The sequence below is a fragment of the Salvelinus namaycush genome, chromosome 34 (assembly GCF_016432855.1).
Source record: "Salvelinus namaycush isolate Seneca chromosome 34, SaNama_1.0, whole genome shotgun sequence".
Taxonomy (NCBI): Eukaryota; Metazoa; Chordata; class Actinopteri; order Salmoniformes; family Salmonidae; genus Salvelinus; species Salvelinus namaycush.
The window spans coordinates 1,481,019-1,614,367 of NC_052340.1; the positions used below are offsets into that span (position 1 = coordinate 1,481,019).

At 42.3% G+C, this 133,349-nt stretch overlaps 1 protein-coding gene across 1 annotated transcript; it reads right to left on the minus strand.

The window, feature by feature from the left end:
* Nucleotides 1–12,145: 12,145 nt before the first annotated feature.
* On the minus strand, nucleotides 12,146–94,591 carry LOC120028846 (fibroblast growth factor 12-like). Its single transcript, XM_038974091.1, has 5 exons — nucleotides 94,302–94,591; nucleotides 43,500–43,610; nucleotides 25,749–25,852; nucleotides 15,050–15,248; nucleotides 12,146–14,664 (listed from the first exon to the last, which is right to left on the minus strand). Exons 1-5 carry the CDS (start codon nucleotides 94,390–94,392, stop codon nucleotides 14,519–14,521), a joined length of 651 nt encoding a protein of 216 aa, XP_038830019.1. The 5' UTR covers nucleotides 94,393–94,591; the 3' UTR covers nucleotides 12,146–14,518.
* Between the last annotated feature and the right edge of the window lie 38,758 nt (nucleotides 94,592–133,349).

The window sequence follows — 133,349 nt, forward strand, 5'->3', positions numbered from 1 at the left end:
CAATTAGGCACATTAGCGCAGTCTTGAAACAACATCTTGAACATAAATGCAATGGTTCATTGGATCAGTCTAAAACTTTGCACATACACTGCTGCCATCTAGTGGCCAAAATCTAAGTTGTGTCTGGGCTGGAATCATACATTTAGGCCTTTCTCTTGCATTTCAAATATGATGGTACAAAAAACGCATGTTTTTGTCTTTGTATTATCTTTTAAAAGATCTAATGTGTTATATTGTCCTACATTTATTTCACTATTCCACAAACTTCAAAGTGTTTCCATTCAAATAGTATCAAGAATATGCATTCCCTGCTTCAGGTCCTTAGCTACAGGCAGTTAGATTTGGGTATGTCATTTTAGGAAAACAATTTTTTTAAAGTGGTGGATCCTTTTAAACAACAATGTAGTTCAAGAAATAGAGTTAAGTGAATATTTACTAAATAAACTAAAGTAAAAAATTAAATAAGAAGTTACACAATAAAATAACAATAAAGAGGCTATATACAGGGGTACCGGTACCGAGTCAATGTGCGGGGGAACCGGTTAGTCGAGGTAATTTGTACCTGTAGGTAGGGGTAAAGTGACGATGCATAGATAATAAACAGCGAGTAACAGCAGTGTAAAAACTAATGGGGGGGTGGTCAATATAAATAGTCCGGATGGGCATTTCCTTCATTGTTCAGCAGTCTTATGGTTTGGGGGTAGAGGCTGTTGAGGAGCCTTTTGGTCCTAGATTTGGAGCTCTGGTACTGCTTGGGTGACTGGAGTCTTTGACAATTCTTTGGGCTTTCCTCTGACACTGCCCAGTATATAGTTCCTGGATGGCAGTAAGCTTGGCCCCAGTGATGTACTGGGCCGCACGCACTACCCTCTGTAGCGCCTTACGGTCAGATGCCGTAAGCACTTGCCATACCAGGCGGTGAATCATCCGGTCAGGATGCTCTCGATGGTGCAGCTGGATAACTTTTTGACGATCTGGGGATCCATGCCAAATCGTTTCAGTCTCCTGAAGGGGAAAAGGTGTTGTCGTGCCCTCTTGACGACTGTCTTGGTGTGTTTGGACCAAGATAGTTTGTTGGTGATGTGGACACCAAGGAACTTGAAACTCTCGACCCGCTCCACTACAGCCCCGTCAATGTTAATGGAGGCCTGTTCTTCCCTCCTTTTCCTATAGTCCACAATCAGCTCCTTTGTCTTGCTCACATTGAGGGAGAGGTTGTTGTCCTGGCACCACACGGCCAGGTCTCTGACCACCCTATAGGCTGTCTCATCGTTGTCGGTAGTCAGGCCTACCATTGTTGTGTCGTCAGCAAACTTAATGATGGTGTTGGAGTCGTGTTTGGCCACACTGTTGTGGGTGAACAGGGAGTACAGGAGGGGACTAAGCATGCACCCCTGAGGGGTCCCAGTGTTGAGGATCAGCGTGGCAGACTTGTTGTTGCCTACCCTTACCACCTGGGAGCGGCCCGTCAGGAAGTCCAGGATCCAGTTGCAGAGGGAGGTGTTTAGTCCCAGGGTCCTTAGCATAGTGATGAGTTTTGCTGGCACTATGTTGTTGAACACTGAGTTGTAGTCAATGAATAGCATTCTCACATAGGTTTTTATTTTTCTCCAGGTAGGAAAGGGCAGTGTGGAGTGGAATTCAAATTGTGTCATCTGTGGATCTGTTGGGGCGGTATGCGAATTGGAGTTGGTCTATGGTATCCTGGATGATGCTGTTGATGTGAGTCATGACCAGCCTTTCAAAGTACTTCATGGCTAGCGACATGAGTGCTATGGGGCAGTAATTTATGCAGGTTACCTTCGCTTCCTTGGGCACAGGGACTATGGTGGTATGCTTGAGACATGTAGGTATTACAGACTCGGTCAGGGAGAGTCAGTGAAAATGTCAGTGAAGACACTTGCCAGTTGGTCCGTGCATGCTTAGAGTACACATCCGTCTGGCTCCGCAGCTTTGTGAATGCTGCCCTGTTTAACTTCTTTGGGGTATGGGGCAGTATTTTCACATCCGGATGAAAAGCATGCCCAGAGTAAACGGCCTGCTACAAAGCCATAATAGCTAGAATATGCATATTATTAGTAGATTTGGATAGAAAACACTCTGAAGTTTCTAAAACTGTTTGAATGATGTCTGTGAGTATAACAGAACTCATATGGCAGGCAAAAACCTGAGAAGAAATTCAACCAGGAAGTGGGAAATCTGAGGTTGGTCGATTTTCAACTCAGCTCCTATTGAAGATACAGTGGGATATTGGTAATGTTGCACTTCCTAAGGCTTCCACTAGATGTCAACAGTCTTTAGAACCTTGTCTGATGCTTCTACTGTGAAGTGGGGGCGAATGAGAGGGGATTGAGTAAGTTCTATCATGAGCTGAACATGCGCTGACCATGCGCGTTCATGTGAGAGCGAGCTCTGTTCCATCGCACTTCTGAAGACAAAGGAATTCTCTGGTTGGAACATTATTGAAGAATTATGTTAAAAACATCCTAAAGATTGATTCAATACTTCGTTTGTCATGTTTTTACGGACTGTAATATAACTTTTTAACTTTTCGTCCGTACTTTCCGCTGGACTTGCACGCGCGTCGTGAGTTTTGAAAGTGTACTGAACGCTAGAACAACAAGGAGGAATTTGGACATAAATGATGGACGTTATCGAACAAAACAAACATTTATTGTGGAACTGCGATTCCTGGGAGTGCATTCTGATGAAGATCATCAAAGGTAAGTGAATGTTTATAATGTTATTTCTGACTTGTGTTGACTGCACAATATGGCGGATATATTTGTGTCGTGATTGGGCCCTGAGCGCTGACTCAGATTATTGCATAGTTTGCTTTTTCCGTAAAGCTTTTTTGAAATCTGACACAGCGGTTGCATTAAGGAGAAGTGCATCTAAAATTCCATGCATAACAGTTGTATCTTTTAGCAATGTTTATTATGAGTATTTCTGTAAATTGATGTGGAACGTAACGCGCCAATGTAAACTCAGATTTTTGGATATAAATATGAACTTTACCGAACAAAACATACATGTATTGTGTAACATGAAGTCCTATGAGTGTCATCTGATGAAGATCATCAAAGGTTAGTGATTCATTTTATCTATATTTCTACTTTTTGTGAATCCTCTCTTTGGCTGGAAAAAATGGCTGTGTTATTCTGTGAATAGGCACTCACCTAACATAATCGTTTGGTTTGCTTTCGTCGTAAAGCCTTTTTGAAATCGGACACTGTGGCTGGATTTACATCAAGTGTATCTTTAAAATGGTGTAAAACACTTGTATGTTTGAGGAATTTTAATTATGGGATTTCCATTGTTTTGAATTTGGCCCCCTGCAGTTTCACTGGCTGTTGAAGAGGTGGGACGCTACCGTCTCACGTACCCTAGAGAGGTTAAAGGTCTTGCTCACATCGGTAATCGAGAGCTTTATCACACAGTTGTCCGGAACAGCTGGTGCTCTCCTGCATGCTTCAGTGTTGTTTGCCACGAAGCGAGCATAAAAGGCATTTAGCTCATCTGGTAGGCTCGCATCACTGGGCAGCTCGTGGCTGGGTTTCCCTTTGTAGTCCGTAATAGTTTTCAAGCCCTGCCACATCAGATGAGCGTCCAAGCCGGTGTAGTAGGATTCAATCTTAATCCTGTATTGATGCTTCGACTGTTTGATGGTTTGTCTGAGAGCGTAGTGGGATTTCTTTGAAGCGTGTCCCGCTCCTTGAAAGCAGAAGCTCTAGCCTTTAGCTCAATGTTGCATGTATTCCATGGCTTCTGGTTGGTATGTACGTACGATCACTGTGTGGACAACGTCGTCGATGCACTTATTGATGAAGTCAATGACTGAGGTGGTATACTCCTCAATGCCATTGGATGAGTCTCGAAACACATTCCAGTCTGTGCTAGCAAAACAGTCCTGTAGCCTAGCATCCGCGTCGTCTCACCACTTCCGTACTGAGCAAGTCACTGGTATTTCCTGCTTTAGTTTTTGCTTGTAAGCAGGAATCAAGAGGATAGAATTATGGTCAGATTTTCCAAATGGAGGGCGAGGCAGAGCTTTGTATGCGTCTCTGCACATGTGACATGCTGGTAGAAATTAGGTAAAACGGTTTTAACTTTGCCTGCATTAAAGTCCCCGGCCACTAGGAGCGCCGCTTCTTTTCTTGTTTGCTTATGGGCTTATACAGCTGATTGAGTGCAGTCTTAGTGCCAGCATCGGTTTGTGGTGGTAAATAGACGACTACCAATAGTACAGATGAGAACTCTCTTGATAGATAGATAGTGTGGGTACAGTCTATCAGAAGGTACTCTACCTCAGGCGACACCTTTCTCTCTGTCTTTTCTTCACGCAAATGACGAGGATTTGGCCCCGTTCCTGAGAAAGCAGTATATCCTTGACGTCAGATTCGTTAAAGAAAAAATCCTTGTCCAGTTCGAGGTGAGTAATTGCTGTTCTGATGTCCAGAAGTTATTTTCGGTCATAAGAGATGGTAGCAGTAACATTATGTACAAAAGAAGTTACAAAAGAAGTTACAAACAAGGCGAAAAAACGAACAAAATAGCACAGTTGGTTAGTCATCCCCTCCGGGCCCATTCTCAGGCTTACAGTGTGAATTTTGCCAGTGTGGATTTTGCCAGAGGAAGAATTGCCCTAAGTGTAGTTACAATGCTTGCGAACCCAAGACACAGACTCTTGAAGTGGTTGAGTACTTGATTAGGTTAACTAGAGAGTTGTGGGAGTATAAAGGCTCACTGTACCCAGGAGATATACCACTAGCGAGGTTAGTTATGCAGAGAGATATGGAGGATGGAGTGCCTGTTATGGTAAGCATTTTGTGGCACATCGTCATCAGAAAAGGCTAGAACAGGGATGGAAGGTTCCGGTGGAAAAGGAGAGGGCAGAGGACCTCAGACAGGTAGGAGCCCATCCGAAAGTGAGTCGTCGGCCGTCTCCCCACCATATGCGTCATAGGTCGGTCCTGGGCCTCGTTATGTGAAAAGAGAGCAGTCTTTGTGGGAAAGGGAGCATTGACAAATTAGAGAGCAAAAGTTGGGGAAAGAACTAGGGTGAAGACAGCTCTCTGTGAAGACGACAGGGAAATGTGACTTTTATGGTTCAGTAAAATAATCAAACATGGTGAAGCAGTTTACATAACTTCTAGTAGTACTTGTAAGGCCACTGGAAATGATGACCACAATCACCATCCTAGAGAGCGGACAGACACCCGGGTAGATGGCCTGAATCAACCAGGGTTGGGGATGGGGCTACTGGCGCCTTGATTCCAGTCCTGACTGAAACCGGTGAATTGCATGGAACCTCAGAGAACTGAGGGTGGGACTTTTGGAGCCTTAACCTCCGTTTTCACAGGGGGGAATCAGTTCGGAGAAAGGCTGAAGAGGGAAAGGAAAAGGGGATGGCTCGTCAGTTGGCCTATCAGGAGATGAGTGAAGTGTTGGTGGAAGGGAATAAAAGGGCTAGGATAGAGGCTGGTGAGCTAGCGGCCCTCTCAGTTAAAACAGCAGAGGTCATGGAGATCTTAACAAAACTCTGGGCCTTAAGGGCAAATAAGGGCCATTGCTGAGCTAGACACTCAGACTCAGTTGGAGGGAGAAACTGATGTTGAGTTGCTTGAGATAATGAGTCTTATTGACTAGTCAGGGGGACAGCAAGGTGTGATCCAAGTGAGGATGGCATTTTGAGGAGTCTGCCTGGAATAAGAAGGTTTTATTTTTCTTTGATGGGTTTTGAGTTGCTTAAACTGGCTATGTTTTGAAAATAACTGACCTGTCAACAGGTACAACAGGTACAATTCATAGGTACAACAGGCTACAGATGGAACGTTTCTTCTTAGGGAAACCTAGTGTTTAGAGTACGGGGTATGTTCAGCCTAATCTGCCTGATCCAAATCCATTTGGCTACGTGCACCCTGTAAGTGTACTTACTTGGGGTATGGCTGATCATGTTAAAGTACAAACAGTACATGATGGGACAGGAAGAGTGGTATATATTGATAACCCCAAGACACATTTTGTGTACAGTGTGAGAGCAAGAAAGGATAAAGAACCCAAGCCTAAAGACACTGAAAGAGACGCCCTCTGCGTTCCAGGCTGGATCAATTTAAACCAAACCCGAGGAGGAGTGTACAGGACAATCAGATAAAGCAACATCTAGGAGGGGGGAAATGTGACAGTTTTAAGTAGGATAAACTCTATTCGCCAAGGACTACAGAGGAAATCGCAAGTGGATACTTGCAAAGGTAAAAGACATGATCTGGAGATGCCATATCAACCAGTTGAAAAGATCAAATGTTCCTCTGGATGATACTCTTCCAAATATGACCTTAGCACCTGCACCTGCTATAGTGAAGTGAAGTGGAGGATCCACAAGTGGTTGCAGCATCACCACAAAGCCAAGCATTGTCAGTTCCTGCTTCATCCTGTGAAGAGAAACGTTATCCTGGACGGACTCATGTCCCACCACAGCGTGTGAACCTGTTAAAAAAGAAACAGAAATGAAAGTACAGAACAGCACAAGAGTTGTGTGGACTGTACAAAGTTATCTTACAAGAACAAGAGCTTAGTTTTTTTTAAATGGACTAAGTACTGTTATTCAAGCACATTAGAGTTCTAGAAGAGAGAATATTTTTGGGGGGGGACTTATATAGCGGGGAGGAATTGTAGTGGATTGTATAAAGAATGGATAGAATAAGAACTCTGTGTTAGCCATTGATTGAACTCTAATATAAATGAATTATGTTGTACAGTAGTTCGGACACACCTACTCATTCAAGGGTTTTTCTTTATTTTTACTATTTTCTACATTGTAGAATAATAGTGAAGACATCAAAACTGTGAAATAACACATATGGAATCATGTAGTAACCAAAAAGGTGTTAAACAAATCATAATAGAGAGAATAGAGAGAATGCCAAGAGTGTGCAAAGCTGTCATGAAGGCAAAGGGTGGCTACTTTGAAGAATCTCAAATATAAAATATATTTCGATTTTTTTGAACACTTAATTGGTTACTACATGATTCCGTATGTGTTATTTCATAGTTTTGATATCTTCAATAATATTCTACAATGTAGAAAATAGTAAAAATAAAGAAAAACTGTTGAATGAGTATGTGTATCCAGACTTTTAATTGATATTGTATATCTCAAGCTTTTGACTGAACTCATTGAAACGGTACTCCTGTTTACCGTTTGATTATTTTTGTTGTAAAAGTTCATCAACAAACACAAGGAGGAGAAGATCCGAGGAGATCTCTCTTCCAATAATCTCCTCACTTCTCGCTGACATTTTGCGAAGGTGAGGAAAGACAAGGTGAGGAGAGGACGTAAGGAATGAATCAAAGGAAAACATTTTTGGACTCACCCTCAGACTGCACTGCAGCTTCCCAAATGCACCATCCACCCACGACCAGCAGGTGGTGAGCTATCATGAGAAACCAACACAGGCTCTCTCCAGTTCTCAGATAATGGAAATACCACCCACATTCTTTTTTTTGGTGTGGCTTCAATTCGAATTGACCCAAAACCTGACCTCCACAAGGATGTGATCGGCATCCTCCCAGGGTATGAAATCTAGTCAGATCTTAGATCTGTTTGTGCTATAACTTGGCTATACAGCACGAACAGATTTGGATCCAGGCAATATTAAACCAGGGAGCTCATGTTATCAGATTTGTGTTCTGTATACGGCAGTTAAGCTTCAGGATATCAATTTAGGATTTAATTTCCTTATGCTCAGTCTTACAGGAGGAGCTACTGTGTTCAAGTGCAAGGGAATGTCATTGGGCGTGTGGCGGGCTCTCTATATCAGTTCAAGAGTCAGTCGTCAGAGTACAACTACCTCTTTTTCTCAGAGTCAGTGGAAAATGATGCTGCTGCTTGGCTCTAGTTTAGCAAGTGGGCCATGTCGGACAGTGTGCCTGTCTACAAGCAGTTTCCTATGACTCTTTAGATCCATGTCCTTTGCTAGACTCTGGTATCCAATGGCAGAGGGCAGGGGCTGTGCTGAGTATACATTGCTGGTCGGTTATAAACCTTTTGCAACAAGGCCCAGTGAGAACAGCCATGGTCAAGTAAAAGCACAGAAGAGTTCTCGGTTATGTGTAAATCTGTCGCTACTACTAGATAAATGCTTTCTGTTTTGTAATAGGGGCAAGTATAGGCTATCATTATCAAAGTGTAGTTAGAAAATTGTTTATTATGACATAATAGAAATTGATTTTGCAAAAAAAGTGTCTGTAACTTTTACTTTACTACGTTCCTTTGAAAGAAGTAATGCACATGGAACAATATTTCCATCTACCAGATTTATCAAAAGTTGTTGGGACAAGGTGTGTCTCTGAGGGAGGTATCTATTTCACAATACAATGGCTCTTTAGGATGTCATCACATAATGCAAGCTGGCAAATCAACCCTCTTACTCCAGGCATTTATACACATTTATTGCACTTTTCATTTCAAACATATCTCTACTTTTGGCACGTTTATTGACACTGATTGTTCAGGGAAATTACATTTAAATATTTGTAGTTTTTAAACTGGGTATGGTAGTAGATTCCAGGCACACCGGTTTGAGGGTGTCAAGAACTGCAACGCTGTTGGGTTTTTCATGCTCAACAGTTTCCTGTGTGTATCAAGAATGTTCCACCACCTAAAGGACTTCCAGCCAACTTGGCACAACTGTGGGAAGAATTGGAGTCAACATGGGCCAGCATCCCTGTGGAATGTTTTCAACACCTTGTAGTGTCCATTCCCTGGCGAATTGAGGCTGGTCCGAGGGCAAAAGGGGGAGCAACTGAATGTGTTCCTAATGTTTTGTACACTCAGTGTACGACTAGTACACTCTTAGAAAAAAAGGTGTTATCTAGAACCTGAAAGGGTTCTTCAGCAGTACCCATAGGAGAACCCTTTGAAAGTAGAGCCCTTTTGGTTCCAAAAACCTTTCCACAGAGGGGTCTACATGGATCCCAACAGAGTTTTACTTGGAACCAAAAGGGGTTATCCTATGGGGACAGTAGAACCCTTTTGGAACCCTTTTTTCTAAGAGTGTACAGTACCAGTCAGAAGTTTGGAAACACATACTCATTCCAGGGTCTTTCTTTACTTTGAATATTTTCTACATTGTAGATTAATAGTAAAGACATCAACACTAGGAAATAACACATATGGAATTATGTAGTACCCAAAAAAGTGTTAAACAAATCAAAATATATTTTAGATTTTAGATTCTTCAAAGTAGCCACCCTTTGCCTTGATGACAGCTTTGCACACTCCATTATAAACTCAGCAAAAAAAGAAACGTTCCTTTTTCAGGACCCTGTCTTTCAAAGATAATTCGTAAAAATCCAAATAACTTCACAGATCTTTATTGTAAAGGGTTTAAACACTGTTTCCCATGCTTGTTCAATGAACCACAAACAATTAATGAACATGCACCTGTGGAACAGTCGTTAAGACACTAACAGCTTACAGACGGTAGGCAATTAAGATCACAGTTATGAAAACTTAGGACACTAAATAGGCCTTTCTACTGACTCTGAAAAACACAAAAAGAAGGATGCCCAGGGTCCCTACTCATATGTGTGAACGTGCATTTGGCATGCTGAAAGGATGCATGAAGACTGCAGATGTGGCCAGGGCAATAAATTGCAATGTCCGTACTGTGAGACGCCTAAGACAGCGCTACAGGAAGACAGGACGGACAGCTGATCGTCCTCGCAGTGGCAGATCACGTGTAACAACACCTGCACAGGATTGGTACATCCGAACATCACACCTGCGGGACAGGTATAGGATGGCAACAACAACTGCCCGAGTTACACCAGGAACGCACAATCCCTCCATCAGTGCTCAGACTCTCCTCAATAGGCTGAGAGGCTGGACTGAGGGCTTGTAGGCCTGTTGTAAGGCAGGCAACAACATCACCTATGGGCACAAACCCACCGTCGCTGGACCAGACAGGACTGGCAAAAAGTGCTCTTCACTGACGGGTCGCGGTTTTGTCTCACCAGGGGTGATGGTCGGATTCGCGTTTATCGTAGAAGGAATGAACGTTACACCGAAGCCTGTAGTGGGTTCTCTCTCTGGAGTGGGATCGATTTGGAGGTGGAGGGTCCATCATGGTCTGGGGTGGTGTGTCACAGCATCATCGGGCTGAACTTGTCATTGCAGGCAATGTCAACGCTGTGCGTTACAGGTAAGACATCCTCCTCCCTCATGTGGTACCCTTCCTGCAGGCTCAACCTGACATGACCCTCCAGCATGACAATGCCACCAGCCATACAGCTCGTTCTGTGTGGGATTTCCTGAAAGACAGGAATGTCAGTGTTCTGCCATGGCCAGTGAAGAGCCCAGATCTCAGTCCCATTGAGCACGTCTGGGACCTGTTGGATCGAAGGGTGAGGGCTAGGGCCATTCCCCCCAGAAATGTCCGGGAACTTGCAGGTGCCTTGGTGGAAGAGTGGGGTAACATCTCACAGCAAGAACTGGCAAATCTGGTGCAGTCCATGAGGAGGAGATGCACTGCAGTACTTAATGCAGCTGGTGGCCACACCAGATACTGACTGTTACTTTTGATTTTGACCCCCCCTTTTTTCAGGGACACATTATTACATTTCTGTTAGTCACATGTCTGTGGAACTTTTTTCAGTTTATGTCTCAGTTGTTGAATATTGTTATGTTCATACAAATATTTACACATGTTAAGTTTGCTGAAAATAAACGCAGTTGACAGTGAGAGGACGTTTCTTTTTTTGCTGAGTTTATAACAATCATAGTTTTAACCATGTTTTGAAGCTGTACAGTATTTGTTTACATTTACTTTGTTTACAAACATTGGAGTAAAACAAGCTCATATTTTGGGTTCAGATTGGGTACGACAGTCGAACTAAGCTCATGAGTCATTTATATGTTATATTCTTCAAGAATCAATGTCAATATTAATATCAAATCCAAAAATGGATGTAGCAACTGCTGATTGCCCCTTTAAACAGGATTACTCCATTCCATTGTTAGACAGATAATTTATTAAATTGACCTTTAAGAGAGCCATATTGATTTTAAAAAATCTAGCATCCTGCGGCTCTACAAAATAGATGGCCTGGGACATGGATTTATCTCAACAAAACACCACTTTTGAGGTCTGATTTTGTTTTCTCACAAACTTTTGAGTGTAATAGTGAAGAAGCTACACAGAACAATGTTGACATCAGCACACTCACAACACCATACACGTGTTCTGCGGTTGTGAAGCCAGTTGGACGGACTGCCAAATTCTCTAAAACGACATTGGATGCGGCTTATGGTAGAGAAATGAACATTAACTTCTCTGGCAACAGCTCTGGTGGGCATTCCCGCAGTCAGCATGCCAATTGCCCGCTCCCTCAAGACTTGGGACATCTGTGGCATTGTGTTGTGTGACAAAACTACACATTTTAGATTGGCTTTTTTACTGTCCCCAGCACAAGGAGCACCTGTGTAATGATCATCCTGTTTAATCAGCTTCTTGATTTGCTACACATGTCAGGTAGATGGATTATCTTGGCAAAGGAGAAATGCTTGCTAATACGGATGTAAAGAAAGCTGTGCACAACATTTCTGGGATCTTTTACTTCAGCTGATAAAACATGGGATCAAAACTTTCCATGTTGCATTTATATTTTTGTTCAGCGTAAATATTTGCCTTTGATATAAACAATCCTTATGACCATTCCTTGGTCTTAGTCAGATAAACACATAATACTTGATTGCACATGGTATAACTAGTATCGCTGGCATATTGCTTTACCATCTTTATGGAGTCAGATAATTAATTGAATGGGCTAATTGCTTAATCCTATTACGAGTCGCATGTGAGGAGTATATAATATACAAACATATTAAATATTGCTTCACTACAATATCGTCCTGCAAATTAGCCAAATTACCTTGTTCGCCTAAAACGATTGTGTAGTTTCATGACAGGAAATGGATTATTATTACATCAAATAGATGAACCAACATTCAAGACATTTTACTGAAACATTTAGAAATTAAACTTGCATAGTTTATAATGTATCTAATTCAGATCAAAGGCATTCAAAAGCCACAGACTCCTGTTTATACTACATGAGCAATAAAATGCGACAAAGACTGGGGTTTGGTACCATTCTTTTTAATTGTTCAATTATATTTTTTCATCCTGCTGTTTATTTGCAATGTTTTTCAATTATATGATGAATATGAATGTGTTTCAATAAAGGAGCAAACATTAGCAAACACAAAGACCATTTACCGTAAATATGGCATTAATCTCACCCTTCAGTTTTACCCTCCATGGTCAGTGTGAGATCGACAAAGGGCCTACCTCCTTTATGAGACATCCAAACATACTGGTACATATTTAGGCAGGGCTCTTTTTGCCCTCATACCATTGCCTGCATGCCATGGACTTGACCTAATATCAATGAGCCCAACCTCAACCCTCCAACACAAGTAGTCCTAGTGCTGGTGTCATTTTTCCCCAATGGAAGACTTCTCAGAGGCAGTATGGAGTGATTGGATATTTATTTTCCTTAGTGGAGTAGTAGTATACCGATGGAATGCAAAAATCCCCAATTTACACAAAGAAAATTCAGGGGGGAACCCCGCCTTCACATCGGGCCTCCTTCAGCACAGCAGCCAATCAGAGACAACCTCATAGACCTCATGACTCCGTAATAGTCTAATTTGAACGTATCTAAAAACTCACCTCCAGTGTTGGTGGACTGTGGTGAGTTATGATGAGTTGAACTGTTATGAGTAAAGTGATAAGACAATAGGATATAGGGCAGTGTGTGTAGATATTCCCAGCAGCGGATCCAGAGTCTACAATGAATCAGGGCAGTGTATAACAGATTCCCAGTAGTGCAACTTATCACACAGGAATGCTGAGGTTCATACAATGACACATTGTATGATTTGGATGGTTGAGAAAGCAGTCTGTGCTTTTAGTAGAGCACTCTAAAATATAAATAGCTATAATAAGTGGAGGTCCCAATGAAATATGAAGGAATTCCTGGATGATGTCTGAAGGCATAACTGGGCGTGGAACTCAGGTTTTGATGGCAGCAGTAAGTATCATGACGTCCGACCTCAGGGTTTGACCTTTGACCTCTCTCGTTAGCCCTAGCTGTCCCCTCACTCAGGATCCCTCAAGCGTGACCATCGCAACTCTCACATTCAAATATTTTTCTGGGTCTTTTGTTCAAATGCTCGTTAGTGTAGCAAACTATTCACAAAAAAAAAAGCAATAAGACTTCTTTTCAGAGTTTCATACTGTACAATGTTTCTTGGCGTAAAAAAAAATCTATGAATCCTTGACTGCTGTACAGTATCGGAACTCTACATATCTGTCTGTCTCACAGAAACTTCTGTACCAGCGTGACTGCTCTGTGAGTGCAGGAGAACAGCGGCTGCACTAACAGCTCAAGTGGATAACAATAATACTAAACTGTACCATGTGACCAGCCTACCTTTGGAAAGGTAGCTAAACCCCCTACCCCAGTGATACCCCTGGCCCATCCCCTTCCCATTCCCAATGAGAGCATCATATCAAATCAGAGAGCAGGATTTGTGATACACGCCTCTTCCCCTATGAAAGCACTGTCTGTAGAAGAGACCCTCAAACCTCCCTGTGACAAACCCCTTCCTTTACCCCGCCATGACTCCCCTCCTCCAACCCAAAAGGAAAATTATAGTAATGATAGGAGGGGGGGAAAGAGTCTTAGGCCTAGAGTCAATCAGATCAAGCGTTAACCGGCGATAGCCGACACCCCCATAGCTGATGTTTTGGCAGTGTCGGAGGTGTAACTGTGTTGGAGCTGTCAAGTCTGTGAGCAGCTGCTCTTGATCATTGTCATGAAGCCACACCCGAGTTCAGAATGAGAAAGTGTAGGATGTAGAGAAAATGAGACACTCAAATTGAAAATCTTCAAACGAAATTATGAGGATTTCTATCAGCCTAATCTCACATTCCTGTGTTCGAACTTGTAAACAAGGCTGCATGGGATTTATCTTAAATGGCAATGTCTGCTTTAGGTATAATGCCAGAAGCCGCATGTCGATTTGACAGCTCTAGCGCAGTTCCACCTCCGACACCGCCAAGACGACCGCTATGTGTATGCCGACAAAAGTCCATCTGATTGAATAGAGCCCTAAATCAATTACAATACAATTGTTAGTCATGATTATAACAACACAAAGAAAGCGAATGAAAGTGCTGTTGCATTCATAAAATCAAGATGTGTGAACTACCATGGTTTAAAGCTTGTTTTAGAGCGTGACTTTGAAACATTGACATTGTCATGATAAGGAGGATGAGCTTCCTGGTGCCACACTCGCATCAGGCTTTTGCATAAAATGTCAATTCAACGTCCTGATTTTAAAATATGTTTATTTTGTATTTTTTTAAATATTTTGTTGTGTTCTCATTTATCGTCGTTGTTGTTGTCGTTGAACAAGGCGTACGAAATCAACGGGGCGATGTGCAGGCTATGAGCCACCGTCCTGCTCTGTGGAGTCCTGGCCCGCCACTTTTTCTCCTCCGTTCAGGAGAGCGGGAGCCTCAGTCCCTGAGTCTTTCCGTGAGCGGCCCTTCTCCTCGATGTCATGCAGCGATGGCTCTTTATACATGCAAACTGCAGAAGGGGCGGGGGGAGTGGGGCAAGTGAGAGAAAAAGAGAGAGATGGAGAGGGAGGTAGAGAGCGAAGAGGAGTGAGAGAGAGAAGGGATATTTATACAGTATAGTAAAGAGATATAGGTGAGAGCAGGAGGGGAGAGAAAGGAGGAGAGAGAGAGAGAGAGAGAGAAGGGATATTTATACAGTATAGTAAAGAGATATAGGTGAGAGCGGGAGGGGAGAGGGAGAGAGAAAGCGAGAGCGAGAGGAGGGGAGATAAAGAAAAGAGAGAGACAAAAAACAGAGGAGATTAATTGAGAGATTCAGCATTAGTTTATAGTAATTTTTGTTAAATTAGCCCTGAGTGTGGCTGGCTGGCAGTCAGACTGTGTTTCGGTCTCACCTTCGATGGGTCTGGGCACAAAGTGTGAAGAGGGCTTGGTCTTCTTCACCCGGTTGCCCTTCATGACCACACCATCCTTGTTGAGGCCCATGTACCAGGCCCTGCCAGATTCGTGCTGCCGGTACAGTGTTGATGAGTAGATGACGTAGTAGTTCTCAAACACAGACTCCTTGAATTTCGCCTCTACTGTGAACAAGTCCTGAGAAACAAAGAGTGGAAGACTTGAGATCAGGTATTACAGTGCTCAAAGAGCTAGCCCACCGATTTAAAATACGCTGAACATCAATGGAATTTTTGGTTGAAAATGCAAAAAGTTGTCAATGTAACACAAATTTTAACTGCATTTCAACCACCAATCAAGGACAAGATTTCAAGGTTTTATATATTTCAAGTAGAATTCACGTTTGTTGACAACTCAAATAATTATCCACCAAAAATGGACATTCATTTTAAGTTATGTCAGGTTTTTTGCCTGAAGGGGTGTTACCAGTGGAGGCTGTTGATGGAAGAAATTAGGACGATTTCTACCTACATCCCTGTCGACTGGGTATTACAGGTCGGATATGTATAAAGCCCAGTAAATTGGTGGAATTTGAGCAGAATAATCCAAGTCGACCTCAAAAAGATCCTCCATCTCACTACACCTACAGAGAGTAACATTGGGTCTAGATTTTTCCTTTTCGCCAGGCTTTGGAATTGGATGACCGTGCCATTGTGTCATAGTACCCTCGAGCTGTGAACAGGTGGACATTGTGGAGAATACGATTAATCACAGCACAAAACACATCAAGTACTGTGTACACACACACACCTGACACATACTGTAGACATGGAGGAAAAGACAGCCATTGCCCTGTTCCCAGAAATTCAATTTGACAACATTATCTCTTCCATCACCCCTCCATTATTTCAGCCAATGGTAATGTTTCCTTGAGCTCTGAGGGATGCTTTTGTGAGGAAGACAGCATGGAGGACAGTGGGAGAAGAAAGGGGGGAGAGCAGTGGGAAATTGAGGGATAGAAAATAAAAAATAGAGAATATAGTAGGCTACGCGTGATGAAATAGACAGTGAACTTCAGTCAAAGGTCATGGCTTTTAATATCACTATCTGACCTCCCAACCCAAATCACTCTATTCAGATATAAGATCACATAATTTGAATAAAAACGTACATTGTCTACAGTGGCGGTCGGTGCCGTTTAAGATGAGGGAGGAATTTTTTTTTAAAATGAGAATGGCCTTATTTCTATTACAGCATATTGGAGGTTTCTACAACCTAGCCTACAAATTAAAGTTTACAACGCACAGTGCATTCGGAAAGTATTCAGACCCTTTGACTTTTTCCACATTTTGTTACATTACAAATTATTCTAAAATGGATTCAATTGTTTTTCTCTCAATCTATCTTCTCTGCAGATCCTCTCGAGCTCTGTCAGGTTGGATGGGACACCTCATAATGATTAAGCAAAAACAGTTTTTTCCTAATTTTTCCAAATGAAAAAAAATAATATACAGTGGGGCAAAAAAGTATTTAGTCAGCCACCAATTGTGCAAGTTCTCCCACTTAAAAAGATGAGAGAGGCCTGTAATTTTCATCATAGGTACACTTCAACTATGACAGACAAAATGAGGAAAGACGATCCAGAAAATCACATTGTAGGATTTTTAATGAATTTATTTGCAAATTATGAAAAATATCCCCACAGCATGATGCTGTCTTTGACCGCGTGACTAAGTTACACAAAGACAAGACTGGAAGAACACTAGCTTCTTCTTACATGACAGAAACAGACAGTGGCAATGTACAGGTTTAAGGCTTAATATATACAGCTTATGTATTTAATAGAGTTAGACATTTTCCACCTTACTCCACCAATCAGGCCTTTATGGTTGAGTGGCCAGATGGAAGCCACTCCTCAGTAAAAGGCACATGACAGCCCGCTTGGAGTTTGCCAAAAGGTCCCTAAAGGACTCTCATACCATGAGAAACAAGATTCTCTGGTCTGATGAAACCAAGATTGAACTCTTTGGCCTGAATGCCAAGCGTCACGTCTGGAGGAAACATGGCATCATCCCTACGGGGAAGCATGGTGGTGTCTGAGAGTGACCACAATTGTTTTGGTCCATACTGTTCTTTTTGTATCTTTCAAAGGCACAGCTGTGTGGAGATATGAAGAGAACAGTGGTTAGCTTGAGGAGCAGCAGCTAGATAGTAAGAAAACTGGCGTTATCACTTGTTTGTACGCTATGTTCCCACCAGGCTCTCACACATCTGCTAAACTGCCACGTAGACAAAGGTTATAAAAGATGAATACACCCCTGATCAACGCAAACACAGTTCATTTTCATAGCAGCCACGTCCAAAAAGCATGAACATTTGCTCGTTGTATAATTCCTTCTAGAATCTACGCGCTCTCCTCCTCTCACCTTTTCAGTGCACAATACAACAGCTGTCTGTGACCCAGCGAAAAAACCTTTCCAAGCCATACCTAACCACTACACACAGCCTACATCATTGTCATCATATTAGCTAACGTCATAGTCATCTAGAACTAAGGCATTCATAAACACGCTACAATCATGCAGTACAGTGTGTAGAAAGCAGTTTAGCAGTTACCCCGGCGAGCCCCGATGGCAATAAATGAATAAAAACAAAAGCTTACCTTGACTTGGAAGTTCCAGTGTTGGATAGCCATAGTCAGCTAGCTAACATAGCATCCCTCTCTGTTTGAGCCGGGTGTTTGAGTAGGCTAAACTAGCTAGATGCATTCTCTAGCTAGGTAAGTGAAAGTGAGAAAAAAAATTCAACTAAAAATAGCTAGCCTTCTCTCTCTCTTGCTTTTTCTTCATTTTTTGAAGAAATTAAGTTGTTCAAAACTGTTCAACTATTGTATTTTTCTCTCTTTGAGTCAACTACTCACCACATTTTATGCACTGCAGTGCTAGCTAGCTTTAGCTTTAGCTTATGCTATCAGTACTAGATTAATTCTATGATCCTTTGATTGGGTCGACAACATGTCAGTTCATACTGCAAGAGCTCTGATAGGTTGGAGGAAGTCCTCTGGAAGTTACACAGGAAGTCATACTTACTGTGTAAGTCTACGGAAGGGGGTGAGAACCATGAACCTCCTAGGTTTTGTAATGAAGTCCATTTACACATAGGAGGACGGAAACTAGCTGTCCTCCGGCTACACCATGGTGCTACCCTAGAGAGTGCTGTTGAGGCTACTGTAGACCTTCATTGCAAAACAGTGTGTTTTAATCAATTATTTGGTGATGTGAATATATTGGGTATAGTTTTATCCAAAAGGATAGCTTTTTTTATTGTGTCAATCAATCCGGGAAATGTCAAGAACTTTGAAAGTTTCTTCAAGTGCAGTCGCAAAAACCATCAAGCGCGATGATGAACCTGGCTCTCATGAGAACCACCACAGGAAACAAAGACCCAGAGTTACCTCTGCTGCAGAGGGGAAGTTCATTAGAGTTAACTGCACCTCAGATTGCAGCCCAAATAAATGCTTCACAGAGTTCAAGTAACAGACACATCTCAACATCAACTGTTCAGAGGAGGCTGCGTGAATCAGGCCTTCGTGGTCGAATTGCTGCAAAGAAACCACTATTAAAGGACACCAATAATAAGAAGAGACTTGCTTGGGCCAAGAAACATTAGCAATGGACATTAGACCGGTGGAAACCTGTCCTTTGGTCGGATGAGCCCAAATTTGAGATTTTTGGTGCAAACAGCTGTGTCTTTGTGAGACGCAGAGTAGGTGAATGGATGATCTCCGCATGTGTTGCTCCCACCGTAAAGCATGGAGGAGCAGGTGTGATGGTGTGATGGTGCTTTGCTGGTGACAATGTCAGTGATTTATTTAGAATTCAAGGCACACTTAACCAGTATGGCTACCTCAGCATTCTGCAGCAATACGCAATCTCATTTGCTTTGGGCTTAGTGGGACTATCATTTGTTTTTCAACAAGACAATGACCCAAAACACACCTCCAGGCTGTCTAAGGGCTATTTCACCAAGAAGGAACGTGATGGAGTGCTGAATCAGATGACCTGGCCTCCACAATCACCCAACGGTGATTGGGATGGGATGTCCTCTCCATGCAACCCAATTGAGATGGTTTGGGATGAGTTGGACCGCAGAGTGAAGGAAAAGCAGCCAACAAGTCCTCAGCATATGTGGAAACTCTTTCAAGACTGTTGGAAAAGCATTCCTCATGAAGCTGGTTGAGAGAATGCCAAGAGTGTGCAAAGCTGTCATCAAGGCAAAGGGTGGCTCCTTTGAAGAATCTAAAATATATTTTGATTTGTTTCAAACTTTTTTGGTTACTACATGATTCCGTATGTGTTATTTCAGAGTTTTGATGTCTTCACTATTATTCTACAATGTAGAAAATATTTTTAAAAATAAAGAAAAACCCTTGAATGAGTAGCTGGGTGCAAACTTTTGACTGGTACTGTATATCCAATCCAAACATTTCTCTATCTCCTACAATGAAAGCAGTTCTTCCGCTTTAAGGTTTAATAACCCAGATTTCCCGCCTTAGGCTGTTTCCACTGGATGATAACATTTACTTAAAAACTGCGTAATGCATTATTATAATACATTTATAAGACTTCTGCTAATCATGTATGCCCCCCTTATAATGCCTGAGTAAACAGTGATTTTGAGTTGAAGCATTATACCTGCAGGTTGTGTTACTAAGCTCACTTTATACCGGAGAAGAACACTGAACTAAGCAATAAGGCTTAGTTCCAGGCAGCGCAGAGCAAGCGGATGACAGCTATTGCAGCAGGAAGACAAAAGGCCAATATGCTGTAATAACCCAGTACACCTCAAAACTGGAGACCACTCACTTTATTGTGCTGTGATACCCATATCCTATCAAGATTATCCAGGACATATCTTCCTTCCATATATCTTCTTTCTACCCGTCATGGTCTCCATCAATCGATTTCTGAAATGGAGGAGGGAATCGCAGCCGGAGCCTCCTTATTACACTCCCATCACCACCAATCATCACCAACTACAGCAACAAATGTCTTACCCTCTTGATAACACCACTGTCACACTTATGACATTACATAACGCACACGTAGCGGTAGGAGACTGTAGTTACAAAGGTTATTTATTTCCTCGGCCACAGATCTTGATCAAGTGAAATGACAAAAAAGGGAACACACGTCAGTTTAACAAGCAAAGACAGCAATCAACGCAATCACACCCCACGATCACACTTTTTCCTTTTGGTACCTGGGTCGTTCAACTGAAAGAGTGCCTTTTGCGTCCCTCTGACATTTTAAGTTTACGTTGTGCACCAATATTACAAGCATTTGTCATGTATCTTCGTGCACCCTCTTCTTGACCCCCAACTGTACCCAAGTTCTCACCATCATGGCAAAGCCTTAGTTCATTTTGTTGCTTTGACAAGAACTGAACTCTCGTTTTAAACTATTCATTTTTAAATATTTTTTACAAAAGAAACATTGAACATCCAATAGTCAAATCACAGTGTAAAAGCAGGTGGGCTGGTTCTACTCGTTTTGGCTTTTATCTGGTGTTTTTCGTGGTGGAAAACTGAGCAGGTCGAGCATAACACGTCAACACTGCTTCCCATAGATAAACACAGGTGTGCATTGATTGTCATGAATCTTGCCCTGGAGGCAGCTCTGCAGAGTGGTCCCTAGCTGGCACATCCATAAAGTCATAAAATCTGATTTTAAATCTAACCCTCACTCTAATGCCTAACCCTAAACTAAGACCAAAAAAAGCACATTTTTGTTTTCATATATTTTTACAATGTAGACAATGTTGACATTGCAGCTAGCCCATCTAGCGGAAATCACAAAGTTCTGCCTCCAGGGTAAGATTCATGACAATAAATGTCAACCTGCTCAATAGACAGGCTAGAAATGTTTTAACAATTTCCTTTTTTGTTGTTCTTGCTTGCATTCAATTGCCATTCCTTGTTGCAAACAACCACCTTCCAAAAAAGTTGAATTTAAAAGTTGTTTTATTGTTGGACATAAAAGACTGTAAAAACACCAGCAAATCAGCTCCAAGTGATTACAATTTTGGAAATGTGTTCCAAAGTATTCCCACTCATAATAAAGATAGAGTATATGTGAGCATATACAAATGTAAACAAGGTTTGAAATGATTATGTTTTAGTCTATTACATCTGCTTGGGCTTTTTGCGGCCAATCTTTTGTTGCCAAATTTATTTGTAATTATGCTTCGGACCCCTGACCATCCGATCAAGAAAAAATCGTCCACGGCTGAATCTGGCGTAGTGCACTACTGGGTGTAGGCCCATTTGTGAGGTGGGGAGATGAGGGGGGCTGTGGAAAGTTTTGACTGACATTTTAATCGATTGTTTGTGCTATTACTGCTATAAAAAAAATCCACGATAGTCAAGTAAGTTTTGACATTGATTAATTTGAAAAATGTACCGTCGTATGTATTAAATTCACATCGTGGGCAATGCATAAAAACACGTTTGACTTTGATCTGAGAAAACACTGACGATACAGTAGACCCATGACAGTGGTTTGTTTGTATAACAATGGTTGCTTTTCGACACTGAAAGAAACCCCCCTTCTCTGCATATAGAAAATCAAGAATTGCATTTTTTTTAAACTAAGGTTTTCGCCCTCGTCTCGCCTCACCGGGAGAGCACTGGAGTGGGCCAGCGCCATGTGTGGAGGGGAAGATGCAGCGTTGGACCATTTTGAGGAGTTCACCCGCCGTTTCTGGGCAGTCTTCGACCACCCACCCGAGGGCAGAGCGGCGGGTGAGCGTCTCTATCATCTGAGGCAGGAGACGAGGAGCGCCCAGGAGTTTGCCCTGGAGTTTAGGATCCTGGCTGCCGGCGGGGTTTCTGAGGTCTTATTGCAAGGACCGGCCGGGGGAGTGGGCGGCGTTCGTGCCCTGGGCAGAGATGGCCCAGAACTCGCTCCGCCACTCCTCCACTAACCTTTCTCCAGTTCAGTGTGTATTGGGGTATCAGCCGGTTCTGGCTCCATGGCATCAGAGTCAGACAGAGGCTCCTGCGGTGGACGACTGGTTCCAGCGCGCGGAGGAAACATGGGACACCGCCCACGTCCACCTTCAGCGCGCTGTACTGTGCCAGAAAGTTGGTGCAGACTGTCACCGCAGTGAGGCCCTGGTGTTCGCACCGGGGGACAGGGTCTGGCTCTCGACCCGAAACCTGCCCCTCCGCCTGCCCTGCCGGAAGCTGGGTCCGCGGATTGTGGGGCCATTTAAAGTCCTGAGGAGAGTGAACAAGGTATGTTATAGGTTACAGCTTCCCCCCAATTGCCGTATTAACCCCTCGTTCCATGTGTCTCTCCTCAGGCCGGTGGTGGCTGTTCCGCTCCAGGAGGCTGAGGTGCGGGAGGTTCCTCCGCCCCCTCTGGATATTGAGGGGGTCCCGGCGTACTCCGTTCGATCCATCCTGGATTCGAGACGTCGGGCCTTCAGTACCTCGTGGACTGGGAGGGGTACGGTCCGGAGGAGAGATGGGTTCAGTGGAGGACGTGTTAGATCCTTCCCTGCTACGAGAGTTCCACCGTCTCCATCCGGATCGCCCTGCTCCTCGTCCTCCGGGTCGTCCCCGAGGCCGGTGTCGAGACGCTGCTGGAGCCGCGCGTCAGGGGGGGGTACTGTCACGACTTCTGCCAAAGTCGATGCCTCTCCTTGTTCGGGCGGTGCTCGGCGGTCGACATCACCGGTCTTCTAGTCATCATTGATCTATGTTTCATTTTCCATTGGTTTTGTCTGGTTTTCTTACACACCTGGTTCCAATCCCATTCATTATATGTTGTGTATTTAACCCTTTGTTTCCCCTCATGTCCGTGTCAGAGATTGTTTATTGTTATGTTCATGTTTTATGGATTGGTGTGCGACGGGTTCTTGTACCCACTTTTATTTTATTATGGCCTTTGGTTTTGGAGTTTGTGTTTAAGTTATTAAAATACTCCATTTATACCAAGTTTGATTCTCCTGCGCTTGACTTCCCTGCCACCTACATAAACGACGTGACACCTTGAGTGATATGTAGGAGTGTATTGAGTGATATGTGAAGAAGTGTATTGTTGTGTTGTTTGTGTTGTTTGTTCTGTTCTGTTTGATACAAATCTCACCAGATTAGGTCTGCTGGACTGTTGGAATTTCCCCCGATGGGTTACAGGTCTAACTTCCTGATCCTTTGGCTCTGCGGTGAAGTTGACAGTGTGATGGGGAGCATAAGCCAATTTGAAAAAATAGTTTCAATAGAATGTGTTATTCTCTTTGACATATGTTCAGACATTGGTATTACGAATCATTGGTAAAGGTAATAATTTATCATATAGTCAATGCTTGTCTGGATTTCCTAAATCAAAAATTAACTGAACTAAACTGTTGTTCTGATCTGTCCTCTCTTGAGGTTATCATGAAAGGTGACATCAGTTGGTGTTTTAATGCATGGAAGAGATAATTGGACCGAACAGTGTGTGTACCTCAAAACCCCCTGTAACTGGCTGAATTAAAGTGACAAAGGCGTTCAATACGGCCCTGTCCGCACCACTTCTACTGGGAGACCTGAGTCCTGAGCCAGTAACCGGTGTACAGTATCCAATCTAAGCGATCAACTGTTTTATCTCTCATGTCTTCTCTCTCAGGAGTGTGACAGGAATCCATGTGGAGTGAGCATGGGTAGAGATCTTTTCCAAACTTCTCTTATGTTGCTGGTATACTGGTTGGCAAATGGACAAGACATAATGGGTGGTAAAGGTGGTGGCGGCTCAGGTGAGACATTGAAATTGGGACATTATCATGGCCATCCACTTTGAACTATGAAGCTATCTGAAGAAGAACCAATGAAGAAGACGCGAAAAGATTGAGTGCCTGAAGTGAGGGGGGGGGGGGGGGGTTGGTCAACGTTGCCCAAAATTATTTTAGACTTCTCTAAAAAAAATCATTTTGGGCTATCAGGTTGATTGTAGAGATCTACACACTGCTGAAATTATAGTCATTTAGATTAAGAATGCATTAAGATACTGATCTGTATTATAATCGTGATAAGAAAGTTAATACTACAATTATAGGATAACTATACTGTATGTTGATATAAATGTACATTCTGCCAATGTCGATGTGTGTTAAATTGAGGGTTTTGTTTGATTGGTCCTATCACTGAGCAATATCGTTGTCAATTTTCATTGGATAATTAAATTGGGTTTTGATTCTGATTTGCAAACTGAATGATTTTTAAAACTGAAGGATTGATTTGAGTTTAGAATGTTAATAACTTTATGACTGAAGCAATTCATGTATTATGGATTGATTGTTTTGATTGCTGGACCTGTTGTGAACTAAAAGATGTTGACACTATTCTCAGCATTCCCTGGTGAATGGAGAAGGGAACTCTGATCCTAATCTATTTGATCTACAGGTGTTGCCTTATAAATAGGGGAATCACGATGCTTGTCTTGGGTCATGTTCATTAGGCACCAATGGAATACATTTTAATTAAACCAGGAGTCACTACCTGGATTTGTTCAACAACATATGCTTATTTTAGTTTCTGGGATGGAAATTGTTATTTCCACCATGCTGATCTATTGGGGTGTGCTAGATAACTAAAGCTTATTTTATTCAACTCCATTGTTGGTTGCACTGCATTATGCATTAAATATTAGCTTTTCACTGTCTATGAAGATATGGCCTTGAATCATATAAACTGTATGCATCTTTTGTTTTCTTCATGGGTTTGTGCAGGTGACTGTGTATCATGACCTCCCCAGACAAATTGGTAGAATGCTTAGAATATGTGTTGGAGGTTTAAATGGGAGACAGTGCTAAGTTTCTTGGGAGGAGGCTGAGCCAGTGCTATAGCAGCCGGTCATGTGCAGGTATCCGTGCAATGAGTTATTGCTTTTATGCTTCTTGGTTAATGAAGAATGTATGCATTTTCTACATGTGAATTCATGTTTTATATCTTGTAATGTTCTTTTAAATTGAGAGCACTCTCAAAGTGTGGGAATGTCAGAACAGAAATTACAAGACTGTTATAATATTGTTATTGCATCAAATTGTTGTTTTATGCAATATAATATAGGGTTTTTATAACTCTATTGTGTCTGTGTGAACTGAAAGTGGGCCTCTGGGAGATTAAACACTGACAATGGATTTACGATGGATTGGTGATAAAGACCGCATTCCATAGCGTGATTAGTGTCTGTGTGCCTGACTGGAAGGTACCATGGAGAGATGGCTCGGGGCCAGACCCTGGTTTCTACACAATGCGAAGTCTTTACAGCAGATGCTGTTCGCTGTGAATTATTAGTATCTTTCATACAAATCTTAAACTTGCATCTGTGCATCCCAAATAGCACCCTATTCTCTATGTAATGCACAATTTTGAGCCCTATGGTCCCTGGTCAAAAGTACTGCACTATGTAGGGAATAGGGTGCCATTTGGAACACAGTCAAACAGTGTTCAAATGCAGACCTACAGCGAATCTACACTGATTTGGTCCACAGTACTAAATCAGTAATATCCAGTACAACAAAAGTATCTGTTAATAAAGTTTTTCTAAACTGTAGAACGAGTTTTAATATATCTAGAATATAATCAATCACACACACAAACAAAAAAACACACACACTCAGTCTGTCAGGTGTAGTAGAAGAGGCAGGACTTACTGAGGTGTAGAGGAAGCCCTCTCCATTCATGGCTGCGTAGAGGCCGGCCTTCACCCCCTGGATGGCCACCACCCGCAGCCCCACCGGGATGAGGTTAAACAGAGCTGAGGGGGGAGGGAGAGAGAGACATGGAGAGAGAGAGAGTGAGAGGGAGAGAGGAAAAGAGGAAGACGGGCGGAGATATAATGGGAGAGAGAAAGATAGACAGGGATCGGGAGGAAAAAACACACTTGAATGGAAGGTATAATAAAGGTCACAGTGTATTCCTAACCATCTACCCATTTAAATACCCTAGTGCTCATACGGTACAGCAACATCACAGCACTGTGTGACTTTTGAATTTCGGGAAGGGTGTTGACTGAATGGAAACCAGGTTCAGTGTTATCTGGGTGTAACGGCTTTCCTCCTCCTCTTCATCCGAAGAGGAGGAGCAGGGATTGAACCAAAATGCAGCTTTGCGATTCGACATAATATTTATTTACAAAACGGAAAACACGACAACACTTTAATAAACTACAAAACAATAAACGACGTAGACAGACCTGGACGACGAACTTACATTAAACACGAAGAACGCATGAACAGGCAAACTGACTACATAAAACGAACGAACAAACAAAACCGAAAACAGTCCCGTGTGGCGCAACATACACTTACACAGACACAGGAGACAATCACCCACCAACAAACAGTGTGAACAGCCAACCTATATATGGTTCTCAATCAGAGGAAAACGTCAAACACCTGTCTCTGATTGAGAACCATATAAGGCTGATTACAAATGACCTAAACATAGAAACACAAAACATAGAATGCCCACCCCAACTCACGCCCTGACCAACTAAACACATACAAAAATAACATAAAACAGGTCAGGAACGTGACAGAACCCCCCCCTCAATGTGCGAACTCCGGACGCACCACCAAAAGTCTAGGGGAGGGTCTGGGTGGGCATCTGTCCACGGTGGTGGCTCAGGCTCTGGGCGTGGTTCCCATCCCACCATAATACATCCCCGCTTCTTTATCCCCCTCACAATGCCCACCCTCCAAATAACCCCACCTAAATTAAGGGGCATCACCAGGATGACTGGCGGATCCTGGCTGGCTGGCGGATCCTGGCTGGCTGGCGGATCCTGGCTGGCTGGCGGATCCTGGCTGGCTGGCGGATCCTGGCTGGCTGGCTCTGGCGGATCCTGGCTGGCTGGCTCTGGCGGATCCTGGCTGGCTGGCTCTGGCGGATCCTGGCTGGCTGGCTCTGGCGGATCCTGGCTGGATGATGGCTTAATGCTGGATGACGGCTCTGGCTGGTCATGGCTGGATGACGGCTCTGGCTGGTCATGGCTGGATGACGGCTCTGGCTGGTCATGGCTGGATGACGGCTCTGGCTGGTCATGGCTGGATGACGGCTCTGGCTGGTCATGGCTGGATGACGGCTCTGGCTGGTCATGGCTCGCTGACGGCTCTGGCTGGTCATGGCTCGCTGACGGCTCTGGCTGGTCCTGTCTGGCGGAAGACTCTGGCTGATCCTGTCTGGCGGAAGGCTCTGGCTGATCCTGTCTGGCGGAAGGCTCTGGCTGATCCTGTCTGGCGGAAGGCTCTGGCTGATCCTGTCTGGCGGAAGGCTTTGGCTGCTCCTGTCTGGCGGAAGGCTCTAGCGGCTCCTGTCTGGCGGAAGGCTCTAGCGGCTCCTGTCTGGCGGAAGGCTCTAGCGGCTCCTGTCTGGCGGAAGGCTCTAGCGGCTCCTGTCTGGTGGACGGCTCTGTAGGCTCATGGCAGACGGGCGGCTTTGCAGGCTCATGGCAGACGGGCGGCTTTGAAGGCTCAGTACCGACGGGTGGCTTTGAAGGCTCAATACAGACGGGCAGTTCATGCGGCGCTTGGCAGACGGACAGTTCAGACGGCGTTGGGCAGACGGACAGTTCAGGCGCCGCTGGGCAGACGGCAGACTCTGGCCGGCTGAGACGCACTGTAGGCCTGGTGCGTGGTACCGGAACTGGAGGTACTGGGCTGAGGGCACGCACCTTCAGGCTAGTGCGGGGAACAACAACAGGGCACACTGGACTCTCAAAACGTACTATAGGCCTGGTGCGTGGTACCGGCACTGGTGGTACCGGGCTGAGGGCACGCACATCAGGGCGAGTACGGGGAGAAGGAACAGTGCGTACAGGGCTCTGGAGACGCCCTGGAAGCCTGGTGCGTGGTGCCGGAACTGGAGGTACCGGGCTAAGGACACGCACCTTCAGGCTAGTGCGGGGAACAACAACAGGGCACACTGGACTCTCGATGCGCACTATAGGCCTGGTGCGTGGTACCGGAACTGGAGGTACCGGGCTGAGGGCACGCACCTCAGGGCGAATGCGAGGAGAATGAACAGTGCGTACAGGGCTCTGGAGACGCACAGGAGGCTTGGTGCGTGGTGCCGGGACTGGAGGCACTGGGCTGGAGACACACACCATAGGGCTAGTGCGTGGAGGAGGAACAGGGCTCTGGAGACGCACTGGAAACCTGGTGCGTGGTGTAGGCACTGGTGGTACTGGCCTGGAGCGGGGAGGTGGCGCCGGAAATACCGGACCGTGCAGGCGTACTGGCTCCCTTGAGCACTGAGCCTGCCCAACCTTACCTGGTTGTATGCTCCCCGTCGCCCGACCAGTGCGGGGAGGTGGAATAACCCGCACCGGGCTATGTAGGCGAACCGGGGACACCATGCGTAAGGCTGGTGCCATGTAAGCCGGCCCGAGGAGACGTACTGGTGGCCAGATATGTAGGGCCGGCTTCATGACATCCGGCTCAATACTCAATCTAGCCCGGCCGATACGAGGAGCTGGTATGTACCGCACCGGGCTGTGCACACGTACAGGAGACACCATGCGCTCTACTGCGTAACATGGTGTCTGCCCGTACTCTCGCTCTCCACGGTAAGTACAGGGAGTGGGCGCAGGTCTCCTACCTGACTTCGCCACTCTCCCTTCTAGCCCCCCCCCCAAGAAATTTTTGGGGTTTACTCACAGGCTTCCAGCCACGTCTCCTTGCTGCCTCCTCATACCACCGCTCCTGGGCTTTAGCTGCCTCCCTCTCTTCCCGAGAGCGGCGATTCTCTCCTGTCTGAGCCCAGGGTCCTTTTCCAGCCAATATTTCCTCCCATGTCCATGAGTCCTGGTTTCGCTGTTGTGCTCTCCCCCGTCGCTTGGTCCTAGGTTGGTGAGTGATTCTGTAACGGCTTTCCTCCTCCTCTTCATCCGAAGAGGAGGAGCAGGGATTGAACCAAAATGCAGCTTTGCGATTCGACATAATATTTATTTACAAAACGGAAAACACGACAACACTTTAATAAACTACAAAACAATAAACGACGTAGACAGACCTGGACGACGAACTTACATTAAACACGAAGAACGCATGAACAGGCAAACTGACTACATAAAACGAACTAACAAACAAAACCGAAAACAGTCCCGTGTGGCGCAACATACACTTACACAGACACAGGAGACAATCACCCACCAACAAACAGTGTGAACAGCCAACCTATATATGGTTCTCAATCAGAGGAAAACGTCAAACACCTGTCTCTGATTGAGAACCATATAAGGCTGATTACAAGTGACCTAAACATAGAAACACAAAACATAGAATGCCCACCCCAACTCACGCCCTGACCAACTAAACACATACAAAAATAACATAAAACAGGTCAGGAACGTGACACTGGGGGTCATTGTAGTGAATAAGGTAGGACGTGGAAGAAAAGTGATCTAAGGTGGATCTTTGGATGAATAAGGGAAAAGATAATAAGCAAATCAGATAAGAGCCCCAGGTGTAGGAGGGAATGTGCCATTCAATTTCACTCAGTGAAAATCGACAGGCTCCTTGGTTGGCCCACAACCAAGGGTAGGTAACAACACATAAGGGTAGGTAACAACACATCTGCCACGCTGATCCTCAACACAGGGGCCCCTCAGGGGTGCGTGCTCAGCCCCCTACTGTAGTCCCTGTTCACTCATGACTGCACGGCCAGGCACGAATCCAACACCAATATTAAATTTGCCAATGACACAACAGTGGTAGGCCTGATCACCGACAACAACGAGACAGCCTATAGGCAGGAGGTCAGAGACCTGGCCGTGTGGTGCCAGGACAACAACCTCTCTCCCTCAATGTGATCAAGACAAAGGAGATGATTGTGGACTACAGGAAAAAGAGGACCGAGCACGCCCCCATTCTCATCGACGGGGCTGCATTGGAGCAGGTTGAGAGCTTCTAGTTCCTTGGTGTCCACATCACCAACAAACTAACATGGTCCAAGCACACCATGACAGTCGAGAGCGTGCACGACAAATCCTATTCCTCCTCGGGAGACTGAAAAGATTTGGCATGGGTCCTCAGATCCTGAAAAGGTTCTACAGCTGCACCATCGGGAGCGTCCTGACTGGTTGCATCACTGCCTGGTATGGGAACTGCTCGGCCTCCGACCGCAAGGCACTACAGAGGGTAGTGCGAACGGCCCAGTACATCACTGGGGCCAAGCTTCCTGCCAACCAGGACCTCTATACCAGGCGGTGTCAGAGGAAGGCCCTACAAATTGTCAAAGACTCCCCTCCCCACCAATGCCACTCTCTGTTGTCATCTATGCATAGTCACTTTAATTAACTCTACCTACATGTACATACTACCTCAACTAACCGGTGCCCCCACACATTGAGTCTGTACCGGCACTCCCCTGTATATAATGTTATTTTTTACTGCTGCATTAATTACTTGTTACTTTTATCTCTTACTCTTATCCGTATTATTTGAAACTGCACTGTTGGCTAGGGGCTCGTAAGTAAGCATTTCACTGTAAGGTCTACCCCTGTTGTATTTGGGGCATGTGACTAATACAATTTGATTTGATTTGAAATTCTCTTTGGAGGCAGAAAAAAAGTAATGCACAACAGAAGCCAGGAGAGAAGCGAAGCAAGAGCCCAAAAATGGTGTGTGTGTGTGTGTGTGTGTGTGCGTGCGTGCGGATGTCTGAGCACGATGGGGGTGGATCAGAACAAATGCATGAGGGAGTGGAATAAGTGTGAGCGTATGCGTGTGGGATAAAGAGACTGAGAAAACATGTCAGAAATGTCTGTGTAAGTATTTGTGTACTCTGTTCAGAGGCGTCATGCCCATAGGCCAGTGGAAGAGTTTTAGCTGCCAGTGATGGGCACGACTCGCAGGAGGTATGTTTGTAAATGAATTTGATCAAGCTATGTAGCTTATTGATTCCTTCTTGATGAACAAATAAATGAGAACGTTTTATTGTTTCTCTGTAATACTAGCCACTTAGCAATGTTATGAAGATGGCTTTAGCTAGCCAGCTAGATTGAGAATCTATCTCCCAACCTCATAACTAGCTACCAAGCCATTTCAGGCTATCAATCAAGTTAAAGTAGCTTGTCTAACTACATGTAACTGCCAAAATAAAGGAAACACCAACATAAAGTGTCTTAATAGTAGGGCCACCACAAGCCAGAACACCTTCAATGCACCTTGGCAAGGATTCTACAAGTGTCTGAAGACACCATTCTTCCACGAGAAATTCAATAATTTGGTGTTTTGTTGATGGTGGTTGAGATGTGTCTGTTACTTGAACTCTGAAGCATTTATTTGGGCTGCAATTTCTGAGGTTGGTAACTCTAGTGAACTTATCCTTTGCAGCAGAGGTAACTCTGGGTATTCCTTTCCTGTGGCGGTCCTCATGAAAGCCAGTTTCATCATAGGGTATGATGGTTTTTGCGACTACGCCTGAAGAAACTTTAAAAGTTCTTGAAATGTTCCGGATTGACTGACTTTCGTGTCTTAAAGTAATGATGGACTGTCGTGTCGCTTTGCTTATGTGAGCTGTTCTTGCCATAACATGGACTTGGTCTTTTACCAAATAGGGCTATCTTCTGTATACCACCCCTACCTTGTCACAGCACAACTGATTGGCTCAAACGCATTAAGAAGGAAACACATTCCACAAATTAACAAGGCACACCTGTTAATTGAAATGCATTCCAGGTGACTACCTTGTGAAGCTGGTTGAGAGAATGGCAAGAGTGTGCAAAGCTGTCATCAAGGCAAAGGGTGGCCACTTTGAAGATTCTCAAATATAAAATATATTTTGATTTGTTAAACACTTTTTTAGTTACTACAGTCGTGGCCAAAAGTTTTGAGAATGACACAAATATTAATATTCACAAAGTCTGCTGCCTCAGTTTGTATGATGGCAATTTGCATACACTCCAGAATGTTATGAAGAGTGATCAGATGAATTGCAATTAATTGCAAAGTCCCTCTTTGCCATGCAAATGAACGGAATCCCCCAAAAACATTTCCACTGCATTTCAGCCCTGCCACAAAAGGACCAGCTGACATGTCAGTGATTCTCTCGTTAACACAGGTGTGAGTGTTGACGAGGACAAGGCTGGAGAGCACTCTGTCATGCTGATTGAGTTCGAATAACAGACTGGAAGCTTCAATGATTCCAAGCACCACCCTCCTTTTGATCTTCCTCTGTCAACCTGCAAGGAAACACGTGCCGTCATCATTGCTTTGCACAAAAAGGGCTTCACAGGCAAGGATATTGCTGCCAGTAAGATTGCACCTAAATCAACCATTTATCAGATCATCAAGAATTTCAAGGAGAGCAGTTCAATTGTTGTGAAGAAGGCTTCAGGGAGCCCAAGAAAGTCCAGCAAGCGCCAGGACCGTCTCCTAAAGTTGATTCAGCTGCGGGATCGGGGCACCACCAGTACAGAGCTTGCTCAGGAATAGCAGCAAAGGTGTGAGTGCATCTGCACGCACAGTGAGGCGAAGACTTTTGGAGGATGGCCTGGTGTCAAGAAGGGCAGCAAAGAAGCCACTTCTCTCCAAGAAAAACATCAGGGACAAACTGATATTCTGCTAAAGGTACAGGGATTGGACTGCTGAGGACTGGGGTAAAGTCATTTTCTCTGATGAATCCCCTTTCTGATTGTTTGGGGCATCCAGAAAAAAGCTTGTCCGGAGAACACAAGGTGAGCGCTACCATCAGTCCTGTGTCATGCCAACAGTAAAACATCCTGAGACCATTCATGTGTGGGGATGCTTCTCAGCCAAGGGAGTGGGCTCACTCACAATTTTGCCTTAGAACACAGCCATGAATAAAGAATGGTACCAACACATCCTCCGAGAGCAACTTCTCCCAACAATCCAGGAACAGTTTCGTGACGAACAATGCCTTTTCCAGCATGATGGAGCACCTTTCCACAAGGCAAAAGTGATAACTAAGTGGCTCGGGGAACAAAACATCGATATTTTGGGTCCATGGCCAGGAAACTCCCCAGACCTTAATCCCATTGAGATCCTCAAGAGGCGGGTGGACAAACAAAAAAACACAAATTCTGACAAACTCCAAGCATTGATTATGCAAGAATGGGCTGCTATCAGTCAGGATGTGGCCCAGAAGTTAATTGACAGCACGCCAGGGCGGATTGCAGAGGTCTTGAAAAAGAAGGGTCAACACTGCAAATATTGACTCTTTGCATCAACTTCATGTAATTGTCAATAAAAGCCATTAACACTTATGAAAAGCTTGTAATTATACTTCAGTATTACATAGTAACATCTGACAAAAATATCTAAAGACACTGAGGCAGCAGACTTTGTGAAAATTAATATTTGTGTCATTCTCAAAACTTTTTGTAACGGCTGTCATCGGTGGAAGAAGGTGAGGACCAAGGTGCAGCGTGGTAAGTGTTCATGATATTTAATAATAATCAAAACTGAACACTGAACAACAAAGAAACAACCGAAACAGTTCTATCTGGTGCAGACACACAAAGACTGAAAATAACCACCCACAAAACCTAACAGAAAACAGGCTACCTAAATATGGTTCCCAATCAGAGACAATGACTAACACCTGCCTCTGATTGAGAACCATATCAGGCCAAACACAGAAATAGAAAATCATAGAAAAACTAACATAGACAACCCACCCAACTCACGCCCTGACCATACTAAAACAAAAGACAAAACAAAGGAACTAAGGTCAGAACATGACACTTTTGGCCACGACTGTACATGATTCCATATGTGTTATTTCATAGTTTGATGTCTTCACTATTAGTCTACAATGTAGAAAAAAGTAAAAATGAAGAAAAACCCTGGAATGAGTAGGTGTGTCCAAACTTTGACTGGTACTGTACTGTACTGTATGTATTTAATACATTTCAGGTCTTGAAGATGCACTTTGTTATATTTTCCATATTCTTTCACTAAGTGTATTTTCTGTTGGTGTAATTAAGCATGATACTGAAGAAAAATCTGATATCACTTCATCATGTCACGTTCCTGACCTTATTTCCTTTGTTCAGTCTTGTTTAGTTGGTCAGGACGTGAGCTGGGTGGGCATTCTATGTTATGTGTTTCTATGTTTGGTTTAGGGTTGTCAACTAGCCTGATATGGTTCTCAATCAGGGGCAGGTGTTTTACGTTTCCTCTGATTGGGAACCGTATTTAGGTAGGCTGTTCTCACTGTTTGTTTGTGGGTGATTGTTCCTGTTCATTGCGTTCTTCGTTGTCTGTATGTTCACATGTTCAGGTCTGTAGCGTCGTTAGTTTCATTTTCTGTTTATTGTTTTGTTCGTGTTAAGTGTTTCCAATAAATATGGAAACGTACCACGCTGCGCTTTGGTCCTCCTCTCTTCCACCTAACGACGAGCGTTACACATCAATAATTTTTTGACCCAGTAAATTGTTGAGTGCATTTTTGAAAAAAAAAATATATATACAGTACAGTGGGGAGAACAAGTATTTGATACACTGCCTATTTGCAGGTTTTCCTACTTACAAAGCATGTAGAGGTCTGTAATTTTTATCATAGGTACACTTCAACTGTGAGAGACGGAATCTAAAACAAAAATCCAGAAAATCACATTGTATGATTTGTAAGTAATTAATTTGCATTTTATTGCATGACATAAGTATTTGATACATCAGAAAAGCAGAACTTAATATTTGGTACAGAAACCTTTGTTTGCAATTACAGAGATCATACGTTTCCTGTAGTTCTTGACCAGGTTTGCACATACTGCAGCAGGGATTTTGTATTACCTTGTAAATTAAATGAAAGTGGCTGGTGGGAGTCTACTTGGGGTATGTGGGTTCACCAAGAGACTGAAGTGGGATGAATGGAAGCTCCACACATACTTCAGAGAAGTGTCTGATGCCCTCCCAGTCACCCCGTCCCAATCCCTCAGATAGAGCCCCCCTCCAATCTCTCCAAAAACCACCATTAAATCTTAACTATAATGACAAACAAGGAATAATAATGACTCGACATCCTCTCCTGATCTGTCCAAAACGCATTCGTTTTACAGGTTTGCAAATCACAAAATAAATACAATTATAGTACAGTTAAATCCTTCCTTCTCCCTCTCCCAGGCCAACCCTTTCCTCTCCACCTCCCCCTCTCAGTTTTCTTTCCCCTTTATCCACACCTCCCATCCTTACCCACCCTTGCTCGCCCGAGCCAAGCTTATCACCACCTCCCATCCCTGCCCTCCCTGGACCCACCCAGGCAAAGTTTATCCCCAACCTCCGGTCTTTTCCCACCTTCCCTTCTTCTCGGACACATTTACACCCATCCATATATCGATTCTCCTTCATTCACATACAACATATACCTTATGCAACCACCCACCCATTCTATCTCACCATCCAACGCATGTTCATACCCCTTTACACTCCAATTCATTTTCACAAACACATACACGCACTCACACCCTCACAACGCCACACACACATACACCCACACACACATCCATAGAGCAATAATTAACATCTGCGCTATGTTTCCTATTTTATATTGCCTTTTCAGTGTCCATGTAGCTTCTATCATTACTTCCTAGAGAATAACAATTACTTGTGGACAGTAGAGTTCATTGTATTGGGGGGGAGGGGGAAAGAATATTGTCCCAACTTATGATAAGCTGGTCTTAGACGTCACTGTATGTTGCCTAGTGTCCTTATCGCTTTTTCTCTCATCTTCCTCTCCTCAGGGCAGTGGGCTCTCATTCAACTGGAAAAGTTTCTTGCAGCCTGTTTAGGGCTCCGTCTGCGCTTGTGAATTCCATCTTTGTGTTCCCTTCCATACCCACAGAACTGCCGGGAAGCAGAGTTGGTACTTGATACATTTTTCCTCCCGTGACTGTCTGATCGGAATATATTGCTTGCGTTTTTTTCTCAGCTTAGCAGACAGGTCCTGGACGAATCGAATGGATTGGCCGTGGATTTTGATTTCCTCCCCCCCCCCCCCCCCCCGTGCCTTTAGAATGTTGACGTTGGTCTGATAGTTCCACAGCTTGAAGATTACCATGTAAGAGTATTTGGTGTTCTTCTGTTTCACACCGATCCAATGGCATCGTCCAGATCCTCTGGTGATATGTCCACGCCAAGCTCCTCTGATATAATTTTGACCACATAGCTAGAAAGATCTTCTTTTTCCTAATTTTCCTTTAAGGACAATATTCTTGTGTTGAACGCTGAGCTGTAGTCAATGAATAGCATTCTCACATAGGTGTACAGAGATTGCATCATCTGTGGATCTGTTGGGGCGGTATGTAAAGCTTGTGGAGTCATACCCAAGAAGACTCGAGCCTGTAATTGCTGCCAAAGGTACTTCAATAAAGTACTGAGTAAAGGGTCTGAATACTTATGTAAATATGATACTTCAGGTTTTTATTTTTAATACATTTGCAATAATGACTAAAAACCAGTTTTTGCTTTGTCATTATGGGGTATTGTGTAGAGATTGATCATGAAAAAAACGATTTAATCTATTTGAGAATTAGGCTGTAACGTAATAAAATGTGGGAAAATGAAGGTGTCTGAATACTTTCTGAATGCACTGTAAATGCTTCAAAAGACACAAAAAGTTATGTTAGCTGATTATCTTATAGAACAAGATGTATAAGAGAAGAAAAAAAACATTTCCCCATAGGCTTTGGCCAACGAGCCATGGCAGAGTTTGCCTCTGTTAGTGCCTACAAAAAGAGGCCATTACTATTGCTCTCTATAGACGGGTGGGTTGTTTAAGCAACAAAACTGATGTGTGCGCAACTATGGGGCAAAACAGACAGGGTTGTCTTAGATTGTTGACAACATGTAAACTATATTTAGTCTCCAAATGTTTATTGAAAACTTTTAATACATTTCAACAAAGAGCACTTCTTGTCTTTCAAATACATTGTTACAGTTGTTGGTTAGCTAGCTAGCAATAAAATGTAGCCATATTAGCATTGACAAGAAATCAAGTAAAAAAAAATCAAAACAAGACGTGGTATCAAAAACAAGATAAAACTTGCTGAAACAAGCCACCTACGATTCCTCATATGGCAGCTTCTTGTCATTGTTACAGTTATCTGACCGTTCAGAATCACAACAAAGCACCCGATCGATGCACATGCATACATTTTTGTGACGTCGTCAGCCAACCAATCTATACTATGGTATTTTTATTTATTTAACCTCTTTGGGGAAACACGTGCCCTTTATGACATAATGTTAACATTTTTGGACCAAGTTACACTTCTCAAAAGGCACAAAATTGATGTTGGTGGTATAGTTGCTGGCCGTGCTGCTGCTCCAGTTTCAACTGTTCTGCCTGCGGCTATGGAACCCTGACCTGTTCACCGGACGTGCTACCTGTCCCAGACCTGCTGTTTTCAACTCTCTAGAGACAGCAGGAGCGGTAGAGATTCTCTGAATGATCGGCTATGAAAAGCCAACTGACATTTACTCCTGAGGTGCTGACCTGTTGCACCCTCGACAACCAGTGTGATTATTAATATTTGACCCTGCTGGTCATCTATGAACATTTGAACAGCTTGGCCATGTTCTGTTATAATCTCCACCCGGCACAGCCAGAAGAGGACTGGCCACCCCTCATAGCCTGGTTCCTCTCTAGGTTTCTTCCTAGGTTCTGGCCTTTCTAGGGAGTTTTTCCTAGCCACCGTGCTTCTACACCTGCATTGCTTGCTGTTTGGAGTTTTAGGCTGGGTTTCTGTGCAGCACTTTGTGACATCAGCTGATGTAAGAAGGGCTTTATAAATTAATTGGATTTGATTTGTATTCAGAGACTGCGTAGATGAGACAGTGTTGCTGGGATTGCTATCGGGGCCGTGTTCAGAGACAATGTTTTGCAATGAGAGAGGACTACCCGAACTAATTTGTGTTTTTATAACATTTTCCGTCTTACTGATCACATCCCAGGGGACATATATGTCATTTAGCAATTATTTTAGCCAAGGCTATTTACAGTAGTGCATGCACTTTACAGCAATTTACAGTACTGCACTGTCTTACTATCCCAGTCTGTGCCCAAACAATTTGAGCAACTACTTTTAAAAATCCACCTTTCCAGAAACAAGTCTCTCACCGTTGCCGCTTGCTATAGACCACCTTCTGCCCCCAGCTGTGCCCTGGACACCATATGTGAATTGATTGCCCCCCATCTATCTTCAGAGCTCGTGCTGTTAGGTGACCTAAACTGGGACATGCTTAACACCCCGGCCATCCTACAATCTAAGCTTTATGCCCTCAATCTCACACAAATTATCAATGAACCTACCAGGTACAACCCCAAATCCAAATAGATTTGGATAGAAAACACTCCAAAGTTTTGAAAACTGTTCAAATAATGTCTGTGAGTATAACAGAACTGAAATGGCAGGCGAAAACATGAGGAAAATCCATCCAGGAAGTGCCATTATTTTGAAATGGCTGTTTTTCAATGAAAGCCTATCCACCATTTAAAGGGATAGGACCCAGATTCCGTTCCCTATGGCTTCCACTAGTTGTGAACAGTCTTTAGACATTGTTTCAGGCTTTTATTCAAAGAAATGAGGGAGAATGACCACATTGAGTGAGTGGAACCTGGGATGTCCCCAGAGCTGTTTCCTGCGCACGACCGAGAGCACGCCTTTCTTGTTTTTCTTTTATATTGACGACGCTATTGTCCGGTTGAAATATTATCGATTATTTAGGCTAAAAACACCCTGAGGATTCATTATAAACATTGTTTGACATGTTTCTACGAACTTTACGGATACTATTTGGAATTTTCGTCTGCCTGTTGTGACCGCATTTGAGCCATTATATTACTGAACAAAACGCGCCAACAAAATTGAGGTTTTTGGATATAAAGAGGGACTTTATCGAACATAACGAACATTTATTGTGTAACTGGGAGTCTTGTGAGTGCAACCATAATAAAATCATCAAAGGTAAGTGATTAATTTTATTGCTATTTTTGACTTTCGTGACTAATCTATTTGGCTGGTAACTGTATGTAATGTTTTGTGTGCTGAGCGCTGTCCTCAGATAATCGCATGGTTTGCTTTCGCCGTAAAGCCTTTTTGAAATCTGACACGGCGGCTGGATTAACAACAAGTTAAGCTTTATTTTGATGTATTACACTGGTGATTTCATGAAAGTTAAATATTTATAGTAATTTAATTTGAATTTGGCACTCTGCAATTTTACCGGATGTTGGCCAGGTGGGACGCTATCGTCCCACACCCCCTAGAGAGGTTAAATAAGCATGCCCCATTCAAAAAATGTAGAAACAGGAACAGATATATATGTGATATGTGATTCTGTGTGATTAGTTAGGTATTTAGTAAATAAATAATTAAACCCAATTTTGCATTGCTGATTCAACTTGTTAGCCAGGATTCTTGCAGATAATCAAGGATTTACAACTTTCAGATGAGACTGAATAAAATGACGATTAATGTGACTGTTATGGATGTAAAATCTTACTAAATCTTTAAGAGTTTATTCGAAAGATAACAGCTCTATAAATATTATTTCGTGGTGTCCCTCTCTAGTTAATTAACATTTACAGGATTAGTTCAATCATGTAATATTAATTACGGAGAAATTATTTTATAGAATAGCATGTCATAGCAATTAATCTGGCATAGTCAAAGACACGACATAACTAACCTCCAGACGAGCTTCAATGCCATACAACTCTCCTTCCGTGGCCTCCAACTGCTCTTAAATGCAAGTAAAACTAAATGCATGCTCTTCAACCGATCGCTGCCCACACCTGCCCGCCTGTCCAGCGTCACTACTCTGGACGGTTCTGACTTAAAATATGTGGACAACTATAAATACCTAGATGTCTGGTTAGACTGTAAACTCTCCTTCCAGACTCACATTAAGCATCTCCAATCCAAAATTAGATCTAGAATCTACTTCCTATTTCGCAACGAAGCATCCTTCACTCATGCTGCCAAACATACCCTCGTAAAACTGACTATCCTACCGATCCTTGACTTCGGCGATGTAATTTACAAAATAGCCTCCAACACTCTATTCAGCAAATTGGATGCAGTCTATCACAGTGCCATCAATTTTGTCACCAAATCCCCATATACTACCCACCACTGCGACGTGTATGCTCTCGTTGGCTGGCCCTCGCTTAATATTCGTCGCCAAACCCACTGGCTCCAGGTCATCTATAAGTCTTTGCTAGGTAAAGCTCCGCCTTATCTCAGCTCACTGGTCAGCACCCACTCGTAGCACGTGCTCCAGCAGGTATATTCACTAGTCACCCCCAAAGCCAATTCATCCATTGGCCGCCTTTCCTTCCAGTTCTCTGCTGCCAATGACTGGAACGAACTGCCAAAATCACTGAAGCTGGAGACATATCTCCCTCACTAACTTCAAGCACCAGCTGTCAGAGCAGCTCACAGATCACTGCACCCGTACATAGCCCATCCAACTACCTCATCCCCATACTGTTATTTATTTTTCTCCTTTGCACACCAGTATCTCTACTTGCACATTCATCTTCTGCACATCTACCACTCCAGTGTTTAATTGCTATATTGTAATTATTTCACCACTATGGCCTATTTATTGCCTTACCCTACCTCATTTGCACACACTATATATAGACTTTTTCTATTGTATTATTGACTATATGTTTGTTTATTCCATGTGTAACTCTGTGTGGTTGTTTGTGTCGCACCGCTTTGCTTTATCTTGGCCAGGTCGCAGTTGTAAATGAGAACTTGATCTCAACTAGCCTACCTGGTTAAAAAAAAGGTGAAATAAAATAAATAAAAATGCATACATTTTTGTATGGGTGACCCCAGCAGAAATCGAACACAGTATCCTGACATTGCAAGTACTATGCTCTACCAACTTAGCCACACAGGACAGTGATCCCTGCATTAACTGTTCTCCTTGCATCACCCTCAGCTCCTACCTCATTTATCCTAATATGCTCATAACTTGAAGGGGCAATCTGGGATTTGGAAAAATGTAAAAGGCAATGTTCTCGCTATCATGGTGACTGCAGTCACGGGAAATGCTGTACATGTCAGCTCAATTGGAAATGACCTTAAAAAACGAAATTGTCAGCTGTCCACAGCGCTGCGCTATGGATCGAGTGCATGCCCTAACAATGTTTTTAGGCTATACAGTGTTTGTTTACAATTACATTGTTTACAAAAAATGGATTTAAGATAGCTTATATTTAAGGTGACAGTTGAACTACGCTCATGAAGCATTTATCAATTATATTTTTTAAGAATCAATGGCTATGTATCAAATAATTTATTATAGGTCCAAAAATGTATGTACCAATCCCATATTGTCCCTTTAACATCATATCCTTAAAACCCTCCTAAGACCTGGCAGCATTTCTCACCACTGCTTCCTGGATTCTGAGCCAAAGCCCAGAAAAAAAAGCACTTTAATTTCGGCAGCCCATAAACCTCATGTTAACGCCAACCTTATGGAGCTCCACAATGCCAATCCTCACAAAGCAGAGCTGGGACGATCGTTCATGGATCACGTAACAACGCTAAGCCTATCGGATGCGCTGATGTGGGCTAGGCAGATAAAAGTTGTTGTTTTTTAACGGAGAGGGATAGGTGATATAATCCGCGAGGACACAAATCCAACGGGGTAAGGAGGGGATGCAAAAATACTCCAGCATCGTGAGTGGGTGCAACTGAGCTCCTGTGTGAAGAAGGAGCCCTCCGGCTACACAGCTCACCAGGCATTAATCCTCTCTCTCTACACGAAAACACATATTGTACTGTACACCCACCATACATTCACTCTGAAAAAGCACAACTGGGCAGGCGGCTGCCTGTCATTTTGGACCGGGAAACAAGAGTTTTTGGACCAGCTCCAACCTCTCCTTTCCTCTCTTCTCTTCTATCCTCCTCCTCTTATCAGCCCTTTTTACATCCTCTATTCTCGTTCCCCCCATCTTTTCCTCTCTTCCCCTCCTCTTATCAGCTTTCCTCTCTTCTCTTTCCTCCTCTCCTTTCTTCCTCTCTCCATCTCATAGAGCTCATTGAGTTTACATCACATCCTTCTGACTTCTCTATTCCATCTATCTCTTCAAAATGAGTAGGAGATGTGAAAGAAATAAGCCCAACATCTTGCCAGCTGTTTCTTCTTCTATTCTCCTTCCCCTAAAGCTCTGGAGACTCATATGCTGTGATCTTTTCCTTCTGATACAATGAGAGGCCTTCTTCTTCTTCTCCCCCCCTGGTATAGCAGAGGAGAAAGGGGAGGAAGTTTGACTTTTCTTTGCCGAATAGTTTTTTGTTCAGCAGAGTTGCGAGTTGAGTTACTGTGGGAACTGTGGCTGCCGCCGCCCACTCTTCTCTACCGTTACACGACTGCCAGGTACAGTAGGTAATCTCGCCCCTGCAATACAGTGTGTGCTGCAGCACTAACACACACACTCTGACATAGATAGGGTAAAAAGTTGTTGTGTGTGAGTCAACCAAGCACACAGGTTAACTACTTACTTAATACTCTTCATATCTATTGAGACAGGTTGGATGTGTGGTCCTCTGTGGCTCAGTTGGTAGAGCCCGGCGCTTGCAATGCCAGGATTGTGGATTCGATAGCTTGGACCACCCACCATACAAAAATGTATGAACGTACTGTATGACTGTAAATCGCTTTGGATAAAAGTAACTTACAGGGCCAACCCTTTGCTCTGGACATCAACTTTATCTGTCACTTTAGTGTGTGTGTGTGTGTGTGTGTGTGTGTGTGTGTGTGTGTGTGTGTGTGTGTGTGTGTGTGTGTGTGTGTGTGTGTGTGTGTGTGTGTACAACGTACACAAGTCACGGTGTACATGCACGTAACTTGTGTACCTCCAGGCTGATACTGCATGTAAGTCAGGGAGGGGACAGATTACCTTCCTGCCAGACGGATGGAGGGGAATGCTCCTGGCCCAACAGTTAATAGATTGTTTGAGAAAACAGAGTGGAGAGCGATGACAATTATAGTTGGGGTGAAGCGGCCCGCCTAGCTGAGAAATACAGCGACAGAGTGCGGGCCATCCATCACTCCTCTCTACTCAACTCCACTCTTTTCAGTGTGTCTGCACAGATGTAGCTGGTCACACACAGAGTTGTTTGTGTTTGTGAAGGTGACACAAACGTAACCCTGTTCGACAGGTGTGTGAAGGCAATGCAGACAGGTGTGCGTGGAGTGGTGAGGCTTGCACAGGTGATCTCTGTGGAATTCTAGATTGTGGTTTGTTAATATCCATGTACACTATCATGATGAAATGGCATTTGTTATCGTAACGGCTAGGCATTTCTTCGTACTCACGTGACCTCACCAGGACAAAGTGTATTGTACTTTAAGATTGTATGATAGGAGATGTGCATGTTGGGAAGTGTAATGTGTGTCATATAATCTCACTGTAGTCGCTGTTCTCGTCCTTGGTCCCATTTATGGTGCCGTCCGGCTTCATCTGCAGGTAGAAGCCCTGCTCGCTGAACAGTCGCGTCACAATGCCCTTCAGCTGCGGCTCTGCAACACAACACAACGGGGATAAGGGTTAGCTAGCTGCTTGGGTCATGTTCATTAAGCACCAAACATTATAAAATGGACTGAAACAAGGAGGAACTACCTGAATGTGTCCAATAAGAATAGTCATTTTTGTTTTTCCATTGCAATGAACAAGGCCCAGGTCGCTCAGACACCAAAACACTTGAATGCCATGCCCTCATACTCTTAATACCATTTTCAATGATTAGGGACAGACCAGCAAAAACTAGACTATAACTAAGGCCCAGAGCTCTTCCTGGTCTGGTCGCGTGATCAGGAAAAACTCTTGGTCTTATAGTGTAAGCCTGAGTTAGTACCCATTATTGCAGTACCATGTGATAGGCTACATAATGAATGAAATGCCATGTGATACATGTGATGACACAGAAGCAAACAATGCCTCCCATCATGACAGAGGCAGACAGATTCTCTTGCGCCATCTCTTCAGACCATCACTCAATGGTAAAGAGAATAAAAGGAGGTAAAGAGAATAAAAGGAAGAGGTTAATCACGACTGTACTTTAGGGCCATTCAGAGCATGCATATACCAACATGACACTAATCAGTGGAAAACCATCTCCCAGTCTTATAGATAAAAAAAGGTTCAGTTGGTGGATCAAAACCGAACCGAAAAACAAACGGTCTAAGAAACCACCTCCAAATCATGAACAGGGCACACAATGTGGGACAGATAAACTTGGCACTACAGCCGCTTGACGCCCAAATCATGCAGGAAGAGACAGAAAAAGACTAAAATACAGCACTATTTAGAGCAAGTCGGTGTGCCAGTTAAACACTGATGATGAGGCAGACCCAGTGGATGATAGAAACACTGAAAAGGTGGAGGGATACGGATAAAGGATCTCTCATCTATCGGTGATAGATATGATACTCTTAAACCTCTGACTAACTTGCTTGTAGCCGAACTGTGAGAAATTGGCCCATTGGTGGATCAATAAAGCATTCTTCACCAACAATAGTTCACCTTAACATGGACACTGATAGCTCTGGTCTAGGTCGTTAGTGTGCCTTCCTTCACTTCATGTACTGGAGGAACCCGCACAACAACAATTTATTTAATTGTTTTGTCTTTTCTCACATGATGAACTTAGAATAATAACAAGTTCACATTTGCAGTTTCACATGTAAGAAAACTTCACAATTGTAAGTTCACACGTGTGGGTGAAATAGTGTTATACTCCTCACATGTGAAAAGGTGGTGTTAACATGTGGAATGTGAAATTGCATATTCTGCGAAAAGGTTACTTAGCCTAGCTGATCATACAAAATAATAATTTCTTACTTGTAAGCTCATCCACTCCATTATTATTGTAGTCCTCCACAGAGTTGCATTGATATACATGTATACTTAACACTACCACAAGTTAGAGGTATTCGGAGTGTTATTGCTGCAGGCACCGCCTCTTTTTTTCGTACATTGGTCCGTGACTGTTGGATGAAGCCCAGTGAAAAGAACAGAGAAGCTAGCTCCCAGTGTCTCCTTATTTTTATCCTGTTTTTTTGTTTCTACCCATGGTTATGTTTAAAAAATCTAGAGATAACATGTTTAACTAAACGGTGTTGAGTTCTGGTAATTTTCATGTATAACTTAATTGTTTTGACCAAGTGAGATTTTCACATTTACATGAGTGTAGCCAAGCTATGTAGCTAGCTAGCTAGTTATGTTTGTATGCAAGTCAATGAGAACAAGATGGCGTTTCTGAAATATATTTTATTTCCATTATAAATGTTTCGGCTCTTAAATAGTTCAATTTTTTTTTTATATATATATTTTTACAAACGAGACCTCATATTGAGTGTATTTAAATGTGTACATATGAACCACGGTAATTAGATGTATTTTAGAAGGTTACTTTCTATGAAATGTGTATCTAATCATTGCATGTTAATGGCTAACTGCTAGCTAGCTTAGTGAAAGGTGATCGCTATCCTTCCATTTCGTCCTAGCTAGCATCTGTTATTGTTAGCTGTCCATTGGTTTTTGTTACATTTACTACACAGGCCTAAACTACATTTTTATGTATTTGAAAATGTGTGAATGTGTTTGCTTTTGGAATGAATGTAAACAGATACTTTTCTACAAAGAGATTTATTTTGAATTAGGTCTGTCTGAGTTAATCAGTTAACTTGAGTTAGCTTTTTGTAATTTTAGTGCACAATTTTTTTTTTTATCGCGATTAATCTCATTGTCTGAAAGCATCCAAAATGCATTATCTGTACAGCTAAAAACAACAATGCAATGTCAAAACAAGTTGACATTGAGGTTTCCATTTTTCTAATCAATACTTTGTATATAATCCACAAGTCAATATTATTGTAATGCTTTTTATATTTAAAAAAATCTTAGATTATAGTTTAATTTGATCAAATTCTTAATTTGCGATTAATCGTGACTAATCACAGCATACCCTGTGATTATCAACAACAACAAAAAATACTTTCAGTTTGCTTGAACGTTTGTTAAAATTCTGAACGATTTGTACTGAAAGACACCATTTCCCAAAACGTCCTTGTACTGTATGTTCTTGAACAGACTTTGAGATAATATGTTTGCTCCGCTCAGTGGGGGTGCGGGGTGTGGCTTGAAGCAATGGGTTAAGTATTTAAAGGGCAGCAGTGCATTTTTATACCACATCCCAACCCCTCCCCGTTTTTCCATGGTCGTTCAGTACAGTTTCCGTTAAATTGAACGTTCTATTACGTTTTTATGTACTGAACGCAGCGCTGCTCTGAGGTCACTGACCTGGTTTCCTGCGGACTGGTCTTTTCTTGCCGCTGCAGAACCGAACTTTGCTGAAGACAGTAAATATATGCCTCTCGCACAAGGAGCGGGGATCTTTGCTGGGACCGGTGCGCCGTTTGGAAGTGGCGACCTTTTCGCTGTTTCCCTCTCTTGCTTGACGTTTCTGTCGTATCAGGGAGCTGGCGAGCGCCGCCGCCATCTCCCCGGTAGATTGACCTGAGTGTAGACCACTTGAATCGTATCCAAATCTTCTATGAGGGAGATGTTGTCAATATATTGCTGAGGGTGCTGATTATGGCTGGTCCAATGCATGAGGTTGCATAAGTGCCCCATTATGACAAATATGTAGGTAAGGTGAATAAAATGACAACTTGCTGAATGCTGAAATCAAACATATTTGTGATCCAAATAATGTTAACGTCGATATTCATATAAAATATTGCAATGGCAGTCTTTACAAATAGGTAAGCTACTATATCTCTAAATACATTAATTCATAAATGTATATTGTGCAGATTTCTCCAAGGTATTGCTCTTTATCTCCAGTCCAGATTATTCCCAGGTATCCAGATAAAATATCCCGTAAATAGTTTCATTATCCATCGTTTTCATTCCTCTTAAATTTCCAGTGCTCGACATTCCACAACTATCTGAGTTCAGTGGCAGCAGCGTACTGGATGTGCGCGGACACACTGCTCACTCACTAGCCCCGCAGCCCGCGGACGGCATTGTCTTTTGCTCAACTACGGGCTCGACACGCGAGCCCCAGGTAAAAAATAATCCAAATTCGAAATCCCAATGTTCTCTGGAAGACGGAGTCACAACAAATTGGAGGACCGTCGAAAATCTGTCGCCTTCATAATCACAGGTACTGAGCATCCTAAACTGACATAATTCAAACCCATTGGGCACACACTGGTTGAATCAATGTTATTTCCACGTAAATTCTTTCAAATGAATATGAACCAATGTGAATTGACGTCTGTGCCCTGTTGGAATGATCTAAGCACAAATCTCACGGTAGCCTGTAGTGAAAAGTACTATCAGAGCAACCGGTGGAGCCTGCTCTTCGTCGCCCGGTTTGCAAGCAGCCTTTCTTTTTCTAACTATGCAATCCTACGTGGTTGTGGTTCGGACAAGCAATTCTCGGAGGCTGAGAGAAAGAGAGCGAGAGGGAGAATAACTATTTTTGCGAGTGTGTGTGTGTGTGAGGGAGGGAGAGAGCGCAGGGGGGCGGTTAAGCGAGTTAGCGAGAGGGGGGTCCGGCATTGTAAACGAAAGCGATGGTGGGCTGCTTGGCAGGAGGTGCGCTAGCAGCTTACATGTGTTCGGTAACATAATTTTTACCAAAGTCGATGAGAAAGGCAGGTCTCCATCACGCAAAGCGATCCATACTTCCTGGGCGCGCAAACCGATCTCGTGCATCATTCATACTTCCTGCGCGCAATATAGCCTGGGGATGAGGTAAAGCAAACCTAGCCACAGTGGTGTAAATTAAGTAAAAAATACTTTCACTACTTATGTAGTTTTTTGGTATATGTACTTTACTATTAATTTGACAACTTTTACTTCACTACATCCCTAAAGAAAAGAATGTACTTCTTATTCCATACATTTCCCTGACTCCCAAAAGTACTCGTTACATTTTGAATGCTTAGCAGCACAGGAAAATGGTCCAATTCACACACTTATTAAGAAAACGGCCCTTGTCATCCCTACTGCCTCTGATCTGGCGGACTCATTAAACACATGCTTTATTTGTAAATGATGTCAGAGTGTTGGTGTGCCCCTGGCTATCCATAAATAAATAAAACAAGAATTGTGCCGTCTGGTTGGCTTAATGTAAGGAATAAGAAATGATTCATACTTTTACATGTAGGGCTACATTTTATACTTAAGTATATTTTAGCGATTACATTTACTTTTGATACTAAATAAATGTAAAACCAAATACTTTTACTCAAGTAGTATTTTACTGGGTGACTCACTTTTACTTGAGTCATTTTCTATTCAGGTATCCTTACTTTTTACACCACTGTCTAGCACCTAGGCTAGTAGCCTGTATCTGTACCTGTAGCCTACCTACCACACACACAAACCAGCTGGATGCCGGCTGTACTGAGGCACTGCTTCTTTCTACCTTATACTGTAAACCTAATTGATAAAGAGAGCGTATAGCATATATCCAAGTGGAATTCAGAGGCAAAATATTTGTCTGTCAGCTAGGGTTGCACATTTTGGGGAATATTCAGAGGTGTAAACTTTTCATGGGAATTAACGGGAATATATGCAATTTAATAGTAATACCATTGAAATGTAGATCTTTTTGGCATTGGATATATTTACCATATCAAATGGAGACAGAAACATAAACCCTTTACCTTATAAGTAGACAATTGCAAATGATAATCCTTCCAATAGAAATAAAGCAATTTAGTTTGAATTGAACTTGAATTAAATGAGTTGACTCTTCTCATGGGATGATTTCACTGAACAACCAAAGGGAAAATTGAATGATCCCAAGTGATCCATTGTATCTCCCAAAAACATTTTCAACATACATCTGTAAAATTATAGTCTAGAACCTAAAGCTTTGTTTGTCTTCCTCTCAAGCTTCCATGTCATCTCCCTGGTCCACCTCTTGAACATCAGACTGAGGCCTCATCTTAACTGTCACTTTCCAACCTTGTTGAGGACAGCTCGTTGTCAGGCTCAAAAAGCATAAAATTTGCCTGGATGGCCACCAATTTTTCAACCCTTGTATTTGTCAGCCTGTTGTGTGTGTGTGTTCCCAAACAAGGACCAGTTGCGTTCTGAGATGGCTGATGTTGGTGGGATTTGGAGGATGATGTGGCAACGGGGAAAGAGCCTCAGATCCACAAAATCTCTTCCACCAGGTGGCTGATGAGATATGCTGGCACGACTGCCATATTGCTTCTCCATCCCAAAGCCCTTGCTTGGAAGTGTACTTCGCCAGACTGCCAAGAACCTTGCCCTCATCCAGGCCAAGGTGGTGAGACACGGTAGTGATGACACCATAGGCCTTGTTGATCTCTGCACCAGACAGGATGCTCTTGCCAGCATACTTGGGGTCCAACATGTACGCTGTGGCGTGTATGGACTTCAGGCAGAAGTCTTCACGCTTTTTGATGTATTTCAGAACTGCAGTTTCCTCTGCTTGGAGCAACAGTAAAGTGGGCAGGGCAGTACGTATTTCTTCTTACATCTGCAAGCAGAGTCTGAACATCAGACAGGATGGCATTGTCTCCCTCAATCTGTGCAATGGCTACTGCTATAGGTTTCAGGAGTTTCAGGCTGCTTACCACTCTCCCAAAATACATCATCCAGGAGGATCCTCTTGATGGGGCTGTCCATATCGGCAGACTGTGATATGGCCATTTCTTGGAGAGACTCCTTCCCCCCCAGGAGACTGTCAAACATGACAACACCAACCCAATGGGTGTTGCTGGGCAGCTTCAATGTGGTGCTCTTATTCTTCTCACTTTGCTTGGTGAAGTAGATTGCTGATATAACTTGACGACCCTTCACACACCTAACCATTTCCTTGGCACTCTTGTAGAGTGTATCCATTGTTTTCAGTGCCATGATGTCCTTGAGGAGCAGATTCAATGCATGAGCAGCACAGCCAATGGGTGTGATGTGAGGGTAGAACTCCTCCACTTTAGACCAAGCAGCCTTCATGTTCGCAGCATTGTCTGTCACCAGTGCAAATACTTCTGTGGTCCAAGGTCATTGATGACTGCCTTCAGCTCATATGCAATGTAGAGACCGGTGTGTCTGTTGTCCCTTGTGTCTGTGCTTTTGTAGAATACTGGTTGAGGGGTATGTCATTATCACACACTATTTTTTTCAGTTCTTTGCACCCCATCACTGAGGTATTGTTTGTTTTGTGCCACACGTCTTTCAGTGATTTACTGCTCCCGTGTATGATAGTTTTTGCCTGCCTCACTAACGACGCCTTTTGCCTATTCCCTGCCTGTACATTAGCCTATCGGATTTCCTGTTATCTACCTATTGCCTGATCTCCCGGACTACGATACTAGCCTTTTCCCTGCCTGTACTGTTGCCTTTTTGGACACCCTGTGTATGACCTTCTGCCTGCCCCTGGACCCAGCTACCTGCCGCCTCCTGTGGTCCTTTGCAATAAACACCTGCTGCGCCCTGCACTTGAAACCAGCTCTCTGTCTCCCCTCGTGTTCATTACAGTAGTAGTGTGGGCTCAATAGCATCTCATTAGTGTGCAAGATCTTGAGAATCAGCTGTACATGTGATGGAAGAATGTACTGTGCATGCAGAGGGTTGCAATTCCATTGAATTGGGGATAGTTTAACCAAAATATGCTACAAGACCTAGAATTACCTTGTGTATTCCACAAAAAAGGTTCACTGTTTTATAAGCTAACTTTTTTGATGAATTTAAGTAAAATTCCCCAAATTCTCGGGCTGAACTTCCCCTTGAAAATTTTGCGGAAAGTTTCCGAGCCTTTGCAACCCTACTGTCAGCTACCAATACTCTATAAACTTGGAATCCAATGGTGTATTGTATCAGATTCTACAACAGGTGGGTCTAATCCTGAATGCTGATTGGTTAAAACTGCATTCCAGCCGTTGTCTAGTCCACAAGTAAGCACCGGCTAAATCTACTACGTTAAAATGCCTATTTACTATGTTGCATCTGACTGCCAATCCACTGTCTCAACAGCCCAGCCAGACACTTTATAAACTTGATCTCTAACTATAAAAATAATCTAGACATTCTCACATTTCTTTTAAATTTACATTTAGTTTTCAACAGCGGAGATATGTATAAACCTTGCTGTCTATCTCCGACATTTGCAACATTGTTTCAATAATCGAATTTGATCTCCAGCTGTCACATATTAATGAACGTGTCGGAACAACAGACAGGGGGGCAGCGTTTCTCAGCCAGTCTAAATCATAGATCAGCTGGCATCATTTTTATGGATATATATACAAAGAAAAGTCAATTAAAAAAAGATCAAACGAAACAAAGTGCAGCTAGTTTGCAGTCTTCCCAGCTTCCGTTTGAAGTGATTATGTTAGCTGTGTTATTGGCTAGCTCCTCTGAACAACAGCGTCCTGACGAGTGAGCACATTTTCTATGCCAAGCGAAATCGCTCCTCATTAGCTCATTGTTATGGATGTATCCAAATAAATGTCACTAGAAAACAGCTTATGCAAATGCAGCTACTTTGCTGTTATTCTGGCTGCACTTTTTGACTTGACTGTAAATTAGCCGTAGTTGGTTAGCTAGCAAGCAAAGGTTAAGAACGTTGCCAGCCAGTATGGCAATGGAACATTTAGAATGAACGACTGGGTCGCGTCCATAGATTCAAAACAAAAAGGCTAAACGTCTGGGTCGCATCTCTAGCAACCGAACTGAATGAACAACCAGCCGGCTTTGGGTAGCAACTCTAGATTGGTGTCGGAACTAGATCTTGTAGAAGGATGAAATAATATTAATAAATTCATCAAAATAATGTTTCATGAAAATGTCAATTATTATTTGAATATTATTGAATACCCATGCCAATATATCCTCCAAACACTGGTTTCGAGGGCATTGTCACTTAATTAATCCAAATGAGTAGATGCAGCAGGGGGGTAATAAAGTAATTCAATAAGCTTGATGACCATATGCACATTGAAACAGATGGTATCAACAATGAAGGTCTAATGGTCTGATCTTTCATGGCTATCCTATACCACATTTAGCTGAGAAATGGCTTACTTCCATAAACAGGGCAATCTCTTGTCATAGCATATCACTTAATATTCCCATCACTCATTTGCCCTGAATGATAGGGCGGTTGTGGAAGAGCTTCGTAATTCTCATGTTCTAGCAACTGAGACAATTCGATCCAGTGCGGATTTTTTAAGGTTCCAGCATGTGACAAGCATGCAAGTGAATCCTTAGCTGAGGCCGTGCGGGAAGCTGACGAGGCCGCCCGAGGCGCGGGAAGCTGACGAGGCCGCCCGAGGCACGGGAGTCTTTAAAAAACAAATTTTTACTTCACCTTTATTTAACCAGGTAAGCTAGTTGAGAACAAGTTCTCATTTACAACTGCTACCTGGCCAAGATAAAGCAAAGCAGTGCGACAGAAACAACACAGAGTTACACATGGAATAAACAAGCGTACAATCAATAACACAATAGAGAAAAAAAATAAAGTCTATATACAGTGTGTGCAAATGGCATGAGGAGGTATGGCAATAAATAGGCCATAGAAGAAAAGTAATTACAATTTAGCAGATTATAACTCGAGTGGATGATGAGCAGATGATGGTGTGTAAGTAGTGATACTGGTTTGCAAAAGAGCAGCATTGTGAATAAAAACAATATGGGGATGAGGTAGGTAGATTGGGTGGGCTATTTACAGATGGACTATGTACAGCTGCAGCGATCGGTTAGCTGCTCAGATAGCTGATGTTTAAAGTTAGTGAGGGAAATGTAAGTCTCCAGCTTCAGCAATTTTTGCAATTTGTTCCAGTCACTGGCAGCAGAGAACTGGAAGGAAAGGCAGCCAAAGGAGGTGTTGGCTTTGGGGGTGACCAGTGAGATACACCTGCTGGAGCACGTGCTACGGGTGGGTGTTGTTGTGACCAGTGAGCTGAGATAAGGCGGAGCTTTACCTAGCATAGACTTATAGATTACCTGGAGCCAGTGGGTCTAGCGACGAATATGTAGCGAGGGCCAGCCAACTAGAGCATACAGGTCGCAGTGGTGGGTGGCATAAGGCGCTTTGGTAACAAAACGGACGGCACTGTGATAGACTGCCTCCAATTGTCTGAGTAGATTATTGGAAGCTATTTTGTAGATGACATCGCCGAAGTCAAGGATCGGTAGGATAGTCAGTTTTACTAGGGTAAGTTTGGCGGCGTGAGTGAAGGAGGCTTTGTTGCGAAATAGAAAGCCAATTCTAGATTTGATTTTGGATTGGAGATGTTTGATATGAGTCTGGAAGGAGAGTTTACAGTCTAGCCAGACACCTAGGTATTTGTAGTTGTCCACGTATTCTAGGTCAGAACCGTCCAGAGTAGTGATGCTAGTCGGGCGGGCGGGTGCGAGCAGCAAACGGTTGAAAAGCATGCATTTGGTTTTGCTAGCGTTTAAGAGCAGTTGGAGGCCACAGAAGGAGTGTTGTATGGCATTGAAGCTCGTTTGGAGGTTAGTTAACACAATGTCCAACGAAGGGCCAGATGTATACATAATGGTGTCGTCTGCATAGAGGTGGATCAGGGAATCACCCACAGCAAGAGCGACATCGTTCATATATACAGAGAAAAGAGTTGGCCCGAGAATTGAACCCTGTGGTACCCCCATAGAGACTGCCAGAGGTCCGGACAACAGGCCCTCCGATTTTACACACTGAACTCTGTCTGAGAAGTAGTTGGTGAACCAGGCGAGGCAGTCATTTGAGAAACCAAGGCTAATGAGTCTGCCGATAAGAATACGGTGATTGACAGAGTCGAAAGCCTTGGCCAGGTCGATGAAGACAGCTGCACAGTACTGTCTTATATCGATGGTGGTTATGATATCGTTTAGTACCTTGAGCGTGGCTGAGGTGCACCCGTGACCAGCTCGGAAACCAGATTGCACAGCGGAGAAGGTACGGTGGAATTCGAAATGGTCAGTGATCTGTTTATTAACTTGGCTTTCAAAGACTTTAGAAAGGCAGGGCAGGATGGATATAGGTCTATAACAGTTTGGGTCTAGAGTGTCACCCTCTTTGAAGAGGGGGATGACAGCGGCAGCTTTCCAATCTTTAGGGATCTCGGACTAAACGAAAGAGAGGTTGAACAGACTGGTAATAGGGGTTGCAACATTGGCGGCCGATCATTTTAGAAAGAGAGGGTCCAGATTGTCTAGCCCAGCTGATTTGTACGGGTCCAGATTTTGCAGCTCTTTCAGAACATTTGCGACCTGGATTTGGGTGAAGGAGAAGCTGGGGAGGCTCGGGCAAGTAGCTGCGAGGGGTGCGGAACTGTTGGCCGGAGTTGGGGTAGCCAGGAGGAAAGCATGGCCAGCCGTAGAGAAATGCTTATTGAAATTTTCGATTATCGTGGATGTATCGGTGGTGACCGTGTCGCCTAGCCTCAGTGTAGTGGGCAGCTGGGAGGAGGTGCTCTTGTTCTCCATGGACTTTACAGTGTCCCAAAACTTTTTGGAGTTAGAGCTACAGGATGCAAATTTCTGTTTGAAAAAGCTAGCTTTTGCTTTCCTGACTGACTGTGTGTAATGGTTCCTGACTTCCCTGAACAGTTGCATATCGCGGGGACTATTCGATGCTATTGCAGTCCGCCACAGAATGTTTTTGTGCTGGTCAAGGGCAGTCAGGTCTGGAGTGAACCAAGGGCTATATATGTTCTTAGTTCTACATTTTTTTGAAAGGGGCATGCTTATTTAAGATGGTGAGGAAATTACTTTTAAAGAACGACCATCCTTCCAGGATACCTGAGCCAGGTCGATTAGAAAGGCCTGCTCGCAGAAGTGTTTTAGGGAGCGTTTGACAGTGATGAGGGGTGGTCGTTTGACCACGAACCCATAGCAGATGCAGGCAATGAGGCAGTGATCACTGAGATCCTGATTGAAAACAGCAGAGGTGTATTTGGAGGGCAAGTTGGTCAGGATAATATCTATGAGAGTGCCCATGTTTACAGATTTAGGGTTGTACCTGGTGGTTTCCTTGATCATTTGTGTGAGATTGAGGGCATCAAGCTTAGATTGTAGGACTGCTGGGGTGTTAAGCATATCCCAGTTTAGGTCACCTAACAGAACGAACTCTGAAGATAGATGGGGGGCAATCAATTCACATATGGTGTACAGGGCACAGCTGGGAGCTCTATAACAGGCGGCAACAGTGAGAGACTTATTTCTGGAGAGATTCATTTTTAAAATTAGAAGCTCGAACTGTTTGGGCATAGACCTGGAAAGTATGACAGAACTTTGCAAGCTACGTCTGCAGTAGATTGAAACTACTCCCCCTTTGGCAGTTCGATCTTGACGGAAAATGTTGTAGTTGGGTATGGAAATCTCAGAATTTTTGGTGGCCTTCCTTAGCCAGGATTCAGACACGGCAAGGACATCAGGGTTGGCGGAGTGTGCTAAAGCAGTGAGTAAAACAAACTTAGGGAGGAGGCTTCTGATGTTAACATGCATGAAACCAAGGCTTTTTCAATTACAGACGTCAACAAATGAGAGTGCCTGGGGACACGCAGGGCCTGGGTTAGCCTCCACATCACCCGAGGAACAGAGGAGGAGTAGGATGAGGGTACGGCTAAAGGCTAGCAAAACTGGTCGTGTAGTGTGTTGGGGACAGAGAATAAAAGGAGCATATTTCTGGGCGTGGTAGAATAGATTCAGGGCATAATGTGCAGACAGGGGTATGGTGGGGTGCGGGTACAGTGGAGAAAAGCCTAGGCACTGAGTGATGATAAGAGAGGTTGCATCTCTGGACATGCTGGTTATACTGGGTGAGGTCACCGCATGTGTGGGAGGTGGGACAATGGAGGTATCTAAGGCATGTACAGTGGGACTAGGGGCTCCACAGTAAACTAAAGCAATGCTGATAATCCTAAACAACAGTATACAAGGCATATTGACATTAGAGAGAGACATAAAGCGATGCATAAAGCAATCACAGGTGTTGATTGGGAGAGCTAGCTAAGTCAACAACAACAGGTAAAATGGCGATGAATGGGCAGAGAGGGTCGGTTAACTACACACAGGGCCTGAGTTCGGGGCTAGGGCCGACAGATAAACAAAGGTAAACAAAGTGGAGCACCGTGATAAATGAACAGTCACGCAGGCATCAGCTATGTAGCCAAGTGATCATAGGGTCCAGTGTACAGCAATAGATGAAACAGGGAAGCCGCTAGGTAGTCTTTACTACGCTAGCACGCGGGAGACACAGCGTTTTAAGTTAGCAGTCCGGGGTAAGGAGAAGCGTCTGCTCCGTCGTCCGGCAAAGGCCGATTGAAGGCACAGCTGATGGAATTACGTCTGCTGACCAGTTGAGGTGGTACGTGTCGACGAAGGGACCGGGCCAGATGGCGAAAGAGATATTGTAGTTGTGGTAATTTCATTTGCTAGCCGGGAGATACGCCAGGCTCAGGGCTAGCTTCGGGGCTGGGTCACTCAGTGGCAACTAGCTAGCTGTGATGATCAATGGTCCAGGGTTTACGGCAGGAATCTGGCATTGTAGTGGAGAAAAACAGTCCGAGGCTGGCAGGTATTATCCAGGCTAAAAAAAAATGGCTGGCGCCTGAGCAGAGGGTAAAGGCCGCTAGCAGTGGCTAACAATGACTAAATAGCTAGTAACTTAGCTAATTAGCTGGCTACCTTCTGATGAAAGTTTTGGCTATAGGGTCTAAAAAAAAAATAGCGGATCCGTGTCACATTGAGTGAGGCGGGTTACCGGAAGGTATATTTAATTTAAAAATGGAAAAAGAGATTGAAAAATAAATTGGAATATATACAAAAAAGACAAAAAGTAAACGAGAGGACAACAAACCACGTCTGCACTGCTACGCCATCTTGGATTCCCTTGTTGCTTCCTTTTGGTTAGGCGTTATTCTGTAACGTGTACGCTAGGAGTCGGGAAGCAAATACAGGGAGTGAATTTAAAAAATAACGGAACATAAAACAAAACAATAAACACAAGTAGAGTACAGATAAAACACAGGAACAGAATCAAAGAACCAAAGGGAGTGGCAGATATAGGGGAGGTAATCAGGAAAGTGATAGAGTCCAAGTGAGTCTCATGATGCGCAGGTGCGTGTAATGATGGTGGCAGGTGTGCGTAATGATGAGTAAACTGGCAACAACGAGCGCCAGAGAGGAGGAGCGGGGGTAGACGTGACAGCTGCCTGTCTAAATGCAGCATAAATAGCCTATTTCTAACTGAAAGGTAAAGACACAGCTACGAACTATTTACTAGCAATAGTGTAGTATCAAAAGATTTTAGTTCTGGGTTACCGAGATTATATATACTTTATTAAACTTTAATTGTGAATGAACCGCAACTAAAATAGTCACTGATTCCCTGTATTTCTTGAACTGCATTGTTGGTTAAGGGCTTGTAAGTAAGCATTTCACTGTAAGGTCTATCTATACCTGTTGTATTATTAATATTTTTTTTTTCTTCTAGGCAAGTCAGTTATTAAGAACAAATTCTTATTTTCAATGACGGCCTAGTGGGTTAACTGCCTTGTTCAGGGGCAGAACAACAGATTTTTACCTTGTCAGCTCAGGGATTCGATCTTGCAACCTTTCGGTTACTAGTCCAACGCTCTAACCACTAGGCTACCTGCCGCCCCAGGTAGCCTAGTGGTTATTCGGCGCATGTGACAAATAAAATGTTATTTGATTTTGATCAGGGTTCGGGGTCAATTTCAATTAAAGTCAATCAATTCAGGAAGTAAACTGGAATTCCAATCCAATAATTGACTGCCTTGAAATTGAATTGACCCCAACCCTGGTATGGATTACTGTGATGTGATCACGCTGAAGTTGACAACGTAATGGGAAATGAGGAAGGGGATTACAACTATTACCCCATGTTAATATCAGAAGCTCATGGCTGATGCTGATAATGAAATAAATCAAATCAACCATAATTGCAGAGCTATGAGGCTATTGTCATGGCGTTGCCCTCTTTGGGTACACCCATTCATTGGCCAATAAGGAGGTTCATCCGCCTGTTTCAAGCCACTAGTGAATCCTAACACAATATATACAGTAACTCTTCCCTCCTTTTATGGACTTACACATGAGTTTAAAGGGATAGTGTGACATTTTGTAAATTTGCCACTTTGTCTACTCATGAACTCATGGATACCATGTTTATGTCTCTGCCTGCAGTTTGAAGGAAGTTGAAGGTAGTATCTGGAGCCATTGCTAACTAGTGTTAGCACAACGACTGGAAGTCTACAGGAACAGCTAACATTCTATGTTTCTGCATGCTAGCTGTTCCTGTAGACTTTGTCACTGCGCTAACGCTAGTTAGCAATGGCTCCTTTAAACTGCCTTTTAGCATACATAAATTAGAACTTCATATCCACTGCTGATTCAGCAGTTCGGAGAACACAGTGTGTGTGTTTGTGTGTGTGTGTGTGTTGCATGGAACCCTTCACAATCACCACTTTCCCTATCAACTGGGAAAACACAACACGGGGCTGCAGCTGGGTGTCAATGGGCAGGCGGGTCAATCCACTTGCTGCCTGCCGTGGGTGTGGCCTGTTTCCTGTCCTCTAGGAGAGTTGGCATGAGGAAGTGTTCCAACTGTTCCAATCATACCCGCTTGTGTGCTCCAGGTGTGACGTTTGAACAGAGCTGATCCTGTATGGCAAAGGACAGAGTTTGGATGTGTAACCCTACAGTGAGTTGGGTTTATATCAGTGGTATTAGTGATGTTTTTAATTGCCCCTCAGGGAGTTTCTAATTTCCATTCTGTGATCAATAAAATTGTATTGAAGTTAAAGTTTCCATACATAATTTGTAATTATATTCATTAATTATAAAATGGAAAAAAACTGAATGAATGAATTATTTATAAATGAATGATATGTTTATTAATTTGAGTCGTAAACAATGAGCAAGTAAACAATAAGCAACTAAATTACATAATGTCTGACACAGGTAGGAATTATGTCCTTTTCTCAAGGGTTTTTACATGAAATGTTCTACTGTAAATTATCCACCGTCTCCTCTATTCCTGACCCTGATTTGGCTCTGCATCCTCCGTATTTATGCCTCTGCCAGATTAACTCTGAATTGTTTAAAAGGGGTGAGATTTAGATTTAACCCTTGGTTTTCTTCAGCGCTATCTGAGCTCATCAAGATGAGAAACCAGGCCTGGGCCAAAGCAAGGAAAACTGACTGTAATGGATTGGCAATCTTTCAGACAATTGAGAAACAGATGTACTATCTCAATTACCGTAATTTCCGGACTATAAGCCGCTACTTTTTCCCACGCTTTGAACCTCGCGGCTTATACAATGACGCGGCTAATTTATGGATTTTTCCCGCTTTCACAAGATTCATGCCGCCAAAAAACTGAGCACCGTCACATAATGTGACGTAAATCGAGCGCGCTCAAACTTCCCATCATGCCAGTGGGTCCTGACAGCGTGGAGCATTGTCAAAAAATCCACTATCATCAACGGGTTTCGAAAGGCTGGACTGCTGCGTGTTGAAGAGGGCAGCATGAGCTCAGCGGGGAATTTGCCTCCGGATGAAAGTGACGAGAGCGACAATGAACGAACGATCAAACGATCCAACATCGGATGAAGCAATTCTGAGGCTATTCAACTCCGACACCGAAGGAGATGACTTCAGTGGTTTCAGTGCACAGGAGGAGGAAGATAGTGACCAATGACTTTCTTGGTAGGCTACTGTTTACTGCTATTTTTTTTATTTTTGTTACAAGCCGTGTTTCGTTAAAGCCTATTTATTTTTGTTACAAGCCATGTTTCATTTAAAAGCCTATTTATTATTGTTACAAGCCGTGTTTCGTTTAAAGGCTGTGTAAAGTTCATTTGTTTCAATGTACCGGTAGGCACCTGCGGCTTATAGACATGTGCGGCTTATTTATGTACAAAATACATTTTTTTTTTTAATTCAGTGGGTGCGGCTTATATTCAGGTGCGCTTAATAGTCCAGAAATTACAGTAAGCTAGCTAAATCAAGCTACTTTTTTAGCGCCATCTCTGACTCTTCCAAATTTTTGAAAACAGTTAATGCACTGAAGCATACAAATTCCTCTTCTTCCATGCCAAAGCAAGTTCTGACTCTGGCATCATTACTGAGAAGAATGGGATAAGTATACTTTTAACCAGCATTTTATCTTGGCAGTTTTTTCTTATTTGAGAGAACCAGTGATGTATTTGACCCTGGTCAGTCAATTGACTGCTATTCCCTCTACCAGCCTCTAGCTGAATCGGTGGTTAAGCCATCTTCTAGGGATCTTTGTTTTAATTTCAACATGTCATCAAGCATATAAGCCACTGGGGCTTATATGCTTGATCCATTTTTGATTCAGCTCTCTGCCCCCCTAATTATTGTGGAATCATTAACCTAAATTTTTTACCTGACAATTAGGTTTGGAAGGTGGCTCAGGTACTCCCCATTCACAAAGGTGGTGACCCTTGTGACCTAAATAACTTTCACCCTATTTCAAAAACTTTGTTGCCTGGCTAAAATATTAGAATCTCATCTAAGATCTTTCTTTATATATGAAATATATAAAAACGTATACCGAAAAGAAATAAACGCAACATGCACATTTTTTACTGAGTTACAGTTCATATAAGGAAATCAGTCAATTGAAATGATTTCATTAGACCCTAATCTATGGATTTCACATGATTGGGCAGGTGTGCAGCCATAGGTAGGCCTGAGAGGATATAGGCCCACCCACTTGGGAGCCAGGCCCACCCACTGGGAGCCAGACCCAGCCAAACAGAATGTTTTTCCCCACAAAAGGGCTTTATTACAGACAGAAATACTCCTCCGTTTCCTCAGCTGTCCGGGGGGCTGGTCTCAGACAATCCTGCAGGTGAAAAAGCCAGATGTGGAGTTCCTGGGCTGGCATGGTTACATGTGGTCTGCGAATGTGAGGCCAGTCGGATGTTCTGCCAAATTCTCTAAAACAACGTTGGTAAAGAAATTAACATTAAATTATCTGGCAACAGCTCTGGTGGACATTTCTGCAGTCAGCATGCCAATTGCACGCTCCCTCAAAACTTGAGACATCTGTGGCATTGTGTTGTGTGACAAAACTGCACATTTTAGAGTATCCTTTCTATTGTCCCCAGCAACTGTTTAATGATCATGATGTTTAATCAGCTTCTTGATAAGCCACACCTGTCATGTGGATGGATTATCTTGGAAAAGTAGAAATGCTCACCAACAGGGATGTAAACAAATTTGTGCACAAAATTTGAGAAATAAGCGTTTTGTGCGTATGGAACATTTCTGTGATCTTTCTCATGAAGCGTTAACATTTTTTTTTTTTTTTCAGTGTAAATGTTGTTCTCTAGAGCACATAAACATAGCACTGATGATTTAAGCATATGTACTTTGGATGGTGCCCTGCTTCCAAATATCTGGGCAACTGGATAGAAAAAGCTGTCTTTAAAAAATATTGATTAGTTTGTTTAGAAGCTGAGAATAAAAATGGGCTCCTATAAAAAAAAATAAAAAATAGGCCTTGCCTCTTGCTAAATAGTAGAAAGCAGATTATTCAGTCGGCATTCCTACGGGTCCTAGACTATGGCGAAATAGTCTACAGTACACTCAGTAAAGTATTCAGACCCCTTCCCTTTCTCCACATTTTGTTACGTTACAGCCTTATTCTAAAATGGATTAAATAAAAAATGTTCCTCATGAATCTACACACAATACCCCATAATGACAAAGCGAAAACAGGTTTAGAACATTTTGCAAATGTATTACAAATTTTAAAAAACATACCTTATTTACATAAGTATTCAAACTCTTTGCTACGAGACTCAAAATTGAGTTCAGGTGCATCCTGTTTCCATACCTAGATTGGAGTCCACCTGTGGTAAGTTCAATTGATTGGACATGATTTGGAAAGGCACACACCTGTCTATATAAGGTCCCACAGTTCACAGTGCATGTCAGAGCAAAACCCAAGCCATGAGGTCGAAGGAATTGACCGTAGAGCTCCGAGACAGGATTGTGTCGGGGCACAGATCTGGGGAAGGATACCAAACAATCTTTGCAGCATTGAAGGTCCAAGAACACAGTAACCGCCATCATTCTGAAATTTAAGAAGTTTGGAACCACCAAGACTCTTCCTAGAGCTGGCTGTCTGGCCAAACTGAGCAATCAGAGAAGGGCCTTGGTAAGGGAGGGGACCAAGAACCCGATGGTCACTCTGACAGAGTTCCTCTGTGGGAGAACCTTCCAGAAGGACAACCTTCTCTGCAGCACACCACCAATCAGGTCTTTATGGTAGAGTGACCAGACGGAAGCTACTCCTCTAAAGCACCTAAAGGACTCTCAGACCATGAGAAACAAGATTGAACTCTTTGGCTTGAATGTCAAGTGTCACATCTGGAGGAAACCTGGCACCATCCCTACGGTGAAGCATGGTGGTGGCAGCATTATGCTGTTGGGATGTTTTTCAGCAGCAGGAACTGGGAGACTAGTCAGGATCGAGGGAAAAATGAACTGAGAAAAGTACAGAGAGATCCTTGATGAAAACCTGCTCCAGAGCACTCAGGACCTCAGAATGGGGCAAAGGTTCACCTTCCAACAGGACAACAACCCTAAGCACACAGCAAAGACAACACAGGAGTGGCTTTGTTTACATCCCCACAGTCTCTGAATGTCCTTGAGTGGCCCAGCCAGAGCAAGGACTTGAATCCGATCGAACATCTCTGGAGAGACCTGAAAATAGCTGTGCAGCGACGCTCCCCAGCCAACCTGACAGAGCATGAGAGCATCTGCAGAGAAGAGTGGGAGAAACTCCACGAAAACAGGTGTGCCAAGCTTGTAGCGTCATACCCAAGAAGACTCGAGGCTGTAATCGCTGCCAAAAGGTGCTTCAACAAAGTACTGAGTAAATGGTCTGAATAATTATGTAAATGTGATTTAAGTTTTATTTTGAATAAATGTTCAAACATTTCTAAAAAACAGTTTTTGCTTTGTCATTATGGGTTATTGTGTAGATTGAGGTGGGGAAAAAACTATTTCATCCATTTTAGAATAAGGCTATAACGTAACAAAATGTGGAAAAAGTCAAGCGGTCTGAATACTTTCTGAATGCACTGTATATGAAAGCAGCTGCCACTTGATTAAATCGGTTAGATGCAGTTCATCATAGCACATTATTACAGGCGTCAGGTTGCATGCATCCAACTCGTTTGTGCCAGTGTGAGTAAATAGGACAATTTTCCTACAACTTCCTCTCTGTGTGCATCTGGCTGAGTCCACCTACAGCACACAGTAGAGGCAGGGGGAGATTATGATGATGATGATGATGGCCTTATCTCCCGTGGGATGAGGAGGGAGGCAATCAGTGCATTGTGTTTTTAAAGTGTTACTAAGTACACGAAATCCCTCTTGCGCGCCGGCCTGCAAGCTATCAGCATTAAACATTCAAGTCGACGTGAATGTAAGCCAGTGTCATGTTTTTCCTGTTCTCAGAGAACACTGAAAACACTCTGGCCCAGAGTCAACATCTCCCAGTCCCCTTAAATCTATTATAGTGGAGTTCTCTTTGCTTGAAAAACATCTGCACAGCAAATAATATGATCTCAAATACTTTATCTGGGCTTGATTGAGCATTCCTGACACAATAGAACCAAGGAGTGCACATTCTGTCCATCTGGCACTCCAGGCAGGCTAAAGCAAACGCTAAACGTATTTGAAATAGTTCAAATAGTATTTTAACCCAGGTCTGTTGAACAGGTGTGCATATTAAGTAGGGATGCAACAGTACACAGTATGTTATCGAACCATTCGGTACGCCCCCAATGGTTCAATACGCACACGTGAACCGCGGAATTCCGGTATGCCTGTCATTTTCCTATAATTTCCAAAACTTGCTTATTACGATGCCGACTACGCGCGCGTTGTACATTCAGATCCACAGAACCCGGTGTGTAGCTTGTGGCCGTTAGGGGCTCCTGAGGGTTGACAAACTTTACTCCACAGCAATGTCTCAAAATGTCGTGACCGCAACCCCCTCCCCCTTAAACAACTAATGGACGATTTGCATTGACATCTCAGTAGAAAACCTCCCTAAAAAGGGGCCCCATGAAGAGAGGGGAAACTAAAAACAAATATTCTCAGCCCCAACTGAGAATGGCGAGTGCTAGCGAGACCGAGAGAAGCACATTTGAATTGGCACCGATGTCTTTCAAATCCGCTGTGGGGGAACATTTTGGATTCAGCCTTAAAAAACAATGACAAGGGTAAGAAGAACATAAACAAAGTACAGTCTGCAAGCATTGCTTTGCCACTGTCGGCTACTCGAGTGGAAACACTTCTAACATGGTGTCATTTACGTCGCCATCACCCAGCCGTATCCATTGCAGGTGGAGCTGGCGCAAGGAGAGTCCACTCGTTAGCGAAAACACAACAATCTCGCTGCTGCCTTCCAACAACAATTTGTGACAAATTCAGTAAAACAAAGAAATAACGAAAGCAGTGTCAATATTCATAGTCAAAGATTTGCAGCCCTATTTGGTGGTTACTGACTGAGGATTTCGTCACCTGATGAATTTTTTTTAACCGTGTTACAATATCCCCTCCCGCACATATTTCAGCTGCAAAGTCATTCCCAAACTATGAAACATCACAGATAGAAATTGAAAACAAATTGACACAGACACCCTATCTAGCCCTCTACACTGATAGTTGGACTTCCAAAGCTACCTCACTGTGACGGTTCACTATGTACTGGATTGGGAGATGAAGAGCTACAGGTTGTCAAAGCTAAGAAGCACTTTTAATTTTAATGTTTTTCTCCCCTTGATTTCATACAGTAGAGACAAAAACCAGGCCATGCTGCCATTTTTCTGAATGGAAAGTTAAAGCGATTAAAAAATAAAGAGTATATTGTTTAAACATCACCCTTTAAACAATGAACTATTTTTATATATATAAAGATACCGAAACTGTACCGTTACCGTGGCCCACAAACCGTGATACATACCGGTTTGCATCCCTAATATTAGGTGTATGTGGATAAATAGCCTTAGCAAATAGTTGTGTAGACACTCAGACACACAAATGCAAATAATATGGGCACATCATAACAAGGCTACTATACTATGACTCCTTGCAGAATAGAAACAAAATACTGTGTATGTTGATGGGTGAGTTATTCATGAGACATTGCCATCTAGTGTATGTTCATGAGAACTGTACTCCACCACAATGATCAGCAGCACTGTTTGATCATATCTGAAGGATGAATTACTTTGTCACCTTAAACCCACAGTATTTTATCCTGTAGCTTACAAATATACATCTCTGAAAGATAGCCTTGCTCTGTTTTTCAAGAGCGCACTGCACTCTCCCATCAGTATCCTAAATGTAAGTAAATCACTATATACCCTTACTGCTTTCTTTATGCTTAAATAATGACCATCTCTAATTTTACAATACAGTCAAGAACAAAATGTTATTGTATCGGAAATTCCCAACCCCCCCCCCGAAAACCACACATACAAGAGGCTAGAAGCAGCACAGGGTCAGCTGCTGAGCAGCACCCCTAGATCCGGTTAGGTGCCTTGCTCAAGGGCACAATGGCAGTAGCTGGTACATGAGATTCGCACCAGATTGCTCTCTGTCCGCCCTGGGACGTGAACCAGCAACCCTTTGGTTACTGGCCCCCTCTCTAACCGAGAGACTGCCACCACTGTTTTATGGTTGAGAAATGTTACATAATGCATACCGCGTCACACTCTTCTACCATGTCTGGGCTAGTCTCTCGTTTCAAGCCGTGTCTATAAGTCAGATAATGAGCTATATCTAGGCTCATCATCACGTCATGTGTTGAGGGTGAAGTTGCCCTTAACCCCAGATCTAGGACCGGGTGAGGGGCAACTTCTACCTACTTAATCTAGCTAGGTGGGGGTGCTCATGTCAACCATTATGATGTTGTGACAAGTGATTTCAGTAGATTCAGAGGCTTGATTGCAACCAACAGGCAGAACTTAACGTGATCCTGCAGGTTACCGCTGGATTTCTTAAAATGCTACTAATGGGAGATTACATGCACCTGTGGGCTAAACTAAGCTTGATGGCATAAAACAGCAGGTGTGTGCATTACAGAAACTGTTTAAGAACCAAACGGAAGCAAACAGAACAAACAGAAAACTGAACCTACTTGAATTTGTCCAATAGAAACAATTGTTTTCAGTTGAGTAACCAGTTTGTTGCAAAACATTTTGCAACCGAATTAAAGGAATGATTACACCCCAGTTGATTACCGCAACCCCAGTTGTTACCGCATCAGGTGATTATGACACCTGGTCTAGGATCTATACTCCCGCCACAATGAAATATCGACCTATACGGAGCATTAGAAACCAAGGATACTGAATGTAAAAAAATATATATGTGAGTATAATACCGCGTTCATGTGCTAGTTTGAACTAGGAAACTAAAATGTCTGACTTGATAACTGGTTGTAGTTATAAATGTGCTGCGTTCAACCAGTTAGCAAGTCGGAAATTTCAGTTTCCTAGTTCCAACTAGAACATGAAGCGTATAGAAGTAGTAAGCCTATATTTCCTTCAAATTCTTCACCTTAAAATGGCAAAATATATAATATATGCCATTCAAGATAACTTAAGACTACATTCATTTGATAAAACAATATAGATTATATAACTCAATCATGATTTACTTGATTTAGTTACATTTCAAATATTTGCATTTTTATATTTATTAGGGATCCCCATTAGCAGCTACTCTTCCTGGGGACCAAACACATTAAGGCACTTACATTACATATAAAACAGTACATCAAAACATTACACCACTACATATCTACAATACAAAATATAACACCACCATACAAAAATATTACAATGTACATGTGTGTAGAGTGCGTGTGCTAGCTCAGGTGTGCGTGCTTATGTTCCATAAGCTGTGTTTTTTAAATGTGATTATACTGCTTGCATCAGTTACCTGATGTGGAATAGAGTTCCATGTAGTCATGGCTCTATGTAGTACTGTGCACCTCCCATAGTCTGTCCGGGACTTGGGGATTGTGAAGAGACCTCTGGTGGCATGTCTTGTGGGGTATGCATTGGTGTTCGAGCTGTGTGCTAGTAGTTTAAAACAGACAGCTCGGTACATTCAGCTTGTCAACACTAGTGATGAAGTCAAGCTCTCTTCCACTTTGAGCCATGAGAGATTGACATGCATATCATTGTTAGCTCCCTGTGTACTTTTAAAGGCCAGCCATGCTGCCATGTTCTGAGCCAATTGTAATTTTCCCAAGTCCCTCTTCATGGCACCTGACCACACTACTGAACAGTAGTCCAGGTGCGACAACTAGGTCCTGTAGGACTTGCCTTGTTGATAGTGTTGTTAAGGCAGATGAGGGCTTTATTATGAATAGACTTCTCCCCATCTTAGCTACAGTTGTATCAATATGTTTTAACCATGAGTTTAAAATCCAGGGTTACTCCAAGCAGTTTAGTAACCTCAACTTGTGCAATTTCCACATTATTCATTACAATATTTAGTTGAGGTTTAGGGTTTAGTGAATGATTTGTCCTAAATACAATGCTTTTAGTTTTGGAAATATTTAGGACGAACTTATTCTTTGCCACCCATTCTGAAACTAACTGCAGCTCGTTGTTTGGTGTTGCAGTCATTTCAGTCAACCTACCAGGGTAGTTACAAACAGCACAGGAATAAAATCAACATGTGTTGATCACATCTTTACTAATGCTGCAGAAATTTGCAGTATCCAGATCCATCGGATGTAGTCATCACAATATAGTAGTTCCAAAAGCTGGGCCTAATATAGTGTATAAGAGGTCATGCAATAAGTTTTGTAGTGATTCCTATGTTGTTTATGTAAAGAATATTTGTTGGTCTGTGGTGTGTAACAAGAAGCAACCAGACGCTGCACATAATACATTAATTAAATTGCTTATCCCAGTTACTAATAACAATGCATCCATTAAGAAAAAGACTAAAAACTGTTAAATTCATGTCGACTGATGAGGAATTGTATGGTTGAGAAAAATAAAATGGCAAACTTACTGCAAATTGAGAAATCATGTGACTAAACTGAATGAAAAGAAGAAACTACACTATGAAACAAAGATAAATTACAAAGAATGATAGTAAAGCTTGAGCACCTTAAATGAAATTTTGGGCAAAAAGGCAAATTCCGCTTCATCATTCATTGAATCAGATGGCTCATTCATCACAAAACCCACTGATATTGGCAACTACTGGGGCAGCAGGTAGCCTGGCGGGTAGAAGCATTGGACCAGTAACCGAACATTTGCTTGATCGAATTCCTGAGCTGACAAGGTAAAAATCTGTAGTACTGTCCCTGAGCAAGGCAGTTACCCCACTGTTACCTGGACGTGGATGTCGAATAAGGGAGCCCCATCACACCACTCTGATTCAGAGGGGTTGGGTTAAATGCGGAAGACACATTTCAGTTGAATGCATTCAGTTATACAACTAGGTATCCCCCTTTCCCTACTTAAAATATTTTTTCATTGGCACGATTAGCAAACGAAGGCATGGCATGCCAACAACAAACACTGACACTAAACATCCAAGTATATCGGACCAAATTATGAAAGATAAGTATTGTAATTTTGAATTCCGTAAAGTGAGTGTGGAAGAGGTGAAAAAAGTATTGTCGTCTATGAACAATGACAATCCACCGGGGTCTGACAACTTGGATGGAAAATTACTGGAGGATAATAGCGTACGATATTGACACCCTCTTTTTGCCATATCTTCAATCTAAGCCTACTACAAAGTGTGTGCCGTCAGGCCTGGAGGGAAGCAGTCATTCTGCTACCCAAGAATAGTAAAGCCCCCTTTACTGACTCAAATAGCCAACCAAATCAGCATGTTACCAACCCTTAATAAACTTTGAGTAAATAGTGTGACCAGATACAATGCTATATTATAGTAAACAAATCGACAGACTTTCAGCACGCTGTAGCGTTTTCGGTGCCGGGTTCTTTGTAAGGCGGGTTTTACACATACAGCCACACAACACCAGTCCAAGTAAAGGGTTAAACCTGTTTATTATTATCAGACTTTGGCAGCGTTCTTGTTATACAAACCCAAAACAAACAAAGTAAACACTTCACCTCCAGAGGAAGGTCCTCCAAGCTTTGTCTTTGGGGGTTCATTCCATGTTGAAATTATAGTGTACGGTGGAATATCTCTTCAATAACCTCCTACTCCTTTACCTGCCGGGGTCAAAAAAGACAAAGTAACCAACCCAGGGTGCAGTTAAATAGAGAAACTGATTGGTTTCACCTGTCTGCAGTTTGGCTCTGATTACAACTGGAGACAGGTGTGGCTGTTCTGCTGCAGTCTAGAAGTTTCCCCTGACCTGTCCGTGATCCTGCCACTGGGGAATACTTTGCATTGCTGTCCATGGTCCTGGCAGCCAAAAATCATAGAAACCTTGCAGGCACATAACGTCAATCCACATCACAACCCCTGAAACCGCTACGTGTCACATCTGCTCCTGCCACACCCCCTAGTGGTCATCCGGTGTCTGCTTGACCTGCAGCCATTCTCCCAGTACACTCTCTCTCTCCCCCCTCCCTTTCTGTTTGTGTGTGATTGTGTGGTTGGAGACAGGTGTTTTGGAGTCAGAGCAGATCCCTATCAGCTGCAACTCATTCCATTATCAAGACCTCTACAAATACTCACATCTGCCACTTCCACTTTGCCAGATCGTAATCTCTGCTCAGTCAGTTTATGCTTCTAGCCATTATTATTAATCTAGATCCTGTTACCCTGCTGTATGCTGTTTATCCTCTCACTGCAGTTTTGCAGCCCTGACTCTGGCTCCTGTTCCACATCTCACCACCCCACTACTCCCTTGGATTCCCCATCAGACCTGTTTACCCTGTCCTAACCCAGCACACTCCAACCTCAGCCACCACATCTGGTTTCCTATAACTCATCCAAGCTTTCCCAGATCTGCACTCCATATCTCCCTGTGGTACAATAAATATCTTGGTTCATTCATCTGTTTCCTCGTCTAAGTCAGCTCTTGGGTTCCCCTGTGTTGCTCCGCATAACAGTACGATCTGGCCAAGATATGAACCCAGCAGACTTGGATACTCTCCACCAAATGCTCATTAGTCAAGGCGCCCTGCTCAATCAACATGACCAAGCTCTTAAGAACAAACATTAATTTCACATTTCCACAAACTGTTTCCTTTCAAATGGTATCAAGAATATTCAGGTCATGAGCTACAGGCAGTTCGATTTGGGTGTGTCATTTTTGGCAAAATTTGAAAAAAAGGGGGCGGATCCTTAAGAGGTTTTAAGAACAAATTCGTATTTACAATGATGGACTACCAGAATGCAAAAGGCCTCCTGCGGGGACGGCCTTTTGGACAAAACATACATCAAGACAAGAGAGACACCACTACATAAAAGACAACAGCATGGCAGCAACACATGAAAAATCAGCATGGTAGTAACACAACATGACAACATGGAAGCAGCACAAAACATGGTACAAACATTACTGGGCACTGACAACAGCAAAGGGCAAGAAGGTAGAGACAACAATACATCACGTGAAGCAGCCACAACTGTCAGTAAGTGTCCATGATTGAGTCTTTGAATGAAGATGGAGATAAAACGGTCCAATTTGAGTGTTTTTTGCAGCTCGTTCCAATCGCTTTAACAATGTGACTGGCAGAACGGGTGTTGTATGTTGTGAGAGCGAAATTACAAGATTGTTATAATACTGTTATTGCATCAAAATGGTTGTTTTATGGATAAGAATAGGGTTCTTCTGAGTTGGGGCTTAATGCGGACAGTGGATTTACGATGCCTTTGGTGATAACCTAAAGACCGCATTCCATAGCATGAGTTAGTGTTTGTGTACTGGGAGGTACCAGGATGGAGATGGCTGGGGTATGGATAATGATGAGGGGAACCTTGTTTTGGGGGCCAGACCCTGGTTTCCACATAATGAGAACAGTCTTTACGTGAATTATTAATTTATTTCATACGAATCCTAACCTTGTGACCCAGTCTTTTGCAATAAAAGATCTTTGTATCCTTTGTGTCAGGACTCATAACGAATCATCTAAGGGTGGTTCGTCGACCAGCCATCGTTATTGCTGAGCACTCACATCATTCACTTGTGTGTATGGTGTGACATGCTTTCCTTATATGTTTTGAATAAAGTAATATCCTGATTTTTGATTGACCTTGTCTCTCATCATTATTGATTAATTATTGATCAACGTTCTATATGGATTCTGTGAATATATGAAAATAATGAATTTTATGTGTGTAATCGATTACTAGAGATTGGATGAAATGATAATTGGACTAATATTCAAATACTAACTTGCACACCCAGACTTAGTTTGAGTTGGTCCCCTTTATTGATAATTTGATGAAGATGAGGTTTAAGCATTATTAAACTGTCTACAAAGTCAAGGCAATTGTTTTAGAAACTGATTGGAGTGTGTCCAGTTTTGGTTAACTTACCATAACGATGTAACTATAAAACGCTTATGGGACTTTCTCCGTCCGTCCGTTGTTTTTTCATACAGTTACAGCAAATTAAGATGGAATCTCGACGTAACTTATAACGTCGTACAAAGCCTAACTTAGGGTTTCCATCAAACTAATTATAATTGCAAAGTTAATGTGATGTAGTAAAGTAATTTAAATGTGTTGCATGAGAAAAGATTATCTGCTTTTATGACAAGGCACAAGATCTGGTTTTACATCAATGGATGTCGATTTAAATTTGTTTGACTGGTATGATTGTGAATAAATCCCTTTTGCGCATGTGTAAATCTCTGTGGAGAAACACTTGGAGGAACTTTAAGGCTACTTTCTGCGAATTGTGTCGTTACGTGCCAGATGTTAAGACTACAAACCATTGTAATTGGGTTATTTGCGGGATTTCTTTGTCACTTCAATAGCATTGGGTCTATGTTTATTGGTATGTTTATCCTAGACAAATACTGCAGCCAGTATTTGTTTAAGATATAAACTGAATGTTTTAGCTGCTTGCTTAGTTCGAATTAAAAGGCTAATGTATTCAACATGAATGGCTGGCGATTGAGGTAATACACTTTTCTGTTGCCTAAATGGTCTACTGGAATAAACTACTGAGAATGGAGTCGTATTTAAATAACTAAATCAAATATTGATAACATGGATATGAACTGAATATATGCTTGTGAACAACAGCAAGTGTTTGTTTTATTACCTGTTGTCTACTCAGAAAGGACTTACCTATATGTAATGTAGGTTAGTGTAGTGTTAGCTAGCTACATAGTTGTCTTTGCTGTCTTTGTATCTAAGATAATTGTGTAGTTTAGAGTAATTATCGAGGTTAGCTAGCCAGCTATTTTCGTCCGCCGCGCCGCGCCACCGTTCTCCTACCTAGTCAACAACTGCTAGCTAGCTAGTCAACTTCTACCGACTAGCAGCACTGTAGAAACTAATACATTACAACGGAACGATTTGATTAGTGTAGTGTTATCTAGATACATAGTTGTCTTTGCTGTCTTTGTATCTAAGATAATTGTGTAGTTTAGAGTAATTATCGAGGTTATCGAGGTTACCTAGCCAGTTATCGAGGTTACCTAGCCAGCTAAACTTTCAAACAAAGTCAACAACGCAGCCACTGCTAGCTTGCCTACTTCACCAGCCAGCAGTACTGTATCATTTTAATCATTTTAGTCAATAAGATTTTTGCAACGTAAGCTTAACTTTCTGAACATTCGAGACGTGTAGTCCACTTGTCATTCCAATCTCCTTTGCATTAGCGTAGCCTCTTCTGTAGCCTGTCAACTATGTGTCTGTCTATACCTGTTCTCTCCTCTCTGCACAGACCATACAAACGCTTCACACCGCGTGGCCGCTGCCACTCTAACCTGGTGGTCCCAGCGCGCACGACCCACGTGGAGTTCCAGGTCTCCGGCAGCCTCTGGAACTGCCGATCTGCGGCCAACAAGGCAGAGTTCATCTCAGCCTATGCTTCCCTCCAGTCCCTCGACTTCTTGGCACTGACGGAAACATGGATTACCACAGATAACACTGCTACTCCTACTGCTCTCTCCTCGTCTGCCCACGTGTTCTCGCACACCCCGAGAGCTTCTGGTCAGCGGGGTGGTGGCACTGGGATCCTCATCTCTCCCAAGTGGACATTCTCTCTTTCTCCCCTGACCCATCTGTCTATCGCCTCCTTTGAATTCCATGCTGTCACAGTTACCAGCCCTTTCAAGCTTAACATCCTTATCATTTATCGCCCTCCAGGTTCCCTTGGAGAGTTCATCATTGAGCTTGACGCCTTGATAAGTTCCTTTCCTGAGGATGGCTCACCTCTCACAGTTCTCGGTGACTTTAACCTCCCCACGTCTACCTTTGACTCATTCCTCTCTGCCTCCTTCTTTCCACTCCTCTCCTCTTTTGACCTCACCCTCTCACCTTCCCCCCCTACTCACAAGGCAGGCAATACGCTTGACCTCATCTTTACTAGATGCTGTTCTTCCACTAATCTCATTGCAACTCCCCTCCAAGTCTCCGACCACTACCTTGTATCCTTTTTCCCTCTCGCTCTCATCCAACATTTCCCACTCTGCCCCTACTCGGATGGTATCGCGCCGTCCCAACCTTCGCTCTCTCTCCCCCGCTACTCTCTCCTCTTCCATCCTATCATCTCTTCCCTCTGCTCAAACCTTCTCCAACCTATCTCCTGATTCTGCCTCCTCAACCCTCCTCTCCTCCCTTTCTGCATCCTTTGACTCTCTATGTCCCCTATCCTCCAGGCCGGCTCGGTCCTCCCCTCCTGCTCCGTGGCTCGACGACTCATTGCGAGCTCACAGAACAGGGCTCCGGGCAGCCGAGCGGAAATGGAGGAAAACTCGCCTCCCTGCGGACCTGGCATCCTTTCACTCCCTCCTCTCTACATTTTCCTCTTCTGTCTCTGCTGCTAAAGCCACTTTCTACCACTCTAAATTCCAAGCATCTGCCTCTAACCCTAGGAAGCTCTTTGCCACCTTCTCCTCCCTCCTGAATCCTCCTCCCCCCCCCCCTCCTCCCTCTCTGCGGATGACTTCGTCAACCATTTTGAAAAGAAGGTCGACGACATCCGATCCTCGTTTGCTAAGTCAAACGACACCGCTGGTTCTGCTCACACTGCCCTACCCTGTGCTTTGACCTCTTTCTCCCCTCTCTCTCCAGATGAAATCTCGCGTCTTGTGACGGCCGGCCGCCCAACAACCTGCCCGCTTGACCCTATCCCCTCCTCTCTTCTCCAGACCATTTCCGGAGACCTCCTCCCTTACCTCACCTCGCTCATCAACTCATCCTTGACCGCTGGCTACGTCCCTTCCGTCTTCAAGAGAGCGAGAGTTGCACCCCTTCTGAAAAAACCTACACTCGATCCCTCCGATGTCAACAACTACAGACCAGTATCCCTTCTTTCTTTTCTCTCCAAAACTCTTGAACGTGCCGTCCTTGGCCAGCTCTCCTGCTATCTCTCTCAGAATGACCTTCTTGATCCAAATCAGTCAGGTTTCAAGACTAGTCATTCAACTGAGACTGCTCTTCTCTGTGTCACGGTGGCGCTCCGCACTGCTAAAGCTAACTCTCTCTCCTCTGCTCTCATCCTTCTAGACCTATCGGCTGCCTTTGATACTGTGAACCATCAGATCCTCCTCTCCACCCTCTCCGAGTTGGGCATCTCCGGCGCGGCCCACGCTTGGATTGCGTCCTACCTGACAGGTCGCTCCTACCAGGTGGCGTGGCGAGAATCTGTCTCCGCACCACGTGCTCTCACCACTGGTGTCCCCCAGGGCTCTGTTCTAGGCCCTCTCCTATTCTCGCTATACACCAAGTCACTTGGCTCTGTCATATCCTCACATGGTCTCTCCTATCATTGCTATGCAGACGACACACAATTAATCTTCTCCTTTCCCCCTTCTGATAACCAGGTGGCGAATCACATCTCTGCATGTCTGGCAGACATATCAGTGTGGATGACGGATCACCACCTCAAGCTGAACCTCGGCAAGACGGAGCTGCTCTTCCTCCCGGGGAAGGACTGCCCGTTCCATGATCTCGCCATCACGGTCGACAACTCCATTGTGTCCTCCTCCCAGAGTGCTAAGAACCTTGGCGTGATCCTGGACAACACCCTGTCGTTCTCAACTAACATCAAGGCGGTGACCCGTTCCTGTAGGTTCATGCTCTACAACATTCGCAGAGTACGACCCTGCCTCACACAGGAAGCGGCGCAGGTCCTAATCCAGGCACTTGTCATCTCCCGTCTGGATTACTGCAACTCGCTGTTGGCTGGGCTCCCTGCCTGTGCCATTAAACCCCTACAACTCATCCAGAACGCCGCAGCCCGTCTGGTGTTCAACCTTCCCAAGTTCTCTCACGTCACCCCGCTCCTCCGCTCTCTCCACTGGCTTCCAGTTGAAGCTCGCATCCGCTACAAGACCATGGTGCTTGCCTACGGAGCTGTGAGGGGAACGGCACCTCCGTACCTTCAGGCTCTGATCAGGCCCTACACCCAAACAAGGGCACTGCGTTCATCCACCTCTGGCCTGCTCGCCTCCCTACCTCTGAGGAAGTACAGTTCCCGCTCAGCCCAGTCAAAACTGTTCGCTGCTCTGGCACCCCAATGGTGGAACAAACTCCCTCACGACGCCAGGTCAGCGGAGTCAATCACCACCTTCCGGAGACACCTGAAACCCCACCTCTTTAAGGAATACCTAGGATAGGATAAAGTAATCCTTCTACCCCCCCCCCCCCCCCCCTTAAAAGATTTAGATGCACTATTGTAAAGTGGTTGTTCCACTGGATATCATAAGGTGAATGCACCAATTTGTAAGTCGCTCTGGATAAGAGCGTCTGCTAAATGACTTAAATGTAAATGTAATGTAATGTAAATGTAATGTATTCTACTAATAGCAGATAGGCAATTGCGATAGAGCTGTGACCATGATCATAATTTATAACATGGGTATTAATTATTGCATGATAAAACAAGGCTACGATTGAAGTTGTGGGTAGTAAGAGGCTGTAGTTACAGTATGTGCCCACCGAAATGTATCTTTTCCTTAAATTGGCTGATTTATTTTATACATTTGGCACATTACAGGTTCATCTTAAAGTAGTGTGAAGCAGAGGTTGGTATTAAAAATATAGAGCTATATTGTTTGGGTAGACTGAAATGAAAACAATGCCTTCTAATAATCTGAATGGAAATATGTTATTAGTGGTTTTTGGATGACTCTACTAATGCGATGTTTTAATCAACTGGTGAAAGCGAGTCGTGCTCGCTGGGCTATATCAGGCTGTAAGGGACGCAGTGGGACATTTTCAGCAGAGGTCTGAATAGTTGAATCCGAAACGTTCTTTGACAGTTTCTGATTACTGTTGCTCGGTTTTATAGTTTAGGTAATACCAATGAATTTGAGCAGGTAGTTAATGTTTTCTAAATTGATCATCTGTTTCCATTACGCGGAACAGTGTCCAGTAATTAAAGTAGATTGAAATAAGTATTGAATATTAAGCTGATAAGACAGCACCAACTTTTTGAAGGTTCTAGATTTGTTAAACAAACAGGTTTATATTTTTACTAAAATAATGCAACAGGTTGCAATGATTAGATTACCGGAAAGGGGTTACGGGTTTGTTTATTTTAGAAGGTGTCGATTCCACTTAATGGAACACTGTATTATCTGATGTGTCTTGAGTAGGATTCTTTGTTCCAGGACTGATGGAAGTCCACTACAGTGTATATGTTAACGGAGACCACGTCTCAAAACAACTTTTTAATATATGGCTGGGTTCAAATATCACTGATTCCTTACGCTGAGAAATTGACTACATTTGTGACAGAAAAAAGTATTACATTTAGAGGAGTAACAGGAACAATCTAAGTCGAAACAGCTATTACCTATGTCGTTGGACATTGGTCTAGTAATGACACCAGGATAATTTTACATGGTTATGGAAAAGAGAGACCAGTCATATAATATGGGAGTGATATGTTAGACTCGGTGGTGAGATACATGTTGCCGTGTCTAAGGGTAGTGAATGGTAAAGAAATTGACACTTTCTTTTCCAGAGATGCGGTAATAATTTTCTCTCTCTGAAATGTTTCCTGAGGCTATGGTCTTGGGAGAGCAGTGAGTGAAATTCTGCAGTGTTGTTAGTATAAAAGGTATCCGGATTAGGCCATAAGAGGAGCTACCAAATTAAGGCCTGGACATTTTTGTTTGTTTTTGCCATATGATTTGTAAATACACACCCACAACACATGTGTTATGAATATTTGTTAGTGGTGTTAATACTCGTATGACCTTGAGTGGACTATTTCCTTTGGTTTAGTGTTTTTTTTCATGTATTAGTGCCAAAGTATCTTAAAAAGGGGCACACACATTTTCTGAGTTCGAATTAAACACGTTCATTATTTTGATAAGAAACGTACTGGAAACTTACTGGAAACCTAGGATATTAAATGTTTGACTGTTTTTTATGAATTAGTCTAATATAGTAAGAAACCAGTCAGACCTCTGTCCTGACCTTCCTGCGTGGTTTGAGCACCCTCACTGGAAAGCCATTTGGATAATGAATTTACGGTCATTTGTAATACTGATAATTATGGTGAAGTTTATAGTTCACAGCCATATTTGTGATTCGGACCAACGGGAAGAAGGAGAGGGTGTTGCCTTTGACTAAGGGTAGGCTGTCTTAAGTCTATTTTCCTATGACCGTATGGGTACATTTTTTTTTCTTTATGGAGTTATTATGGGTAGTGATTTTAATACAATTTTGTTATTTGAAATTCTTTTGTTTTATTTTTAACCAGTAGTAGTGTTTTTTGTTTTCTACACATTACTCACATTGGGAGTCGTGTCAAAAATGTGGGACAAAAATTGTGTTTGTTCTGTCCTCTGAGGTTTTGGATTGAAGTTTACACACCTCAAGTGATATGTAGAAGTGTATCGAGTGATATATTAAGGAGTGTATTGTTGCGTTGTTTGTTCTGTTCCGGTACAAATCTCACCAGATTGGGTCTGCTGGATTGTTGGGATTTCTCCCAATGGGTCAGAGGTCTAACTTGTGTTTAGAGATTTGTATTCAGAATAATTGGTAAAAGCAATAATGTCATATAGTCAATGTTTGTCTAAATTTCCTGAATCAGAAATTAACTTAACTAAACTGTTGTTCTGATCAGTCCTCTCGAGGGCATCATGAAAGAGACTACAGATGGTGTCTTGATGCATGGCAGGGATAATTCGGCCGAGAACGGTGGGAACCTCAAAAACTCCTAACCGGCTGAAGAAGAGCGAGAAAGGCGTTCAATACGGCCCTGTCTGCACCACTTCTACTGAGAGGCCTGAGTCCGAGCCAGTAACCGGTGTACAGCAGCCAATCGAAGCTATCAACTGTTTTTTCTCTCAGGAGTGCGCATGGAGAGAGATCCGTTCCAAAACATATATTATGTTGCTGGTATACTGGCTGATGAATGGACAAGACATAATGAGTGATAAAGATGGTGGCGACCCAGGTGAGACATTGAAATTGGGACATTATCATGGGCCATCCACTGGTTGGTCAACTGTGCCCATAATTGATTTAGACTTCTGCAAAATTGTTTATTTTGGGGTATCAGGTTGATTGAGGATGTCTACACTGCTAAATGTATAGTACTTTAGATTAAGAATGCATTAACATACTAATCTGTAATTATAATCATGATTGTATTTTTTTTTGTTTAACCTTTATTTAACTAGGCAATTCAGTTAAGAACAAATTCCACACATCTGTTGTTTGTCATGTAGAGTAAGGGGGTGTATCTTTGTTATAAAATATCTTTGTATCCTTTGTGTCGGGGCTCTCAACAAATCATCTAAGGGTGGTTTGTCAACCAGCCATCGTTATTGCAGAACACTCACATCATTCACTTGTGTGTGTATGGTGTGACATGCTTTCCTTATTAATACATTTTGAAAAAAGTAATATCCTGATTGGTGATTGACCTCGTCTCTCCTCATTATTGATTAGAATTTCCACGACAATGTGGAAGATGAGGTCTGCAGTAGGGGGGAGTGAGGGCTAAGAGCCTTTTATAAATAAGATAATGAAGGAAGGCTTGCTCATGAAAGTTTTAGAAAGCATCTATGACAAGTCAGGACAGGTCATTTCACTGAGCAGCCATTACAAACACAGGCTGTAAAACAGTAACCACTAAGGTCATTGAGTAAGGCCAGTGTGTCTATGTATGCGGATGATTCAACACTATATACGTCAGCTACTACAACGACTCAAACACTTAACTAAGAGCCACATCTTCAATCTAGGCCTACTAGAAAGTGTGTGCCCTCAGGCCTGGAGGGAACTAAAAGTAATTCCCCTTACCTAAGAATAGTAAAGCCCCTTTACTGGCTCAGATAGCCGACCAATCAGCCAGTTACCAACCTTTAGTAAACTTTTGCGGAAAAAATGTGTTTGACCAGATACAATGCTATTTACCAGTAAATAAATTGACGACAGACTTTCAGCACACTTATAGCGAAGGACATTCAACAAGCACAGCACTACCACAAATTACTGATTGGCTGAGAAATTGATGATAAAATGATTGTGGGGGCTGTTTTGTTAGACTTCAGTGCAGCTCTTGACATTATTGGTCATAGTCTGCTGCTGGAAAAACATATGTGTTATGGCTTCAGACCTCTGCTATATTGTGGATAAAGAGTTACCTGTCTAACAGAACACAGAGGGTGTTCATTAACTTCATCGGGACAGGGGGCAGCGTTTCCACTTTGAACAAATTGCGTGCCCAAACGGAATTTCCTCCTACTCTGCCCCAAAAGGTAATACATGCATATTATTATTACTATTGTATAGAAAACTCTGAAGTTTCTAAAACTGCTTGAATTATGTCTGTAAGTATAACAGAACTCATTTGGCAGACAACCTGAGAAGAAGTCCAAACAGAAAGTGAGAACTTGATTTTCAAAACAGTGCCAAATGATACTATACCCTTTATAGTTATGGATGAGCAAACACTTCCTAGGGCTTCCACTAGATGTCACCGTCTTTAGATTTTGGTTATATGATTCTACTATAAAGGAGGGGCTCATAGGAGCTATTTTACTGAGTGGTCTTCACGAGAGAGAGTGCTCTCGTTCCAATGCTCTTTCTTCAGACAATGAAATTCTCCGGTTGGATCCTTATTGATGATTAATGTAAAACACATACTAAATATGGATTGCATACATCATTTGACTTGTTTCTATGACCTGAAACTGAACTTTTTGAGTTTTTGTCAAGAGGGATTGCTCGTGCGTCATGAAAATGGATTCCTGGGCTGAACATGCTAACAACAAGTGGCTAAATGATGGGCTTTATGGAACTTTTCAGTCATTTATTGTCGATCTGGGAATCCTGGGAGTGCCTTCTGATGAAGTTATTCGAAGGTAAGTGCATATTTATAGTGTTTTTGTAGCTTTTGTTGACGCCAAAATGGCGACTATTTCTTTGGCTGGATTGTGCTCTGAGTGCCGTTCTCAGATTATTATTTTTCCGTAAAGTTTATTTTGAAATCTGACACAGCGGTTGCATAGAGGATAAGTTTATCTTTAATTATGTGAATAACACTTGCATCTTTTATCAATGTTTATTATGAGTATTTCTGCAAAATCACCGGATGTTTTGGAATCAAAACATTACTGCACGTAACGCGCCAATGTAAACTGAGATTTTTTATATATATATATATATATATATGCACATTATCGAACAAAACATAAATGTATTGTGTAACATGATGTTATATGACTCATCTGATGAAGATGTTCAAAGGTTAGTGATTAATTTTATCTCTATTTGTGGGTTTTGTGAAAGCTATGTTGGCTGTGCTTTTTGGGATTTGGTGGTGAGCTAACATAAATATATGTTGTGTTTTCGCTGTAAAACTTTTTTTTTTTTTTAATCGGACATGTTGGCTGGATTCACAAGATGTTTATCTTTCATTTGCTGTATTGAACTTGTTAATGTGTGAAAGTTAAATATTTCTAAAAAATATTTTTGAATTTCCCGCGCTGCCTTTTCAGTGGAATGTCCTAGACAGGTTAATGGAAGCCTATCCAACATAATCCAGGTAGAATCAGGAATTCCCCAGGGCAGCTGTCTAGGCCCCTTACTTTCTTCAATCTTTACTAATGACATGCCACTGGCTTGAAGTAAGGCCAGTGTGTCTATGTATGTAGATGACTCAAAACTATACACGTCAGCTACTACAGCAACTTAAATGACTGCAACACTTAACAAAGAGCTGCAGTTAGTTTCAGAATGGGTGGTAAGGAATAAGTTAATCCTAAATATTTCAAAAACTAAAAGCATTGTATTTGGGACAAATCATTCACTAAACTTAAACTAAATCTTGTAGTGAATAATGTGGAAATTGAGCAAGTTGAGGTGACTAAACTGCTTGGAGTAACCCTGGATTGTAAACTTATGGTCAAAACGTATTGATACAACAGTAGCTAAAATGGGGAGAAGTCTGTCCAAAATAAAGCGCTGTTCTGCCTTAACAGCACTATCAACAAGGCAGGTCCTACAGGCCCTAGTTTTGTCGCACCTGGATTACTGTTCAGTTGTGTGGTCAGGTGCCACAAAGAGGGACTTAGGAAAATTGGCTCAGAACAAAGCAGCACAGCTTGCCCTTAGATGCACACAGAGAGCTAACATGAATAATATGCATGTCAATCTCTCCTGGCTCAAAGTGGTGGAGAGATTGACTTCATCACTACTTGTATTTGTGAGAGGTATTGATGTTGAATGCACCAAGCTGTCTGTTTGAACTACTGGCACACAGCTCGGACACCCATGCATACCCCACAAGTCCAGAACAGACTATGGGAGGCGCGCAGTACTACATGGAACTCCATTCCACATCAAGTAACTCAGGCAAGTCAGTAAAATTAGATTTAAAAAAAAAGAAAAACTGATAAAAATACACTTTATGGAACAGCGGGGACTGTGAAGAAACAAACAAAGCCACAGACACATGCATACAAACACAAGATAACATGCGCACTATACACACAAGGATTTTGTGTTGTAGATGTGGTAGTAGAATAGGGGCCTAAATTGGATAACTGCCTTAATTTTGCTGGGTCCCCGGAAGAGTAGCTCCTGCCTTGGCAGCAGCTAACGGGGATCCATAATAAATACAAATGTGTACCCCTCTATATTCCTGTGTGTCGAATTTCACAACTTACAGTATACTCACACCCCCTCCTCTCTCTCCATCTCTCCCTCGCAACAATGTCACAGGGTGCTTTGGTAAATATTCTTTCATTCTTGCTCTTTAGAATATCTGTCGTTCATACGGTGTGATAAGAACAGCAGCTCAAGCCCACATAGAAATGGACAGTGCTTTTCTTACTCAAGAGCAGCAAGAGTAGCAGAAATCACTGTTGCATTGATACGAATTCCACTTCCTCAACCAACAATTGATCTATTTGTTTCTCAAATAGATCAAGACACAAAAAAATACACACTCAGCGTACATATGTATTCATTATTTCTGCAGGCCAGCATGGCACGTCTGTCTCTCTCAACCCCCTGCTCCTTTTTTCTCTCTTCCTCCCACACCTCCTCTCTCCCCTCGTTTCCCCCACCTCTAAACATTTATGGGAAACCAAAACAAGACGTGGCTTGAATGACATATCAGTCTATTAAGTCAATGTTCGAAAACATCAAAACCTCAGCTGCAGCAGTAAAAACATTTCAGTGAGACTGCAGACTACTGCAAGGATTACATAATGGAACATAAAGGCAGTAAAGGAGTGAGAGGCACACTCAGTCACTCCGTCGGCCAGGTGTCATGTTCCTGATGGCAGAAAGATTGCTCAGTCAGGGGATGCTGTGACAGACAGTTGCCATGGTAAGAGAACTGGGTCTCTCTCCCTCTGTCCCTCCCTCAGTATGATGGTGATGAGACAGACGAGATGCAGATGGCCTTAAGATTAGTTCTGTTGCACCAGGTAAGCGTCATCAAGCACAGTGAAAAAGATTTCTAATACTATTTGAACCCAGGTCTGAACTGGATGTGATATGTGTGGTTGTCTCACCTAGCTATCTTAAGGTGCTATTTTAAGTCGCTCTGGATAAGCACATCTGCTAAATCACTTAAATGTCAAATGTAAACGTTGTTTGACATACAGATCTCATATTAACAGTATTGATTCATAAAAAAATATATAGGTATACTGATGTCACAAATGTATCCTTTTTAGTTCTTTATTAAAAGTATTATTTGTTACATTTGACTGTGTAAAACCTATCAGTACTACTTATTTATCTGAGAGAGATGCAAATATATAGTGTTTTGGGGACCACAACAGGATTATTAGTTTTTTCTAAAACACGTTTGTCATTGAACAAGCCCATGCCATGATTAGATAATGAAAAAACACACCAAGCTCTTTCATAAGTTCTTTAAACAATAAAAGCTAATTTACCAACATTTCTGAAAATGTATAGCGTTTTGGAAACTCTTCATATCTCATTATCTGAGCAGAACTAACAAAGTCTCAATTAGGGCCATTTTATCATTTAAACCCAACCTGAAATAAAATGTCCTACTCTCCAAGGCATGTCTTCACTGTAGATGGAGTCCTAGAAATGTGGCCTTATTATGCCTACTTTGGTGTGTCCTCTCCAATTGAGTGAAACAAATCGAATTGTATTTGTCACATACGCAGAATACAACTGGTGTAGACTTTACTGTGAAAATGCTTGCTTACAAGCCCTTGCCAACAATGCAGAGGTTAAATTTTTTTATTGTAACACAAGAGGAATAAAATAAAAATACACAAGAATGAAGCTATATACAGGGAGTATGAGGTAGATACACTACATGACCAAAGGTATGTGGACACCTGCTCATTGAACATCTCATTCCAAAATCATGGGCATTAATATGAAGTTGGTCCCGCCTTTGCTGCTATACCAGCCTCCAATCTTCTGGGATGGCTTTCCACTAGATGTTGGAACATTGCTGTGGGGACTTGCTTAAATTCAGCCCCAAGAGCATTAGTGAGGTTGGGCACTGATGTTGGGCGATTAGGCCTGGCTCGCAGTCGGCGTTCCAATTCATCCAAAAGGTGTTCGATAGGGTTGAGGTCAGGATTCTTTGCAGACCAGTCAAGTTCAACACCGATCTCAACAAACCGTTTCTGTATGGACCTCGCTTTGTGCACAGGGGCATTGCCATGCTGAAACAGTAAAGGGCTTTCCCCAAACTGTTGCCACAAAGTTGGAAGCGCAGAATAATCTAGAACGTCATAGCATGCTGTAGCGTTAAGAATTCCCTTCACTGGAACTATGGGGCCTAGCCCGAAATATGAAAAAACAGCCCCAGACCATTATTCCTCCTCCACCAAACTTTACAGTTGGCACTATGCATTCGGGCAGGTAGCGTTCTCCTAGCATCCGCTAAACCAAGATTTGTGCGTTGGACTGCCAGATGGTGAAGCGTGTTTAACTTCTTCGTGGTAGGGGGCAGCATTTTCACTTTTGGATAAATAGCATGCCCAATTTCAACTTCCTTCTACTCATCCCCAGAATATAATATATGCATATTATTAGTAGATTTGGATAGAAAACACTCTGAAGTTTCTAAAACTGTTTGAATCATGTCTGTGAGCATAACAGAACTTATGTAGCAGGCAAAACCCCGAGGACAAACCATTCAGAAATTTTATTTTTTTGAGGTCACTGTCTTTTCAATGAGTTTTCATTGGGGCACCAGATTTCTAAGGGACTTGTTTGCAGTTCCTTCGGCTTCCACTGGATGTCACCAGTCTTTGGAAATTGGTTGAGATTATTCCTTTGTGTACTGAAGAAGTACGGCCATCCTAAATGAGGGTCACTGAAGTAAATTGTTTGAGAGAGGCACATTACCAAAAAAGTTGTGTCAGTTTGTTTTCTTTTTGTATTGAACACAGTTCATCCCGTCTTCAAATTTATCGATTATTAACGTTTAAAAAAACCTAACGTTGTATTACAAAAGTTGTTTGTAATGTTTTGGTAAAGTTTACATGTAACTTTTGATATATTTTGTAGTGACGTTGCGCAAGTTGGAAGCTGTGTTTTTCTGGATGAAACGCACCAAATAAATTGACATTTTGGATATATATCGACGGAATTAAATCGAACAAAAGGACCATTTGTGATGTTTATGGGACATATGAGTGCCAACAAAAGAATTTCGTCAAAGGTAAGGCATGAATTATATTTTTGCGTTTTGTGTCGTGCCTGCAGTGTTGAAATATGCTACTCTCTTTGTTTACTGTTGTGCTATCATCAGATAATAGCATCTTATGCTTTCGCCGAAAAGCCTTTTTGAAATCTGACATGTTGGCTGGATTCACGAGTGTAGCTTTAATTTGGTATCTTACATGTGTGATTTAATAAGTTTGATTTTTATATCATTTTATTTGAATATGGCGCTCTGTATTTTCCCTGGCTATTGGCCAGGTGGGACGATTGCATCCCACCTACCCCAGAGAGGTTAATCACTCCAGAGAAGGCGTTTCCACTGCTCTAGAGTCCAATGGCAGCAAGCTTTACACTACTCCAGCTGACTCTTGACATTGCGCATAGTGATCTTAGGCTTGTGTGTGTCTCGACCATGGAAACCCATTTCATGAAGCTCCCAATGTATAGTTATTGTTCTGACGTTGCTTCGAGAGGCAGTTTGCAATTCAAAAGTGAGTGTTACAACCGTGGACAGACAATTTTTACTCGCTTCAGCATTCGACGGTCCCATTCTGTGAGCTTGTGTGGTCTCCCATTTCACAGCTGAGCCATTGTTGCTCTTAGACGTTTCCACTTCACAATAACAGCACTTACAGTTTACCGGGGCAGCTCTATCAGGGCAGAAATTTGACAAACGGACATGTTGGAAAGTTGCCATCCTATGACAGTGCCACGTTTAAAAAGTCCCTGCCAATGTTTAAACCATTCTACTGCCAATGTTTGTCTATGGAGATGGCATGTCTGTGTGCTCAATTTTATACAACTGTCAGCAATGGGTGTGGCTGAAATGGGCAGATTCCACTAATTTGAAGGGGTGTCCACACACTTTTGTATATATAGTGTACGTACACAGGCAGGGTAAAGTGACAAGACTTGATGATACATAATAATAGCAGCAGCAGCAGCAAATGATGTGTAAAGGTGTGTGTGTGTGTGTGTGTATTTTTTATATATTGAATATTTAAAACATACAATATACTTGCAGTGAAGCCGCTCAACAACTATCACATTATTCATCTAACAGACTCACATCCAGAGCGACACAGAGAAGCAACCAGGGTCAACGCCCTGCTCAAGGGCACGTCGACGAACTCCCACACGGTCAAAAATGCAGTCCCGAACCAGCAATCCATCAGCCACCGGCCCAAGTTCCCAACCGCCAGCTCTCCAAACACCCCCCCCCCCCCCCCCCCCCCACAGTTCCCCAACAGCTGCCCCTCAACCATCCAAGTTTACATACACCTTAGCCAAATACATTTAAACTCAGTTTCACAATTCCTGACATTTAATCCAAGTAAAAATTCCCTGTCTAAGGTCAGTTAGGATCACCACTTTATTTGAAGAATGTGAAATGCTTGGATTTCTTTCATCACATTCCCAGTAGGTCAGAAGTTTACAGACACTCAATTAGTATTTGGTAGCATTGCCTTTAAATTGTTTAACTTGGGTCAAATGTTTCAGGTAGCCTTTCACAAGCTTCCCACAATAAGTTGGGTGAATTTTGGCCCATTCCTCCTGACAGAGCTGGTGTAACTGACTCAAGATTGTAGGCCTCCTTGCTCGCACACGCTTTATCAGTTCTGACCACAAATATTCTATAGGATTGAGGTCAGGGCCTTGTGATGGCCACTCCAATACCTTGACTTTGTTGTACTTAAGCCATTTTGCCACAACTTTGGAAGTATGCTTGGGGTCATTGTCCAATTGGAAGACCCATTAGCGACCAAGCTTTAACTTCCTGACTGATGTCTTGAGATGTTGCTTCAAAATATCCACATAATTGTCCTCCCTCATGATGCCATCTATTTTATGAAGTGCACCAGTCCCTCCTGCAGCAAAGCACCCCCACAACATGATGCTGCCACCCCTGTGCTTCACGTTTGGGATGGTGTTCTTCGGCTTGCAAGCGTCCCCCTTTCTCCTCCAAACGTAACGATGGTCATTATTGCCAAACAGTTCTATTTTCGTTTCATCAGACCAGAGGACATTTCTCCAAAAAGTACGATCTTTGTCCCCATGTGCCGTTGCAAACCGTAGTCTGGCTTTTTTATGCTGGTTTTGGAGCAGTGGCTTCTTCCTTGCTGAGCGGCCTTTCAGGTTATGTCGATATAGGACTCGTTTTACTGTGGATATAGATACTTTTGTACCCGTTTCCTCCAGCATCTTCACAAGGTCCTTTGCTATTGTTCTGGGATTGATTTGCACTTTTCGCACCAAAGTATGTTAATCTCTAGGAGACCTCCTTCCTGAGCGTTATGACGGCTGTGTGGTCTCATGGTGTTTATACTTGCGTACTATTGTTTGTGCAGATGAACGTGGTACCTTCAGGCATTTGGAAATTTCTCCCAAGGATGAACCAGACTTGTGGAGGTCTACAATTTTTTTTCCTGAGGTCTTGGCTGATTTCTTTTGATTTTCCCATAATGTCAAGCAAAGAGGCACTGAGTTTCAAGGTAGGCCTTGAAATAGATCCACAAGTACACCTCCAATTGACTCAAATTATGTCAATTAGCCTATCAGAAGCTTCTAAAGTCATGACATAATTTTCTAGAATTTTCCAAGCTGTTTAAAGGCACAGTCAACTTAGTGTATGTAAACTTCTGACCCACAGGAATTGTGATACAGTGAATTACAAGTGAAATAATCTGTCTGTAAACAATTGTTGGAAAAATGACTTGTGTCATCCACAAAGTAGATGTCCTAACCGACTTGCGAAAACTATAGTTTGTTAACAAGAAATTTGTAGAGTGGTTGAAAAACGAGATTTAATGACTCCAACCTAAGTGTATGTAAACTTCCGACTTCAACTGTACCATCGCAAACCAATGCTGGTACTAAGACCGCACTCAATGAGCTAAATACGGCCATAAGGAAACAGGAAAACGCTCATCCAGAGGCATCGCTCCTAGTAGCCGGGGACTTTAATGCAGGCAAACTCAAATCCATTTACCTAAATTCAAATACAGAAATAGTCATTATAAAAATTCAGAAAACGAAACATATTTTACATAGGTTTAAAGATTAACTTCTTGTGAATCCAACGACGGTGTCAGATTTTAAAAAATGCTTTACGGCGAAAGCATACCTTACGATTATTTGAGAACATAGCCCAGCAGACAATACCCTAGATGTAGTTGCACCCCTAAAAACTAAAAACATTTGTCATAAGAAACTAGCTCCCTGGTATACAGAAAATACCCGAGCTCTGAAGCAAGCTTCCAGAAAATTGGAACGGAAATGGCGCCACACCAAACTGGAAGTCTTTCGACTAGCTTGGAAAGACAGTATCGGTTTGCGATGGGGCGGAAGGGTAGCCTAGTGGTTAGAGCGTTGGGCTAGTAACCGAAAGGTTGCAAGTTCAAATCCCCGAGCTGACAAGGTACAAATCTGTCGTTCTGCCCCTGAACAAGGCAGTTAACCCACTGTTCCTAGGCCGTCATTGAAAATAAGAGTTTGTTCTTAACTGACTTGCCTAGTTAAATAAAGGTTAAATGTAAGTCGCTCTGGATAAGAGCGTCTGCTAAATGTAAATGTATCGAAGAGCCCTCACTGCTGCTCGATCATCCTATTTTTCCAACTTAATTGAGGAAAATAAGAACAATCTGAAATTTATTTTTGATACTGTCGCAAAGCTAACTAAAAAGCAGCATTCCCCAAGTGAGGATGGCTTTCACTTCAGCAGTAATAAATTCACTAACTTCTTTGAGGAAAAGATCATGATCATTAGAAAGCAAATTATGGACTCCTCTTTAAATCTGCGTATTCCTCCAAAGCTCAGCTGTCCTGAGTCTGCCAGGACCTAGGATCAAGAGAGACACTCAAGTGTTTTAGTACTATATCTCTTGACAAAATGATAAAAATAATCATGGCCTCTAAACCTTCAAGCTGCATACTGGAACCTATTCCAACTAAACTACTTAAAGAGCTGCTTCATGTGCTTGGCCCTCCTATGTTGAACATAATAAACGGCTCTCTATCCACCGGATGTGTACCAAACTCACTAAAAGTGGCAGTAATAAAGCCTCTCTTGAAAAAGCCAAACCTTAACCCAGAAAATATAAAAAACTATCGGCCTATATCGAATCTTCCATTCCTCTCAAAAAAAATGAAAAAGCTGTCGCGCAGCATCTCACTGCCTTCCTGAAGACAAACAATGTATCCGAAATGCTTCAGTCTGGTTTTAGACCCCAGACTGCACTTGTGAAGGTGGTAAATTACCTTTTAATGGCGTCAGACCGAGGCTCTGCATCTGTCCTCGTGCTCCTAGACCTTAGTGCTGCCTTTGATACCATCGATCACCACATTCTTTTGGAGAGATTGGAAACCCAAATTGGTCTACACGGACAAGTTCTGGCCTGGTTTAGATCTTATATGTCGGAAAGATATCAGTTTGTCTCTGTGAATGGTTTGTCCTCTGACAAATCAACTGTACATTTCGGTGTTCCTCAAGGTTCCGTTTTTGGACCACTATTGTTTTCACTATATATTTTACCTCTTGGGGGTGTCATTCGAAAACATAATGTTAACTTTCACTGCTATGCGGATGACACACAGCTGTACATTTCAATGAAACATGGTGAAGTCCCAAAATTGCCCTCGCTAGAAGCCTGTGTTTCAGACATAAGGAAGTGGATGGCTGCAAACGTTCTACTTTTAAACTCGGACAAAACAGAGATGCTAGTTCTAGGTCCCAAGATACAAAGAGATATTCTGTTGAATCTGACAATTAATCTTGATGGTTGTAAAGTCGTCTCAAATAAAACTGAAGGTAATCGGCGTTACTCTGGACCCTGATCTCTCTTTTGACGAACATATCAAGACTGTTTCAAGGACAGCTTTTTTCCATCTACGTAACATTGCAAAAATCAGAAACTTTGTCCAAAAATTTATCCATGCTTTTGTTACTTCTAGGTTAGACTACTGCAATGCTCTACTTTCCGGGCTACCCGGATAAAGCACTAAATAAACTTCAGTTAGTGCTAAATACGGCTGCTAGAATCCTGACTAGAACCCAAAAATTTGATCATATTACTCCAGTGCTAGCCTCCCTACACTGGCTTCCTGTTAAGGCAAGGGCTAATTTCAAGGTTTTACTGCTAACCTACAAAGCATTACATGGGCTTGCTTCTACCTATCTTTCCGATTTGGTCCTGCCGTACATACCTACACATACGCTACGGTCACAAGACGCAGGCCTCCTAATTGTCCCTAGAATTTCTAAGCAAACAGCTGGAGACAGGGCTTTCTCCTATAGAGCTCCATTTTTATGGAATGGTCTGCCTACCCATGTGAGAGACGCGGACTCGGTCTCAACTTTTAAGTCTTTACTGAAGACTCATCTCTTCAGTGGGTCATATCGCAGACAGAGTTCAGTGTGTCAAATCGGAGGGCATGTTGTCCGGTCCTCTGGCAGTCTCTATGGGGGTACCACAGGGTTCAATTCTCGGACCGACTCTTTTCTCTGTATATATCAATGATGTTGCTCTTGCTGCGGGCGATTCCCTGATCCACCTCTACGCAGACGACACCATTCTGTATACTTCTGGCCCTTCCTTGGACACTGTGCTATCTAACCTCCAAACGAGCTTCAATGCCATACAACACTCCTTCCGTGGCCTCCAACTGCTCTTAAATGCTAGTAAAACCAAATGCATGCTTTTCAACCGGTCGCTGCCTGCACCCGCACGCCCGACTAGCATCACCACCCTGGATGGTTCCGACCTAGAATATGTGGACATCTATAAGTACCTAGGTGTCTGGCTAGACTGCAAACTCTCCTTCCAGACTCATATCAAACATCTCCAATCCAAAATCAAATCGAGTCGGCTTTCTATTTCGCAACAAAGCCTCCTTCACTCACGCCGCCAAACTTACCCTAGTAAAACTGACTATCCTACCGATCCTCGACTTCGGCGATGTCATCTACAAAATAGCTTCCAATACTCTACTCAGCAAACTGGATGCAGTTTATCACAGTGCCATCCGTTTTGTTACTAAAGCACCTTATACCACCCACCACTGCAACCTGTATGCTCTAGTCGGCTGGCCCTCGCTGCATGTTCGTCGTCAGACCCACTGGCTCCAGGTCATCTACAAGGCTATGCTAGGTAAAGCGCCGCCTTATCTCAGTTCACTGGTCACGATGGCAACACCCACCCGTAGCACGCGCTCCAGCAGGTGTATCTCACTGATCATCCCTAAAGCCAAAACCTAATTTGGCCGCCTTTCCTTCCAGTTCTCTGCTGCCTGCGACTGGAACGAATTGCAAAAATCTCTGAAGTTGGAGACTTTTATCTCCCTCAACAACTTTAAACATCTGCTATCTGAGCAGCTAACCGATCGCTGCAGCTGTACATAGTCCATCGGTATATAGCCCACCCAATTTACCTACCTCATCCCCATACTGTTTTTATTTATTTACTTTTCTGCTCTCTATTTGCACATGATCATCTGATGATTTATCACCCCAGTGTTAATCTGCTAAATTGTAATTATTCGCTCCTATGGCCTATTTATTGCCTACCTCCTCATGCCTTTTGCACACATTGTATATAGATTCTCTTTTTTTCCCCTACTATGTTATTGACTTGTTTATTGTTTACTCCATGTGTAACTCTGTGTTGTTGTCTGTTCACACTGCTATGCTTTATCTTGGCCAGGTCGCAGTTGCAAATGAGAACTTGTTCTCAACTAGCCTACCTGGTTAAATAAAGGTGAAATAAAAAAATAAAAAATAAAATGATTGAGTGTAGTCTGGCCCAGGAGGGTGAAGGTGAACGGAAAGGCTCTGGAGCAACGAACCGCCCTTGCTGTCTCTGCCTGGCCGGTTCCCCTTTCTCCACTGGGATTCTCTGCCTCTAACCCTATTACAGGGGCTGAGTCACTGGCTTACTGGTGCTCTTTCATGCTGTCCCTAGGAGGGGTGCGTCACTTGAGTGGGTTGAGTCACTGACGTGATCTTCCTGTCTGGGTTGGCGCGCCCCCCCCCCCCCCCCCCCCCCCCCCCCCCCCCCCCCCCCCCCCCCCCCCCCCCCCTTGGGTTGTGCCATGGTGGAGATCTTTGTGGGCTATACTCGGCCTTGTCTCAGGATGGTAAGTTGGTGGTTGAAGGTATCCCTCTAGTGGTGTGGGGGCTGTGCTTTGGCAAAGTGGGTGGGGTTATATCCTTCCTGTTTGGCCCTGTCCGGGGTATCATCGGATGGGGCCACAGTGTCTCCTGACCCCTCCTGTCTCAGCCTCCAGTATTTATGCTGCAGTAGTTTGTGTCGGGGGGCTAGGGTCAGTTTGTTATATCTGGAGTACTTCTCCTGTCTTATCCGGTGTCCTGTGTGAATTTAAGTATGCTCTCTAATTCTCTCTTTCTCTCTCTCGGAGGACCTGAGCCCTAGGACCATGGCTCAGGACTACCTGGCATGATGACTCCTTGCTGTCCCCAGTCCACCTGGCCGTGCTGCTGCTCCAGTTTCAACTGTTCTGCCTGCGGCTATGGAACCCTGACCTGTTCACCGGACGTGCTACCTCTCCCAGACCTGCCGTTTTCAACTCTCTAGAGACTGCAGGAGCGGTAGAGATACTCTTAGTGGTCGGCTATGAAACGCCAACTGACATTTACTCCTGAGGTGCTGACTTGCTGCACCCTCGACAACTACTGTGATTATTATTATTTGACCATGCTGGTAATTTATGAACATTTCAACATCTTGGCCATGTTCTGTTATAATCTCCACCCGGCACAGCCAGAAGAGGACTGGCCACCCCTCATAGCCTGGTTCCTCTCTAGGTTTCTTCCTAGGTTTGCCTGCTAATGCCTGCAATGCAGTGAAGAAAACGATATGACAACAATAACGTCTAATGTAACTGGCCCCTCTAACAGTACAACTGGCCCCAGCTTGGCCCCCCCAGTTGAAATGGTCTAGAACCGCCACTGACTCCAACCTCTCAATCTTTTTCTCCCACTTGCCTGTATCACCTTTGATTTCCTCCCTGTCAAAATACCCTAACAATAAATGTAAATTTTGTTTTATTGAGGTCTTAGTATTAGAAGAAGTAGAAAAAAACTGTTTGATGTAGTTATTTGAATGTCAGCTGGATGCATCTCTCTCTCATTATATATATGTGGGGACACATGGCCAAAAGGTACAGTAGCATACTGCACAGCCAGCTCCTGTGTCAGTCAATCCATTACTACATAGAAGTCTGCACCCATTTGGCGACTTTGGACATTTTCGCTGGGTGGAATACCAGCGCCCCAGAATACAATTCCTGAATGCAGTTGCTTTCTTCCACTGTTTGAAGCAATCTATCCTACACACAATACACTATTGACTTGTGAAACTTTGCACTTGAAAGTCTAGGCTTACATACACCCATTAACGTATCCACACACTGACATACTCCAACACACAAACATGTCTTCTGATAAAATCACATTGACTTACACATCAAAGAGAAGATTATGAAATATTATCATATCAGTGGCATGGCTAATGTATATAGATGCTCACTCTGTATGAAATTACTGCCTCTCAGTAGCCCATTTATGCGACTCCACTGATTTGAATATAAGATGTCAAGCTGGTCGCACTGATTGAGTAAAACTGCTGATAAAGGAGGCATTTTGTTTCAATGGTAATGAGTCGACCATAATGCCTAATTGATATATATTTTTTTTTTTCAAATTTACGTCTCTCACTGTTCCTCCCATTGAGACAATTAGACTGCTAAAAGCACACCGTTGCAGAGGCAAATCCCCCCCACGCCACTACTGAGAACAGACTCCCTCGCACTGAAAGAAAGAAGCACGCAAGATGTCTCACCGCTCGTGGTTGTAGTCGACTTCGATCGCTTTCCACAGAGACACTGCAGCATATGCGCACCTTTCTTCAGGAAAAGCCTCAGAATCTTCATTGATTTGGGTTATTGTGTTCCTTCGTCAATTCACGCAATCTGACACGTTCTATTACGATGGAGGTTATTGAAGCATAGCCACCTCAGGTCGACCACCGTGCTATCCAGATCTCTGGCTTCCCTCAGCAGATCGAAAACGGCAGAAAAGCCTCGACAAAGGGACGCGATGGATTAGACCGACACATCTTGAGATATTTTTCATTGATAAGAATTCCAACAAAAACACCCATGGCTCCATGAATTGCAAATTATGCTACAAGGACGTCAGAATAATCTCCCATAGCCGGTGCCTCCGTTCGGTTTTACTCGCAGACAAAACGATGTCTCTTCTGGTGCAAACGCGCACGCCAAAGTTAAACCGCAGGGTAGTGACAGGATCGCCGTGGATGAGGTAATGCGCCTTGTTCATCCTTGGTGGTTGGCTATAGTGGCGCGAAAAGCCTGGGGCGCGAGAGATTCCAGGACATGTCAGGGTGAAAGAGAGAGAAGCTATTGATTATCGAAGTGGCTGCTGTTCCGGATTTGCTGGAAACCTGATTTGCCGTGGCTAAATATACGGATAGTTCTACGCATGTGCAATATTATTTTTTTGTAGGTAGCCGCCGGTTGCTCCTCAATGCTCCACTGCCGCTTCCCCAATGAACGCCTTTGTCTGGTGTAGCCTACAAACTTCATGTTGTACATAGAGGAGGTCATGGTCGACATGTTTGAACTACTGCGTTCCATGCCTCAGTAGGCTATTAAGAATAAGCTCTATTTCATGTTATTTTTTCAGGTAGGTAGTTAGGCTACATGCAGCTATTGACATGTGCACAAAATAAATTATCAACATGTTTGTACAAACTCGCAAACGCAAAACTAAAGTGGGGAGTTACATCAAGCAGCACATCAAACACAAGCGAGACATGGACACACGGTCTAATTAGCGATTTAATGTTTTATGTTTTAATCGTAATTGCAAACATTGGCTAAGCAGGAGGCTCCATTGCAATTTGTAGGGACTATGTCCTGCTTGTGCAACTGCAATATATGTTACAAAAGACAGAGAAGGTTGTATCCTTCATAATGGCCTTGAACGTTTGTTCATTCAAATCGCTGCAGGTTTTTATTTCGGCTGTTCAGAAGTATGAGGCAGAGACCTAGGCTACATCGTCATGGTTCAGAAGAAGGTGAGCAAAAGAGAGAAATGTGTGTGAGTAGAATAACACATTCGCAGAACATGATACGATCAGTAGCTGTTTATTATATGTGTGGCCAAGGGGAAAGAGGAGAGTGTGCAAGTAATGCATTTGACTATGAAATCACGTTTAGCTTTTTCTATACTATAGGCAACATTAAGTATGCCGAGTGATAACATTAGATAAATTGTTTCGAGGAATGTTGGGCTTTTTACATTGAAACGTAGCCTGCAGGTAGCCTGCACTGGGGCCAAGGGGCTATCGTCATGTGAATCGTTGGAACAGCTCAACAAGATGATCATATCAAGAGAAGATCATAAGATCATGCTATCTGGTTATTTTAGAAGAGTGAAGCCAATACACGGATAGTAGAATCGAACATAGAGGGACCTCCTTTTATCAAATCTGATTCTAAATCTAACCCTAACTCTAACCTTAACCTAATGCCTAACCCTAACCTTAAATTAAGACCAAAAAGCTCATTTTTGTTTTCATGAATTTTTACGATATAGACCATTTTTACTTTGCTGCTGGCACATCTAGCGGAAATCGCACATCTCTGCCTCCAGGATAAGACTCATTCCAGTATATGTAAACCTGCCCGATATAGGCCTATTACAGGCTACTAATGTCTATTCAGGTGAATGTGCTCACAGCTCCATGCAAGGTAATCATTTAGCCAGGAGGGGGCGGTATCATGCTGAGGACAGAGGCAAATGCAGCTGTCACAGGGTAACCCTGGTTCCCCATCACATCCATCTACATCACAGGAAACGAATTCGGGTGAAAGTGATTTGAAATTTTGGAAAGCACAATGGGGAGATATGGCCTATTTCAGTCATGGATCAAATCATTCTGCTGGTGTTTTGACACTTATTCACAAGTTTAAAGGTGACATTCTAGAATCCACATCTTCACAAGAAGGCAGATGGGTCATAGTAACTGTTAAACTTGACAATGCTATTTTCATCATCTGTAATGTATACGGACATAACTCACATGCTCCTAATAAGACCGTTTTTACCCAATTTACCAGGAAAGTACAGGATTTAAGCAACAAATACTCAGAGGCTTTTTCTAATTATTTCATGGGATTTTAATGAAACACCTGATGCATCTGCTGATCGTTTTCCTCCTAGAACGAGTCAAAACCCTCAAAATAGTAACATTATCATTACATTATGCAAGTATCTCTGTGTTGAGGATGCCTGGCGTTATTTCAATCCGGATGCTAAGAGTTATACCTGGACCAACAAAACTATATCACATAAATCTAGAATAGATTTATTCCTAATTTCCCCTTTTTTGTTACAATTTGTTATAGATGTAGATCATCAGTTGGCTCCCTTTTCTGAAATCACTTGATTTCCCTGAATTTACAAGCTACTAAAAAATCAAAAGGTACTCGAGGATATTGGAAATTAAACAATACACTTCTTAAAGATACTGCTCTCATTGAAAACATCAAATCATTAGCTAAAGATATTTTTGCAAGAAAAGACTTGGGTCATGGAAGTAGATGGGAATTTTTCAAATATAAAGTCAGAGTGGTAGCCATTAAACGCGCCAAAGAGCTGATGCAATTAAAGAACAATAGAGAAAAGGAGATGATGAGCAAGCTTGACAGTTTTCTAAAGAAAGATAATCTATCTGAAGAAGAGGAGTCTGTGTTCAGGTCTTTACAACTAGAATTAGAATAAACTTACACGGATCTGACCTTTGTAAGGTCAAGAGCAAAATGGATTGAAGAGGGGGAAAGAAACACTAGTTACTTTTTTGCACTTGAAAAGAGAAACTACAAAAGAAAATCTATAACTGCACTCAAAATTAACGATGTTTTATGCAAAGATCCCATTACAATATCATCATTTGTCAATTCCTTTTATGAAAACCTTTACAGCTCTCAATTTCAGGAAGATGGTTGTGAAAGCTACATTTGCCACATTCAGAATTATGTCCCTGTAATTGAGGATGATTTCCACTCAGTTTGCGATTAACCTGTGTCAATTGGAGAAATTAGAGAGGCTCTGAATTCAATGAAAAAAGGGAAATCACCTGGTTCTGATGGCCTGTCAGTTGAATTCTATAGACATTTTTGGGAGTTGCTAGAAGACCCGATTTTCAATATGTTTCAAGATTGCATTAAAAATGGGGAAATGGTCTCCACTATGAAACAGGGCCTTATTTCATTGATTCCGAAGCCTGATAAAGACCCTTCTCTCATTGACAATTGGAGACCAATTACTTTATTAAATGTTGATTACAAATTGATTGCTCTGATTTATGCCAAAAGATTAAAGAAAGGAATAGATACCATTATAAATGAGACTCAAACAGGATTTATGAAGGGCTGTCACATAAGCTCTAACATTCGTTTAGTCTTGGACCTTATAGATTATTCAGATGCAATTGACTCAGATGCGGTTGTCCTATTTCTGGACTTCTGTAAAGCCTTTGACACAATTGAACATGAATTTCTCTTTAGGTCTCTTAAACTTTTTGGATTTGGTGAAAATGTTATTAAAGTAATTCGCATGTTTTACAAAGATATAAATAGTTCTGTGCTACTAAACCTTAATACTTCCAAAAGATTTAGTATCAACAGAAGTGTACGACAGAGATGCCCAATTTCGCCATTTTTATTCATTTTGGTTGTGGAACTTCTATCTCTAGATATTCTGAATGATGCAAATGTGTATGGCTTAACCATTTTTAACAAAGAAATCAAAATTTCCCAACTGGCTGATGATACTACTCTTTTCTTAAGAGACAAAGACCAGGTCGCACATGCCCTTAATGCTATAACTGCATTTTCTATTGCATCAGGATTAATGCTGAATGTTTCTAAATGTGAAATCTTATGTTTATTTGACTCTGATGATAAAGAAATTGAAAATATTCCTGTAAAGGACTGTGTTAAATATTTAGGAATACATCTGTCAAAAAACCACTTAGTCAGACAACATTTGAATTTCTCTCCTAAAATTAAGAGAACTAAAAATATATTTAATAATTGGCTACAAAGAGATCTTTCTATACTTGGGAGAGTACTTCTGTCCAAGGCAGTTGGACTGTCTCGTTTTGTGTACTCCTCATTATCGTTATGTGTAAATCCAGCTACTTGTAAAGAGATCAATAAGAACTTTCTTGACTTCATCTGGAAAAATAAGTCTCACAAACTAAAAAAATCTGTCATTTCTAACAAAAGAGCTGAAGGCGGTCTAGAAGTGTTGGATTTTGTTGACATAAATAACACTTTCAAGATAAACTGGTTGAAAAAATGTTTGATCGATACTGATTCAATATGGTATTTCATTCCAAATAATGTGTTTAATAAATTGGGAGGTCTTCAATTTTTACTGAAATGTAATTATATTCCTGAAAGATTACCTGCTAAATTGGCTAGGTTTCACCAACAAGCTTTAATGGCCTGGAAAATATGTTTCCTGCACAATTTTTTCCCTCATAAAGCTCTTTTGTGGAATAATTCAGACATAACTGTAAGGAATAAGTCATTGTTCTACCCCAGCTGGCATGAGAGGAATATTGACTTTGTTCTTGATATTTTCGACAACAAGGGTAATATTCTCACATATGAACAATTTATAACATTGAAAGAGTTTCCAATACCTTTCAGAGAGTTTATTTCTGTGATCAAAGCTGTTCCCAGTGGTCTAACTACACTTATGAAAAGTCATCTTAATTTTGGGAATGATCACAAAGTTTATCCAGAACTCAGATTGGAAGGCGTGGGCTTACTTGAGAGATCTTGTTGTAATAAATATATAAGACAAATTCTTCATTCACAAAGGAAAGTTTTTCTGGAACATGCTTATTCCTGACATTGTCTGGAAAAATGCATGGTTAAAGGCCTTACAAATACTGTATACCAAACAAAGTTAAGGAAGTGCACTTCAAAATTTTACATAAGATATATCCATGTAATTCTATGATTTCCAAATTTGTGGCTATTGATGATATCTGCGTTTTCTGTGAAAACGAAGGTGAGAATCTGTCTCACTGTCACATTCTGACCTTAGTTCCTTTGTTATGTCTTTATTTTAGTTTGGTCAGGGCGTGAGTTGGGGTGGGCATTCTATGTTGTTTTTTCTATGTTTTGTTCTATTGTTCTATTTCTATGTGTTTGGCCTAGTATGGTTCTCAATCAGAGGCAGGTGTCAGTCGTTGTCTCTGATTGGGAGCCATATTTAGGTAGCCTGTTTTCTATTGTGTTTTGTGGGTGGTTGTTTCCTGTGTTAGTACCATACGGGACTGTTTCGGTTGTTTGTACTTTTGTTATTTTGTTCAGTGTTCTGTTGAGTTATTAAATATCTCATTATGGACAATTACCACGCTGCACATTGGTCCGATCCTTGCTACTCCTCCTCAGACGAGGACGAAAGTCGTTACACTCACTTGTTCTTTGAATGTAAATTTGTGTCAGAATTTTGGGAAAACCTTGCAAAGTACTTATTTACCATTATGAACACTGCCTATATTTTTTACATAAAATATATAATATGTTACTATTGCAATGATAACAAAATCACTAAAATGATTGTAAAAAAATGTATTCTTGTTGCCAAATACTTTATACACAAACAAAGATTCCAAAATTCTATACCAAAATTACCAATTTTTCTGATTTAATTTAATTATCTTATTAAAACATTAACCCTAGTGAATAACAACAAGAATAACATATTCATGAATCATTATAATAAGATCTTTTCAGAGTGAATATAAGTGCACTTAAATTGTTTATTTTTTGTATTTTATTTTTATTGATATTTTTTGTATGTTTGAGTATTGTTAATACCTGTGTTTGGTTTGCTAGACATGTTTGATGTAGCAATGTAAGTTGATTTTTGTATTATGATTTTTTATTTTTATTAAAATTTAAAAAATAAAAATAAAACATAATCCCTTCATAAAGTCAGGGTATGAGTTGAGAAATGTCTATTTTCCTCGAAAGTACGTAATGTCACAATTCCAAAGCTATACAATAAAACACATCCCAGGTTAATTATTTCACATCTTGGGAAAATGTGTGGGGGGAAAAAAGGATGGGAGGTCGACGCTCTCTTATGTACTTGCGTGCACGTACAGTCAACGCAACTAAACACCAAACAACACACAGCTCTCTTCATAGGGTACTACATTACCTTCATTCCTACTGCAGAGTCATTTTATGATTTCATAATATTGAAAAGTATGAAATCCATGCTTGTTTGCTAAATATGATACAGAACAAATCGTGTTAATTACGTTTTGCTAACAGTTTCATTGTGGTCCTATTGTAAACATTGTGCAACCTCTCTCTGTGCCACACAGAATACCCTCCTCACTTTTTTCATGACTGCATGATGACAACCTGAACATGTATTTTGTTTCATCATAGCACTAGAAAATAGCCATCAATATTTCCATAGTTTTGTCTCTTTATCTATGCCCATAGATTCCTCCATTCACAACCACATCATACAGGCACACACTAGATTTACAGGGTGATGAAATCTCTGACTTGAGTGTTGAAATGAGATAGAAAAAGGACCTATACTGCTGCTACTGCTACTGCCTGCTATAAATACATCACAGTCTTCATGGTCAAGGCCCGTTGATGCACACACACACACACACACAGGGAGAATAGGCAACGAACAATCAGCTCTCTCACAGACACATTAGGCAGACAAGACAGAAGTGAATGACAAATTGTCATCACACCCGACGCTTTTCACACCACTGTAGCACCCTCCGGTTCTTTATCTCTGCCTCACACATGTGCCTAATCATCTTGTATGCCTCATTAATGTGGATTTCATATATGGCTCATCGTTTCTGCCCCCCGTTATGGACCCAACACATAGGCCTACCAGTGAACAGATGTGCAGACTATTGCCACTCACCGAATATTCTCATGAAAAGTATGAGAAATACAAATGTTGTGTGTGTGTGTATGTGCATGCGTGTGTATGAGGGGCACGTATGTTTGTCCTATTGGTGGTGTTAACAAACAGAGATATTTCTGAGGTGAGACATTGTGGGCAGAGAGTTGTCAGATATGAGAGGTGATCGGAGCTCCTAATAATTCATGTATTTTTATACAGTGCTGAGTACTTGTGTACTTTCTATTGCTGGGATTGAGAGGGGGATGAAGAGGTTTGATTGGCAGATGGCAGGTTTGGACAAGTTGGAACTGGGTCAGTGTCACAGATACTTTAGAGAGCATCATCATCATCATATTACTGCTTACCCTTATCATACCACTTACTCTTATCAGCCTACTGACTTACTTTCCCTGATATTTGTAAATTAAAACAGAAACAGTTTCATCCCCCACGTAGACAAACACAAATTCCTTGCCAACCACACTCCTACCCCTGCAATCTAAGCCAGGAGCAATGGATAGTAAAGAGTGAGCCATCCCACTAAGACCAAGCTACTACTGTACTCTTCATCATCACTACCATCATCACAATTACCATTATAGTCATTCACATCATCCCTCTTCTCCTCTCCCACATAATCATCCTCATCATCATCATGATTCACCATCATCTATCACGAAAACTAACCAGGCAATTTTATAGACTTTTTTATTTTATCTTTACACTAACCAGGCCTTCTATTCAAAACCCTAAAACGTTAAACTACTTTTTCCCATGGAAACCTCAACTTGTACTGGTGAGTGACAACTATATTATGGCCTCTTAATGTTACAGCTGTTACCATGTGCATAGGCATTATTACTGACTGGGTTCGAACTCGGGTCTGTGCGGCACAAGACTGTGTCAGCCTGTTGAGCTAAAGCCTAGGCATTTGCTCTAGGTTGGAGCTAACGCAAGTTTTCAGGACTCAGACAAAGTTACTTGAATTTTTATTTAACCTTTATTTAACCAGGAAGGGCTCATTGAGATTTGAAATCTCTTTTTCAAGAGTGTCCTGGCCAAGATAAGCAGCACCAAGTCATTACACAATTACAGACAGACAACATGAAAAACTACAGGTAATCTAGTAAAAAAAAACATAGAAGTCACAAGAGTATAACAACATCGTAACACAGCAAATTAAAAACATTGACAGGTCAGGGAATCAGCACCAAAATCCTTCATCAACGATTTAAAAACACCAATCGGGACAAGTTCTTCCAGTTTAAAAGTATTTTGTAAGGAGTTCCAAGTCAATGGCGCTGAGTACATAAAAGCCCTTTTACCAAATTCAGTTCGGACATTTGGAACAGTTAGCAGGATAAAGTCCTGCGAACGAAGAGAGTACCCACCACATGTCTGAACAATAAAAAGGCCCAAATAAAATGGTAGTAAACCCAAAATGGCTTTGTAAATAAAAGTACACCAGTGACTGAGCCTACGATTGACTAGAAGGCCAGCCAACCCTTGTATATAAAGTGCAGTGGTGCGTAAGGGTTTTGCAGTTTAAAATAAATCTCAATGAACAGATATGTAAGTGGTTCAGCTATGAAATCAGCTGCCACTTTTAAAAGGCAGGGATCAAGAAGATCAGGAGCTGCAGGCTTTCTCTGATCTAAGGATTTCAGTGCTTTATGTACCTCCTGCACTGAGAATGGCAAAAAGCTTAACATTTGACCTGCCCTCACTGGTTCATCCACACAGGGTTGTACAGAGACAGAGGACACTGGTTCATCCACACGGGGTTGTACAGAGACAGAGGATACTGAATCAAACAGCCTACCAGATAATACAAAGCACTTATTGAAACATTTCAGCATTTCAGTTTTGTCATATACAGCAACAGAGTCCTTCAATACACATGACGGTAATTCATTAACAATACTCTTACCATACAGACTTAATAGCCTTCCAAAACTTTCTAGGGTCATTCAGGTTATCAGTGGTAACAGACATAAAATATTCAGACTTGGCCTTCCTGAGAAGAAAATAACACTTGTTTTGTAGCTGCCTAAAAAGAAGCCAATCAGCATCAGAACATGATTTCCTTGCTTTAGCCCAGGCTCGATTACGTTTGTGAATAATATAAGACAGCTCAGAAGAAAACCATGGATTATCCCTCCCTTTAACTCTGAACCTGCGGAATGGGGCATGTTTGTTTACTATTTGGGGAAAAAACATCATGAAAGAATTTCCAGGCAGTTTCCACATCAGGAATAAGCTCAATCTTGCACCAATCAAAATAAAACAAATCATAAAAGAAAGCTTGCTAATTAAAACTCGTAAAATGTATCTTACGAATAAAGCGTGGGTTTGTCTTAGGAACCTTAGTATTTCCAACAGCAACAACAGCACAATGGTCACTTAAATCATTACAAAAAACACCAACCGCAGAATATTTATGTGATGTCAATATCAAATCAATCAGGGTAGATTTATCTGGGCATTTGAGATTTGGGCGGGTGGGTGAGTAAATCAACTGGGTAAGATTCATAGAATTACAAAACATTTTCAAATCATCAGACACCGGCTTTAACCGACACCAATCAAGATCATTTCACTGTAAAGAAGTTTAGACATAAGGTGCATCAGAGAAGAAAATGCATCACTGAGAGCATAGGGGGGTCTATAACAGCCAATCACAGTTATAGAGAGACCCTTTGAAACCTCAAGATTCAAACCTCAAGATTCAAAGCAAGAAATACCAACTGTTTACAAATAGAGTCAGACTTTGCCACACGTACAAGGAATTTAGTCTTTTACATATATAGCCCCCCCCCCCCCCCCTTTCTTAACTCGATCATTGCAATGCACATTGTAACTATTTATACAAATATCCTTATCAAGAACAGACTTGCTGAGCCAGGTTTCAGAAAAAACAATTACATCAGCATCAGTTGATTTAGCCCAAAAGTCCTAACCCCATCAATTTGACAACAGGCTGCATACATTTAAATGAAAAATTACCAAAACCAGATCTAGATTTAAAATCAGAGGGAGTTTGGAGACATTGCATATCAGGGCCAGGGTTAGGTTGCACATGACCTGATATCAACAAAAGAAGAATAACTAGGCACCTCTGTTTAATAACCTTGAACGGCTTCTCTTTTTTAAGAGACCTACTGCAAGCCAAGTCTACAAGTGAGTTTCCAGACGATACAAAATAAAAACAGGCCTTATTCCTAAAATAAAATCCCAACTTCAGCTTCAGTTTTTTTGTAAGTTGTTGAATATGCAATTTAAAAGAGAGGCCGTCGTCAATTCAAATTCCAAGATATTTATATGAGGTTACAGTCTCAATCTCATTTCCCTGACAGGTAGTAATAGGTGAAAGGTTCAGAGGTCTATTTCTTGCTTTAGAAAACACTATTAGTTTAGTTTTGTCAGTATTGATGATAAGATCAATAAAAAGTGAGACACAGTGCTGTTTTTTGTCAATGGCTTCAGTGATATCATTTAAAACCTTCATGGCTGCTTTAATTGTGCTATGCTTCTTCCTGAAGCCCGATTGGCACATTGATAAAATAGAGTTAGTATATTTTTAAATCATCAGACACCGACTTTAACCAACAGTCATTTAAAAACTATTAAACTTTGGTAGTGACACAAGTTTGTACTGTTCACATCATGCCACAAATGCATCGGCACTTGGACGAGTGGACCGAGTGAAAAAGAGCGAGTTCCCGCAGACAAAATGTCTAACGGACGGGAGAGCACATTGTCAGGTGTACTCACCCAGCGGCAATGTTTGTTTTCTCCTGAGTTCAGTAAAGTCAGTGCACAAAGCAATATCATGAAAATTGTCATTTTCTCTGAGAGATGTAAGAAATAGAGGCCGAGGGAAAGTAAGGGGAGAGAGGGACTGTGTGTATCTATGAGTCTGTATGTGAGTGTGTGCATGTGTAAATAGATTGGGTGTGGGAGGTCGATTGAAAGAACGGGTTGCGGTTTGTTTAGCTGCCTCTGACAGCCAGGAGGAGAGCAAAGAGGAGCAGCTTGGACGAGACACTCCTCAGAGGGAAAGCTAAGGATAGAACCCAGGCCAGCCATAGAGAGGGTTACTTGGGTAAACTTCAAGTAAAGAAGTGCAAATAGCAAAAAAGATTTTTATCCGAGTTGAGGGAGACGCGCGATCTTTACACCAGCAAAACTAAACAGTTTGCACTACACAACAAGGAAATTGTAGATTTGCTGCACCATAAATGAATAGGTTATTTGTCGGTTAAAATCTACTAGTGACAGACAAATGACTTGACATGCTGCCATCTTGGATTGCCATCTTGGATATCGACCATCGCACTGCAATGTTACTCCTCATGTGATTGTGCACTGAACCACCTCCACTGAACCAATTCCACAAGACTGCCTCAGCCTGTTGATTTAAATCCTGGTCATCTAGGTAGGAGCTAATGCAAGTTTTCAGGTCTCAGGCAAAGTTACTCCTCACATGAGCGTGCACTGAAGTAACTTCGTTACTACAGCTAGCTTACTGAACACTATCGCCAACTACTCAGTCTGAGCCTATGCGGATGGCTTGGAGCAGGTGTCAAGCTCATTCCACCAAGGGCCGAGTGTCTGAGGGTTTTCGCTCCACCCTTGTACTTGATTAATGAATTAAGATCATTCATTAGTAAGGAACTTCCCTCACCTGGTTGTCTAGGTCTTAATTGAAAGGGAAAAACCAAAACCTGCCGACACTCGGCCCTTCATGGAATGAGTTTGAAACCCCTGGCTTGGAGTAGAAAGAACTCACCCTGCTCATCGCTGTCCGGTTTTGCTGTTCCTTCCTCCTCATCTTCCTCCTCTCCCTTACTGTCTTTGGACAGCAACCGTCGAAACAGGCTACCAAGCGAACGAGTCATTTCTGGCTCCTCAACTCTCTCTGAGACGTCCATAAAAACACAGTTCGTACCCCTTAATCTGCTATCGCCCGCCTTTGCCCCTGCTTACACAACCCCTCTGCACCTGTATAAGTCAGTTGTCCATGTCACTTGTAAAGGGTTAGGTTAGCTGACCAGTCCTAGTGTGTCTGTCTGGCCATATTTAGCCCTGGCTGCCGCGACACTAAAACTCTAACTCCCTAAACCCCCACCTCACCACCACCACTCTCTCCAGGCTCCTGTAGCACACACACGCTTGCGTCCATACACGCCTTGGCTTTACGAGAAGGTTATCTAACACTGCAATGAGACACTGGAGTCAACCGCGACAGCTGCACACCTCCCTGTCCAGTGTGTGCAACGCCATGCGTCAAACAATTAGGAGTTATTCAAACGGTTTAACTATGTGTATATGTGATCCCTTGACCCCGGGAAGCCATGCTATTGAAATGGATAGGGTCTATTCTGAGAGTGTAAATGGGCGTCACTGCATGGTGGGAACTATGTATATCTGTGTTTACGTGGAGAAAATGCTGGTAGAGGAAATTCCCAGTGAGCAATGACAGAGGCAAGACATCAGAGACACTGGGGACATATTAAAGAGAGTATGTCTTCGTTAGGTAACCAGGGTGTGGGTGGGTAAAATGGAAGTCAGTGTATTTTTGAACACTGTTTTTTTCTATGAGTGATCTTCAAGTACGTTTGTGTGGGTGGATGTGGTGGTTGTGGGTGGGTGGGTGGGTGGGTGGGGGGAATTCAGTTACAAAACCATCATGCATCTGCAGAATGAGAAAATTCTAAAGACTAAGATGGCACATTTTTGGCAAATATTCTCATTACATAAATGCGTCCGGATTAAATTCAGGGGATTTTAGGAAATGTTACTTTAGAAAAAAAAAGTTATTTGAATACAACACAACATATGTTGCTGTAGTTTGTCCATAAATCATAAAATTGGTACACTAGTTGAAGTTTACATTAAACTATAACATTTATTACGTACAAACACAGTGTCTGTGGACATGTGTCTCATTAACGTAACACTTTTTCAAGTTCCTGTAAAAACTCCAATCAGTTTTTAAATAAAGGTAAAATAAATAATATCCTGAATACAAAGTGTTATATTTGGGGCTCCCGAGTGCATCTCAGTGCAGTGCCTGGCTGTATCCTGGCTGTACCACATCCAGCTGTGATTGGGAGTCCCATAGGGCGGCGCACAACTGGCCCAGCGTCGTCCGGGTTTGGCCGGGGTAGGCCGTCATTGTAAATAAGAATTTGTTCTTAACTGACTTGCCTAGTTAAATAAAGGTTACATTGTCATCGGCAAGGACTAGGGAGTTTTGTAGGATAAAAGGAAACAGAATAGCGCAAAGCACAGGCAAAATCCTAGACAAAAACCTGGTCCAGTCTGCTTTCCAACAGACACTGGAAGAAAAATTCCCATTTCAGCAGAACAATAACCTAAAACACAAGGCCAAATATACACTGGAGTTGCTTACCAAGACGACATTGCAGTTTTGACTTCAATCAGCATTGAAAATCTATGGCAAGACTTGAAAATGGATGTCAAGCAATGATCAACAACCAACTTGACAGAGCTTGAAGAATTGAATAATAATAATAATAATAATAATAAAAGAATAATGTGCAAATATTGTACAATCCAGGTGTGCAAAGCTTGTAGAGAGTTACCCAGAAAGACTCACAGCTGTAATCGCTGCCAAAGGTGATTCTAACATGTATTGACTCAGGGCCAGATGGCTCGATCATCACAAAAACCACTGATATTGCCAACTACTTTAATTATTTTTTCATTGGCAAGATTAGCATACTTAGGCTTGACATCAACAAACGCTGACACTACACATTCAAGTATATCTGACCAAATTTTAAAAGACAAGAATTGTCATTTTTCATTCCGTAAAGTGAGTGTGGAAAAAGTGAAAAATTATTGTTGTCTATCCAAGCTCTGACAACTTGGATGGAAAATTACTGAGGAAAATAGCGGACGAAATTGATACTCATATTTACCATACCTTCAATTTAAGCCTATTAGAAAGTGTGTGCCCTCAGGCCTGGAGGGAAGCTAAAGTCATTCCGCTATCCAGAATAGTAAAGGCCCCTTTACTGGTGCAAATAGTTGACCAATCAGCCTGTTACCAACCTTCAGTAAACTTTTGAAAAAATAAATGTTTGACTAGATACAATGCTATTTTACAGTAAACAAATTGACAGACTTTCAGCATGCTTATAGGTAAAGACCTTCAACAAGCACAGCACTTACACAAATTACTGTTGATTGGCTGAGATAAATTGATGATCAAAAGATTGTAGGAGCTGTTTTGTTAGACTTCAGTGCAGCTTTTGACATTATCGATCATAGTCTGCTGATGGAAAATGTGTTATGGCTTTACACCCCCTGCAATATTGTGGGTAAAGAGTCATACTGTTGAGTGTGAAAAACCCAACAGCATTGCAGTTCTTGACATAAACACCTGGCACATACTACCATACCCATTCAAAAGCACTTCACTTTTCAACTTTTGTCTTGCCCATTCACCCTCTGAATGGCACACATACACAATCCATGTCTCAATTGTCTCAAGGCTTAAAAGTCCTTATTTAACCTGTCTCCTCCCCTTCATCTACACTGATTGAAGTGGATTTAACAAGTGACATCAATAAGGGATTCTAACTTTCACCTGGATTCACCTGGTCAGTCTATTTCATGGAAAGAGGGGTCCTTAATGTTTTGTATACTCAGTGTATGGAAAGAAACTCTTCATAACCTCAGCAAAAAAAAGAAACGGCCCTTTTTCAGGACCCTGTCTTTCAAAGATAATTCGTAAAAATCCAAATAACTTCACAGATCTTTAATTGTAGAGGGTTTAAACACTGTTTCCCATGCTTGATCAATGAACCATAAACAATTAATGAACATGCACCTGTGGAATGGTCGTTAAGACACTAACAGCTTACAAACGGTAGGCAATTAAGGTCACAGTTATGAAAACTTAGGACACTAGAGAGGCCTTTCTACTGACTCTGAAATACACCAAAAGAAAGATTCCCAGGGTCCCTGCTCATCTGCGTGAGCGTGCCTTAGGCATGCTGCAAGGAGGCATGAGGACTGCAGATGTGGCCAGGGCAATAAATTGCAATGTCCGTACTGTGAGACGCCTAAGACAGCGCTACAGGGAGACAGGACGGACAGCTGATCATCCTCACAGTGGCAGACCACGTGTAACAACACCTGCACAGTGTCATGACGTGGCCCTCTTTGGGTATAGCGAGTGGCTTCCCCCTCCCTCCCTCCTACACCCAGGTTCTGTTATCTCAGGTCGTAAGTTCCTGGAGGAGAGAGTTTCACAGTAGAACAAAGGAACTTCTTCTACATCACAGAACTTGAGAACTGAACAATATCCATGTTTTGGAGAATGTGTAAACTGTCAGTGGAGAAGCCAGCTACGACCCGGTCCGTTTTGTTTCATGTTTGTGACCTCATGAAAGACAATACAGCCATATTACCATAACTCTGTTTATACAGGTGCCTCCGTTATGAGGTTTGCGTCTAATTATTGTATAAAATGAATGATTAAAGATTAAACTATTTGTGAAATGATGTAAGATGATGTTAACCCTTATAATGAAAGATAATTGTATTCCCTTTAAAGTTTAACCAAGTCATTGACCCGCCCCCGTGAGCACAGACATGATCTGGCGTCATGGGACAGCCCTTTTCTACTTTTATGAATAAAACCCCACCTGAAGAAATCCTCTTTACACCACGCGTACCTTGGTCAGCTAAGGGGGCAATGGTTGAGTAGAGACAACAAAAACCTCAGTATAAGGTAAGGTTGTAATGGTTGTTGAATTCCTAACCATACCACGTGGAGCATTGGCTACACGGGTGGAAATGGTTCAACTCTGAGACTATCGATACCGACAGAATAAGAGCAAATCTTCAATACTAATTACTAGTCTGCAGCTAGAAATTATGTCAACCTGACATGCGAAGACCGACAACTGCCGAAACATCTATTCTATAAGAACATCTCTGAATGGTACTCTGAAGTATCCATTCCAACCACGAAATACTCCAGGGAAGCAGAGAGACGCTTGGATGTAACGATATTCGTCGTCTGAAGAAGAGGAATCATCGGACCAAAGCGCAGCGTGTTAAGTGTTCATGCTTGTTTTATTAAAACTGAACACTATAACAAAAATAACAAGAGAATAACCGAAACAGTCCTGTAAGGTGAAAACACTAAACAGAAATTAACTACCCACAAAAACCATGTGGGAAAAAGCTACCTAAGTATGGTTCCCAATCAGAGACAACGATAGACAGCTGTCCCTGATTGAGAACTGTACCCGGCCAAAACAAAGAAATACAAAACATAGAAAAAAGAACATAGAATGTCCACCCAAATCACACCCTGACCAAACCAAAATAAAGACATAAAAAGCTCTCTACGGTCAGGGCGTGACATTGGATGAACTTTCCCACAGAAAGACAGACGATTCCAACAGAGATCACGATGACACAATGAGCGTAAATATATATTGATTGCAATTATTCTCGAATGAGTGAGCGTTCATGCGCAAAGGATTAGCATTTCAATTAATATAATTATCAACTGTGTAGTGACTCTTTTGTCTTTTGCGCCCTTCTCAGTCCACACCCACTTCCCTTTGTCCACCGAGCCGTCATATCGGCTTAGCCCACTAGTGAACCTCCCCTATCATTTCCTTGGAACCATATCTACTGTTTGTTTGTTTATGCATTTCTGTGATTATTTAATTAGTTAGTAAATAAATGATTAAGACAATTGGTGTATGGATGATTCATAGGAAAGGCTGGGTTTGTGCAGATAACCAACAAATTACGACGTTTGGAATGAGACTAACGTGAGGTAAATAATAATTAATTAATTAGAAGACTAATTGATCAGATATTAAAATATCTGAAGAGTTATATTAGGAAAATTATAACTTTGTAATCTGAAGATTTCCCTTGGTGCCCCAACTTTCTAGTTAATTACATTTACATGATTAGTTTAATCACGTAATAATAATTACAGAGAAATGATTTGATAAAATAACAGTCTTCACTTTAAAACTTCTTATGGCTTGGGGGCAGTATTTCGACGTCTGGATGAGAAGCATGCCCAAAGTAAACTGCCTGTTACTCAGGCCCAGAAGCTAGGATATGCCTAGATTTGGATAGAAAACACTCTAAAGTTTCCAAAACTGTTAAAATAATGTCTGTGAGTATAACAGAACTGAAATGGCAGGCGAAAACCTGAGGAAAATCCATCCAGGAAGTGGGATTTTTTGATGTGGGTAGGTTTCAATTGAATGCCTATTGAGTATCTAATGGGTTAGGACCCAGATTGCAGTTCATATGGCTTCCACTAGATGTCAACAGTCTTTAGACATTGTGTCAGGCTTGTTTTCTGAAAAATTAAGAAGAATGAGACCTTTCTGTCAGTGGACTGTAGAATCATGCAGTGCTGGTTGCACGCGTGACCGAATGCGCGCCCTTCGTTGTTTTTCCTTTCTTTTTTTTTTCTTTTTCTTTTTTAATTTTATCCCCTTTTCTCCCCAATTTTTCGTGGTATCCAATCGCTAGTAATTACTATCTTGTCTCATCGCTAAAACTCCCGTACGGGCTCGGGAGAGACGAAGGTCGAAAGCCACGCGTCCTCCGAAGCACAACCCAACCAAGCCGCACTGCCTCTTAACACAGCGCGCCTCCAACCCGGAAGCCAGCCGCACCAATGTGTCGGAAGAAACACCGTGCACCTGGCCCCCTTGGTTAGCGCGCACTGCGCCCGGCCCGCCACAGGAGTCGCTGGAGCGCGATGAGACAAGGATATCCCTACCGGCCAAACCCTCCCTAACCCGGACGACGCTAGCCCAATTGTGCGTCGCCCCACGGACCTCCCGGTCGCGGCCGGCTGCGACAGAGCCTGGGCGCGAACCCAGAGACTCCGGGAGGCCCTGTTTTTCCTTTCTATTGAATACGCTATTGTCCAGTTAAAATATTATCGATTACTTAGACAACTGACAACCTGAGGATTAATTATAAACATCGTTTGACATGTTTTGACGAACTTTACCGGTACTATTAGGATGTATTCGTCTGCATGTTTTGACCTCCTTTGAGCCAGTGGATTACTAAACAAAACGCGCCAACAAAACTGAGTTTTTGGGATATAAAGGGGGACTTTATCGAAGAAAAAACAACATTTATTGTGTAGCTGGGACTCTTGTGACTACAACCAGATGAAGATCTTCAAAGGTAAGTGATTCATTTTATTGCTATTTCTGACTTTCGTGACTCCTCTACTTGGTTGGAAAATGTTTGTATGCTTTTGTAAGCAGGGCGCTGTCCTCAGATAATCACATGGTATGCTTTCGCCGCAAAGCCTTTTTGAAATCTGACAAAGCGGCTGGTTTAACAAGAAGTTAATCTATAAGCCGATGTATAACACTTGTATTTTTATGAATGTTTATTATGACTATTTCTGTATGTTGAATTTGGCGATCTGCAATTTCACCAGATGTTGTTGAGGTGGGTCGCAACACCTGCGCCAGAAAGGTTAATGATGCCAAAGACACGACAACAGGATCGGTACATCCGAACACCACACCTGCGGGACAGGTACAGGATGGCAACAACAACTGCCCGAGTTACACCAGGAACGCACAATCCCTCGATCAGTGCTCAGACTGTCCGCAATAGGCTGAGAGAGGCTGGACTGAGGGCTACAAGCCTGTTGTAAGGCAGGTCCTCACCAGACATCACCGGCAACAACGTCATCTATGGACACAAACCCACCTTCGCTGGACCAGACAGGACTGGCACCAGGGGTGTCACCAGGGGTGATGGTCATATTCGCATTTATCGTCGAAGGAATGAGCGTTACACCGAGGCCTGTACTCTGGAGCGGGATCGATTTGGAGGTGGAAGGTCCGTCATGGTCTGGAGTGGTGTATCACAGCATCATCGGACTGTGCTTGTTGTCATTGCAGGCAATCTCAACGCTGTGCGTTACAGGGAAGACATCCTCCTCCCTCATGTGGTACCCTTCCTGCAAGCTCATCCTGAAATGACCCTCCAGCATGACAATACCACCAGCCATACTGCTCATTCTGTGCGTAATTTCCGACAAGACAGGAATGTCAGTGTTCTGCCATGGCCAGCGAAGAGCCCGGATCTCAATCCCATTGAACACGTCTGGGACCTGTTGGATCGGAGGGTGAGGGCTAGGGCCATTCCCCCCAGAAATGTCCGGGAACTTGCAGGTGCTTTGGTGGAAGTGTGGGGTAACATCTCACAGCAAGAACTAGCTAATCTGGTGCAGTCCAAGAGGAGGATATGCACTGCAGTACTTAATGCAGCTGGTGGCCACACCAGATATGGACTGTTACTTTTGATTTTGACCCCCCCTTTGTTCAGGGACACATTATTCCATTTCTGTTAGTCACAGGTCTGTGGAACTTGTTCAGTTTATGTCTCAGTTGTTGAATCTTGTTGTGTTCATACAAATATTTACACATGTTAATTCAGTTTGCTGAAAATAAACACAGTTGACAGTGAGAGGACGTTTCTTTTTTGCTGAGTTTATATCTCATTACTTGAGTAGAACTAACAAGGACTCAATTAGGGGGGTTGTGGAGGGGGTATAGAGAGAAGCAGGGGAGAGTGTTTGTGTGCTTTACGAGAGTTAGAGAGAGTGTTTGTGTAATGGTCTATGGAAGAATTCAACATTCACCCTCTGTTCTGTGGCCCAGGACTGAAAGCATGACCCAGTCTGAGGTGTCACAGAAGCAAGCATGACAAGATGGGCCTTGCCCATCATCCACTCCAATCTGCCTACCTCTTTGTGGGCCTATTGTGAAGATATGGATGACGCTAATACGCTAGTCATATTCTACCAATGTTTTCCTAAATGTGCATGCAGATTTTTTTATTGTGAAGAAAGTATGAATAACAGACCTGGGGCTCTATTTTAGCAAACCTAACCTGAAATCTAAGCACAGGTGGTAGCCCTATAGGCTCAGGGATGTGTCAGAAATATTTTAGCTATTTTCACAATCACAATTATTGGCGCACTTACTGGCATTGGTGCGAAACGGCCAGGTTTTGATGAATAAACAAGTTGTGGGTGTGTCGAGGCTTGGCCCCTCACTGGCCAATCAGAACATGCGCAGTGGCGAAATATGTGGTTGCTTAAGGTTATGTATTTACGGTCTTTTACAGTGGGGCAAAAAAGTATTTAGTCAGCCACCAATTGTGCAAGTTCTCCCACTTAAAAAGATGAGAGAGGCCTGTAATTTTCCTCATAGGTACACTTCAACTATGACAGACAAAATGAGAAAACAAAATCCATGTAACGGTCGTCATAGTCGTTCTCCTCCTCAGACGAGGAGGAGCATGGATCGGACCAACACGCAGAGTGGGTAGTGCTCATGATAATTTATTAAATCGAAACTGAACAGTAACATGAACCAAAATAACAAAATGAAACAACCGACAACAGTCCCGTGTGGCACGAATACAAACACGGAAACAAACACCCACAAAACACACGTGAAACCCAGGCTGCCTAAGTATGATTCTCAATCAGGGACAACGATTGACAGCTGCCTCTGATTGAGAATCATACCCGGCCGAACACAAACATCCCAACATAGAAAATCACACATAGACAAACCCACCCAACTCACGCCCTGACCAACTAAATAAATACAAGACAAAGGAAAACAGGTCAGGAACGTGACAATCCAGAAAATCACATTGTAGGATTTTTTATTTATTTATTTACAAATTATGGTGGAAAATAAGTATTTGGTCACCTACAAACAAGCAAGATTTCTGGCTCTCACAGACCTGTAACTTCTTCTTTATGAGGCTCCTCTGTCCTCCACTCGTTACCTGTGTTAATGGCACCTGTTTGAAATTGTTATCAGTATAAAAGACACCTGTCCACAACCTCAAACAGTCACACTCCAAACTCCACTATGGCCAAGACCAAAGAGCTGTCAAAGGACACCAGAAACAAAATTGTAGACCTGCACCAGGCTGGGAAGACTGAATCTGCAATAGGTAAGCAGCTTGGTTTGAAGAAATCAACTGTGGGAGCAATTATTAGGAAATGGAAGACATACAAGACTACTGATAATCTCCCTCTCGATCTGGGGCTCCACGCAAGATCTCACCCCGTGGGGTCAAAATGATCACAAGAACGGTGAGCAAAAATCCCAGAACCACACGGGGGGACCTAGTGAATGACCTGCAGAGAGCTGGGACCAAAGTAACAAAGCCTACCATCAGTAACACACTACGCCGCCAGGGACTCAAATCCTGCAGTGCCAGACATGTCCCCCTGCTTAAGCCAGTACATGTCCAGGCCCGTCTGAAGTTTGCTAGAGAGCATTTGGATGATCCAGAAGAGGATTGGAAGAATGTCATATGGTCAGATGAAACCAAAATAGAACTAGAAAGGAGGACAAAGAATGCTGAGTTGCATCCAAAGAACACCATACCTACTGTGAAGCATGGGGGTGGAAACATCATGCTTTGGGGCTGTTTTTCTGCAAAGGGACCAGGACGACTGATCCGTGTAAAGGAAAGAATGAATGGGGCCATGTATCGTGAGATTTTGAGTGAAAACCTCCTTCCATCAGCAAGGGCATTGAAGATGAAACGTGGCTGGGGCTTTCAGCATGACAATGATCCCAAACACACCGCCCGGGCAACGAAGGAGTGGCTTCGTAAGAAGCATTTCAAGGTCCTGGAGTGGCCTAGCCAGTCTCCAGATCTCAACCCCATAGAAAATCTTTGGAGGGAGTTGAAAGTCCGTGTTGCCCAGCAACAGCCCCAAAACATCACTGCTCTAGAGGAGATCTGCATGGAGGAATGGGCCAAAATACCAGCAACAGTGTGTGAAAACCTTGTGAAGACTTACAGAAAACGTTTGACCTCTGTCATTGCCAACAAAGGGTATATAACAAAGTATTGAGATAAACTTTTGTTATTGACCAAATACTTATTTTCCACCATAATTTGCAAATAAATTAATTTAAAATCCTACAATGTGATTTTCTGGATTTTTTTTTCTCATTTTGTCTGTCATAGTTGAAGTGTACCTATGATGAAAATTAGAGGCCTCTCTCATCTTTTTAAGTGTGAGAACTTGCACAATTGGTGGCTGACTAAATACTTTTTTGCCCCACTGTATGTATCTCCTTTGGAATCAACTCCAATGTTAGTCCGTTATACAGTGACTTCGGAAGGTATTCAGACCCCTTGATTCATTCAACATTTTGTAACATGACAGACCTTATTCTAAAATGTATTAAATAAAAAAAATCCTCAGCAATCTACACACAATACCCCATAATGACAAAGCAAAAACAGGTTTAGAAATGTTTGCTAATTTATTACAAAACCCCCCAGAAATACCTTATTTACCTAAGAACTCAGAACCTTTGCTATGAGACTCGATATTGAGCTCAGGTCCATCCTGTTTCCATTGATAATCCTTGAGATGTTTCTACAACTTGATTGGAGTCCACCTGTGGTAAATTCAATTGATATGACATGATTTGGAAAGGCATACACCTGTCTATATAAGGACTCACAGTTGACAGTGCATGTCAAAGGAAAAAACAAGCCATGAGGTCGAAGGAATTGTCCGTAGAGCTCCTGTGAGAAAGACCCGAACACATAACTGAGAGCCATGTGAGTGAGAGGTGCTTCGAAGTGCCCAGCCAGGAGAAGGGAATTATAATTATTATTTTCAGCCCAAGGGTACAACTGCCACTGGCCGCAAAAGGCATGGATTTTTTGAGGGGGCATTATGGCCACACAAAGGGAATGCCGCCAGGAAATTTGAGGCATTATCAAGTGCTTGTCAAATTGTGAATGAGACTGATGAAGTGTGTACAGCCTGTGCAAAAATAAACAAATCAGAGCTTTTCAAATCATCATTAGAGTCACATCATGCAGCCTTAGAATGTATTAAAAATCAAAACATATAGCCCAACACTTGTATCACAACTAAAGTTCCATAAATAACTCTAAATTAAGCATATAGGAGTACCTGTTTCTTTGTTAACCGCTCAACACAGAATAGCTTAATGTGCACACTCCAAATCATTTGGAGAAAATATCCTTTCTATTTTATTCAGCCATGTTCAATTGTATTCTTCATACTGTACAATAATATGAAATAATGCCACGGAATTCGAAGCAAATTTTGTCTGCTAATTGAACTAATGGAACACAGCCATACGGCATGGGCCAAACTCAGAGTATGCTATTCTGTTCTTCTGAAACAGACTACATTTTCTTCATATCATGTTTCTTTAGACATGTATAAAATAAATAATGGATTTTTATTGTGATGGATTTATTAGACTTTTTAAAATGTAGATGTTCCAAAGGTCTGCATCAGTGGCTTGTAGGTTATGCGTGGAAGCCAGGAGATGCTAAATGTGTTTCTGTTAATTAACGGTCAATTACCGTGAGACCAGCAGTTATTTGTTTGACAATCACGGTTGACAAAATGTTATGACCGCTACAGCCATAACCAACTGCGTTACCTCGAAAACCAGCTTTTGGTTGGTCTTAAATATCCCTTTCAGTGCTGCCTGAAATTAGCACTCTGGATCATATTAAGGACACACCTCAAATATTATCCACCCCGCCCATCTGTGCACAAGTGAGCTGATATAAGACGGGTATATTTCAGAACATGGCGTTATGGCTGGAAAACGCCATTGCGCCAGTTTTTACAATACGAAATTGCACACTAACGTGCGTTTGACACTAGCGCCTCCTTAACGCCAGCCAAAAATAGAGCCCCTGGTTTCCAACGGTATCTTTAAAATACTTAAGCTTTGCATGATTGAGCTTTTACTCATACTACGTAAACCCAGGCCTGATGAATAATAAAGGTTCCCTCCCAAGACAGGGTGGTAGAGGTGGTGAGGGAAAGGGGAAAAAACATAGCATCAGTCTAACATTCAGCTGACAAAAGCAGCCACAACACTACTCTGCTTTGGGGGCCTGGGGACTTCCCACCTTTGGCAACCAAGGTTGCTTGGATTTTCTCTCCACTACATCTGGGCAATGTAACAGACAGACATTGATTGTGTAACCCAGCACCTTGTTTGACTGTGTGTGTCTGGGTTTTCCTGGCCTCTTAGCTAGCCGGCCAGCTGGTGGAGAGAGAGAGGGCGAGAGGGAACCCCTTTTGGCCCATCATCAGGGCCTCAAGTTACACTCCCAGCAGCAGAGGAGAACCTAAACACCCTCTCACAGACAGGGCTTGCCCCTATGTAAAACTGTAGGTGAGGGAGGGAGAGGTACTGTTGTGTGGTGGGACTGGGTACTGTGACAACAAAACTAACCATTTCTGTTGTCTGTGTAATGGATCAATAAAGATTTTATTTTTGTATGGAATTGTATTGATACTGCCTCAATGAAAATGATGTATGTGTCTGGAAGTTCTGAATTCTGAATTTATGTTTGTGATGCTGAGCTGAAACAAATTAATTGAGTGAGTAGACTTTATAGGCCGTTTTCCCAGACACATATTAAGCCTAATCCTGGACCAAGAAGCACTTTCAATAGATTCTCCGTTGAGCTTTGGCTTAGTTTCTTAACACACCTAGGAACTGACTGACTAGACATACCAACCTAGTCTCAGAGCATTTCGTATTAATCTGTACGTTAATCCAAGAGGCTCCATTTAGTATGATATGTTACGTTTCGTATGGTATCTATTAATTTGTGAGTGTCCATCACCCATTTCGTATGATATGTTATGAATTACAATATGCATAATATGTTTCAAAATTGCAAAACATACAATATGTTACGTGGCTAAGTGGCTAACAGTTAACTAACTGTCTAACGTTATCTATGCTAGGGGTTAGGGGTTAAGGTCAAGTTTAGGAGTTAGGTCAAAGGGTTAAGGTTTGGGGAAGGGGAAGGGTTAAGCAAATAGTCCAGGTAGCCAATGTGCGGGGGCACCGGGTTAGTCGGGCTAATTGAGGTAATATGTATATGAATGTATAGTTAAAGTGACTATGCGCAGATGATAAACAGAGGGGTAAAAGCTGTTGAGAAGCCTTTTGGTCCTAGACTTGGCTCTCCGGTACCGCTTGCCATGCGGTAGTAGAGAGAACAGTCTATGACTGGGGTGGCTGGGGTCTTTGACAATTTTTATGGCCTTCCTCTGACACCACCTGGTGTAGAGGTCCTGGATGGAAGGCAGCTTAGCCCCAGTGATGTACTGGGCCGTACGCACTACCCTCTGTAGTGCCTTGCGGTCGGAGGCCGAGCAGTTGGCGTACCAGGCGGTGATGCAACCAGTCAGGATGTTTTTGATGTTGCAGCTGTAGAACCTTTTGAGGATCTCAGGACCCATGCCAAATCTTTTTAGTTTCCTGAGAGGGAATAGGCTTTGTCGTGCCCTCTTCACGACTCTCTTGGTGTGTTTGGACCATTCTAGTTTGTTGTTGATGTGGACACCAAGGAACTTGAAGCTCTCAACCTGCTCCACTACAGCCCCGTCGATGAGAATGGGGGCGTGCTCGGTCCTCCTTTTCCTGTAGTCCACAATCATCTCCTTAGTCTTGGGTACGTTGAGGGATAGGTTGTTATTCTGGCACCAACCGGCCAGGTTTTAATCTTTACTAACGACATGCCACTAGCTTTGAGTAAAGCCAGTGTGTCTATCTGTGCGGATGACAAACACTATAGACGTCAACCAGTACAGCAACTGAAATGACAGCAACACTTAACAAAGAGCTGCAGTTAGTTTAAGAATGGGTAGCAAGGAATAAGTTAGTCCTAAATATTTCCAAAACTAATAGCATATTTGGGACAAATCATTCATTTAACCCTAAACCTCGACTAAATATTGTAATGAATAATGTGGAAATTGAGCAAGTTGAGGTGACTAAACTGCCTGGAGTAACTCTGGATTTTAAACTGTCACGGTTAAAACATATTGATACAACAGTAGCTACAATGGGGAGAAGTAGGTCCATAATAAAGCGTTGCTCTGCCTTCTTAATTAACAACACTATCAACAAGGCAAGTCCTACAGGCCCTAGTTTTGTCACTTCTAGACTACTGTTCAGTACTGTGGTCTGGTGCCACAAAGAGGGACTTAGGAAAATTGTAGTTGGCTCACGGCTGGCCCTTAAAAGTACACAGAGAGCTAACCTTAATGACATGCATGTCAATCTCTCATGGCTCAAAGTGGAAGAGAGATTGACTTCCTCCCTACTTGTTTTTGCAAGAGGTGTTGACAAGCTGAATGTACCGGGCTGTCTGTTTAAAATACTTACACACAAACACACACACACACACTCACACACCTGAAATTTCCCTTGCCTTGTCTATATTCAAGTTATTTTTGCAAAGCTGTGTATGGAAGCATTTAGCATTTAGCATATAATGCAATCAAGTACTGACAAAGTCATAGCCAAGATTTTCCAATTGAATCACAATATGAATTGCAATTAAAAAAGAGAATGGAGCAGTTGCTTGCCTGAAATGGCAGGTAGCCTAGTGTTTAAGACTGTTGGGCAAGTAACCAAAAGGTCGCTGGTTCAAATCCCTGTGCTGACTAGGTGAAAAATCTGTCGATATGCCCTTGAGCAGGGCACTTAACTCGAATTGCTCCTGTAAGTTACTCTGGATAAGAGCGTCTGCTAAATTATTAAAACATTTCTGAAATGAAACAGCATGTTAGGAAGGGCTTAGTTCACCACGTGTCCATGTATGCTTCCAAAATAGCACTCTATTAGTTATAAACTGCACTACCAATGGGCCTAACGTTAGGCTCTGTGTTTTTAGTTTGCTAATTAGCTATATAAATAGATAAGCTAGCCCAACATTTCCCAAACTCAGTTACATTCGTCTGTTTTTGTCCAAAATATTGAGTCATTGAACCTGAAACAGTGCATCCCGAATGGGTGGAGGCAGCAAACAATGTACCAGGTCAGCTGTGATTTACAACCTGATAGCTATATGTTTTGGACAACCAAGAAATGTATTGGTGAATTATATGAATCATGCCTTGAACTGCATCCATCTATTCTATTCTGCCAACAATGCCTTGCTGTACGTCATGGAATTTTGATTCAAATAGAACGCATTTTTAAAACCTTATGAAGTTGGTTTAGTAGCATAAACTGGAAATTTTATATTTTTGACTGATATTGTGATTGTCTGTTTGTTTCATATCTGCAAAGTAGTTAAAAGGCAGTCAGTTCCACTTTAACGATATACTTTTACTGCAGTGGGCTAAATCAGGATCACACAGTGTTTGGTAGTCGTAGGCCGTCATTGTAAATAAGAATTTCTTCTTAACTGACTTGCCTAGATAATTAAAGGTTAAATAAAAAATAAGAAAATAAATATTTATTTAAACAAATCTACTTTGAAACAAAAGTATACACCTCACACACATGGTTACGGGCTTAAAAGAATAAGACACATTTACCATGTCAGATATAGAGTTGAAATGCTTTCAATTTTCAGTTTGCATCCCAATATTACAATTTATATACATCACAGAAGCCTGAAATATAACAAAACCGTTTGACATAGAAACACCGGATTTTCAGAAAGTTTAAAAAAAGAAATGTATTAAAATATTTATAACATTCCACCCATGAGCCTCTAGGTCATTTGACTGCAGGAAAGGGCTACTTATTAGTTAAAACTGTAATTACCTAATAATTGCAATAGTCATTTATTTTATTTTATTTTTTACTTATCTATTTTTTACTTAACACTTGTTTTTCTTAAAACTGCATTGTTGGTTAAGGGGTTGTAAGTAAGCATTTCACTGTAAGGTCTGCACCTGTTGGGCTCGCTCCCGAGTGGCGCAGCGGTCTAAGACATTGCATCTCAGTGCTAGAGGCATCACTACAGACCCTGGTTCGATTCCAGGCTGTATCCCAACCGGACGTGATTGGGAGTCCCATAGGGCGGCGCACAATTGGCCCAGCGTCGTCCGGGCTAGGGTTTGGCCGGGTAGGCTGTCATTGTAAATACGAATTTGTTCTTAACTGACTTGCCTAGTTAAATAAAGGTTAAATAAAAAAATTATTATAATAATAATTTAGGTGATAAAGTGTCAAACCCAGAAGCACACACACACACACACATATTCACACACACACAACTGCTGCTACCAGACTGATAATATTTTTGCTAAATACTGAGCTCCCGAGTGGCGCAGCGGTCTAAGGCACTGCATCTCAGTACTAGAGGCATCACTTCAGGCACCCTGGTTTGATTCCAGGCTGTATCACAACTGGCCGTGATTGAGAGTCCCATATGGCGGTGCACAATTGTCCCAGTGTCGTCCGGGATTGGCCGGTATAGGCCGTCATTGTAAATAAGAATTTGTTCTTAACTGACTTGCCTAGTTAAGTAAAGATTAAAAAAGATCCTACTTATGCTAAAATGTCTATTCTATTCTACTCCGTTTTCTTATCTTTTATCGTATTATTATATTTTATTATTTATTATTTTTGTTGCATTGTCGAGAAGGAACCTGCAAGTAAGAATTTTGTTCTGCAGTGTGTACCATGTGTATCCTGTACATAAAACTTGTAAAATTGTATTAATAACTATGAAACAATATGGTAGCAATGGATAATAATCTACCTGGTACTGACTGCTATATATATTGATGCTTGTGGAATTTAATTTCAAAGAAACCAAAGCGTAATTATCAAATTAAATCCAATTTTATTCGTCACATGCGCCAAATAAAATGTATTTTGTATTGAACCTTTATTTAACTAAGCAAGTCAGTCAATAACAAATTCTTATTTAAAATGATGGCCTACACCGGCCAAACCCTAACTCGGACGATGCTGGGCCAATTGTGCGCCACCCTACGGAATGTTCCTGTAGAAAAGTTACTGTCTTAGCCATAAATTGCTCCACCATCTGTAAAAAAAAATATTTTGGATATAAGATTAGGGCAGCTCTGTAAGGGAATTCCCATCCTATAACCAGTGCAAGCTGTACGTCATGCTGATTTTAATACATGGAGAGGACACTATATCTATAGGTGTCCCATTAGAATTTTCAGGTAATCTTTTATGTGTATGGGGCATCGGTCATATAAATTGGCAGGTGTAGGCATTCTTTGACTGAACCTAATTTTAATCTGATTATAAAAGACAGGTAAACTCAAAACACCCGTTTTATCAACCAATCAACCGATTTTCATCTACCTATTAAATACATGTGTTTCACGGGCCTTGGCACGTGTTACCTGTCAATAGCCAATTCATGATGTTGTCTATTTGTGTGTGTGTGTGTGTGTGTGTGTGTGTGTGTGTGTGTGTGTGTGTGTGTGTGTGTGTGTGTGTGTGTGTGTGTGTGTGTGAGACCAATGCCCCATACACATAGAAGGTTACCTGAAAATTCTAATGGGACACCTATAGATATTATATTATATATATATTGATACTATTATATATTAATAGATATTATATATATATTGGTGTCAAAGTAGGCTAGAACACAGGCTGCTACATGTGTAAAGATAATACGTGTGGGCCTTCAGCCTTGCCCATAGCCAGAGAATTGAGAGAACCCACCCTTCCCCTCCTCCAGAAACCCTACGCAGCTGTACATTTGGCAGGTTGACGTTTATTGTCATGAATCTTGCCCTGCAGGTAGAACTAAGTGATTTCCGCTAGATGGGAAAATCAAAATTGGCTATATTAAATACACGAAAATAAAAATAGCTTTTTGGTCTTAATTGAATACTAGGGTTAGGCATTAAAGTTAGCATTGTGGTTAAGGTTAGCGTTAGGTTTAAAATCCGATGTTATGACTTTGTGTTTGTGCCAGCTGCCTCCAGAACACGATTCATTACAAAAAACGCTAACCTGCGTAAATTTGCTGCATCAGGGTTCTGTCAGCCATTCACTGAAAACAAAAGCAACGACGTAGCCTACAAGGGCAAGTCGTAGTAGGCTACGGATGCTCTACGCCCGAGGCAGCAGGAGACAGACACAGATGTTCGTAGCCAAATAAACCACACCTTATAAATCCGCCACTGCAATTCTCATGTAGGCTAAGCGGCAAGGCGCCTGTCAAGTGTAGACGAGCACCAAGTACCGCAGTCTACATATACAGAGGCGTGGGCCACGCACCCCCGCCGACACGCCACCAGACCCACTGTTTCAATACACAGAACACACACACACACGCTGCGATTATTTCACACCCACACAGTCTGTTATTAAATAAGTAAAGAAGTTGCTTACCGGGTGCTTTGTCTGCTTTATCTACTTTAATGATCTCCATCTCCCGTTGTGATTAGGTTGATCAGGGAGGGAAGTTAGAGACGCTTCGTTTCTGGGAGATGTCAGCGCTGTTCTGGTCGGGATGTGGTTCTTCTTCCCCGCTGGTTTGTCTGCCTCTGTAATCAACAAGCGTGACCGGTGAGAACAGCTGTTTTACCAATGGCCGGACTGTCCGTGAGTCAACTGATATTGTGTAGGGAAAAATGTCTAACTCGGAGATTTTGGGGTGATTTCCGACCAAGCAAATTGTACGCTGTGTCTGTCCACGCGTGTGCATTAAGCCTACCAGTGTCCGCGCGCTGCTTATCGGGAGCTGTCCTCTCGCCTTGGTGCTGAAGTCTATGCTGCAGCTCGGGCTCCTATGAAATACAGAAGTGACGTCACGACAGACTCCTCTGCTGGAGTTTTTAAGGTGACATGTTGCACTTCCACTATCGAATTTGTGCATCCGACAACAAACACCTGTTATTGTGCACTACCTGCTATATATTTTTCTCGTCATCAAATAAAGCTTTTTTGCTCTTTTACATGGTCAAAAGTTTTAGAACACCTACTCATTCAAGGGTTCTTATGTATTTTTTACTATTTCCTACATTGTAGAATAATAGTGAAGACATCAAAACTTTAAAATAACACACATAGAATCATGTAGTAACCAAAAAAGTGTTAAATAAATCAAAATATATTTTATATTTGAGATTCTTCAAATAGCCACCCCAAATAGCCACGATGACATCTTTGCACACTCTTGGCAGCGTTGACTATCACAAGATAGGGTGCATCCGATTCCGCCGAATAACATTTTCCTTGTCATAGCCTACTCTTTTGCGATTTTTACATTGACTCATTTGTGTTCAAAACACTCAGACGTTTGGTTCTCACATAATTTAGCTGAGCTCAGAAGTCCCTTTGATCCCATTTATATAGGCCTAAGATTTCTGCTGTCGTATGAGGCTGAAGATGTCTGGATACACACTAAACTACAAGTCCTGTTCTTTTCCAGATATAGTCTCAAGTGATGACTCAAATGGGTGCAGGTGTAGGCTGGAGGAATTTAAACATGTTTGCAGGATTTTTATCAAACGGGTTTAGTGTGTGAGTTTCCATGGTAATACAGGTTGGTACCCAAGTACAGTGATGTTACTTTTGTGTGACCTGTAGGCAGTAGGGGCTGAAGGGCTGCCTGGCTGTAAGTTGCTATGGAGACTGTAAGTGATGACATATTACATTTTAGTGGCTCCAAAAAAGATTGAAATTGAAAATATTATGGTCTTTGAGCCTAGTAGGGCTAGATGTAATGTATTGCAGATCATATAGGCCTATATGGTACTGGTTTATGGTTCTCAATATTTCTAAGAGTGTGTCCTAAATGGCACTCTATTCCCTATGTAGTGCAGTACTTTTTACGAAGACCCATATGGCCCTAGACAAAAGTAGTGCACTATACAGTCTTAGAATTAGGGGTGACTCAAGGAACCCTGGAGATTCTCAAGGAACCCTGAAGTTCCTCAAGGAACCGTTGCAGTCAGTGGGTTCATATTTACACAATTGGTTAGTTGAGGGGTTCTTGGAGGAACTTTTAATGTTTCAATGTTGCAAAGGCTTCTGGAGGAACCTTTTTGCTGGGCTTGCAGAGCATATTGAATTTATTTCGCAGTTGGATTTGTTGCGCTGCCGGACTCAAAAGCAGAGCTGGAATTATGGGCAGGCCTTAGGGGGCCTGGCCCACCGTACTTCCTTGCCTGTCCAAATAAAAATAACAAATATTGATAATTTATTTGACCGAGACGTGTGCCGACAGAAAGACGCATCAATCTCAGCTAAAGCATCCGAACGAGCAAAACAGAGTCCCCTCTGTCTCAATATGTGTAGCCAATTTATCTGATGCTGTCTAGCCAAGAAGAGCATAAGACAGATGCTGTTTTGGTTGCTCGGATGCTTTCTCCAGTGAGATAGTTTCAGCCACTTGCAAATTTGAAGGAAAGTTGGTGGGTGCACAGTGAACTGTTCGATTGCTGGAATTATTTTGGACGAATGTGCGAAGTTAATTAACTTACTTTTTGAAGTGATTTGTTTGACAATTAGATGAAAAAATCATGACTGGTTGTGTTCTTGCCATATTAAAAGGTAATACATTTTTACAGTTAAATTACATGTCTTTACTATAAAACCAAAATAAATGAATTCACACATACATAGGAGGTCCCGTAAATCAAATGCCCCTCCAACTGATTCGTTCTGGTGCCGGCCCTGCTCAGAAGAAGATTAAAACATGCTGTTTTTGGCGATAGCTTTATGGGATATCTAGCGACTTATAAACAATGATCCATTCCTATATAAGTACTATTTAAATAGCAATGTTGAATAATACAACATTGGATGTCAAGCCAATTATATATATAACTGTAGCCTTCCTGTTTTATTTCCAAAAGATTTCTTGTGATGATAATGACATTTGTTTACGATGATAACCTTGCCTACACTTTGATAAATCATGTGACTAAACTGAATAAAAAGAAGAAGAAACTACTCTATGAAACAAAGATAAACGACATAACAATGGTAGTAAAAAGCTTTGGAGCACCGTAAACGAAATTTTGGGCAAAAAGGCAAACTCCACTCCATCATGCATTGAAAAAGATGGCTCATTCATCACAAAACCCACTGATATTGCCAAGTACTTTAATGATTTCTTTAATTGCCAAGATTAGCGAACTTAGGCAGGACATGCCAGTAACAAATGCTGACACTACACATCCAAGTATATCTGACAAAGTTATGAAAGATAAGCATTGTACTTTTGAAGTCAGTAAAGTGAGTGTGGAAGAGGTGAAAAAAGTATTGTTGTCTATCAACGATGACAAGCCACTGGAGTCTGACAACTTGGATTGAAATTTATTGAGGATAATAGCGGACGATATTGCCAATCCTATTTGCCACATCTTCAATCTAAGCCTACTAGAAAGTATGTGCCCTCAGGCCTGGAGGGAATTAAAACTAATTTCCCCTTCCTAAGAATAGTAAAGCACCCTTTATTGGCTCAAATAGCTGACCAATCAGCCTGTTACCAACCCTTAATAACATTTTGGAAAAAATGATGTTTGACCAGATAGAATGCTATTTAACAGTAAACAAATTGATAGACTTTCAGCACGCTTATAGCAAAGGACATTCAACAAGCACAGCACTTATACAAATGACTGATGATTGGCTGAGGGAAATTGATGATAAAATTATTGTGGGGGCATGTTTTGTTAGACTTCAGTGAGGCTTTTGACATTATCGATCAAAGTTGGCTGCTGGAAAAACGTATGTGTTATGGCTTTAGACCCCCTGCTATATTGTGGATGAAGAGTTGCCAGTCTGACAGAACACAGAGGGTGTTCATTAATGGAAGCCTATCCAACATAATCGACATAGAATCATGAATTCCCCAGGGCAGCTGTCTAGGCCCCTTACATTTTCAATCTTGATTAACGACATGCCACTGGCTTTGAGTAAGGTCAGTGTGTCTATGTATGCGGATGATTCAACACTATACACGTCAGCTACTACAGCGACTGAAATGACTGCAACACTTAACAAAGAGCTGCAGTTAGTTTCAAAATGGGTGGCAAGGAATAATTTACTCATAAATAGTTCAAAAACTAAAAGCATTGTATTTGGGACAAATCATTCACTAAACCCTAAACCTCAACTAAATATTGTAATGTCTAATGTGGAAATTGAGCAAGGTGAGGTCATGGTGAAAACTGTCATGGTGAAAACATGTTGATACAACAGTAGCTAAGATGGGGAGAAGTTTGTCCATAATAAAGCGCTGCTCTGCCTTAACAGCACTATCAACAAGGCAGGTCCCAAAGACTCTAGTTTTGACGCACCTGGACTACTGTTCAGTTGTGTGGTCTGGTGCCAAAAAGAGGGATTTAGGAAAATTTCAGTTGGCTCAGAACAGAGCAGCACAGCTGGCCCTTAGATGTAGTACACATAGGGCTAACATTAATAATATGCATGTCAATCTCTCCTGGCTCAAAGTGGAGGAGAGATTGACTTCATCACTATTTGTGAGAGGTATTGACATGTTGAATATACCGAGCTGTCTGTTTGAACTACTGGCACACAGCTCAGACACCCATGCATACCCCACAAGACATGCCACAAGAGGTCTCTTTACTGTCCCCAAGTCCAGAACAGACTATGGGAGACGCACAGTACTACATAGAGCTATGTACATTAAGTAACTCATGCAAGCAGTAAAATTAGATGTAAAAAACTGATAAAAATACATCATATGGAACAGCGGGAGTGTGAAGCAATACAAACATAGGCACAGACACATGCATACAAACACACGATAACATACGCACTATACACACACGTACACATGGATTTTGTGTTGTAAATATGTAGTAGCAGAGTAGGAGCCTGAGGGCACACACTTAATGTGTTGTGAAATCTGTTGTGAATATATTGTAATGTTTTTAAAATTGTATAACTGCCTTAATTTTGCTGGACCACCGGAAGAGTATTTTAGGGGATCCATAATAAATACAAATACACTCTTAAAAATGCTTCTAACTGCTGGGTTGTAGGCATTGGGTCACTTAGTTGGAATGTTTTCTTTAAAAAGAGCCAGGTTGGGTTGTTGATGCTGGGTTATTGATGCTGGGTAATTAAAATATAACCCAGCAGGTCAGATGAGAAGACTCGGCGCGTGGCTTAGTAAAGGCGTCGCTTTCAGATAGTTATTCTTGGCCACCCGTGAGAGTGAACATAATTCCTGTTTTTCGGTTCTGTTGTATTGTCATCACATGTTAAGGTTAAACACTGACAGTTTTGTAGCTTTCATAGGCTTTCAGATGTGTATGAGTTGCTCAAGTGCCTACACAAATCCCAATGTTGGAATAGTTACCACTTTATTACTATATAAAGTGGTCATTGCATTCGGATGACTGTCATGGTTCTATATGTAATCAGCAATGTTAATATTATATTATAATGTTGCTACAATATATTATTAAAAAGGTTTAACATTTAACCCCTCCCATCACAAACAGGTTCCTGTTTGAACTTTTACACAGGCAGCCCAGTATCAGCATATAAACGTCAATCTGTGACAATTTTTCACAAATCTAGCATCATGTGACAGGGGATCCTCAAATAACATTTTCAGAGGGGTTCCTCGATGTACCTTTGTGACCTGGAACGGTTCACTGTGTGGCAATTTTTAGAACCCCAAAAGGTTATTCCAGGCTCCTTTACTTCTAGAGTGTAGGGAATAAGGGGCTATTTGGGACGCACTCTAAAACCACTGAGGGAGAGAAATTAACATAGTGAGATATGGAAAACTGAATTTTTTATGGTCTTTCCATTTTGCTGTGGGCTGTACATCACTATGTATTAATGTCTGTTAATGTCTACAAGGCTACTTTCTAAGGTTAGGATTGGGAGGTGGGGGAGCTCATCCTAGATCTGTACCAAGGGGAAACTTCACCCTTGAGCGTGTGCTTGCAGAGGTTGGGGCTGGAAAGAGAGGGGTGCGGCAGCACAGTTGAAGTCTAGGCCGCAGGTGTCCTGGCAGGTGCTGAGACAACAGGAAGCAAAAATAACCTGGCAGAGGTAGAGAGGTAGAGGGGTAGGGAGGAGAGGAGGCTGGTGGGGGTTTTATACAAAATAGAAATAGATTATCCCAACACATTTGAATGTTTTAGGCCAGAGCTGCCAGACTGTGAGGACAAATTCAGAGAACACAAATATAATCAGTATAAATTCAGATTATATATCATATGTGCCCCTAAAGAACTGTAAATTTCATCAACCCCACCTTTCATAAGTGCTTTTTATTATTCTACAAAAGAAATGGAGGACCTATAAAGTAGGCTACAATACAAAAAACAGAGACTCATTTTCAGTCACAGTAAGCAATACATGAAGCCCTTAGTCAGTATGAAGGTGGAGTCTAAATTGATTTCCAAAGTCTCTTCAGAAGGGTGCAACGTTACCAAACGTTCAGATAGAAATGCTTTTTGTAGAACAGATCAGATTTTATGGCATGCATAATTGAGCATCATGTATTATATTCATTCCATTTCTATCTGCAATGTTTCACCTCACTGAATACACCCCATTCCTACATGTCAGTCTCTCAGGACAATTAATTGTTGCAACCCACCAAATCATATCAGTCCCTGCGACCTGACTCATCCAACCATATTCACCATGCCATGCCCTGTTGTTACATCACATCTGGGGCCTGTTGGAATACCTCCTTTCCACCTTCCTTGAGGTAATTAGTGATCTGACAAGGTTGGGTTGGTGAAAGCAACAGGGTGGTAAAACTGGCTTTCACTTTTCCAATGACTTACAGATCAGGGTTTACCTACCAAAAGGGAGATAGGACGCATGTATAAGTGTGTGTGAACAGTGCTGTTGTCTGTCTCTACCTTAACTACCAACATTAGCCGTAAGAGCAGTCTGGGAGCAGAAGGTTGTCAATATTAGTGATCGTATCTCCTCTCCTCAAGAGGAAGAATCCCAGGCAAGGGACCTCTATTTCGTCCTTTGGCCAAGACACTGTGACGGGCTGAATCTCAAGTCTTTCCCTGTGTACTCACTCCTTGCCTCTTTCTCTCCTTGCCTCCAAGTGTGTGCTGTAAAAGGTATTGGAGGAATAGTTATATATCTACTCAGCCAAGTGGCTATATGGAGAGGCAGGGCGTCTGAGATGGCGAGATGTTGAGGCTTCGGTTCTCTCCTTGTCTGACTGACTGAATCTCCTGGCTGCTACCGTGATGTTTCCTTCCCTATGAGACCAACGATGCTCCCTCCACTCCAGTCATCCCGAACTGCTTCAATCAACCCTTCAGCCATCACTCTACATTTTACCCGATCTAAATCAACTTTTGTATTTCTTTTTTCTCTTTGTTTCCCTTTGTTTTCAGTATATGGGATTCAGCTTTTAGCTGTGAACGTGTACAATATCAAAAAACCTTACTATATGGATTGGAGGATATGATCCAAGGTTCTGGATTATCTCTGACTTTCTCTCCTTCAATGCACTTTGAGAAGGATGTGAGGAGAGAGGACGAGTGGAATCGAGGAAAGACAATTGCAAAAGAGCCAAGTACTCAAAGGACAGACGGGTGAACACTACACTAACATCGCTGAGCCTCTCACAATCAACTCCTGATGTTTTTTTTGTCTGGCCAACCTAGTGGTGCACACACTTAATGATATGGCACAGACCGGGGTCACGCACTACAAGATTCTTCACTTGGTCGTGAGGATTCTCGATACCACGCTGTCTCACGAAAATGATGTGATTAGATTTAACTTAGCTACAATGAGCTGTGGCTCAAAGCAGCCTCAAACGTTTTCCGTCAGACATTCCCGCTTGCCATATAGAGTTGAAATATCTAGCCAAAACTTTGAATTTTGCTTGTGAACTTTAGAGCTGTAACGATTTGACACTTTGGCTTTAGTTATAGGCAAATACATACTAGTAGTAGTCTACACATTCTGCGTGATGCAACGTCATCATCTCACTGGCTTCTTCTCTGGCAACCTCTCATTGGCTATTGCTGACCAGCGTTCTCAAAACGTGTTTTTGCAAATCTCACACTAAAAGAGCATTGCAGATTTTGTGCAGATAAAATCAAACATGTTTGTAAATATCGGGACGTCTGGGACTGCTCAAAGAGAAGATCGGTAGCCCTCAGACTGCGTCTCTGAACCCCTCACATTAAACGAGCGTCGTTGACGGCCGTGTGCCCCAACTAGGCAATGACATGGGGATTTTGACAGCTAAATTGTAGTCAAAGTCGAGTAGTGTACACCCGGCTTTACATATCTGTGTCTACATGCACCTTATTCGGTCACATAAAGAAGCCAAAACCTATGTAATTACATTGCAGTTGAATACATAGCTACAACTTGTTCTACAACTGTAATACCTGTTGGTGTCATGTACAATTGCAAGGATTTGTACAATAACTCACAACGGAGACAATTTGCATTCTTCATGCTGAGTGCCAAGCAGAAAGGCATCAGATCCCATTTTTTTGAGTCTTTGGTAATGACTCGATCTGGGATCGAACCCCCAACCTTCCCGTTTAGGACAGACACCAAGGCAACCGAGTTGGTGTTTAAAAATGTCAATGAGTGCACAAAGTACAAATAGGTATACTGTAATGGCAGAACCTAGAACCATGCAAAGTGGGACCCATTTTTCATATCACAGTGAGATCGTGTAATGCACATGTCAAAGTCATTCCACGGAGGACCGAGTCTCTGCGGGTTTTCGCTCCTCCCTTGTACTTGAATGATGAAATAAGGCCACTAGTTAGTAAGGAACTCCCCTCACCTGGTTGTCTAGGTCTTAATTGAAAGGAAACAATCAAAGTCCAGCTGAAACTAGGCCCTCCATGGAATAATTTTGTCACCCCTGATGTAACTGATATAATTCGGATACAAAGAGCCAGACAACAGTGTAGGATCCTGTACATCTTTATTCATCACACAAATTGATATTGTTTGCAACATACTGTATCATTAATGTGCATCAGACAAGCAACTGTTAAATGTTATACAACATC

Coding starts and splice junctions, on each gene's coding strand:
- LOC120028846 (XM_038974091.1), bottom strand. CDS start 94,392: ATGAAGATTCTGAGGCTTTTCCTGAAGAAAGGTGCGCATATGCTGCAG. Junction 43,611..94,301: donor GTCGACTACAACCACGAGCG/GTGAGACATCTT, acceptor GTTGTGTTGCAG/AGCCGCAGCTGAAGGGCATT. Junction 14,665..15,049: donor TGTGCCCAGACCCATCGAAG/GTGAGACCGAAA, acceptor CCCCTTCTGCAG/TTTGCATGTATAAAGAGCCA.